The following is a 144179-nucleotide window of genomic DNA, read 5'->3' on the forward strand; positions in this document are numbered from 1 at the left end:
GACATCTCCTGGGCTCTGCTGGATCTCTTCTCAGAGGTACTTTCTCTGCACACACTTTGGGTTAGAGCTTCCTGCACCAGCTGAACCAGGAACCCCTCTACCATTTGCTTTCTGTCTTCTAAAATCTGTTGAAATCTCTTTTTCTGAAGTGACTTCTTCCATTCTTTTTTGTACAGGTTGGTCTATACTTTCGATACATTTGTTATAATTTGAGTAATTCTTAAGAAGAAAAATACATAAATGATTATATTCAAGCTGTTGACTTTAACTGACAGTCCGAGGGGGAATATCCATTCTCAAATATGAGCAATAGTGCATGTTGCATCCTTTCCCAACCAGCAGTGCCAGGCCCATATGTCCCTCGTTTATACACACCATTGTATAAGAAGCTCTTCTATACAGTAAGTCCCCTACATATGAACCTTCAAGTTGCGAACTTTCAAAGATGCAAACATGCCCCGTATGCCAGCTGTTGTACTGTACTACTGTACTTTTCAAGATACTATACTGCAAGATTAAAAATGTTTTATATTTTGTTTGTTTACTTTTTATGTATTATTTGTGAGAAAATTATTATAAAGCTATTACAGTACAGTACTATATAGCCGATTGTGTTAGTTGGGTACCTAGGCTAACTTTGTTGGACTTACGAACAAATTGGACTTACGAACGTGCTCTTGGAACAGAACCCGTTTGTATGTAGGAGATGAACTGTACACCATCACTCCTCTAGCTAGCTAGGTCCACTCTGACATCTTGGTGACATTCTGCTAACTCTTAAGCAGCTGTCCTGGGGAATATATTCACAGCTTAATTCTCTTATGACCTGATTGAAAATAACCAGACACCATATCCCCATTCAAATACCCTGGGAAAAATAATCTCCAAAATGCAACCAGTGAATTAGGTTCCTCCTTTTCTGCCACATAAGATGTGTCTCTTGCTATGCTTCACCTGTGCGTTTGTTCAGCACTTATCATTGAGCACCTGCTATGTGCCAGGCATATTGCTGGGTGTAGAGGACACTGCAGGGAACGTGAAGCTTATTGTGAAGGCTACACCACTCCAGCTACTGGCGATTTGAAATCCTTCCTCAATTGTAAGAATGCAATGGGGAGAGGACATCCAGGCACTGTGGACCTGATTTAACTTCCTTATCCCCAGGCTATGCAAGCTGGTGTGTGTGAGTGTGATGTGTGTGTATCTGTGTGTGTGTGATGTTTCTTCCTGGAGTGGGCAATGTGAGATATGCCTTTCCAAGGCTTGCTCTTCGTCTCCTTTTAATTCCTGTCCTTCATCATCTCTCCTCCATTAACCCCATCTATCTCTGGTGTCCCCTCCCTTTCTCCTAGTACCCACTACCCCTTCCCACAGAAATCATGACGTCTCTTCCCTTTTCAGCTCTCTCTGCTTCCCTCACTTTCCCAGCCTTCCGTGTTGGATGTCAATTATTTTTCTCTTCCTCCAAGTTACAGCTGTTCCACAGAGAATGGTGGGCTCCGTCTCTGTGTCCTCTGGATTCCCCAGGGGTGAGCCCTGGTCTCTGAGAACTGGAGAGATTGGAAGAAAAACTTGGTGAGAGATTGCCACCCTGGGTGGTGGCTGGGTTTCCCCTGGATTACCTAAAATTAAACATATCTCATCACCTCCAGGATTAATCTCTTTCAGAAGCCCCCTGTCCTGACCTAAATAACAAATACCATTTTCTTCCACTCTTCTTGACACTCCTCTTAGCAGAGTTAGCACCTGGACTAAATATGCTACTAGAGCAATTCACACCCACCTGGTCTCTGAGGTAATTTATCTTATTGGACAATAAGATAAATTGGACAGTAAAGAATGTCTTATCCAAATCATGTTTCCCTAAACTCTGAAGGCAGGAAGCACTCTCAGTTCAAACAGTCCCAGTGATATTATTTGAAATTTAACTCATTTGTGTAAGTTGTTAAACTTAGAGGATACTTTTGGGAACAGAGAATATTTCCAGCAAAAAAAAAAAAAACTTCTGGGAATAAAGAATTTTCCAGAAAAGATGTTTGGTTGTCTATTTACCTTTCTATAGTAATGGAGTAGACCATTAATTTTGTATTTTTGATGTTAAATTCTTTTTAAGGAAGGAGACAAGCCATCAAATAAGCCAATCGTTTCTTTGAGAAGCCTAGATGCTTTTAGCAAATTCATATAGCCAAAAGAATAATTCCAAACCAAAGTTAAGAGCCACGATTTGGTATGGAATTGAACTTTTCCCCAAACACCAAACAGACAAGTCATATGTGCTACATTTAGAGCTGACTAGTAGGCATAAACTGTTTGAATCCCAGATGATGTCGGAACTCATTTACTAGCTGGTCAGTGCTGATGCCAGCATCCTTAGGAGCTGTAATGAAAATCATTCCTGTTAAAAAGATGGGTAGGTGAGGGCAGAAGCAGTGTATGCAGGCGTTAGGAGAACAGGCTCTGGCTCCAGGCTGCTCACGTTGACATCCTGTTTCTGCCACTTACTAGCAGAATGACTATGCTCCCCGTGGCTTGGTCTCCCCATCTGTAAAATGAGGATAATAAAGTACTTGATCTCACATGGGTGTTCTGAGTTTTGTTTCACTTTTCTTATTTCAGCACACATTCATGTGATGCACTGTGCCAAATACTGTTCCAAGACCTTCAAGATGTTAATTTGTTTAGTTCTGATAACTCTATAAGCTATGTTCTATCACCTGCTTAACCACGGAGAGGTTGAATAACTTAATTGATTTAATACATAACCACATTTAAATTTTTTAAATTAAATCAAAATTTTAAATTGAAATATAGTTGATTTATTAGTTTCAGGTGTACAACACAGAGATTTGATATTTTTATAGGTTATACTCCATTTAAAGTTATTATAAAATATTGGCTATGTTCCTTGTGCTGTACATTATATCCTTGTATCTTATTTGTTTTATACTTAGTAGTTTGCACTTCTTAATCCCCTTCCCCTGTCTTGCCCCTCCGCCAACCTGTCCTCCCACTGGTAACCATTAGCTTGTTCTCTGTATCTGTGAGTCTGGTTCTGTTTTGTTATATTCATGCATTTATTTTGTTTTTTTAGAGTCACGTATAAATGAAAGTATACAGTATTTCCCTCTGTCTGACTTACTTCACCAAGCATAATACCCTCCATGTTGTTGCTAATGGCAAAATTTCATTCTTTTTTATAGCTGAGTAATATTCACACACACACCACGCACACACACACACGCACACACACACCCCCAACATCTTCTTTATCCATTCATCTGTTGATGGATACTTAGGTTGCTTCCATCATACCACATGCTTTAAACAGTGTCTGGTGGATAGTAAACACCCAGTCAATGCCAGCCATCATAGATAGGTTCCCTCCTATATATCCCTCTGTCATGGCAGGTCCTCTGCTGAGATTGTCTGTATCCCACAGACTAGGATGTGTAGCCCAGCACACAGCACAGTGCACAGCACAGAGGAGGTATTCAGTATTATGATTAAATGGTAACTATTTCCTTCTCCTTTAATGATCACTGAATCCTTTTCAAAACACAAGATAGTGATTTAAAAGAAAATGTGGACAATCAGTTGTACCCTGACCCTTGGTCCCATCATCCAGGCAACCCAGTTCCATCCCTACTCCTTTCAAGGACTGAAGTCAGGTGGCAGGATTCAATTTCCACGTGGACCAGAGGGATGTTCTGAAGCGTCCACTAGGGGGCGCGTTATCAACAGGCCAGAAAAGGCCAACAAGATGGTTGGACTAACAAGGAAAACAATGTATCTGAAAGGACTGAAACTAGATGGGAGAATTCCATTGGTCTCAACTTTTTTTTTGCCAGATGAACACAAGACTTTTCTTATTTCGCTTTTACACAAATCTCTAAATTTTGCCAAAGGGGAGAGGGATTTAAAACAGGGGTCAGGAAGTTGCCTTGCTGAGAGAGGTCCCAGCCTTGTGCTGCCCTAACACAGAGCACCGGGTTGCCAATGACTCTGTAGGCCCATCCAGACCTTGTGCTTCCGAAGGTGCCGGGCTCCAGATCCCAGAGAAAGTGGCTTCAGAGGGTGGAAGAGAAGAGAGGCCAAGTGTGGCCAGTCCAACCTGCTCTGGGAGTGAAGCCAGCAAACCTCACTGAGAATGAGAGGAGAGATGCTGTCCTTCTTGAGACTTTTTTGGGATCACTTAGACCTATTCTGATTTCTATATCTGCTATATGTCGAAGGCCCTTAATAAATAAGTACTAACTTTTTCCTTTCACAACAACTGTTCAAGTCTTGCTCTTCTTTGCCTTCTTCTAGCTCTATTTTTATCCTTCAGACAGCTTTTCCCAGCATTTCTTTCTTCATTTCTTAATGAGATTTAAAGAATCTTGGGAGGAGTAGAAAGTGAAAAGCACAGCTCTTCCTGAACTCCAGTAACCTTGCCTGAAGTTTGAATTGCCCTTAAGCCTTTAGTGCTAAAAACCTGTCTCTCCACTTTTGCATGGAAGAGTTCCCAAGGTGTGAGCCTGGGATCTCTGGAGCTCGGTCCTTGGAATTTCAACCTGTCTCCTCTCTCTCCCCATCTAGGTAGGAGCCAGCCTGAAGCTTGGCTGTAGCAGGGCCTCTGTGTAGTAAGATTTTGTTAATAATAAGCCTAGATAATTCCACCCTTCCCTAGAAGGCAGAAGGGGAACCTCTTTTCCTTTCTGATGGCTATTTGGGCATCTCAGGGTGGGAGGTTCTTAGGACCCCAATTCTCAGACGGGTTTGGGAGGGGCTCACAAATTCTTGGAATACCTCTGACTTCCCCTGCCTCATAGTTCATGTTCTATCTAGGTCCCTACTATGGATTCACACAAGAAAAACATTGAAGATGTCAGGAAGGAGGGAGGAAACCAGTGCGCATCTACAATATTCCATGCATTTTATACACATTACCTTATTTAATCCACCAGCAGTCTTTCTGGTAGTAATTACTATTCCCATTTTACAGATGAGGAAACTGAGGCACAGAGCCACTCAATAACTTGTGAAGGTCATAAAGGGAGTAAGTGGCAGGGGTTGGATTTGAACTCGGAGTCTCATTTTATTTTATTTAATTTATTTTTGGCTGTGCCACGTGTTTTGCGGGATCTTAGTTCCCTGACCAGGGATCGAACCCGCATCCTCCGTAGTGAAAGCCCAGAGTCCTAACCACTGGATCATCAGGGAATTCCCAGTCTCATTTTAAAGACCACCATTTTCTCACCAAACTTTAGCTTCCTTTCTTGAGGTTTTTGCCACTCCTCTCTAAGGAGTTAGGAAGGAGGAAGTGGTTTGGACTAGATTCCTGGAAAACAGTAGTCATCATATGATGAAGCAAGCAGTCTGGAAACCTGAGGGGGTGGGATTGAAGAGGCGGGTGATGGGGAGTCGTGATGGGCAAACCACTGGTGATAAAGACCAGATGTCAACACAGTCAAGGGAGGGGGCTGGAGGCTGGGGTGCTAGTTATTGGGAAAGAAGGATGGCTCAGCCAGACTGGCTGCTCCCCTGACCCTTTCTCCCGGGCATGATAGCAAAACTCACATTCACACATGACTTGCTCCTTCCCTTTCCAATAAAGACAGCGATCCATGAGGTCGTTTACTATTTCCTAAATTAATTCTATCACCACTATGGCCTAAATGGTGAGTGTATCTTCACTCACTCATCTCCAAAACCTTCCTGTGGTTTCTGAATACCTCCTTTTGCCCCACCAGGCACAGAGAGTGAGAGCGTGCTGACCTGGTTTGCGTCATTTGGAGACCATCTCTTAACTTTGACAAATTCAGTTTACCAAACTTCTGCCAATAGCCAATAAAGCACGTTAAGTCAGAGACTTTGGATGGAGCTGAGCTCCATTTCAGGTCCCACCACCTTCTCCTTGTGTAGCTGGGGACCATAATGGACTTCTTGGTACCCACCAGTGCCTCACCTGTTCAAATGGGATAAGAATTCCCCTTCACTGGTTGTAGGGAAGACTCACAGATGTGTAAACCCAGGTATCCATAAATGCTCAGCAGATGGTAGCTTTTGAGGCTGTTACAAAGCTGGGCCCTCTGTTGTGTGTTGGAGATACAAAACCAAACCCTGCCCTCAGGAGACTCACTGTCTCATGAAAGAGACAGGCCCACAGGCAAATTAATGAAATGGCAGAGTAAGGCCTGCTTCAGTGACACCTGGACAAGGTGAAGAGGTGTACTAAGGGGAAGAAAGAGCTCTACCTGGGTCAGGGTGGGGTGAGACTACCTCCTGGAGGTCATGCTCAAAGCCGTGGGTGGGGCTCCAACTCTGGTTAATCTGCGGCCACAGCTTGAATAGCCAAGATTTCATCAAGGGACACCAGCTAACCTGCTTCCTGGACTGCTTGCTCTTCAGCCTTGCTTTAAAAGCAAAAGGCATCTCTGTTAAAATCTCTTGGGAGATTTCATTTAATCTTATCCCTCTTGAGAGCCTTGGATCCTGAAATAGTCTGGCTCCAGGTACCCTAAGTTAATAGCCACACACATTTAAAAGCTGGTTAGATTTCAGAAAACTGGAGAGGGTGATGAAAAGAGAAATCAAGTACCTAGAGTGTGTATGTGGGAGATGAATTAACATTCAGATAGGAACTAAGGTTTTTGAGGGCCTGATATATGCCATGCATTGCCATGTATCAATAATTATTACCTCCTGTAATCCTCATAGCGATCCTGTGAAGGTTCTATTGTCCCTTATTTACAGACGAGAAAGCTAAGACTCAAGGTATTTAAGCCGTGTGAGCAGGGCTGCACAGTTAAGTGGTAGAGTCAGTATTAAAACTCAAATCTGTCTGATTCCAGAGCTCTCTCTACTGTCCCAGGCGATCTCCCAAACTATATTTACACAGCATCCTGCTTCCTTTTCCAATAAATGGCATTTATGAAGTTGTTTATGTCTTTCTAAATGAATGCTGTTGCCAACACAGCCAAAATGGTGTGTGTATCTTAAGCACAAACATGAGAGGTGCCCTTGAAAGCAAGAATCTTTCAACACATCTGTCCTAGGTTGATTGTACTAATGGCCCTGGTCATTGGCCTTCTTGTAGCTACAATTTTTGCAGTAGGACTTTGCAGCGACTCCCATGAAGAGGTAGAAGCTATTTCTCAGCCTTTAAATCTGGGCTGCTCTTGTGCCTTGCTTTGGCCAATAGTAAATGGTGTTAGGATAGAGTGCCAGTTCTGGACCTCAAGAAGTGTTATGGGCATTTGCTCTCACCTAGAACCCTGCCAGGCCTATACTAGGTGGTTGGGGGCATGTGAGGGACACATAGAAAGAGACTCCAGTGGTCCCAGCCATCCCCGACGAAGCCATGGTAGACCAGCCAGTTTCTAGTTGACCTGTTCATCAACCACAGCCACGTGCAGTCCAGTCATGAACTGAGCCCCGGTCAGATCACAGCTGAGCTCCGGTCAGATCCCAGAAGCACCCTGTCAATGGGTGGACTGGTGAGAAATAACCAATGTTTGTTATTTTAAGCTATTATGTTTTGGAGTGGTTTTAAATACATCAGTAGTTAACTGATATAACCAAAAAGTAATCTTCTTTTTAACTAGAGGTCAATGAAGCCGAGACATTTATTGTTTCCTTTATTAATCAGTACTCCAGTTTGGACTAATTGTTCCCTAGATATGCTGTACAGCTGTCATCTCAGGGTCTCCCCTTATTATCACTTTAGGAATTCCTTGTACTTTGCTTTCAAAATTTCACGTTTTCCCCTTTCTTGGTAACTCCCTTGTTTTGCTGGAGTACATCCTTCAGGAGTTGCCTGGGAATGGGTGAATAGGATTGGAGACAATGCATATCTGAAATGTCTTCACTCTACCTTTACAGTTAATTTGTGGTTTAGCTACATTAGAATTCTAGCTTGGAAATCTTTCTCTCAGAATTTTGAAGGCACTTTTGTCACTGTCCTCGCTCTTTCAATGTGGCTGTTCAGAAGTTTAATTCTATTCTGATCCTTGATCCTCTTTATGATGCAAACTTTCCTCCTCAGAAGCTTACAGGATAATCTCTTGGCCTTGACTGTAATGAATTTTTATGATGATGTGCCTTAGTGTGGGTCTTTTTTGTCCATTGTGCTAAGCATTCAGTCTTTTTAGTCTAAATATTCATGTCCTTCAATTCTGGGGAATTTTCTTGATGCATTTCTTGGATGATTTCTTCTTCTTCATGTTCTCTGTTTTCTCTTTTTGTAATTGCTATTATTTGTATGTTAGATTTCCTAGAATTTTCTCTACTTTTATCTTTTCTCCTCTGTTTCCATTGCTTTGTCTTTGCTCTGTTTTCTGGGATTTTTCTTCAACTTTATTTTGCAAAGTTTCTGCTGCATTTATTTTTTTAGTTTGTGCTTTCATGCTTAAATTTTAAAGAGCTTCTTTTTTTGGGTGTTCACTGAATGTTCCTTTTTACACTAGCATTGTGTTCTTCTTTCATAGATAGGTATTATCTCCTCTTCTCTTATTGGGATTATTAATGATATATTTTTAAGTTTTCTTCTCCATGAATTGTCTCTGCCCATCATGTGTAAGAGGGAGTCACAGAAAGCTAAGAACCCCATGTACCTGGTAGGGTTTGAGATCTTCACTGTAGATTGCTTTGCTGGGCTATTTCCTTGGGAAACTATCTTGTTAGTATCTTTCAGGTTTGCTCTGAAGTTTATCACATTCCCCAGAAAGACTGAGCTTTTGCTTGGAGCATATATGCTTGGCTGCCAGCATTCTGGGAGCCAAGATGGGGAAAAAATGTCTAGGGAGACTCAACATTCCTTACGTATGGTTTCTCTTTTTAGTATGATATTTTAATGTCAAATGTGTATGCTTTGTTGCCCCTCAGTCAGAGACTCTCTCATTTGTCCTCGTTAGAGAATCATCTTCCAGTCTTTTTCTGGGATTGGGAAAGAACCGTCATTTGGCTACTTAGAGTGGGAAAGAAGATCTGGGGTTCTGACTGCATCTTAAATAGATGCATTTAAACCCATTCCCCTAATTTGAGCCCTGCCTTCTCCACCACAGAAGACTTTGGGGGTTCTGCTACACAAATCTGGTTGCTTCTCAACTTTCCCCACTGCTGGCTTAGGGTTCAGCTTTTCCAAATTTGCTCAGTTATCAATGAACCGTCACTTTCCAGCTTCATATTTTTGTTGATATTGTCTCTTCCTCCACCCTCTTTCATCCCATTGGTTTATGCCTTTTTGCAATATTGCTTTATTGTCTTTTTAGAGGCTTGCATGAGGGAATGAAGGCAAGTATATTCTGTTTCCTTTCTTTAACTAGAAGGCCAGGGGTAGTTCTTGGCTTTTGAAGAACTAACACTTCACAGTGTCTCTTTTAATTTGAAACGTGTAGGCCATACACTTTCTCCAAAAGAAGAGTCTCAAGTGATAGAAATTCATGTAATTTTTCTTCTTAGAAAAAAATAAAATGAGTATGAAGCTTCAGCCACCTCATAAACCTTTAAGCCTTTCGTGTCTAAATTACCCAGACAACCAGATAATCACAGCTCTGCAAATCCACCCCTAACCTCCCACCCCTTTAAATCAGAGACTCCTGAGTCCATTTCCTTTACCCTTTTAATAGTAGCCTTTTAGTATGTTCCAATAAGTGCTTTCAACTGGGCAATATACATATCATGCTTTCCTCATCATTACTGGTCCATTAAAAATATATATAAAAATCAGAGGAAGGGTGTGCTGTGAAAAATCAAACAATGGTCATTGTACATGCATGAACAATGGGTTATTCTTGGGAAATTCAATACAAGGGATTTACAAAAGGCATACCTATGACACAAAGGTGAACATTATTCTTAAGTACATTTTCCTCTTCTGGAGAAGTCGGAGATTCCTTTCTCCTATTCCTCTGCAGTACCAGCATTGAATGAATGTAGGCTATGAACTTTATTCTAGGTGTCATGGTCTCAATGTAAAACTTTTGGGGAGGTTCTGCTAGAGAAATCTACTCTGTCAGGCTAGAATCTGCAAAATATGGATATGAAGTTTTCTTTTGCCTCATCTTATTTTTCACCCGGTGCTAATTTAAAGGAAGCCTTCAGGAGACACAAAAGATTTACAGTTCTAGGAAAAATTACACCTTAAGCCCTCAGGTTTGCAAAGCTCTCAGCTTCGCTCTCTTAAGCTTTGCAAAATAATGGAATGCTGGCCCTTTTCTTTTACAAACAAGGCTCAGTTTAATGACCTAGCCCAGGCCACCTGGCAAGTCACTGGTAGGAATGACGTGTAGTGAACTTGTGCTTCTGGAGTTATGCCCTTATTTCAAGTGGCATAGAATATATCCTATTCCATGAGCACAGGCAATATTGCAGGGGTATTGCATCCAAGGATGAATGCTTTAGACCTCCCCTTTTCCTATCTTAAGAACACAGGGGTACATCCACGTGAGAGATGACAACAATAATAAAAGGAAAGATCATATTTAATTCCAAAATTAAGTAGAAAACAATCTCCTATTTCAGCCTATTTGATGGGAATGTCAAGAAAGGGTGGAAAACCATCCCTAGCTGTGAGACTTCTATGACTATCCAGGACCCCAGAGAGGATCTGGGGGACAGGTAGAGCCTGGTATGGCCTGCCTGAACCTGACCCTGTTGTGATTTGTTGCATTTAGGTTAAAGAGCCTGCATGAGCCTGTTCGGGTCTGCATCAGACCCAGGACAGCTCTTGGAAAGCAGGGGTACTTGGACACTAGTGGCAGTAACAACAGCATGGCTTGGGTTCCATTTGCTTTTCATTCAACTTGAAAATAAAAAGAACACCGGACAGCTGAATATGGAGGCTGATTGAGGACGTCCACAAAAGAGAAAGGAAATTTTCAAAGACCACGATGCAGAGGGTGTTATGAGCGGGGTGAGGGGGTGGGTATGAGGGTGGGGAGGGGAGAGCAGAGGTTGAGAATGAGCAGAAGGCTGGCATCTCTCCTTTAAGTGTATCCTTCAGAATCAATTCTTGGTGTAAGCCCAGCCCTGATCTACGTGGGACCTTTTACTTCTCTTCCTTCTTTTTCATATTTGGGTGGAGAAACACTGCCAGTTAAGCATATCAATTTAGGAAACAGATTACTTTTTATGGGTCCCATTTTATAGGAACGCTTACTTTACAGATTCAATTTCTTCTATCACAAGTAGCCTTTGGAAGTTCCAGGACCAACGGAGCTTCCTCAATTTATAAATAAAGATCACAGAGGACTTGCCAAGCAAAGGATAAAGCCGTTATTCTCTTACTTGGCCATAAAGCTGCCCGTCTGGTGATAAGATTCCAATGGTGGGAAGCCCTGTAACCTTTTGAGGGATTCTCCAGGCACTTAACTTAACCCTGAGTAGCAACTGCATTGGCGACAGACTTGGCTTGGGAAAATATAAGCAAATAGAGCCATAAAAATCCTCCAACAGGATCTGCACTGTTCCCTACCCCCCTTTCCCAACCTGCGTCGATCAGTTGGGTACCGTCTAGGCTTGTTGATTTCCACTGGTTTCTCCTTTTATTGCAAAAGGTCAGAAGGCACTTCCATATTGTTTTTGGACATCACGAACAGGGTCAGCGTCTAGGACATGGGACATCACAAATGGTCGGTCATGCAAATTTGATGTGACTTTTTACAGCCTTTCAGGGGAGAGGCTAGGGAGCCGTTAATACATAAGAGCAGCTGAAGCTCCTCCTCTCACAATTCTGGTTCTAAGGCAGGACAGAATGCCTTCAGAGCCTCAGAAGTAAAACAATGCTACCTCCCTTGATCCTCTGTGAGATTTGGGTGAGTGAGCCTGACTGGGGGCTTAGCTCCGAGATGAAGAGCTGCAAGGAGGACCTTCTCATGTCTCCCTGATGAGCTGTCGGGACCCAGACTTTGCTGGTTAAGAAACTGAAGGATCACAGCACAAAGGGTTAAAGTGGAAGAAGTATAGATGTTTATTATGAATTAGCGTAAACCCTTTTATGCCTCTGACAAAGTAACAACAACAAAATAATCATTCTGATCAAAGGAGCTCCAGGGTTTCATATTTCAAAAACACAGATAAATAGCTTACCACAGATAAATAGCTTCACTGTATGGGTATTTTCCAGAAGCATCTGAAAATTTTCCAGGGGGTCTGTAGAAGGGGATGTGTGACTAGTGCATCCCCCTCCCCTACCCCACTGGAAAGAAATGTCCAGGGATTGGGCTGCTGGAAGGGCAATATGGACCCATTCAAATTTCCTCCCAGGGACCAATCCCTCTTAGCCCTGGGGGATGTCCTTAGCAGGTGGCTGTTCCCTGGTCGGTGGGGTGGAGGGAAGGCTGAAGACCAGGAAGATGGATGTGTGGCTTTTGCTAGAAGCCGTCCATAGCACACCCCAGGGGGGGTGAAAGGCTTCTAGATGGGAACTGGGACAGTCAAATTCTTGCCGATTATTAACTGGACCCTCATTTCAGAAAGCAATGCTGTTTTTATAAATTGGAACTGACTTTAAGAAACAAAACACACACAAAAAAAAACCCAAAAAGGAATAGAAAATTTTATGCTGAAAAAAGATCCCCAATGAAACAATCAGTAGCACATCGCATCTGTGAAGTGTCCCAGCTCCCTGTAAAGATTATGTCTCTGACAATGGTTTCTTTCCAAGGTCATGGAGTAGGTGTTACACCCCAATCTTCATGTCCACATTCTGCAGGTTTCGCCTCTCATCTGCGGTCATAAACTGGTCTGGGGTCTCTGTCGACTCCTTGTTCACCAAATGCACCATCTCCTGAGACTTGCTAGCTTCTCCGTTGAGTCCGCTGGGCTTTCTGTCCTCCATAGTGCCATTGCCATTGTTGATCACCAGCTTTTTCTTCTGCCCACACCTAATAATTTACAAAATCACGTGAGAAATGGGTGCAATGACCCAGTTATCATCGTCACTGTCACTGCCACCATCACTACAGTTGATGACAATCTGAGTATGTTTCATCCTACTGACTCTTAACAAGTGACACTTCTCAAAGTGAGGTCCTTGAACCAGCAGCAAAATTTAACAAATGTAAGTCTGTTAAAAATGCAAATTCTCAGCCCCACCCCAGACATACTGAATCAGAAAACTCGAGGAGAGGGGCCCAGGGTCTGTGGTTTAGCAAACCCTCAAGGGCTTTCTGATGTGCGCTTGAGTTCGACGATCAGTGGTCACAGCTCTGGGAAGCCAGTGCTATTATTATCCCGTTATCACAGCCAAAGAAATCTTGGGGCTCAGAAAATTCCATAACTTGCCCCAGGTTATTCAACAAATACTAAAAGAATTGGGATTCAAACACCGGTGTGTCTGACTCCCGAGTTCTAACTCTCCTTCCACCATACTAAAGAAGGGAAATGTTTGCCTCTTTTAAACTCCAGCCGTTTCTGCAGGCTCAGAGAAACCATCAACGGAACGACTGTAAGTCATTCTGATTTGCGTATTCAAGGAAGTCCCATTACTTCCTCTCCCGGTCCACACGTTGTGGGCCTTGTCAGGGTTATTACCGCAAGTACCGAGAAGAATGAGACAACTCTTTTCTAGAAGTATAAGGCCATATTGATTTTTCTCTTAACATTGGTTAACTGCCGTATAACCCTGGATATAGGAGGTTTAACTACCTCCTAGGCAAGTTGTTCACTATTACTTTAAGATTTCTCAGTAACATTACTTAAGATTCAAATGCAGAAGGTCTTCTATGGAAAGGCATGACCTTGGCCTTGTTGCTGGGTCAGAGCATTGCCTTATCATATACCCAGCCTGACGCAATGCTTCCTCTTTCCTGTAACATAATCACTGCCACACATCTAGAAGTCAGATGCTGCTTAAACAAAAGCAAAGGTGCAGACCCTCACAACTGCACATGGAGCGGGGATGGGGGGAAATGGGCTAGCATTTATTGGACACCTCCTGAATGCCAGGCACTTTGCATGTAATTCCATGTAATCCTTACAATAATCTCACAAAGCAGCTGTTATTCCCATCATACAGCAGTGGAAACTGAGGTTCAGGAAGGTTTAGAAACTAGCTTGAGGGATCGAGTCAATATTCAAATCTAGGCTTTTATGACCGAAAGCCTGGGCTCTGCCGCACTCAATTCAGGCTACTAACCATCTGGAGATTTGGCAACAGTATGAAGTCGGAATTGTTCACTTTGCCACTGGATACATGCAGTTGTACAGACAAAGCTTCTATTATTCATGATCATGGGGCATTCCCTCTGGGACTGCCAAGGCCATAAACTTTAATCCCTTGTTTGGGGAAGTTAGACATTACACATCCTGAATAGGAGGTTGATCCTGTCTCCTCTGGCATGACGCTTGATGAGGGCTCGGGGGAAGAAGGATGCTTGACTTGAGATGGTCTGTGGGGCTGGGCATATGGATGCAGTCCATATAGACAAGAGCAGGGGCTTGGAAGGCCTGGTTTGGGGACCTTAACGCTGTGTGACCTGGGGCAACTCACTTCACTTCTCTGAACCTCAGCTTTCTTATCTGTAACACCAGGCTGTTAAGAGTACCAGTGTCAAAGGATTGTGAAAATCCCTTGAAACAGAGGCTGGCACTGGATACATAAGTCTACCACTGTTTTATTTGTTGCTCTTCTGAACAACGTGGGGTGAGGAAACCGAGGCCTTGAATAAGCACTTAGAACAGTATCTAGAACACAGTAAATGTTCAAGAAGCACTTGTTGTAATTGTTAATGTAACCAGAGCCATATGAAATGTGTTTGGTTTGTTTCTTCCGGCTACCTCCACCCACCTTGTTATATTTACTCTGAAGATGATGGAAAAGGCCAAAGGTGGACGCTGCTTATGTCTTTTCAGATTGCCAGGGGGTATCTCATATGTTCTTTGTTTTTGATAGTTTTTTGTTTAAATTCAATTTTATTGAGTGTAGTTGATTTATACAATGTTGTGTTAATTTCTGCTGTACAGCAAAGTGATTCAGTTATACATACATATATACATATACATTCTTCTTCATGTTCTTGTCCATTGTGGTTTATCACAGGATATTAAATACAATTTCCTGTGCTATGGAGTAGGACCTTGTTGTTTATCCATTCCATATATAATAGTTTGCATCAGATGTTTTTTGGAGAAAAGGTGTCTTATTAAAGTAAATCCCGTTCACCTACCTAATGTGTACTTGAGAAGTTGGATGAAATATTGTGGGGAAGTGATTTATACTCATAAAAAATGTTTGTGCAAGGGGCTGAAGTGGGGAGTAATGTTATTACCCTAAACGAAGCTGATTTTGAAAGTGGGTAACATTCAACGTGCAGGGCTTAGGAATACTGGGCTTGGGTGTGGTCCTGACCCCATTTCCCTTTGGATTCATGGTCTCTGTTTTTTTGTCTGAGTTCTTTCAGGAGGGCAGGGTGATGCTCATAAATAACTCAGCCCAATATCTGGTGCTCCGGGCATTTCATAAGCACTTTTAAACAGCAAGTTCTAATTCTTTCATTCTTATTAGTTATAGGAATGTTAAAAGAAACATTAGAGCTGAGGGTACCTCAGAGGTGATCCAGCTAACCTCTTTTCTGAGTCCAAGAAGTCGAGCATATCACGCGAAGCTACCCCGCTAGGTATGGCCAGGAACTACACCGGATCTGCAACTTTATGACGTTATGTCTCTAAAGGTCAGAGATTTTTACTGAACTGCCTCTGGCCTGTATCTCCTTTCCCCTTCAATCTCAGGCATTAGCTGAGGATGCACTGACGACACGATGTAGAAGATGCCAGACCGATGCCTGGCCAGGAGCGGGTGGGGTTTAGAACCCGGGTAACATATATTTAGGGCATGGGGGAGTTTATCCTGAAAGACTTGGGTGGGTGAGGAGTAACTTAACAACTGACCTTCTGTCTCTTCTACCTGACAGTCCTTAAAGATATTTAGAGATTTATTTTGCATTGTGTTGGAGCTTTGCCATTCCATCAGTAGCCACCAGCCAGATGTGTCTATTTAAATTTAAGCTAATTCAAATGAAATAAAATTGAAAATTCACTTCTTAAGTCGAACTAGCCACATTATGAGGGCTCAGTAGCCACAAGTGATTAGTGGTTGTGTATTAGCACAAACGTGGAACACTTCTGTCATCACAGAAAGTTATACTGGACAGCTCTGCTGTAGAGGGCAGGAGACTGGGTGAGCAGAGATTACAGTGGGCTACACGGCTACAGCTTTATGATGGAACTCACGGATCACTTCCTCGTGGAAGCTCTTGTTTAACTCTCTCACCTCCGCTTCGGCAATTAATGCTTTTCCACTTTTATCTTTTAACTGTAATTAACATAACAGGGCCTGGCCCAGAGAATGTTCTCAATAAACATTAGCTGACTCAAATTCAACAGGCCAATGGTGTCACAAAAGCTCAAGATTCTTGCAGAGAAGGGATGGTACCCTTTTCGTTGTCATGTCTTCCTCTTCTCTGCAGTGTTGACTGTCGTAGCCACCCCTCAAAAGAGGTTTGCTGAATACATGAATGGCTGCTGTAGGCTTCTTATCTTCAACCAAACTTTCTTTGATGAAAATAGGATTCTGTATCCCTCTATAATGCAACGCGCAAAGCAGAAAGGCCTCCGCCTTTTAAGAGGATTAGAAATGGGCCGGCGGCTTTAGAAACGCACTGCACACTCAGGGGCCCGTGCAGCTGTTAACCACCCTTTAGCTACGTGGCAAATCTGTTTTTGGTTATCACATCAGGACATAGCAACTTACGGCGTCCAAGCAGCTACTTTCCCTGTGAGACACTTGCTGTGCCAGCTCCTGTGTGTCCCTGTTTGCCTGTTGCCAGGGTGACCACTGGTCTTGGCAGGAGGCGGAGGAAAGCAAGGGGGCCCGTTTTTGCTGCAGACATGATGAGAAGCGACACAGGAGCAACCAGCTACACTGCAGGGACTCCAGCTGCTCTGGGGACAACTGAGCTGCTTCTCCAAGTTCTCCCCCACGCTGCGAGCATCTGAGGCCAGCGTTTCTATGGTGACGTGCACAAAGCTTATGGACTGTATATGTGAGCAGAAGTGGTGCCTTCTAGGGCCTGGAACAAAAGGATTGATTTCTGACAATAGGAAATTCATATTTAATTGAGCAAAAGTCATCTAGGAGAAAACACAGAGGCCGAGGGAAAGCATAAAGACTCTTTGTAAGGGCTCCCTCAAATCGCATTATTTAAATTCAACTAAAAAAAAAAAAACTCTTTCCATTTAGTCATGGGCGACTTCTAGGAGGTCTTTCAGATTTATTTTCCTAGTTTTTGTTCCTTATACAATTGGCTATCATGACTAACTTTTTTTTATTATGCCCTCAAAGGTACAGAGAGCAACACAGCTATTCGACTTTAAAAGCACTTTCTTTAACTTGTACCAGTGTAAAACGACATTATTTGATTTCCTCCGATGAGTATGGGCTGTAACACGGCAATGAAATGAGCTGTTTCTTGCTTTCCAAAAGCCAACAAGAAAGATTCTAGAATTTTCTCCAGGTCTTTCCCCCAATGGAGGGGCATTTTCTGGCCTGTTAGATGATCTAGTGATACAATCAATGTGGTCCCACTTGGATGTAAGATTCTTTTGCCTTATAAGAAGGAACCTCAAGGCATGTTTACCAAAGGTTAAATGTTCCCCCGCATTTGCTTGGAGAAAAATCGTGGCTCTTCAGAACATGTTGAACAGGAAATTTAGAATTACACTCCCGGAATACCCCTGTGAAAGCTCATTTCCTCTGATGCTAGAATTACTGTTCTCCTTCGCTTCATTTTAGGTAGCGTTATTTCTATAGCCTGGTCACAGCTCCATCAGGTATATGCATTGTGGACGTTCCAAAACGATAGGCCTTGGTTGAGGTAGGAGAGAGGGGACGTTTGACAGTATGAAAATAGCCCACATGCCAGTTCTAGGGAGCTGTCGTTTTTCACACTTCCCTAAGGAAAGTTTTTTATTGTCTCATACACCTCAGTCTCAGGGAACTCTACCTAGGCCGTAACCTGAATCCTTTCAATGACAGCTTCCAGAAAGCAGAAAATACTGTCATTCCAAAAAAAAAAAAACCCAGCAAATAAAAACACAAACCCGATACCTGCTTTAGGTAAGGGTTCTAGAACTTTCTAGGGGCCTCAGACAGGCTAAAGGGCCAACCCCTGAAACTCTATATAGCGTTTTTGTGCACTATGCATTCACAATAAATATGTGTTTAATGAATCAATGAATGAGTGTATCTTTTATGTCTTCCTGGTGAGATATTGCACAACTTTCAGCACATCGAGTCTCCATGGGCTTAACCCCCCCAAAATTAAGAACCACAAAAAAGTCAACCACTATTTAAAAGCAGATGTCCAAATAATCCCAGTCTCCTTTCTCTAAGGAGTATGCCAGAGCAGAGCTTCTTAAACTGTACTGTCCACATGAATCCCTCAGGTCTTATCAAAACACAGACTCTGATACGGGAGGTCTGGGGTAGGGCATCTCATGCTGCCTTTCTAACAAGCTTCCAGGGCGCGGAGGCTGCTGGTTCCAGGGGCTACACTCTGAGTAGCAAGGACATATCACCTAAGGCTTTTCAGTTTTAGATTAAAGTATGGTCGACTTACAATATTCTATTAGTCCCAGGTATACAACCTACTAATTTGATATTTTTACAGATTGTACTCCATATAAGTTAATATAAAATATTGGCTATATTCCAAGTGTTGTACAATATATCCTTGTAGCTTATCTGTTTTATACTTAGTAGTTATACAGCCCAAGTTTAAATGATGCCCCTTTCAAAGTTGAAGGCCCTGAAGAGCATCCCCTTACCTTCTCCTACTGTTGACAGCGATGCAAACTGCAAGAATCAAAGCCAGGGCCAGGAGAGATGCCAAGATGATCAGCCATTCTGGTGGGAAGCAAAAGATATCCATGAACTTGGGAAATAAGCTTGTGAAAACAGAAATGCACTTTACAAATTGACCTGGTCCAAAAAAGAATTACAGTCAGCTCTATACATGGGTCCAAGCAAAGGTCCAGTCAACAGCCAGACAGTACTGGAAGAATTATTTTGCTGTAGGTCTTTGCCCAACAGGACTCTTGTTTTCATCCCTTATCATCAGTCAAGATTTCCAAGTCCCCCCAAGAAAAACACGTTTCCAAAAACGTGTAGAATGACCTGTGGAAACCTGTAGATGCCTTTGGTGCAATGTTATTAAATAAATTAAAGGAACATTCCTTTCCTATATGAGAGCAATCACCTTACATTTTATTAAGGAACAAAAATGGAGGCCACTAGAGGGTGGGAAAAAGGACATTCCTGTGTGTATAGGGCAGGGTTATTTGGCAAAACGTGTCAAAATCCTTCAAGATATACAGCCTTTGATCCATCATTAACACTTCTAGGAATATATAGGACCTCAGACTTAGCTATAAAGATTTTTGTTACTGTGCTATTTGTGATAGTAAAGTTGGAAACAACCTACTATCCAACAATTAGGGACTGGTTAAACGCATTAAGGTACATCCATTGTATTGTGTACTAAGATACAGGGGAAGAGTATTTAATGACATTGGAAAGCTGTAGCCAACCAGTTGGGAATGTAGTTTACTAAACAGTGTGTATAATTACATGTTTGTATAGAAATTAGATTGAAAAATAACAGAAAGGACATACATGAAAATGGTAACCACGGTATTTCTGGATGGTGAGGTAGATAATAAGGGATTTCTATTTTTACCCTTTTGTTTAGCTGTATTTTCAAAAATGTCTCCAAAAAGTAATGTATCACTTGTAAACCAATAAAATGTTATTTATATGTTTTAAAACCAAGCTTTAGTAGGATTAAAATATGACTTGACAATTTGCAAGTCAATTGCAAAGTGGGCCGTATATCCACGCAATGAACTAAAGCTTAAGGAACAAGAAAAATGGGAAGCCATTCACTGGCCATTCTTCTTTGGGAAGCTTGATTCTCCTCTGATTTCCTGCTCAGTACTGCCTCTGTCTGACCTCTCCCTGGTTAGGTGAGTTTGGGGAGGGAGGTAGAGTTAGGAGGTGGGGAGGCTGACAGGAAGTTACCATTTCTGTTCTTTTCCCAGGGTTCTAGCCCTGAGATGCTCCATATTCACTCTCACAAGAGCTGGGGAAAATCTTGCTGCCTGATTATAGCAAACTGCATCCCACCCCCCTCAGCCCACTCCCCCTCTCCACGTGCTCTGCTCAGATAAGCCGAGGTAAGGTGACGCGGCCCACACCATGTTCTTCCCTCTCCCCAAGGGAGGCTCAGTCTGGAGACCTCTGAAGGGCAGAGTTAAAAGAGTCATTTACAACCCTAGGAAAAACCTTCCTTTATTGTAATCCCCCTTTACAGATGCCCAGTTCTGAGCCCAAGTGGAATAAAGAATTTGCCTCAAATGCCTTAAATCCTGATGCTCAAGGGAGCCAAGTGGCCCAGCCTTCTCACTGCACATCCCACATTCTGAAACTTTCTTCCGTCTGGATCAGTAAAGATTGTCTCTCGAGAAAAAGTAGTTTTTCTTTTAGTTTTTATGCCAGAAGAATATTCTCAATCCTCCTAACATGACCCTTGTATCTCCCCATTGTCTGCAATGCAAGGGGAAATTTACATGCTTCACCCAAAACCCGGAAGTAAAGCGATAACTGGACTGGGATAGGAAAAGGATCAGGGGATGACAAGGAGCCCCTGGGGTGATCACTCATTTGGGAAGGAAGCTGTAGTAACTAACATGGCTCTTCTATGGGACAGACCAGGGACAGGTCTAAATATGAGCTCAATCAATCTATGGGACCGAGATAAAAAGGAATGTTCCATCCTTTCCCGCCGAGAGGCTGTGGTGCTCTCATTCACCCTTTAGCTTGAAATCAGCTTCAAGGTTAGACATGCAGGAGAATACGCTTTCTAGCTGGTCTCTGCTTCCTTTCTGGGACATTCAGAGAGACCCACTTTTAGCATTATTTTTCCTTCACAGCTCAAAACTCACCTGGAATTTGAGGTTTCCGCATGGGACCTGAGGTTGTGTTTGCCCCACGGTCCTGACTCCCACTTGAGTGCCCTAAAGAGAAAAACAACGTCTCTCAACCAAAGTTTGGCAGCATAACCACGAGTTCCTTGCAGAGTAGCACACAGGGCCAAGCTCTATGCTGCATCACTGTAAAGCTATTTATAGAGTCCAGCCACAGACATTTATAATGTGTTGCATGAAAAAACACCTCCCCAGAAAAACTCGGTTTGATTAAGGCTAAGGTTTGGAAATGTTAGTTTTCTGCAAGAGCATGAGAATTCTCAGCAGCAGTACTATGCAGTGTTTAAGAAGCTGTAAGCAGGACAGCCCTGGATTCAAGCCCTACTTCTGTCTCTTGCCAGCAGCATCTGCTGGGTCAAGTCATCCCTCTCTAGGTCTCAGTTTTCTCACTCATAAAATGGGGTAATAATAGAATCCACTTCATCATCATTTTACAGAGGTTTAAAGAAGTGCACAAGAATGGTAAGTGTGTGCAGTTACTGTAATAGGGAAGAACCTCTGTTTCTATTACAAGTCAATCACTAAAGGGATGCTACCTATAAGCTTAAATTATACATAATGGCCCATCTTTGGGAACCCTGCCTCCCAGGGAATGAGCATTATGGTAAAATATCTTTGTTTCACTCATAGGAAACATTCTGATCAGCCTGTGAATGACTGCAGGAAGGAAGAAATGAACACATCCCCTCCGGAGGCTGACCGGAAACCAGGAAAAGTTTGACTTTATTCCCTCCTCTTTTAGGATAAAAGAAGCCTGAATTCTAACGCAGGCAATGTCGTTCTCTGCGATACCAGTCCATCTTCTCGGTCTGCTGGCTTTCTGAATAAAGTCAGTATTCCTTGCCCCAACGCCTCATCTCTTGATTTACTGGCCTGTCATGCAGTGAGCAGTACGAGCTTGCACACAGTCACATTACAATTTTCTGTTTTTAACTTAGGACCTTGCTACCCTGGACCAGCAACCTCACGTGGGAGCTTGCTGGGAATACAGAGTCTTAGGCCTCATCCCTAACCTCAGAATCCTCATGGTAACAAGATCCCTAGGGGATTCAAATGCTCCAGGTAGTTGAAAACAAATCTAGAAACCACGTCCAATATCTTCAATAGATATAAATATAGGTATTAAAAAATAAGGATTTGGGGTGGGAGGGGCAATGGCCCCTTCTGTCTGTGAAAAATCACCCGAAGGAGTGTGCCTGTTCATGTATTCCTGAAGCATGTGTTGCTTAGAAGACAACATTTTCTACTGCTACAAAACCAAATAAGGAGACAAATAAAGGATCTCAAACTGGAAGGAACAGGAAGTATCACGAGATAAAGAATCCAAGTCAGAACGGGAGGTTCATCAAAATGATGGAGGAGGGGCTTCCCTGGTGGCGCAGTGGTTGAGAGTCCGCCTGCCAATGCAGGGGACACGGGTTCGAGCCCTGGTCTGGGAAGATCCCACATGCCGCGGAGCAACAGGGCCCGTCAGCCACAACTACTGAGCCTGCGCGTCTGGCGCCTGTGCTCCACAGCAAGAGAGGCCGCGATAGTGAGAGGCCTGCGCACCGCGATGAAGAGCGGCCCCCGCTTGCCGCAACTAGAGAAAGCCCTCGCACAGAAACGAAGACCCAACACAGCCAAAAATAAGTAAATAAACAAAATGATGGAAGAATTACGTTTTAAAAGAAACTTCTAAGACATCTTGTGAAGGACACTCACCCAAATGAAAGTTTTGGTTTGTGTGTGTGTGTGTGTGTGTGTGTGTGTGTGTGTGTGTGTGTGTTGTGCTTCCTCCACTGCTTCAAAGTGAAATGTGAAAAACTCCCACTAAAATCAACTTTTTCCCTACCCAATAGGACCCCACTGCAGAATCCTGAAGGCTTCCAAGAAAAAAACCAAGGAAGTCTGTTTGGCTAATCAATGAATGAAGATAGCCAGGCCTTAATGGTCTTTCCTCAGAGGGTCAAACTGCAGGCCGTGCAGAGGGGACTCTGCAATTTTGATGGCTGTGGTTATGTTGGGTAGAATGGCTCCTGTTTATGCAATGTGATGTTCTTGTTAAACTCAAAATGGAGCAAAACAAAGTCTACCAGACATCTGGCTGTCTCAGCAGGCCATTTTGACAGTGGCCTTTTACTTTACAAACCTCAGAAGGAGTCCAAGGGGCTTCCTCTAGCTGCCTCCCAGAGGCCTTGGTCATTATTGGTAGGTGTTTGCCTGTACAGGTCATGGGATACTGGCCATCTAAACTAGAGACCCTTGCCTTGAAAACCACCTAAGAGGTACAGCCACTCTCACTGGTCTTTCTCTGACTCATAGCAGCCTTTGGTATTTGAATGGGACGCCACTAATGGATCACAATCCCTATTTTGATTTTCAAAAAAGTGCTCCCAGCAAGGAAAGATCTGGGTGTGTGTACAACCAGATGAAACCTCCCGTTTGAACAATACACACCTGCACAGGAGGCAAACAAAAGAGACTGCTCCCGCCCACCTGATTCTCACTTCAAGCAAGAGCTGAAGAAGCTGGAGGAAGATGGACAAGACACAGCAGGCCGTCTCGCCTTGCGCCCTAGAGGCCCGCAAATCTAGCCCGGGTAGGGCTGGCTGGGGAAGTTCTGCAAAGAGGGATGCTTGACAATGCAGTTGGGAGGTGAGATCCAATCTAAGACATATGCACAGAGATCATTCAACTGGCTCTGACTGTGAGGAAAAAGTCTAAGACAGTGCTAATCAAACTTCAATATACATACAAACCACCTAGTGGGGGAGGGGTGGGGGAGGGGTGGGGGAGGCCTAGTTAAAATGCAGCTCTTGATTCAGTTGGTCTGGGATGACTGGGGAGTCTGCATCTCCTGCCAGCTCTTAGGTGATGTCCCTGCTGCCGGTCCAGGGACCACACTTGGAGCGGCTGGGGTCTCTTGATTTTAAAGAGCACTTCCTTTTAGTCAGAGATCCATGTATCATTTCCAAAACACTTTCAAATTCCTGATACCACACGCTCTTCACAAGAACTCTAGGAGGTAACGGAGGCCAGTGTTCTGATCTCCTTTTTACCAATAAATTGAAGCTAGGAAAGGCTAACTGCCCCACCCAAGGCCCCCAGAGAGCTTGGGACTTCTGTCTTTATTTTAGGAGCACTTCTACTAGGCCCTTACATCCCTGTGCTCTTACAGTATAGGTTATTACTGAAGCCACCATGTAAATCTCCATCTTCATATTTGCTGTAAGTGTGTGAATCTTCAAGCCTGGAAGTAACCCTACTCCCACTTGGGCATGAAGGGGAGGACGATAGTTCATATGGCTTACCTGGTTTGCATGGGGTCACCTGGACTGGTGACCGTCAGGGAGACCACAGTGAGACCGCACTGGCAGAACCTTTCAGTAGCCCCAGCATCAGTGGTCACAAGTCAACCTGCCTTATGGCCTACTTTTGCTGCCTGGAGTAATGTTTCTAGGGGTGTGATCATTACAGTAATTACGGCAGTAATGATGGTCATTACAGGGTACTCTCTCCAGATCCGGCTTCTAGAGGCAATATGAGACCTCTGGGCTTGAAACCTGGCTCCACCACTCAGCTCACTAGTCATGTTAACTCAGCCAGGTTGCTTAGCCTCTCTGAGCCTTAGTTTCCTCATCTGTAATATTGGGATAATAATAGTACTGACATAATTAAATGAGTTAATAATAGATGAAACATGAAATCACTGATATTTGACTGTTGACCTACAGAAATGGCAGTTTCATAGGGTCCAACCTAATACACGTAAAGTGTTTAGAACAACGCCACCAGCACACAGTAAATCCTCAATAAAGGCTAGCTATTATGCCATATTCGGGGAGAGGAGGTTATGCTAAATGTTTTACAAGGATACATCATTTAGTCTTTAAAAGAACGCCCTGTAACAATTATTATTATCCCAACTTTATTGGTTAGGAAATCGAGTCTCAGATCCTTTAAACAAGGTCTCTCGTTAGCATGTGGAGGAGCTGGAATCAAACCCAGGCCGTTCTTTCTCCAAAACCCATGTTCTTAATCACTCTGGTGTAATGCAATGTTAAACTGAGCGCCTGCCTGAATTCTTCCTGATCCTTTCAGATGGAAGAGTTTTCTTGAAAGCAGTAGTTCTCAAAGTGGAGTCCCTGTCCCAGCAGAATCAGCATCACCAGAGAACTTATTAGAAATACAAATGCTTGGGCTCCACCCCAGACCTACCGAATCAGAAACTTGAAGGATAAGGCCCAGCAATGTAGTTTCATAAGCCCTTCCCGTGACTGTGATGCATGCGGGGAACGTATGAGAACCGCTCTGCAGGAGACACTGACTCATACTTCATTAATAATCAGCAGGTTCAATGACAATAACAATAAATGACTAAAGCAGCTCAAACTCACCAGCTGATTCGGATCCATGAGTCGTATAGGACGTCCCGCTGGGGTCATGGGATGAGTCTTGGTCTCCTGTAAGGAGCAATAAAGGGAGGTTGAGTACTGTGTGCTCAGTTACACTGCCGTCTGCTTTTCCTCACGTGTGCATTTTCACACAGCCCATCCCAAAGTTTAGCCTTTTAAAGGTAGCCAAAAACAATGACACAGCAGCTTTGAATGGGTCCACGATATGAAATATTGTTCATTGCTTCATCTACTGATGAGTGGTCTAGAGATTTAATCAAAACTGTAAAAACTGGGACAGCACAGACCTGCAAGGATGACCATAGGAAGTGTGGCTTTAGTAAAAATCCCCAAACTGTAACATCTACCAAAAATATTATGAGGTCTTGGCAAGTGTGAGGTGCGGATCTGATACTGTGTCTTTGAAATAAGGACTATGTGCTTTGGATCATGACAGATGGGATCGCTGGGAAGGCGTGTACTCTGTGGCTTAGGGCATGAGACATTTAAAGAGATTTCTCTGAGGCAGGACATAGAAAAAGGTTTTGCTGTGCAGTAAAGGATCTTGGGGTTGAATCATGTAAGGATTCAAAGAGAAAAGTTAACTGTTTATTTAGAGAAAAAGTCTGAAAATAAGTGAAAAAGAAATGGGCAGATAACTGGCACGTGGCTAAGGTGTGCCCGGTTATTAGACTATGTTCCAAATAATATTTCCCAAAAATTAAACCTGTATTTTTAACACCAAGAGTTACTATAATCCCATCTTCTCAAACATCCATCACCCAAAGGCTTTAGATGAGGCAAGTTTATGAACTGCTAAAAGCTGGATCCACAGGTCAAATCTTGGGTTCAGCGTATGGCAACTCTCGATCTTCTCCCTCCTCCCCACACATTTCCCAAAACTCTAATGGAATCTTAAAGCAACACAACACAGGACAATAGTTCATAAAATGGCTATGGTCACCCATTATGAAAGGTTCTTATGAGGAATACACAGTAATCTGATCTTCACCATGTCCTTGTTTAGACAAGGCAGACACAGGTGACCTGTAATCGATTATGTAATTGTACGGGGGAGATAGACTGCTTTGTTCCTCGGCTGATGGTTAGAAAAACTGAAAACAGCGTTTGCTGAAATGCTGAACACCAATACCCCCAATACCACCACCACCATCACCATTATCACCACCGCCATCACCACCACCACAATTCCAGATGTTTTCATTTTTAACATCAAGCAAAAAGATGGAGAAAAAAAATGTATGGGAGGAAATGAGCCTTATCTGAGTGCTCTGGAAGAAAACAAAGGGTGATAGATCATTTAATCCACGGAGAACCGTGGAAAATCTGTCTATACCACCACAGAATGTAGAAGGAATCAGGGTATGTAAATATCAATTTTGTAGAAAGTATTTTATTTACTAACAAATAGACTATGTAATCCTTCAAGGCTACTGTAACTATTAAAATTGCCATTTAAAATTAAAATTCATTTGGGTGCATAAAGGGCTCTGTTTTGCCAAAAGAAACCAGGCAGTGCTCTAAGATTCATTTCTCCAGAAGAATACTGACACTGCTGCTAGGAATTTTTAATAACTGAGGGCAGACCTATGCTGAATAAAGAACCAACGGATGCAAGGGCTTTTGTCTTGCCAATACTGTCGAGGTTAGTATGTTTTTTTAATTTATTGTTTTGGCTGCATTGGGTCTTCATTGCTGTGCGTGGGCTTTCTCTAGTTGCTGCAAGTGGGGCTACTCTTCATTGCGGTACGCGGGCTTCTCGTTGTGGCTTCTCTTGCTACGGAGCACGGGCTCTACGCATGCAGACTTCAGTAGTTGTGGCTCACCAGCTCTAGCTCTAGCTCTAGAGCTCTAGAGCTAGAGCTCAGCTCTAGCTGAGCTCTAGAGTGCAGGCTCAGTAGTTGTGGCGCACGGGCTTGGTTGCTCTGTGGCATGTGGGATCTTCCTGGACCAGGGCTCAAACCCGTGTCCCCTGCATTGGCAGGCAGATTCTTAACCACTGCGCCACCAGGGAAGCCCGAGGTTAGTATTTTTTAAAACTGTTTTCCTTGAAGCCCTGGGATGGGCAGCCCAAGCATGTGGGCTCTAGGATAGAGGCCAAGCACGTGGCATTCTCATTCTGGGTTTTCTGTCCCATATCAAGTAACAGTATCACAGCTGTTATCTGTTTTACATGTTGGGTTCTCATAAGATTTATTCTTCTTTTCAGAGGGAGGTGGATGGGAAAAGACATAGGCTACTATATATATATACACACACATATGCTACCATATATATATATATATATATATATATATATATATGTTTAAAATCATGAATATCTAATATCCCTTAATGGTTGAACGGTAAGAACATTTGAACAGATGGCACCAGGAAGAGAGAGTTCAATTTTAGTTTCTTAGCCAGGGTGTTTTGCAGTTTCCTTTTCTTCAGTGTTAGTTTCTTAATGCAAACAGAGAAACAAAAGTGGAAGCAGGGAGGATTGCTAGTTCCATTCCATGTGTAACTTAACTGAATAAGTCATCTTCAGTCATCTCTTTGCCATCACAACAAGAGAAAGGGCGCCTAGTCATTAATAGTAGATTGAATCATATAGTTTTAAGTGTACAATATAGTTAGAAGAGGTTATCCATAAGCCCTTCACCAAAAGTAAAATTCACCAATCCATCACCAATAAAAGAGAATTTCAGAGCAAAGATATTAGTACATGGAAATTATTCACAAGTTGGGTAAAACCTTACTACATAGGCAGCATATATTAGTTGAATCAAATGAAATTGATACTTGACTACTTTTACTTACAAAAATATCCACTTCATATGGTTCAACCAAATATATCCCAAGATCAGGAAGAAGACAAAGAAAGAAATACTGCCATAACAACCAAGTCACAAAAAATAGATGGAAATTTCACAGGCAAATGAAAACATGACCTAAAATAAATCTATTGCACTAGAATGATGATCTGTGTGAAAGCCATTCCCATGTTACAAATCAGTCTAATCACAGCCTACACAGAAGACATTCCCTATAATATGAAAGGATGTGTTGTTTCTCCCTGTAGAGAAAGCAAACCAGATAACAAATGGCCCAATTACCTGATAAAGAAAGATCAACATTAGAAGTAGAATCTCCAACAATAGTAACTTCAGGGGACCCAGTCTTAGCAGGGGTCACTGGGATGAGGGTTCTGTATTCATTTGTGTCTGGAGAATAAGGAGTATAACCTTCCACTGAAGTAGTTGAGTCTTCAGGAAGATTTTCACCTCTTCTGCCACCTGTGCCATCATTCCTATCTGTGTGGAGGTGGAATCAATGGTAAACCCACATTTGTAAGACCACCACCAATTGTGTGCTTGTCTTCTGAATGTGAGATTGCTGCAAAAGCTTCCCACTTGTTATTTGTGAACATGGAGCAAAAGACAGTGTGGTTTGTTACACTATTGAACAGGATCAATATTTTGCAATCAGTACCGCCTGGACATCATTCAACGGAAGAGATTTTGGTGATCCTAATATCTAGAAGAGACATTTGTTACATCATCTACCTGGCTTATTAAAATAAGGTTTATGCCGCTAGAACTGTTACCTTGAAGTCAACTCAGGTACTAGATAATCTTGAGCTCTTACTCAATTGGACCCACCTTTGATGAAGTGGAAGAAATAAGCTAGTGAGCTGACAGGTAAAATTATGCTCCCTGCGATTGGAAGAGCAAATGCAAAGTTTCAAAGACGTTGAGGCTTTGATTATTCTTTCCTTTGCCAGAGGGCACTGCTTCTTGGTCACCAGCGCCATGGATTTATGGTCCAGAGGATAAATGGCAAAATAATATTATTAATGCAAGGAAAATAGAGAGTGATATAATTCAGATCTTTCCACCAAATCATACATAAGTGATCTGTTATTTTTAAACAAAGCCACTAACTCTGGAGTTTAAGAAACCCAAACTTTAAGATTAAAAACATATAGTTTGCATTTAATATACAATGGCTTCTAAGAGATCTACAGAGCAGAAAGCTCCGAGAACCATCGCCAGCCACAGCTTCTGACCAGGGGCAAGAGCACAACAGCCAACTGAGGCACCTCCACCAAAGACACTGCAAAAGCACCCATAGTTCATTGACTTGTTTGTCAATGGCCGAAGCCACCTGGGCTTTCCAGTCCTTACTGCTAGATGTTGGAGTAGCAGTCACGGGATGGTCTTTGTCTTCTTCCAAGCCTCCACGCGATGTAGAGAAGCTCTGAGTAGCACTCTGCTCTGTTTCAATGAGGGATGAATCCAGTATTAATTTGTAGTCATGAAACAAACCCTCTGTTATCTGCTGACAGGGAGGATCTAATAACAGTGGAGTCAGATGGATAGATGCATAGGGATACCAAGGTCTGTGCACACCATTCTCCTGTGATTGATAGAAACGCGCAACAGAATTCTGCTTTGCCCCTGGTTGCCTTTGTTTTTCAGTACAATAAACAAGGTAAAATGCCAAGGTGAAATCTGGGCTAAAACTTTGCCCACCCTGGATCATCCTGGCCCAATTATGGCATTGCTTCCTGTCACTCAGGAAAATCAGAGAACACAGAGACAAAGAAAAAGGAATGTTTGAATCCCGGTGTTCCTATCAACCACTAAGAGCACCTTAGCTGTGTGTCAAGAAGTGTGACTATAGGGAAAATAAACACGATCATAACAGGCAGTATATATGTAACCACAAAAGAGGAAGAAGTTCATCTAGAATAACTTGCTCAGGTAACTCAGATCAAATTTATACAAGGAAACACTTAAGTCTCTTCTAAAGAACATTAAATTAAGTTACCATTGTACTCACTTATTAGGTTTTTGATCTCATCTGTGGATGAGAATTCTCATCACTGCACTGAAATGCCAGGAAACGCTTGTCTGGGCAAACACAGGGTCCTCACTGATATATATCCATTTCAGGTTGAACCATTGCCCATATCTGAAATGGCTTTCATTGTTTTGAGTTAATTTCTTTTGTGTTCTTCTAAGAAAGGGACTGACCTCTGAGTTACAGGTGCAAGCACTCCATAAAGCACACCACTAAGCCATGTCCACCACCAAGTAAATATTACTACCAGGAGAGAGACAGTCACCAAATCGCAAACCCAACATCAGAACAGAAGTCAACAGGGACATAAAGTAGGAATATGAGACCCTCCATTGTCAAGGAGCATTTTAAGGCTTATCTGCATCTCCTTTGACACTTAACACTGGGTTATTTACATTCTTGACAATTAACACGTCCTTGCTGATTTTTCCCTTTGCCTAAAAGGGCTCACACGAAAAGACTCTGCCCATTATGTGTAGCAAACAGTGAAATGAGGCCCTTTTCATTCTGGATGTCTTTCATATTCAGTCATGAAATTATGAATGACTTTATGGTGATCTCTAGGATAGCCCTGTATCTGTAGTGGACATTAAGGCTACTAGAAGTTTAGCATTGTTTCTACCAGATGTTTAGCGATAGGAAGAGATATAGCAACTGTTCCTCTTTTATTCCCGGGCCCTGCAACCCATGTCAATTGTCAACAACGTATTTGCTCCTCCTCTGTGGGCTGATGTGATTTCCCTACTCTCTGTGATTATCTGGCCCCAAAACATGTTTTTACAACCATTGAAAAAAGGCTACCCCTCTTCTGCCTTGATTGAAAGATGGGAATCTAAAGGAGCTGGTCAGTTAAAGCATAGAGACACCACAGTCCTAGCTGTGGTCTTAAATTTCACTGACATAACTACTCAGAAAAGGAAAATCAAGCGGAATGGAGTCTCACCTCCTTTTCCTTATGTTTCAACATAAAGTCATTGAATCTGGAAAGCACCACAGATGAAGGTATAATCAGATTTAAAGAACCACCAAGAAAATATAGAAAATGAAGACAGCTTTTATGTTCTGAGCTGAGCTGAGCCACGCAGCACTGAATGTGCTGCCCCATCACCAAGCCCTGAATGTGCTGTCCCATCACCAATCCCAAGCCCTGCGTCGGGGCCGAGGAGAGCAAGAGCTGAAGCAGGAATACAGACCAATAGAGACCGAGTGTCATTATCCTTACGAGTTGTCACTGAAAGAGGTCCTGTCCTGTCCAATTCTTCCACCAAACCTGTGTTTGGATCTGCAGAAGGCTGAAGCGTCGTACTATGGCTGGTGTCCACATCTGAAGGAATTAAATCAGCGTTATTGCTTGATTTCCTAACTACTATCTGAGGGTTGTTTATGGTCTAGAGACAAATTATTCTTATATTCAAACCTGTATAAGAGGAAAGAAAGCACATACTGGTTCATGTCTCCAGAATTGAAATGGATCATCATCTCTCCAAAAGAGCATCCCAAGAAGTAACTGGTTTTCATTTAAAGGCTGAGTTGTATGAAAGCTACAACTTTTGTTCTTTTTTTTGCTGAATCTGGAAGAATGCTAAATGAGCATATGATGGGTCTCCCAAGCCTTGCAGACAGATGGAAATATAACCCACGTGTGACTTGTCCCATTCTACACAAGTGGTCTGACACATGGAGAAAAGACAAAGTGCACTGGTTCAGGCACCATTTTGTCATATCCCCTTGACGTGGCACAAAAGCTTTCGTTACAGCCCTTTCCCTCATTTGCTCCTCTTCCGCTTCACAAAGTGAACGTACAACTAAAACATAAAATCATCATCCCGTACTATCTAGTTGGCGGCTACAGGAACATTTTAGGGCAAGGAATAAGAAGCAATGGATGTCAGTGAATCAGTCTTCCTATAAACGCAAGTAGGAAATGTCTTTGGAATGTAACATGTACAATGTTGAGTGGTACAGAAATTTCGCTGAAATATTTATAGAAGCTGTTTCTAATAACTATCACAAATCGATTTTGCTGAAATAAGTCCTGAGTGAAATAGAGGTCACACAAACCATAAACACCATCACTATTGCTGGCTCTTGGATTCAAAGACCACCCACACTGCTGCCTCTGGGGAGATTTAATGTGCTCCAGATGACTCCGGAGGGAAACAGTGCAATATTAGGCACCCACGTCTACACTGCAGCCTTTACATATAAAAAGAAAAGAGTATCAAGATCTTTGTAGGACAAAACGTGTCTGACTCTATTATTTAATAATAATAATAGTAGTAGTAGTAGTAATAGTAATAGTAATTATTCAAAAAAGAGGAAAGGCTAACTAATCCAAATCAAAACCCCAAATGGATATTCTCCCAGAAGTCCCGCCTGTTGATGGTCTCTAGACACTCTTGTTCATCTTTCCTTTAAGAGGTATCACACCATTCCATGGTTGAAGCCAACTGTAACATTCTTAACATCATCAGTTTGACGGAAACTCATTCTGTTCATCAGTATGGAGACTTAATATTGATTCTGAAGCTCTGTTACTGGCTTGGTTTTCCACAATGGTTATCATCAGAGCCTCTAGCCACCATGTGCATAAAATGTGTAACGGGCCTGCAAGTGGTACTTCAGCCACACAACATAATGGCCCCAACCTCACCATTCACACTCATCTTCCTTTGTGACATACGGATCCTTTCACTCTGCCAAATTCATTCCTTGGCTTTCCTTCCTTTAAGCCTGTCCTTACATGTGTTTCCTTCCTAGAAAAACTTTCTCCACCTCCCTTTCTCTGACTAACCAGGGTTTTTTCCATTTTGCAAAAACCAGATCCAATCTACATTTCTCGGATGTTCTCCAAGGGGTCCTCTGAATTTACTTTATGTTTATTGCTAGCAATATTCATTCGACATCATTACTTATTGTATCGTACTGTTAGATCTATTTTGAAGCTAACTGTTTTCTTTTCCTGGCTAACTTTTAAGTTCCTTAAGAGCATGGACCATGAATTAAGTGTACATTGTTTGTCTCCATAAAGCATTGCACATAAAGTATTAATACAATTCTATTAGCAGATATTTAAGACGATTGTACTTTAAGGGATATATGATCACCAATATTTGGGTACAACACAGTTAGGGTGTTCTGGAGAAATGAAACCATAGAAACTGTTGGATTGATTTTGGAGATAACTTTGTTTAACTCAATACCAAGAGACATTATCATTGCATTCTGAGAACTCATTTCAGTAGTTTTGTGTCACATATACCCTTGGGAGTTTGGACCCAAATAATATATTTAATGCTATGACTGAAAATTCATATCCCCATATTGGTTCTTTTGGTTGATCTCCCTTTTTGGAATGTTACATTTCTGTGATCAAGACAGCTTGTTAAATTAAAAATAAATAAATAAAACTTGCATAATTCTATTCATGGATATAGTAAGGATTCTTCCCAAAGATAAAACATGGATTCTTCCACTTCATAAACACTGAGAAAAGTGGGACACCACCTGCTACCAATTCTTTCAGATTCTCTCAGGAACGTTGTCATCTGGTTCTGATAAAGGAAAAATCCCTTTTAAATATAAAAATTTGTTAAATAAAATAACAATCTTCCATTCTTGTGTAACTCCAGCTAGTATTTTCTTACTCTCTCTTGTTTAATTCTGTTTTTGAATTGCTTATAGGTAAATAAGAATGCTAATTAAGAAAACAAGGATTCCATCTTGTGTAAAAGTTGTCCATTCATTAAATTCATGAACATTTACTGATGGACAAGAGTGGTCTAAATCCTAAGTCACTGGGTATAGTATTTATTTCTAAGTGTGCAAGAGTAATTAATACCATTTTCTGAGCCTTTTAGTTACTTGTTTGGAATGAGTACTCATCAGTTTTTGATCTCTAAGATTTCTCTACCAAAGACAAGTTTTATCTTTGGGTCTATAATGGAGACAGTCACTGAATCCATCACTTCATTCTTTTTAAAACCCTGCACTTAGAAGTAAATGGAAGAGAAATCTTGAAACTACTCCTCTTCAGAGGAAATGACTTCCACTCCCATCATCTTAGGACTAATCCTTCTTTAACCTTCCCGCCAAATTCTCCACTCTCACCTAGGACTTCAGATTCAGATGCATGTGCATATCACTCTTACCAAGAAAACTAATTTTTGAAGAAACTTAAAGTTCCTTAGGAAAGCAGACTGGTCTAAAGCCAAGGGCATATTTCTAGGAAAAGAGCCATTTGAGGGCTTTCAAAAACATAATATATAAAAAAGCTCAGAGATTATTACCCATCCTTCTTTCTGTTTGATGACCTCGTCCCATTGGATGTGAGACTGGGTCGAAGAAATAAGTCCAGGAACGGTCCTCTTGGCTCTGCACTGTCACTCTTTGATTTTGATGGCTGTCACGGGCTGAGGCTGCTGTGACAATGCAGTTCAAGCAATTGTCAAAGTGTTAGTTGACATTTGGCCAGGGATACACTGATTTTTTAAAGACTTTATTTTCTATACAAGACAATGAAACCGTCTTCCAGATATAGAGGGCCAGGAAGTTGCAGAATGTTTTAGCAGGTATAGGTTCATTCATGCTCATTTTTCCTAGCAATCAGCATGTGAACTAGAGGTCACAAAAGCATTAACGACTTCTCCAGTGGGTAGATGAGAAGTTATAGACATCAAGTGAAGATGGAGGAGAAATAGTTCTTTACCCACACCATGTTGCCACCATCCCCTAAGGGAGGAAGTGTAGAAGTCCAAACACATGATGTCATTCCTAGACCACCACGTCCCGGTGAAATGCACATCAGGCCAGTAGTGATTTAGAGAAGGAATCAGGTAACAGCTTCCCTTGAGATAAACATGAAAGTAAATGCCATTCATCTCAAAAGCATGAGTGGAATCTATTAGAAGCATCACCTTCTAACAATGAGATTTATGGCACAGTGGCATATAAGAATGCAGCATGTGCTTTGGCTTCACTCTGAGCCACTGAAGACGTATAGGTAGAAAAGATGACAATAGTAGACCCTTAGCAACAAACTACACCACATATCCAGTCACTGAATCCACTGCTCTGCCAGCTATGCATTCAGAAGCTGCCACACACCAGAAGAACATCATGCATTACATTCTATATTGCAAATAAAAACACAGGGATATTTCTCACTGATATTAAGTAATGATATGGAATTCACATTGTTTTGCAAGAATGCATCTTGCATGCATTTCAATATTTCTGTCACACAGACAAAAGAATCATGCACAGGAGCTGGTAGAGCCAAGTTATCTGGCATCACTTAGAAATGTTGACAAGATTGGGTCTAATCTCCCCAGTCCCACAATTCAAATATAGAGAAGAGGTGTTTTTTATAAATCTAAGAAGAAAACATTGTACATTCAAGGAGAAATCTCCAAACAAACATGACAAAGGGCCAAATGACACCAGACAGGTGTTTTTCTCAAAATGTCTGGCTCCATTTCTTTGACTACTGAGGTTCTGACCAAAAGCTTTCTAACAAGCCCAGGATTTCACAGAACTGTGTTGTAAAGCTTGGACCCATATCATAGAGCAAATTCCTTTACAAAAGCAAAGGGAGTATTTTATAAGATCGGAGTCCCTGCATCCTCTTACTAGGGGATGCCCAAAATTAGATCTGAAAGTGACGTACGTAAGGGCATATTCTCTGTGTCTCCTTATGTGCCTGTATCCATTTCTGTTCTGGTGATTTGTTGCATGCACTTAAGGGTTGGCTCTGTGTTGACTGAATGGTAAGTGATTAAGGAACTGTAACACCTTGTGACATTTCCTTCAAACTCTTCTTGTTCACTGTCTTCAACGCCCAGTACTTAACCCCAGAGGAAGTTTTCACCCAAGTCTGCCTGTGAAACCATCCATTACCAGTTGTCCCTGCTGTTGAATGAGAGTCTTCTTTTGGCATTTGGGGATATTCCCCAGGCCATCCATTCTCAAACCACTGCTCTTTCTGGGTAGCTGTTTCTTCCGTTGTACTAGTAGGGGGTGTCCGGGCTGTGAGAAGAATGTCAATTGTGAGCTGTTATTGTTCAATTAATTTCCTTACCAACACATATCTTTCTACCTTAAGAGCATATACATGTGGGAGAGAAGGTAGAAAAGGAAAGCAGGAAGGAGAGACACCACTGATACTCTTGAAAGGGATATTAGAAATCAAATGACCCGATACTTTAGCTTTTCAGATGGGAAAACTGGGGCTCAAAGAAGCTTTGATTTGCTCAAAATCATATAGCCAGGTTGGTACAAAGTTAGGACCAGACCACGGTCTATGAATTCCAGTATTATTCTTATTTTACTAGAGTCTATGGCCTCATACGTCTTGTCTGAGAGAAATGTTCGTTGAAAAAACTTAACCTGTCTTCAGTGATTTTGGAGGGAGGAGTATATTATAACAGTCCATGACAAGACCAGCCTAGTAGGAAGCCTTCTCAAAAGGTGGTCACATGACTCATAATTGCACACACTGGAAATACACCAGAAGTGCATGTGCCCAGCATGAAAGATGCTGGGAATGATTGAGATGCTACCCCACTGACATGTTACAAAGTTATGTCTATGGAGCATCTAAAATTGCCAAAATGACTTTTTAAGAAAATTAATTCAGTGGAGAAAAACTTTTCTAGCCAGTGTTTGGCATTATATAAATAGCAGGAGTGTGTGACAGGCTTAAAATTTCAAACGTTCAGTGTTGTAACTGTCCAGTTTTAAAAAGGGCATAATGAATGAAATGAAATTGTAATGGGGTGCCTTTGGTAAAAATCAGAAAGCCACTGACATTTTCATCTGTAGCGACTAATACTAAAGTTTTAGTTCATCAAGTAAATGAGAGTGTTATAACACTGTATATCAACTATACCTCAATTAAAAAAAGAAATAAAAATGAGAGTGTATAAACTTGCCAAGCTGAAGTATATTTTGCAACTTGTAAAACTGGTTTATTTCATTATTTTAGAAATTAATATGCATGATTTGATAATTGCGAAGACATTTAAAAAATAAAACTTACTGTCCTTGTTTCACCCTTGCATTGGCCAAATCATCCCTGGGGTTAACTGGTTATCCAGGGGGAGGGAAAAAAACCCCAAAATCTTAAGTTTTACCTCCCCCTGACTAAATCACTACCTCCTGACAAATAATAAAGTTAGAGAAAACACTGGGTGTAATTACAAAAAAAGAAAAATTAACCCAAAACACAGACTGCATACTTAAAGTTTAAAAAAAAGGAAAAAAAATGTGCACACACACACACACACTATTCTATACTACTTCTACCTCTCTCTTTATAAAACACAATGATCCTTTAAATATCCAGTAACCCCTTGTTGTCTTCAATATATGGGTTAGCAGAGTAATGGATTTCCATTGCAAATGACTCTCTTCTGGAAGTTGTAAATGTTCTTTTGATAATGCCCAGAATCACTTATGTTTTGCAAGTCCTGATAAAAGAATTGCTGCAGCAGTGCTGCTTTCCCTCTGTTAGGTTCTATTATGTCCTGTTTTGCAACTACCCTCCAGTAATCATGGCCCTCCCCCCCACCTTTTGACAATAGGATCATTAATTCCAAGCCTCTTAGTTTTCCACTTTTTAAGTACTAACCGTCTTAAATAATTTCTAAAATACACTGCTAGGACCCAAAGGGACTGGTACAGAATCCCATTCTGAAGAGACTTCTGTTTCTTATGTCCTTCCTCTATCAGAAGACTCTTTTGTTAACTCAGCCTATAATCCACATGCGTATATCGAATCTGTTGGGGTCAATAATGAGACATAGGCCTGATGGGTGTATTCAGTACAATGTCCAGGAGGTAGTAACCTATTCAGTCCTAGCTGATGTCTGAAACTTTTCTTTTGTTGTCTGAAGACCTCCTCAAACCATGGATTCCCAAACTTCTTTGGCTTCTAAGTGATTGTTTCTTACATTTTTGCTTTAGGAGTATTCAAGGCTATGAGAATCATGGTTGAACCATAATTTCTAAAATGCTACAAGCTGTTATCCTAAATTAAAGCTTCTTTTATTCCAAACATCATAGGCATCTCTCTGAGAGAGAGATAAAAAAAGAAGAGTATACACTTCTTACTTCCTTTTTTGTCCTATCCTCATAGGCCAGTAGTGAGACCTGAAATTGTTTTAGGAAACCTGAGATGTTTGCACATAAGTAAAAATAACAGCGTCAAAGCCTTCCCCAAGTTACCCTGGGCTTAAAAACAAAAAAAAGAACAGTCAAGGAATTCATATATAGACCATCTGAGCGATTGACTTTCTTCCAAAGAGTACAAGGGATGCCTTTCTACAATGCAGCAAGGAACAGAATGTGAAAAAGAAACTGAATTCATCAAAGATGTTTATAGAAAACAAGAATTCCAAAGCTCCTTGCACTTGTCATGCTTTCTTTCCAGATCCCACTACTAAGCATCAAAAGAACACACTCTTCTTCATACATTTCCATAAAAACACACAAATTACCCAAATGGAACCTGTGGGAAACTTTAACACAAAAACTGTATGTCAGATATTTTTAAACATTTTAACTTTTTAAACATTTTGGCCTTTTGGGCCACCTGACAAGTTAGTATTTTATTCCAATTTCTAAGAAACTGTGTGCAGATCTGGCAGCTTTTCATGCTCTGGGGATAAAAGAAATTACTGCGTGGAAATAGAAGATGTAGCCAATGTCTGCAAAAAAGTCTTCCCCATTCTCTGGAGTGACTTCACTAACTCAACTAAACCAGAACTGATGACTGCCATCCTTCTTACTTGTGCTTATAGGATGCTGGGTCTCCTCTTCATCATGATATCCATGGTGACTGAGAGAAGAGTGTGTTTCCTGGGTCCATTTTTCTCCATAAGCACTGGTGCTACTTCTGTCCACATCTGTCGTGATGATGGTTATATACACTGTGACTTTTTATCAACCAACTTTCGATTGTTATGTTTTTTCATTAAAGTACATGCCATCTAATGGTCGATGCCTAAATAGTACCTCTGAGTATCTCCTCTTAATACTTTTGAGTGAAATCACTAATATCTCCCAAGAGAAAACCAACGGGCATGGAAATTTCTTAATGACTACCTGTTATTGTACTACAACCACTTTATCAAGAGCAGCACCACAAACCATTTTAATGTATTCATTTTTATTTATTTATTTATTTTTTTGCGGTACGTGGGCCTCTCACTGTTGTGACCTCTCCCGTTGCGGAGCACAGGCTCCGGACGCGCAGGCTCAGCGGCCATGGCTCACGGGCCCAGCCGCTCCGCAGCACATGGGATCTTCCCGGACCGGGGCACGAACCCGTGTCCCCTGCATCGGCAGGCGGACTCTCAACCACTGTGCCACCGGGGAAGCCCCGTATTCATTTTTATAATGAAGCAACATAAAATGTCTTGTGCCCAGATGATATAATTGACAGATGACTCCTAAGCTGAACTGAGTATCCTCACGAAAGTTCACTAAGAATCTGTGATGAGATATTAACTGGATTTCCCACTGTGTCCCGATGATTGACCTCTGCAGCATCAAAGACTTTGAGGGAAAAAAAGTCTTTAATTAAGAACGTGTAACCCATTACCAGTCATCCTTGTGGTTGTCTGAAGTGATACTTCTGGATTCGAATGGCCTGGGCTCGGTTGCGTCCAATCCTGGTTCTGTTGTGGGTGGTTAAAAACCCGTGGTGTGGTTGAAACTGTGATAATGATGATTGAAGTAATTAGGAGAATGTTATTTCTTGAGCCTTCACCACTTGTTCTGCATATGTCTCCCTTCTTTAGTCTATAGAGTAAGTCATCTATACCAGGCTGTATAGATGGTTGAGTGGAAATGAAGGGAAAGCAGACAGTGCCTTCAGCTTGCTTCAGCCATACTGTTAAGCATCTCAGTGTCCTTTGCATTCTGTCAGAGAACACGTAGGGGTCAGAACATGAGATCTTCTGGAGAAAGCAGCCAAAGAAGTTGCAGCAGGAGGAAGAACAGCTTTGAAAACACCAGCCCTACACCAAGGAGAACCAAAGACGTCAGCGCTTTGCCTGTCCATGCGGTCTATAAGGACCCTCTGCAATGGAAAGCCCAAGGAATCTGTAACACTGCCAATTGTGCTACATGTAGAGCCTCAGGCTGAAGAGTAGATACCTGAAAAGTTATACCATGATGACCAGTTTACATTATGAGTAGTTTTGGTGGGGAAGGAAACACCCTGCGCAGCCAGAGCTTTCCTACAGTTGATTCTAACAAAGAATATCTACCTAGAACAGCCATGTGATTTAGCTGTACATTGCTGAATATTTATATTTATCAAACTCCTATGGTATTCTCATCAAACACAAAGCATTTCATGAGCAAGCCATTCATAGCCAATGAAAGAAAACCAAGACGCACACATTCAGTAGAAAACACCATAGGTAACCAACCACCATCACAGCAGCTCCCCAAAGATAAAAAGGGGCATACATCCACCAGTGCCCTGATACTGTCACCCAAAATGATAGGGCTGGAAGAGGAGATGCACCTGACAGAAGAACCAGGACGAAATCAGAATCAATGTCTTTTCTGAAAGGTTATTTGCAAATACATCCTAATTCTTTCAAACTTTATTTTGATACCCAAATAATACAAAACTCTTTTCAGAACTATAATACTATCAGCTCTATTTCACAAGTTAATAAAATCAAGTTTAGAATCATTAACTACATTCTCAGTAAGCATGAAAAACTGGCAGTTATCATACCCCTGGAGAAGAGAGAGGGCATCATGCTGAATTACGTGCACAGGTGCCAAGAAGAAAAGTGAGCTGAAGTCGGAAAATATGCCACAGAGATGAAATAATATCAAGGGAAGTTTTCCCCTGGAGCTTGATGATACGATTTATTTTCAGGTTGATCTGTTTGGCTTGCCACTCAAGAGGGTTTAGTTTCTCAAGTGTCAAGACCACATCTTTCCTGATGCCCGACTTAGAAGATGTGGCCACATCCTGAACCCAGCAGACAGTATAATAGTAAAGCTCCAGTGTCTTGGGGTATTTGGTTTTCTTTTTGAAGTAACTAAAGAGAGTTTCTTTGTTAGGTCTCTAAGCTCTGCAGGGGTGTCCAACTAAGGAATACACTACTTGAAAGCTTAGATATAAAGCATATAGTTCATCTCGAGTATTTGTTGTATCGATGTCATATACTCAGACGCCTCTGGCCTAAGCTATGCTTTTGGACCCCTCCCTCCTGGGGTGCTGTCCTTTTGGGGATGAAACCCTCAGGTTCCAATTGGATGGACAGGACTTCTGTGACCTGAGAGAGCTCATGTAGCACCTCAAAGGCACATCTTCTCTAAAAAAAAAAGGCAGAGCTGTGATAGAGTCAGGTTCAGGATCTCATCTCAGTGCAGCAATATCTCAGATCATGACAGGTATGTATAGGAAACTCAGTCGTTTGGCAGAATATTAGACCAACCTTTGAATTTTTTTAAAGGACCTTTCAGCTCAATTTCCATCTCTGTTCTCAAAAAGTTTTATAATTGTCACGAATTTGGATACTATCATGCAATGGTTTCACTATTTGTTTTTAATAATTGGCACTGTTTTGTTACATAGCTCAGCTTTAACACATAAATAAACAAAACAGGAAGTACCTGAGGCATTAGAAATTTTATAAAAGATATTTTTTCCATTTCTCCTCCAAATATATTTTGGCTTCCATTAAAAAAAATCAGTTTTTTCCTTCATAATCTCATCAAGGTATAATTAACCTGTGATCATAGGCTTATGCTCAATTTTCATATTAACTACTTCCTAAGATCGATACTCTTGGGCATCACTCAGATTAATCGATAAGCCTGGCATAGATGGTTCTACAGGAATTGATTATTCTTACTGGTGCTGGAGATAAAATCTTCATCATCATCAATGTCTGATCCAGAATAACTGGGGTGTCTGTCACTTTCATCTTCATTTTCTTCAGTTGCCTCCCAGCCTGCTGAGATGATATTTGAATCCGTACCTGTTGTGGTGACTTGCATTAGTGGCTGAGCTGGATGCCAAGCAACCCATTTGACAAAGGAAGAAAATCAGGCACAGAATGTATAAAAGGATTCCCAAGATCATAAGAAGAAAGTGAGAGATTGGACTTCTATACCCCAAATTCTTATATTCTGGTCTCTGAAGCTAATGTATAGATCTAAAAACAGCTGGCTGTGATCCTTACAACTGAACACTCTTTTTAAGGAAGTTAAAAGAATAAATATGGACATAACCCTACCAAACAAGTAAAAGAAAAAACAGGCCAATAAACACAGCCCCATGCTTTCAGATGCATTTATTATTAGCTTATTAACCATATGCCATGAAAGCTAGGGTGTCAAGAATAGAACGAAAAGGTTTCACACGTGCCTATTTGTTTTATCAAGCCACCTTCAGTAAAACCTTGGAATCTAAACACGTCAGTCATTTCTAAAAATCCCTTAGTTGTATTCACTATTTGCTATTCACCCAGCTATGAGGTTTGATCTTCTCTAGCATTCGATTACTGTAGCTCTGAATGCAAATGAAAGCTATACTGCAGTTCCCATCAATACTTTAGCATGTAGCCAAAAAAAAAAAAAAACCAAACAAAATTAGTCAATTAACAGAGAAATTTTGCAGGGCATTTATTAGTCAACCAAAAGGGTTGACTAGAATGGACTGTAGCCAATATTTGGGAAAATTCTCACTTTTCCCCTTTTGGATGCAATCCTAGGAAAGGAGATGGAAAGCTTCCACCTCTTCGCAGTGGTTACTGTAGATGTCTATTTACTAGAAAGGGGTTTCCTATATTTTGAATGAGATTCATGCTATCTTTCAGAATGACCATTGATCTTTGCATCCTATGAGTATCTATCCCAAAAACAGTTCCACTGATGGAGATTTTTGTGAGCTCTCCCTATGCTATTTTATTTTCTCATGAAAAGTCAAGAACTTTTTTATCACTTCAGTCATTTTAGAACATCTTTCAGAGTCAAAGTTCTGTTCTGTCATTGAGAAAGACCTAGCCCCCTTCTCCAGCTCCCATATTAGCCTCCTCCTGGGCTACATTAATTCTATAGAATAGAAAGAAGAAATTTGCTTATTAGTACTAAGAAGTCAAACATATAGATCTCAGGGTCATGAAAAACATTTGTGAAACGAGCATGAACTTTAGACTTTGACAGTATCCCCGAGGTTAATGAAAATTACTGAAGACTGCCAAGAAAACATAAGAAATGAGATAATAATAACTCGTTACCAGCCATTACTGTTGTGGTGTGAAGATGAATCTTGGATGCTGATGGCTGAAACCACCAAGAAAACCAATCCTGGGCTCCTTGCCTCTTGGTTGCTGTTTGGGAAGTTGTACCACTAGTGCTCATCACAGCTGTTGTAACCATAATTGAATTGATTGTTGAAAGGTTAATTATCAGTGCCTAAGAAATAGCATTGTATGTGCTTTCATTCTTTCACCACTCAAGAGTCATCTATACATGATACAGATGGCGGAAAGAAAGGGAAAAAGCACAGAAGTTCCATTTCTTTCCAAGGCCCAAACCAGGGTTCAAAGAATGTCAGAGATGGAAGGATCTTAAACAGCATCTGGTTCATGCTCCTCAACTTGAAGATGAAAAAGCTGTGCTGGACAGACCTTGACTTGTCTGAAGTTAGGATGATTAAACAAGAGAGAAGTCTTGAGGAGAGCATGAGAGCTGTCTTTGAATTTTGAAAGGCGATAACATAAACAAGGGATTAAAGTTTTGTTTGTGTTTCTAAAAGGTCAAACTAGGACCTGTGGTGAGAATTTCAGGGAGATCAATATTCTTCCAGATGTTAGATTAAAAAAGGTAATAATCTGAACTCTCCCACAATGACAGTATTATACAGAAAGTATTATAACCCCCACCATCAGAAAGAGCACTTAGCAGGAAAATTGTGTCAAAGATTAAACGATTGGAAATGTTGATGGAACGAGACTGTTTAAGATCCTCTCCACATCTGAGAGTCTTTGATGCTAAAGGATGATGAGTCCTCGCGCATCATCTTCTACACATTCTATCTTGGTCAACCAATATCATCCTGCAAGAATTTAGGGTATGACACTTCTGCCAGCAGTCCCACACACATAGCCCCAGCAACCCCTGATACATGCAAGAAGGACACATGAGGTGAAAGCCCGAAAGAGATGCCATTCCACTTTAGTTGGCATCCAAATTCCCTAGCAGCCTTGCCCATGGTCGCTTTTATATCAACACTAGATTTTGCAAAGCAGAACAGAACATTTTGAGACCCAGTTTTTGAAAATAGGATAATCAATCAGGAAAGACAAACGAAGATGAAGTGACCCAATGATCTCACTAACTAGACCAGAAGCAAGAGTCTTGACTTGAAAACTTCCAAAGACTGCCATTTCTGCAACCAGGATGTGCATCAGAAGAACAGTAGAGAATAGTAGACAAAAAACTGAAAAAAGTTCAAGCAGAGAGGCTGAAACCATCATTAAATCGCCAAGTACAAAAGTAAAGTGAATTAGATTTCTTTTTTCCAGTTATCAAGAAAGCCCAGAAGTGTCACAAGATGAAGTACTGACAAGACCTTTTCCTTCACAGCGTTTGTACTATGAAGATGAACATTGTCAACATTTTAAAAATACCATTGTTTAAATTCTGCAGTCAGTCTCTCTCTCTCTCTCTCTCTCTCTCTCTCTCCCTCTCTCTCTCTCTCTCTCTCTCTCTCTCTCTCTCTCTCCAGCATTATCTTAATCAGTATGATATGCAATCATAACATAACATCAGTACTATTTTCCTCACAGGAGTATTTGTGAAAATAAAAAATACAGTTTATTCAATGTATTATAAGCTAAGCAAATGTAAAGGACCATTTTTATAACTCTTTTCCTGCATAAAAAATGCTTAATTATTTTGAAATATGGCCATATCCTCCATCAACGAAAGTTAGTAAGTGAAGGTATGCTTATAATATCCCATTGTTATAGACTTTGAATCTTTTTTCCGCAAAAGCTCTCAAACTCTCAAAAACACTTTATAGTGATGTAGAATTAACAGTCATACATCCAGGGAGCTTTTTAGAGGCCTAGATTTTGATATAAAGCAACAGGTCACTTCCCACACTTTATAGTTGAGGTATCAGATGTCCAAACAATTGCTCAGGGCCTATACTTTCCATCTGTAAATCAGTATTTTCCTCTATTATTATTACTGGCTGTGATAATTAGATCAGTGGAAAGTAGGAGTATGCATTTTCTAATAGACTTCTTTCAAGAGGACATGTTCTGAATTAAGCTCTTAATTGAAGCTCTGAAGGAAAAATAATTCTGATTCTACGTGCATGTTGCCAAAGGAAAACAAGTAGGACATTGGGCAGAATCCAGTCATGTCCCCAGATCTGTGGGCCTCTCTGTTAAATGAAATGGTACCAAGATCCTGTTCTAAGGATGGTGACAGAACATCAGTAGGAAACTTCAGCATGATAATGGTGTTCCTTCCGTTAACATTGAAAGGCTTGGCATTTAGGACAACAGATAAGCAAAAGACGTAACAGTTGACCTGCCATTGCTGTTGTTGTCTGGTCCTGAGTCTTAGGCTGTGAATTACCAAATGGGGGCCATATCCAATTATTTTGCTCCTGAGCTGCTGCATTCCCACACACATAGCCCCAGCAACCCCTGATACGTGGAAGAAGGCTGTTTGAGGGCACCGTTGAAGTAACTGGATCGATTATGAAAATATCATTTTGTGAGGTCTTTCTAGAAAACCTTTACTCTCAGTCCTGTCTATATAAAATGTATGCATATACTATAGAGTGAAGATTAGAGAAGAGTGAGGCCTGATTTTATCTTTCCAGTCTCCTAAAGTCTCTTAGAATCTTAGGACAACATCAGAAATGCAAATTCTGTATGGATAACCACAGAGTGCTACCCATTCTTCAAACGGAGACCCCTGAATACAGGCTCAGAACAAACCCAAGTAGCAACTGAATAACCCGTGATGGAAAAGAGATTTTATAGCTACCTGATTGGGTGACCCAGCCATGAACTGGATCATTCATTTATTTTCGGAATATCTTTAGAGGTGTTTGCTTGTATCTTTTGGATCTGTCTATCATTTTACCCAGGAAGCTTGTGATGACAACTGGCATTTCAAAGTTCCACCCACACTCATTAATCTCAAGTCAAGCATTATACTTGAGCAGGAACTTTGCAAAGGGTGTGTATTCAAAGTGTTGAAATCAGATAAAGCTTTGTCAAGTATCCATCTAACACTTCCTGTCACTTTTAATTCTAATTCAGAATGTGTTTCCAGAAAAGAAACACAACTGCCCAAGTTAGAGAAATTCTGGACTCTATGCAAATTAGAGAAAGGATAATCGGTGCTATTTTGCAATTTGAAATCTCCCACTTGACTCTCAAGCTAGACTTGAGTCGAGAATGTTTCCCTGTAGACGAAGAATGGCAAAGATCATCAGGATAAACATCTAAACCAGGTGAGATTTTTAAAAACCATTTTGAGTCATATGCGCCCTTGAAAATCTGATATAAGTTATTGCTTCTCTCCTCGAAAAACAGATCCTACACATACGTATTCTCAAAGTTTTGCATATTTTTGGTGGCTCTTAAATAGCTTCTGGCCTATCATTGAACCTACTGGATGTCCATGAACTCCAGGTTAAAAGCTTTGACTCTATACACACCCAATGTCAACTACCTACACAACATGCTCTATGCTACAAAGGACACATTTGCACAGAATAGACTAGAGAGATTGGAACCAATTTCACCACTGATGCCCCCAGATAAACCTGGGCATCCCCTTGGAAAATCTGCAAATTTTCCACTTTCCACCACTTTCTTACCTCAGTAACTTTATTAAAGATGCAGAACTCTGGACACCCTCACCCTATAGTACATCAGATAGAGACCAACAGGAAGCAAACATACAAAAGCAAGACAGAAATAGGCATTATTTCTGTCTTCCTAAAAAGAGGTGTATGCGATTTGGGGAAAATGAAAAAAGCTACTGCCAAGACAGCAGAGTTTTCAATTTTCCCCACCCAAGCAGATCATGCCAGACCAAAAAATAATAATAATGATAAAAATTTTAAATATATATATTTATATATATATACACACACACATATATATTTTTCTTTTACACCCAGAAGACAAGGAACTAGAGAGTTCCAAGGCAGGAGTCTGCTTCCTGAATTAGTTTAAGTTTTTGGATTCCAAAGAATTCCTGATCACCAATAGAAAAAAGGCTTATGACATGCCTCCAGGAAAGCACTTCCAAAAAACAACATTTATAATAGAAAGGCTGCTGGAAGTCAAAACCTACCCAGATGGTCGTTCTCACTGGCTCTCCCTATTGCCACCCACTAAGGACCCTCAAGGATGGAATCAGCCACACAAGCCAAAGATACTCTTCTCTGTGCTCAGCCAGCCCTCCTCTTGACTTCTGCCCTCCTGTACGCATTAGAGGGGATTTGCAATCACTCCCTCCTGGTAAGTCCCAACTCTGAGTCCAACACTCATGAGGTTTTGGGATTCTCCTCACTGGGCTTAGAAACTATGGTCTATTCATGAACGAGCGCTAACTTGTTTGAGTACACCATACGCTATGTTCAAGTTTCTACCTGATTCTTTTCTTTGACACCTTTCTTCCCATGAGCTGATTTATTTGGCGCTGCCGTAATGGGTTCTATAGCACTTCCATGACTCTCAGGTTGGCTCTGGACTCACTCTGCTGGGCATACAAGTCTCTCTCTTCCTAAACTACTGAAACGTAACTAAGTGCTCTGGAAAGAGGAAAACACAATTCTTTTCTCAACCCAAATCCTGAACTATTTGTATTTAAGTAAACATACTTTTAACTAAATCATTTCCTTGATTTCTGAACAGTATATAGGCTCCATGAAGGTAGGTCCAACTCTGAGTCCCTAGTAACTAGAGCAATGTCTTGCACAGAGAAGACCTCAAATACCAGTTGAATGAATGACTAGGTTACTAATCCTTACTTCTCCTCAATATTACTTTCTAATGGTGTTTACCAATAGGTCCCAGGCATTAGAATAGCTGGGTATGTAGTAGGTCTTCAAAATATGTTTGCTGACTAAGGCAGGAGAGGCGCGGTCCTTTAAAAGATGTGCTATGAATGTTTATAAAATGTCCTCATTGCATTTTTTAAAGGACATGTGAAATACTATTTCTCTATAGGCTGTCAAGCAGCTTGAATGTTAATTTCATCTGGTTCCCACAAGATATCTTTTGTCACTATTTTCTTCTTTGGTGGGAAATGGTACTTTAGGATAGACCCGATCTGCTTCCTGCTGAGACCACTAGTTGTTGCGTTTGCCAACATCTGACAAAATTGCATGTCCTGATGATAAACCCCTTCAATGTGGCTACTTTATGAAGGCAGGGAACTCAAGACGCAGCAAGTAACTAGCAGCCCACCTGCCTGGTCTGCAGAAACTTCTCTCAAGAAGGGTTGTCCATGGAATTACAGACAATACAGTGACATAATCTTTGGAGAGCTAATAATCTGGAAAATCATGGGAAGTTTGAAAATATGTGCTTTTTGAAATGTTTCAAAGAATCTGAGGAGAATGATCACAACTCAACCCTATTTGTATCACCCTTCTCAGCCAGATGCTAACAGAAATTTAAGACACTGTTGAGAAAGTAACCTTACATTAAAACCTAAGTGTCCATCGACAGATGAATGGATAAAGAAGATGTGGCACCTATATACAATGGAATATTAGCCAGCCATAAAAAGAAACGAAATTGAGTTAGTTGTAGAGAGGTGGATGGACCTAGAGACTGTCATACAGAGTGAAGTAAGTCAGAAAGAGAAAAACAAATACCGTATGCTAACACATATATATGGAATCTAAAAAAAAAAAAAAAAAAGGTTCTGAAGAACCTAGGGGCAGGACAGGAATAAAGACGCAGACGTAGAGAATGGACTTGAGGACACGGGGAGGGGGAAGGGTAAGCTGAGACGAAGTGAGAGAGTGGCATGGACATATATACACTACCAAACGTAAAATAGATAGCTAGTGGGAAGCAGCCGCATAGCACAGGGAGATCGGCTTGGTGCTTTGTGACCACCTAGAGGGGTGGGATAGGGAGGGTGGGAGGGAGACGCAAGAGGGAAGAGATATGGGAACATATGTATATGTATAGCTGATTGACTTTGTTATAAAGCAGAAACTAACACACCATTGTGAAGCAATTATACTCCAATAAAGATGTTAAAAAAAAAAAAAATCCTAGTGCTCTGGTGATTTCCCTGGCTTCTGGGTGATGAGGAATAGAAAAGGGCCCTGTCTGGAGCATTTGCAAACCAGTAAATTTCTGCCACACTCTTTGAAGACCCGAGTTCCACCCCTCAAGAGCCGTAGCCAGGAAAAGAGAAAATCCACACCATAGTAGGAAAGCTGCTGCAGAAGCAGATGCCCTATTTGAGCGTGAATAATCCTCCACAGAAGGAACGCAGCCCATCTGGAAACCTGTTTTAAAACAAACCATAGGGGAAAAGCAAAGAAGGAAGCAGAGAAGGAGACAAGGGGAAAATATAAACACCTCCCAATGAAAGTGAAGCCCCGGGACCAAAAACCCAAAGAAATCTAATGCAGTGTTTACATATTTGCACTCCAGCTGTCCCAAAGTAATGACACCCACATAACCAAGCAAGAATTAAGAACCTTCCCCTACCAGCTGGGATAGCAAACTTTTAAGCAGATTACTTTGATCAGATAACTCCTTCAGGTATGCTTCCTTAGACCAAACACAAAGGAATTGCTTAGCAAATCATGGGTGGTGAATATGACTAATTATTACTCAATTAATGATATGAATATAAATCAGGTTAAAACCTAAAAATATAAAATTAAACTGAGAAAAGTAGCAGATGAAATGGCATGCATATGCTATGATCACAACTTTATGAAAACAACCTTATCCACAGATGGATAAGAACAAGAAGGAAACATGCAAACATGAAAATAGCTTCTGCATCAGGCTTGAACTGTCACCATATCTCTGGGACAAGAGAACAAGGGAAGTTCTTCTGAAAAACCTCCAATATGGTACTTCTTGTAGATGAAAAAAAAAAAGGTAGGCAGTAGCAGTCAATGCATACGGTGCACTGACGACCACAGCAGCCCGCCTCCCCAGGTGATGTCACCACCTTCTAGAGACGGAGGCAATCAACAGGTGAGCGGGGATCGCTCAGGAAGAGCAGAGACGTTTTCTGCAAACGAATCGCTATTGGAAAGCACAGTGATTCATTCTCCTTACTGGTAGCTGGGGTAGTCTCTGGGTTGCTGGGGACCCAGGGACTATCTTGGTCCGGGGTCGGGTACACGGTTGGAAGATGGGTGTGGAAGATGTTGTAGCCCCCTGAAGTGCTTCTCTCACTGGAGGATCCACTGCTCATGTCCTCCTCGGGAGTGGTGCTGGGGTTGATGTCATCGGGGTTAGTTCTGTATTCCCCTTTCTTGGTGTACCGGGTGCCGTCACGGTTAACAATAGCTGGGAGACAGAGAAGGCACTTTCAGAGCTGGACAGCTGACGTTTTCCGACTGCAGGAAAACTGTGGCTTATCTTAGAAGACTTCAAAGCTATTTTTCTTTTTTATGAAGCAAACCAACACCTAACTACCTCTCTAGTTGGGGGGATAGAGTGACCGATGCACTAAGAAAGTGAACTCTCCCTGCCCACCCACACACCCTGGAAATGCGGTGGGGGAAAAAGGGTGTGTTTGGGAGTCCCCAGGTTTGAATCCCAGCTTCGTGTGGCTTTAGACAAGGTAGGTAACCCTCTGAGCTTCAGTTTCATCATTTGTAAAATAGGGATGATACTACCTTCTGCTATGAGCACTATATGATATGTTGTATGGAAAGTGCTTAGCGTAGTATTCAAGACAGAGTTGGTGCTCAATAAGTGATAATTCTCCTGCCTGGTCCCTACCCTCCCTTCTCAAGTGCATGTGATATTTGTTGCTATTAACTCCACCAATTTCGAGAAAGGATTTGAAATAGGAGACAAAGAAGTGATAGGTCTCAGCAGGGAATATACAAGCATAACTCATTTATTTGTGCTTCACTTTATAGCTTCACAGATACTGTGTTTTACACCTTGAAGGCTTGTGGAAACTCTGCGTTGTTAGATAATGGTTAGCATTTTTTAGCAATAAAATATTTTTAATTAAGGCACGTTTTTTAAAAACATAATGCTATTACACACTTGGACTACAGTATAGTATAAATGTAATTTCTCTATGTGCTGGGAAACCAAAACAATTTATTGCAATATTCACTTTATTGCGGTGGTCTGAAACCTAACCCTCAATACCTCTGAGGTATGCCTATAAATTTAAAAATCCACAAAGAATTAAATTTTCTTTCTAAGCGGCAAATGTTGTCAGTTTAAATGAACTTCCAGTCCTGGCTAAGAAATCAGCATGCTTAAATATTGACAGAGCCTCTGCCATCTTCTGTGAAATTCAACCTAAAATGAAGAAGCACAGATGTGTACAAAGGTCAAAGTCTTTGGTTTAAACAAGCAGATGACTAGAATGACAGGAGGAGAAAAAGCAAGGAGGACTTCTTTCATCGTTCTCCTCTAAATGTGTTTGTTGCCTTCAAGCATGGGTCACTCACTTCACAAGTGTGCATTTAGCGGAAATGATTTTCTGCTGTATGGCATTGGTAGGACTAATGAGTCTGTCTGTCTGCCTATCTAGATTGCCCAAGTAGAACTATTAATAAAACATAAATTTGAAAACATTCCAAAGTCTCAATCACCCTAATTATCTCTGCAGATAAAGCTCTGACAAGAAAATATGACTAAACTTGAACAGGTCTAGACTTTGAGAGAGATCTGTGGGGACCAAGGAAATGGGGCATTTATTGAGCATCTACTATGGGTCAGGCGTGCATCAGACACATTATCTTTCTTAATTTTCATGACAAATTTCATATGTTGTTTCATTACTCGGATGAGAAAACTGAGGCTCAGCTCACCCGGGTGGTAAAGAACTAGGATTTCAAACCAGGCCTGATGTAGACAGCACACCTCACAGTGCAGGCCTCCCCTTCCTTTTCCAAGGTATAGCCCAGGGGCAATCTCTTTCCTAACTGTGGGGGGCTGGAACCGTGTGGTCCAGGACAATTCTGGTCCCTCTGCCACCATCATCACTGTCCCCATGCACACGGAGGGGTCTGGCTCTTAGGAGGCAGAAATCCAGCCTCCTCGTCACTGTGATACTTCTCAAAAAATGAGGCTCAGAGTCGATCAGGTCAAGGTTAACAGGTTGACCTATTTGAAAGTTCTGGCTGAAATATTCTGTTTTCCACAGTGCCAGCTGCCTACTTCTGAGGATAATCAAGATGGTTTTAGGTCGACATGTTGTAAATCACGCTGAAACGCTTATCAGGAAGTTTGTATCCTTTATTATCATGTTTCAATACTCCAGTTAAATCAAACAGAAAATTTGGGGGGCCAGAATGTCCCTACCCCTGACCCTTATCAATCCCTGTCTCTGAGAAAGAGAACATAGCTCAGACTCAGAGCCTTCAGCAGCTGGAATTTAAGAACATCATTTAATTTTTCTTACATTTATTTTTAAGGTTACGTTTTATGTATAACCAGAGATGTTGGCTTTCCATTTGCAGTTTTTTTTTAATGTATTTTAAGTAGAAAAGAATGGGTCAATTAAATGAAAAATATCAAGTAAAAGATAGTTCTGTGTCCACAGAGATGCCAAAAAAATGTGAAAGTAGTTTTCAGATGACTGATGTTTGAGGAACAATGTATTGGGGTAAACCAGAGAGCAGTTTTAAGTCATCGAAGGAAAAGGGGAAGGGATGGTAAATCACAGCCACTGTCCCTAACCTTAGGGAAATAAGTGCTATTTTATAAAACATAGAAAATGGACCTCATCCTTTCTCCAAGAATAGGAAAACTCAATCAAGGTTAAAAGAGATACGTACTTATGGTAATTGGTCCTTCAAAGGTATTGGGCAGGTCTGTGACTGATGTGCAGTCTTCTTCAGGTGGAGCTATGAAGTAGAAAAGAAAAAAAAAGGCATAAGAACTTGAAAAAAATAGGAGCCTAACTGATGTTCATTTCTACTAGTTAGGATGGTATTTTATTATAACTTATCCCAAATCATTCTCTTCTTCTGAAACTTAAGTTTCCTAGGAACTTCTCTGACCTTGGTGACGAATTTCCCACTTTTATTTTGCTGCACACATTTTTGGAAGCTTACTTGTTCCCCTCCCCATGCCAACAAATTCATTCATTAACAAATGTATATGTTCTATTTCAAGCACTGTGGAAAGCTGGGGATACAACAGTAATACGATAGACATGGTTCTTCTCTAATGAGGTATACATTAGAAGTTATTTTTAATTTATTATTATAAAATTAATATGGGAATAACTGTAAAACTGTTAAAATAAAGAAATGTATGAACTATAATGAGGAAATCACGTGTAAGCCCAATAATTTACAGAAATGATGGAAAAACACAGCCGACAAATGCAATCAAATGCCTGTCAACATGAACAGCATGAGAATCTGAAGATTAAAATAATCAACAAAGAATTTACTTAGTAGAAATATTTTTTAAAAAAACTAATCTTTCATCTTTTAATTAATGTATAAATTAATTTATTTAACAAATCTCCTAAGTGCCTACCGTATACAGACTGCTTCTCCCCATATAGTTTCTGAGGTTGTCCGCCTTGGGTCCGGGTGCCCAGAGTATTTCCTGAGGCTTCTGTTTTGGCTTATCTCATCACAGGCGCCTCTGACTTCTTTTTCTTTTGTCCTCCATTTATCTTCTACTTCCCCCCCCCCTTCTTCAGGGATAAAATTTCTGACTGTACGTTGGGCCTGCCTGATCACCCACAAATGTTACAAGAGCAGCCCTTTGAGAAGCACGTCTAAAGCTCTCTGAAAGCAGACCCTGAAAGTTCCCCCCTGCCTGCCATCCCATGAGTCCTAAAGGAAGCCTGTAGAATGCTTTAACCAGTGGTTCCATTCCTGCCCAAATGCTCTATTCCATAACTGGACCTTGTGTTGAGCTCTAAAAACTCAGAGAGTTTTAAACTGGCTTTGCTGTTATAGGAAGATTGGATTCATTTGTGTATTACAGCTTTTATACTCTGTGTGTGTGTGTGTATGTGTTTGTGTATATGTATGTGTGTGTGCGTGCTTTAATGTAAAATGGAAACTTATTTGTTAGGTTGGTTTTTTCCAGAGTTGCTTCTTGGCAAAGAGGAAAGAACAAAGAGATGGATGGATGGATGGGTGGATGGATGGATGCATGGATGGATGGGTGGATGGGTGGGTGGATGGATGGATAAATGGGTAGATGGATGGATGGTTGGATGGGTAGATGGATGGATGGATGGATAGATGGATGGATGGTTGGGTGGGTGGATGGATGGGTGGGTGGGTGTATGCATGGATGGAAGGATGGGTGGGTGGGTGGGTGGGTGGATGGATGGATGGATGGATGGATGGATGGATGGATGGGTGGGTGGATGGATGGATGGATGGATGGATGGATGGATGGATGGATGGGTGGGTGGATGGAAAGATGGATGGATGGATGGATGGATGGATGGATAGGTGGGTGGATGGATGGATGCATGCATGCATAGATGGATGGATGGACAAATGGTTGGATGGATGGATGGATGGATGGATGGATGAGTGGATGGGTAGGTGGATGGATGGATAAATGGATGGATGGATAGAGGGAGGAAGACTGCTATCACAAGGAAGTCTGTTATCACAAGTATTTTAAGTGTCCTGCCATAAATTGCTGGGTACCCATGACACTGGACAAAAACACAAGTCAAATGAAACAGGGTTTGATTGCTTCCCAGTTTCTAGGAGCATCTTTTCCCACAGATAAAGGGGATGCCCTTTACCTGCCTATTCTTTGGCCTCATAGTGAAACTAACTGGCAGCTTTATATATTCAACTGCAGAAGAGCAGGTCTTAGAAACAGCTGTTCTTGCAAGCATTGATCAAAAGATTTCTCTGAAGAGAGACTCTTCAAAGAGAAAGTCACCTCCTTGGTAAGGCCATTCCTCATCATCCAATCTAAACCAGCCTCTCACCACTCTCCCACATCCATCACCATTGCATATTTGTTCTCATTTCTTCTTCAGGTTTACTGCTAGCTAAAATTATCTTATTCACTTTACTTGATGGCTGTTCATGTCACATCTCACATCCCCTACCCTCTGCCACCCACTCACCTCCACAGAAATATGGAAACTCCACAAGATGAGGAGTAACTTCATCTTTCTTGGCTAGAACAATTTATTTGTGATGGGGACAGAGAAGCACTCAAATATTTGTTGAATGAATGAAAAAAAAAACACACCAATATAATTTCCCAACAGTCCATTCTTCCAGTAAACATACCTAAGATATTAATCCCCAAAATGGTCTGCAAATACAAACAGGTCAAGAAACATCCAGATGAACCCTGAATGACAATGCCATAAGAAATGATTAAAGGAAGTTTCAGATCTATCAGTTCTTTTACTCATTTTAAGCATTTACTCAACACATATGACAGATCCCATTATAAACGAGGAGAAAAAAGATAAACATTTCTGTGTCTGCTTTTGAGGAATTCACAGGTCATGGGAGACAATAATAATACTTCTTTAGATTTTTATAGTTTTCAAAAAATTTTCCCAATGATTCCCTCACTTGAAATTCAGGGCAAATAGCCAACCTGGGAGATCTTGCAGAATATCTACACAATCTGTGCTGGGGACACCACCAGAAACTGTCCTGACCTATGAGATGTTTCTGATATTATTATATTGCTCAAACCCAGAAACAGGCCTTGGATTATGGCTTCTTAGTGGCAGGGATGGAATAACCTCTCCCAATTTCAAACACAATTGCAGGTAACAGTAGTACACTGGGGATTTCCAGGAGTAAAGTTGTAACAGAATGAAGCATGATGTCAAAAACACTAAGACAGTTTTGCAAATGGTGAGAGCATTGGTTCGAATGGAGTCCCTTCATGCTCCAATTCACCCTAACTTTTATAAAGAACATCAGGTCTGGCAAACATACTAAGATGGATGCTGACCCAAATGTGCAGTTAATACATTCACGCTCCCATGTCAGATACAGGGCGTCATTGGACAGCCTTTCACTGTGTTTAATGAGCATCGCACTGCTGGGAGAATCAAGCCTGGTGAGGTTTCCCTGAACCAAAGGATTTGTTAGAAAGACTCTTGAGATGAGCTTCCTGATAGGCTGCATCTCAGAAACCTTGCGCCCACCACACCAAAATGGCCAAGAGAAATGTTAATTATTCAGTCTAGCCAATCACTCAGTGACATAGAAAGACAGCTTCCTCAATGCCCAATACATACTTGTTGAATAAATGAGTGAATGAATAAACAGATGAATGCAGAATCTTCCCCTAAATTCCTCCTTCAAAAGAGAGCGAGGTATTTTACTGAATGCAAACTTCAAAAATGAACTAATTCAGGTCAGTTCTCTGTGTTAACACAGAAGTCATCAACTTGTGCTGGGGCTGACCCCTGAGAAAAGAGGCAATAAAAAGCAGGAAGCCTTATCTTCATTTGTAAACCATAGGCTGTGTTTTACAAAAACACTGCTGAAATTGTAAGCTTATAGAAAGTATCTGCTAAGATGGAGCTGGCTTTGGTCCCTGTAGCCAATTTGTGTCGGGATCATATCACCAGGTCCTGACCACTTGCTTGTAGGTCTCAAGCTAAGATGGATTCAAAGATCTTTCCAATGGGATCGTTGGCACAGAGCACAAGGTTATCAAGATCTGTCTCTCACTCAACACTCCCATCACTCAACTCTAAACCAAGACATTTAGAATGTATTTATCCTTAGATAAACATTCTTCCCCAGCTCCTTTATTTTTCATCTCATGAATTCAACAAGATTAAATCCCAAGACAAGAAATATGCCCTCTGGTTCCTTCTAACTCCACTCTGCCCAACACACTACTGAATGCATGTCGTTGATCAATAAATACTTTTTTAAAAACATATAGAAAATTGATAAAAGTGCTCTAACCATATTGAGTAAATTTAGATATGAGAAAAGGAAAACCATCGCTTTGAACTTTACTACTTTGCTACAGCTGCTTTGCCACGCACTACCCCCCCAGGACATCTCAAGCTTTTTAACAGAACTAACCTCCCCAAAGAAGAGGAAAGTTCATCAGTACCGTTCACTCCCTTCTTTGAAGATGGGCCCAACCCTATGGGCAAAAAGGACAGGGAGAAAAGTCTCAGTAGTAACTGGCCTAGACAGCTTCAACTCCAGGCGATAAAACAGTGGGAGCTTCTCCCTTTTTGAATGAAGGTTCTTTCCAGCAAGGGACACCAACTTGTAAAACAGGCGAGACAATGTGCATACACTACAACATAATTTATTGCATACATTCACCCGAAAAGATTCAGTGGGAGAAGCAACAGGCAGTGCCTCTCCAGAGGCTGGAGAGTATGCAGCCTTGAATTTGCCCTTTCCACGTGACCAACCCCTTCACCTAAAGCACGAAGCCTTCCCAAAGCCTTCCTCCGACCTCTGACCTCTAAGCTAACCTAGTTAGAACACGTGTGGCTCTGTGTCTCTTTCCTACTGAAGTGCATGTGGTTCTTTCCTACTGAATTGCATGTGGTTTTTCTCATCATGTTATTAGAATAGACTTTCTGGTATAGGTATGGGGACTGGATAGCGACCACGTATTGTTTAGCCTCAGTTGGACTCTCCTCCTTGGGTCAAACTCCATTTGTGTTCTTTGCTTATATTACAGGGAAGAGTAAACACTCTGTAGTTTTCCTCGTTTTAAGTGCCCCTCCATCGGTTCAGTGACCTGTATAAATTTGACATAATTTACTGGCCTCATGCACTCCATTTCAACTAACCAGCCCTGATATTTTCTCTTTCTCCTAAGTGCTAGAATTCCCTTCTGAATTCCCACTCTCATCCCTGCTGCTCACACAACAGTGGATGGGTGGGGAAGCCAAAAGCTACTGATGTAACCTCACACTTTCTCTGATGCCCTATTTAAGCTTAAAAATCCATGTAGACTTTATATTCTACTACATATTACACATATGTAATATCTGTGTTTGATTTATAAAAACAATGTCTTAAGTCATCATGTAATAATATCTGTCTCATATAGGGAATATCTTAAGTCATCTTCCAGCTAATTTAACATCCCCTTCCTACCTTTAAGGAAACTGACATGTCAACAAGATGTACCACATTTGCCTTGTGACTCCGTCTTCCCCTTCACACACTCTTAAACCTTCAGGGGGGAACAGAAGGCCCCGTTTGAAGTAAGACATTTGATGGTTGGCATTCAAAAATTTGACATTGCTGGGTTTGACTCTCTTCAAAAGACCCTGAAGACCCATGGTGCACAGAATTTCAAGATGTTGCTAGGGCCTGAATTAGACTTGTAAGCACGAGTCTCCAGGCTGGTGGTTGGAAGCAAGTCCCTTACACAGGGAGGGGGGCCTGGCCAGCAGCCCAGCACGCATATCCTAACTTGGCTTTCTTATTCTCTAGCTGTTGGGTTTTCAGTTGTTGGGTAAGGACTCAAGAAGGTCAAAGCCCTACCATATATCCTCCCAGCCTTCTCTCCGGCCCCAACATGTAACAAACACCTCCAAGCGAAGCCATTTGGCTTATGCCCCAATGCTACCATTAGATTCGATTCATGTCACTCCCTTATTCAAAACCCTGCCATAACTTCCCATCACGCTGAGAATAAAGTCCAAACTCTCTACCATAGCTTACAAAGCCCTATGCGACCTGGCACCTGCCTACCTCTCTGACTTCATTCCCTGGCTTTCTCCCCTCTGATCACCGGGTTTTATCCACCATGGCCTCCCTGCTACTCTCAGCACAGGCCATGATGCTCCCACAGGCCTGGCTTTGCACTGCTATCCACGGTGCCATGGCTTCCCTCCCTCGCTTCGCTCAGGGCTCTCCCTATCCCCAGCTCCTCAGAGGCACTTTCCCTGACTATCTTCTCAGGAAAACAAAGCATCCCCAGCACTCTGTAGCCCGTTGCTCTGCTTTCTTTTTTGTAACGCTTGTTACGCTCTGACTTTACGTAAGTTATTTAATATGTATTTGTTCACTGTTGGCCTTTCCAACTTAGTAGGTAAGCACCCTGGAAACAGGAATCCTTCTTCTCCTGGAGAGATACTCAGTGAACATCTGTTATGTGAATGGAGGCTACACGAATCCCCACTTAAACCAAGATTGTCAGCCATGTTGCTGAAGGCTGGCAGGCCAGAAGCAACCCAGAACACAAAGCCAATCCACTTGGAACCAACCTGAAGCATTGAAGCAATACGTGTCATACTGGGAGGTATTGGATGTGAGGATGTACACTCCCGTGTTGTTTGCAGCACAGATGGAATTGGGGTGGATCCGGGGGATCACCACGTGCCCATCTATGAACCCGTACCTGCAAAAGAAAAACCAGAGGTCATCCACCCGCAAGGCTATAAGCGGGGATTTCATAATATCCCATCGAAGGACATTTCATGCAGTGCAATACATCCTTCAGTTCACCCCAGGGATGCTACAAGGTTTCGACAACTGAGTTATGGGAAAGCCAAAAATAACAGCAGAGGGACAGTGAAAGGGACCAGCAAGGCTGATGAAGACAAAGTGATTTTTTTGGAGCTCTATAAAAAGTGTTTGAAAAAAATCGATTCATGAAAGAAAAAAAAATTAGTTTCAAATAAAATCTATGGTCAGCAGTCAGGCCAGTTTGAACAAGCAGAGGGACGCCCAAGTCACAGAATGACCCCTTGACGATGTGAGACCCACTCTGGCCCGCCATTACCTTCCTGTTTGCCAGAAAATACAGAAAACGACTGCCTCGCATCAGACAGAACGAGATGGCTCTTCGTTTCAGTCCACGAATGGCAAACCTGCCTTATTTCCCAACCCCTCCTCTTCTTTCCTGGCCTCACCTTTTCCTGTGATTCCCTCACGCCAGACCTCATAGTTCTAAACACAAAGCCTTGTTTATATGCCATATACAATGCATCTTGTCCCATGAGCATCTCAGGCATAATTCCATTGCCAGTGGAAGTAAGTCGACCGTCATTAAAATGGGAGTCAGAGTAATTAAGTAGATAGCAATGCCTCATTAGCTCAGGAATTTTCCAGAAGCAGCAGAGAAGTGCTTAAGCCCCTTTGCCCCACCATGGTGTTTCTGGGAGCGGTTTGGAGCCGGAGGCTCTTTCAGATACAACATACAGCACCCAGCCTCTTCGATCAGCATCGTGGTGGCTGAATACTTACCGCACGATTTCTCTCCAATATAAAATGCCTCCGAAAATGAGATGTGGGCTGAGAAAATACCATTTACAAGGGAAGAGGCAGAGGCAAGGGAAGAGCAGAGAGGGAGAAGCTAAAGCCAACAGGTTTTTGAAAATGCAGTGCTGGCTAAAAGGCACAGCCCAAATCCTTTTAATCTTTCCTGCCAGGGGTGACAGTACATACTGCATCACCCTGCAAGACCTATGGGAATGGTTGTGAGTCTGAAATTTCTAAGCACATCGAACTCATTATGTCTAAGTTGCAAAAGCTGACATGACTAATTCCTCATCTGAATGGCCAGACTGGTTTCTCCAAAGACTCCTGAGCTTGGTGCGGGGAGCGGCCGCAATTAAATGTTAGTAAGTTTCCATGTATCTGAGAATTGCTACTAATCAGGGTGGGGCAGACAGAAGAGAGGAGATGCTAAGGTTCTTCCATCACCCGTGAGACTCTCGCATCTGTCCTGTGGCAGGTATCTGATTCATAGCTACCTGAGTGAAATTATGGAAATAAGTTTTGCAACACTTAAAACCAGCCATGGGTAGAATGATAGCTGTCTTTGGCACAGTTTTTCTTCGTTTTTTTAAAATAATAACACTCCTTGGTGAGCCTCCTGCCCACCCCATTCCCATCACATTCTGCTAGCCTGTATCACACCGACATTCTAGAATTTAACTTATTCCTGAGTTTTTATCACATCGTGTCGGCCGCTGGTTTTATGTGTCATCCTGTCTATAAGTTGGAGATACTAAAATTTATATATGTGTATACTTCATGAGTAGGTTGGTGTTCCCAGGGAGGAAAGAAATACTCAGCAACTCCATCCATGCACCAGACTTTCATCTCCCTTTTGCTCTCAGTCCTTAGGGAGGGCGGGGTCATTCAATCTTGCCCTGGCCTCGGAAGCTGGTCTGGTATCCGAACTCCTCCCCATGAAAGTGATGCGGCCCAGGGTGGGCTGCAACTAAGTCTCAGTTGCTTCCTCTGCAAAGTGGGGTCATATAACCGACCCCTGGTGCAGTCTGAGGATTAAGGGAGGGATATGGGCTGGGGTCACCCGGCATCTAAGGGCTGGGCAGGTGGGCTGGGGTCACCCAGCATCTAAGGGCTGGATGATTGGCCAGTGGGTACAGTAAGAACTTCCCCTGTTCTCAACATATGGGAACTTTTCTGTATTTAGCAAGTTGGCCTTGTCTGCATTTCACAATCAAAATTCAGCTTACTAAATCCACTTTCTTAGGCCACTGACCTAGTCAGGGCCATAGTTAAACAATTAGCCTTAGGAATAGAATAAGTGGACCTGCTAATTAGCTTTCCTTCATTGCAGCCTACAGCTCAGGTTCAGAAGTTACCAGAGCTATCTGCTCCTTTTATATTCTCCCAAGACCCTGCTCTGAACACACACAGATGCCTGCACACATCTGCTCTTTGTTTTAGAGCAGTGCTGCTCATTAGAACTTTCTGCAAAACAGAAATGTTCTATAATCTACGTTGCCCGATAAAGTAGCCACTAGTCATTTGTGGCTAATCGAGCACTTGAAACGTAGCTAGTGCCAATGAAGAGCTGAAGTTTTGACTTTATTTAATTTTAATTAAGTGTAAATAGCCATCTGTGGCTGGTGGCTACCATATTAGTGCACTTGTGAAGATGTGCTTTTTCCTCAACAGCAGAAGTATCTCAGTTCCCACCCATACTATGGGTGCCTTACTCTGTAACCAAGGACAGGGGATAGATGTATTTAACTTACATTTAATGGTTTCCATAAGGAGTTCTGCAGCTTGACTTTTTAAAAAGCAGCCTGTGTTTGCGTGTTGAAGAGAAAAGGGAACCACGTTACCTAACGCTATCACATTGCAAAAGTGCAGAGGGGTAGCTGTAGGCTGGGGTGGAAACTTCAGAGAGCAGTTGTCCAGATTCCCCAGAGCTCTTCTAAAGAAAACAAACCAAACCGAAACACTTCACCACGGTGGTCACCACTGCTTGCTCTTAATGTGCACCACCTTCCACAAGCACATGAGAAATTCAGAAAAATAAGGGCCATGCTTGCTGTGAATATCCTGGAGCAGATATCCTGGGCCTGAGGACAGCTCCCTGAGCACTGTGATGTCTGGTAGGAGGCCTCTCTTGGTCCCTCTCATCGCTTTCCCATCACTTGTAATGATACATCTCAATAATTTTCATGCCCTTTTCTCTCAAATCAGAGCAACAGAGAAGAGAAACAAATCAAAAGAGAGAGAGTTGTTTGAAAAACCTGCTTTAGCCAAGTCTGCAGGGTGAAGACCCCACCAGGCACAAATTTATTTCAAGCACTGTTATTTGGTTCCCTTTCTATTGTGGTTCTGACAAGGACATTGCACGCTTCTTCAAAGCCTGGAGAGCATGTTGTGGAAGCACCTCAGGCAAGTGGCTTCCAACACATGACCCTTAAGGGCCTCCTCTAGGCAACCCCTCCCTCTGTGATTCACAAACGTGTCTTCAGCCGGCCCTCAATTTCAGCTGGTCATACTGGTTCCAGATGGACTTGGCCAGATTAATGGGTGGTGCCAACTCTTCAGGCAAGCAGCCATTCAGCTGTCACGGAGGAGCCTTCCTGGGCCTAAGCCCCACCCCCTGCACCCAGGCAGCCTACTTTCCCGCAGCAGGTGGGGGCTGGTCCCTTACCTGCAGGTCTCAAACCCTGCGAGCAGGGCTGCCTCCATCTGGGCCATGGTGGGCAGCGTACAATTGAAGGCCTTGCAGAGGTCAGCAGCCTCAGTCTTCGAGATGCTGTAGCGACCATTCTTCTCCACGTGGAATACACCTTTGTATCGGCAGGTTATATTTAGATCTATGGGATGAAAAGAAAAGGTTAGATTCTTCTGCATCAATAATTTGGAAAGGATAAGAAGTCTGTTTTAGAGCAGCCTCATTAAAAAGACAAATAATCTTCCCTACTGGCCAGAGCCTTCAACATTCACTGTAGCGTTTCAAAGCATCACTACTTCACTCTCAAATCTGAGATAAGAGGCAGAGAGTAGCATCACTTTTACATTCTCTCCGCCGACTGCTCTACAACAAAGTTTTTACAAAGCATGTGATTTATTTCTGATTAGGAAAGTAGCACAAACTTGGGGAAAACTTACAAAATTCAGGGAAGTAATGAAGGAAAAGCAAGTCCACCTCTAAGAAAACTACTGCAAACATTTTAAACATTTTGCTATATCTTGTTTCAGTTTGTTTTCTGAATGTGTGTGTTATGTATATACTTGCGTAGTTTAAATGGTACTAAATATACAATTTTAGGTGTAGGAATCTCTTTTTCCACTTAATGAGTATTTTTCCACAATCACGTGGTACGGCTCCCCAGCTGATAACCTCCAGTGACTTCTAGTCACACCCAGAATAAATTTCCTTATCATGGCTGATAAGACCCACATGACCTGGCTCCTAACCTTTAAGTAGCTCACTCTGTTCCAGGCACAAAGCTTTCCTTCAGTTCCTTTGGACATTCTGAGCCCTTTCCCACCTTAAACATTTAGGTCTGACTTTACCATTTCTTTTTTTTTTTTAAGATTTTGCAAAAACTATATTGATAGGGTATATGTGTGGAAGTCAGTTCTAAGGGGGAGTTAGAACAAGATGGGATAGATGGGATACAAAACAATACTGGACCTAACTTGCTGACATGAGTGCATTTTACATGTTTAGGTTTTTTAAAATTTTTTATACAATTTTTAAAGGTTACACTCCATTCAGTTATTACAAAATATTGGCTATATTCCCTGTGTTGCACAATACATCCCTGTAGCTTATCTTACGCCAAGTGGTTTGTACCTCTTACTCCCCTACCTCTATATTGTCCCCCGGCCCCTCCCAACTGTTAACCGCTAGTTTGTTCTCTACATCTGTGAGTCTGCTTTTCTGTTATATTCACTAGTTTGTTTTATCTTTTAGGTTCCACATATAAGTGATAGCATACAGTATTTGTCTTTCTCTGACTTATTTCACTTAGCATAATGTCCTCTAAGTCCATCCATGTTGCTGCAAATGGCAAAATTTAGTCCTTTTTTACGGCTGAGTAGTATTCCATTGTATATATATAGACCACATCTTTCTATCCATTCCTCTGTTGATGGCCATTTCTGTCTAGAATGTACTGTCCCCTGATCATCCCATTTTGTTTTTCAACTTGAAATCACCTCAACTTAGGGTCCTTCCCTGAACATTCTTATCCAACCCTCAGCGTCTCCCTCAACTTACTATGCTTTTGTGTCTTCACAGCAACTTGTCTATTTATTTGTGCATTTGGTTTTTTCTGTCTGCCCTTTCTTTTGATGGAAACTCCAAGAAAGCAAAGGCCTTTTGCCTGTTTACAGCTGTTTCTCTAACACTCACATCAGTGGCTGACAGAGAGCAGATGCCCCATAAATATTTGTTGAATAAATGAACAACTCCTTGGAATTTCTTCAAAATCACACTTTGAACATATTGCCAGATAGATCCAAGACCTGTTCTTTACTTGCAAGAGTTAATGCGTACAAAATGAAACCTAACTGCTACCAACCAGTTTAAAAATGATTTAGTCCTAGGACTTCTGTGAGTTTGCAGACATGAATCTGAAATCTCAATAAGGAGCTGAAAAAAAAAAATCACCTGGTGTTCCCTGATCCTCTGTAACAATCTCAAAAGACTTCAAAGCCCTTAACTGAAAACTCAATATTCTTCTGCATGATGCCCAGTTTGCACCTGAGTAAACGCCAACACAGAAAGGTTCTGTCCTTGAAGCTGTCCTGCTGAAGCAGAGCACTTCCTTGAGCCTCAAAGACAGTCAGACATTGACTCTGCCAATGCCAGACACCACTCTGTCAGTCCCAATTCAGACAGAATTGGCTTTAACTCAGAATCTCTCTCTCACGTGGGTGGGTCCACAGGTCATCAGGAAGATTCTGCTTACTTATCAATGAGAAAACTGGGGCTCAGAAAAGTGAGCTGCCCAAGGAAGTGAGAATTGCCGTCCAGAGCCTGTAGTTGCCTTCCTGAACCCCAGTTGCTTTGTTTTACATTTCTGAGCTGATAGCCAGGGCGGAGAAGCCTGCAACCGCAGCGTCCCTGGTTACCCAGCAACTTTGGGGTTCCGTGTGGCATCACCTTTCAAAGACCCTGAGAGGTGACTTGTATGTATGTATGTATTATTTATAGGTGAAGAAAGTGAAGCTCAGAAAAATGAAATGACTTTGCAAAGTCACCCAGCCATTAAGTGGCAGAGCTGGAATTCCATCTCAGGTCTGTTAACGCCAAAACCCACGCTCCAATCCACTTTGCTATGTGCCCAAGAATCCTTTCATATCATTAGAGCAAGTTTTCACTCTGGAGGGAAGAGATACACCTAAACAACTGTTACATAATGACAAAGATAGGGTCAGTGTTAATGGGATTGTACAGCCAACAAGTGCTTTCTCCTCTCTGAGCAGGAAGCAGCTTCCAATCACCAGAAAACAGAGTCTGATGAATGCAGATCGAGATGATAAGAAAACTGTTAAACTTCTCTACAACCTTTCTCAACTCTGAAAATAGTAAAAGAAGACATAAGAAATAGAGCTTTTGCAAAGACATAAGCCAATATCAAGTGATTCTCTTTTCTTTGTATCATTAGCATGGAGGTGCTTTTAAAAAACATTAGAACTAGGTGAAGTGGAGAAAACATGTTTTGGGGAGACTAATTCCTTTTTGGAGTGGTGTCCTCTGGAAGCCACTCACACAATACTTGGCTGGTGAGGCCAGGGGAGCACAGAGGGGGGAATGTACAGGGCCCTTTTGAAACGCTGTTTGTTTTTACTGACATTTTCAGCTTTGGCCTCGGTCGGCCAATCTCTGCCAAAGGAGACTGTCACGCTGGGTGACCGTCCTTCCGGGGGTCCTCCGTGTGTAGCTTACAAAAGAGCAGCAAAGCCTCCCAATCAGTTTCCTGGAGGTGAGGGAGACAGAGGACACTTCAGCAGATGCCAGGAGAGGCAGACCGCCCATCAGCGTGCGGCCAGGTGGTTGCTGTCACTTCTAGGTTAAAAATAAAGTCTGAGGCATGGATGGTGGTTTGGAGCTGAATGACAGTTTCTGTCTTATTAAAATAAATCAGAGTTTGCCACCTGGCACACAGAATATGCAAATGCGAAAGGAACCGATTCACACTGAGACGTTTGAATAAAATCCCTTGAGTTCCACGGGCGGCAGCCAACATCACTTGATAGATGATACACACAGGAATGTGTAAGTGTGTTTCTAGGTGTGCGTGTGAGTAGTGACTGTGTGATGTGTGTGCTTGAGGTCAGCCAAGACAGGAAGGGCCAGATAAAATCAAGCTTCAGCCTTCCTAGAAATGCGAGGCTTACCCAGCGTGTGTAGTAGGTGTCAGAAAAGGGCTGCTGAATGAATGAGGAAATTCTATGCAATGTGAGAAGTCCACGGCTTACATTTATCTTAATCTCACACATAGAAAAGGTCCAACTCCTAATCTTGATGGCATTCAGCCATCTGGGAATTCCGAAGACGGTGCCAAAACCTTCACTTCAGGTCAACAGTATTCACAGTTCCTCCCCTCTGGGTCCCTCGTGTCTTAAAAAGGACCAAGCCTTCAGGGCTGTGTATCCGTTAAGCCCTGATAATTAATGAAGACTTTCCAACAGGCTTTCTTAACACTTATGCAAACAGAAATTATTACCCCAAAGGGTATTGATGATACTAACAGCAATAATAGTAGCTAACACATATTGTGCACTCTTCTAAGCATTTGACAAGTATTAACTCATTTTATCCGTAAAACAACCCTATGAAGTAGGTAATATTATTATCCCCACCTTTCCCAATACAGAAACTGAGGCACAGAGAGGGGAAGAAACATGCCCAGGTTCACAGAGCTCGTAATGATGGAGCCAGGATTCAAACCCAGCCAGTCTGGGCACCGAGAGTCCACAGGCTTAACCACCAGGGCACACTATACTCCTCACCCCGATTTACATAACTTGTTTTGCTCTCTCAACCTCCCCCGTGTATAGCTGAGAATATCCCCAAGGTTCAAGTAAGGTTAAGGTAAGGCCGAGGCGTGAGTAGCCACGGACCACAGACCACTGGACAGGCACGCGTGTCCATGGCAATGGCACTGGCCACACTGCAAATCCCTGCAGAGAGGCTGGACTCCAGAGATATCTGTGCATCTCTCGTGAGAAACGGAGATCCCTGTGATGCGGGAGCTGCCGTGACTCAAGGGCCTAATATTAAATGGCCGATTGCATCTCTCAAACAAGCCCGTCCAACTGGACGTGAATCAAGAATGTTTTCCGTTAAGCCCTCTGGTCTCCAGTAAATCTCCTGTATCATGTAATAAAGGAAAGATTCCAAGTTCCTCCCTCCAAGAGACCCAATGGGCAACATTAACGTTTGGAGGCCACTTTCAGATTCAGGGTGGAGCCTTTCTGGAGGGTGTTCGTTATGATGGGGTTGCCAGGAGGACAGAGGGGTCATCGGCCCGGCACCCAAGGATCTCATTGCCCACGTGGGAAGAGGTCGATCAATAACCCGTCAGGAAGACCACAAAAAAGGAGCTCTGCAAGAGAACTGTTTAACCAGCTCTCTGGCACCGACTCACGTGAAGGCTGGTAGTTCAACTTGGAAGAGATCCACCCCAAACTGGGTTCAAATCCTGACACTGCCACTCACTCCAGGTTACACAGCTAGTTAGTTTCTTACCCTCTCTGACACTCAGCCTTCTCCTTGATGGGATGACAGTAACATCAGGGTTTGTGGGGCTGTGAAATGAGACAAGATATGTCAAACACTTGATACAGTGTTTGGCACTTAATCAGAGCCGATGAGTATTGCATACTTATTAGGTGGCCGATCTACTTCAGCTAAATTAATTCTCACAAAGGTGCTATGGAGTGGGCACTATTGCCAAACCCACTTTAGAGACAAGGAAACTGAGGCACAAAGAGGTTAAACAGTGTATCTAAAGTCACCCAAGTGGGAGAGGCAGGGTTCTAACATCTGCGCTATGCTGCCAATTATGTGGGGTTCCGGGTAAATTCATTCTTATTTGGATAAACCAAACTGACCTATAACACCATTAATTTTACCTGTATTTTTCACTAAGCCTCACATCAAGGAAAACAGATCTTTCTAGTAAAATCGCCCTGGGCCTGAGACAAATAGCTTCTTGGTTTGCTCCAGTCACTTCGAGAGTGATAGAAAAGCACGGTGTCTGCTGAGAGTACAGCACTGTGTAATCTTTACCCAACTCACCATTATGTGCACGTGTCCAAATTTTCCTAAGAGGTGAGTGAGGGTGGGGATATTACACAGCCGACTAGCCATGGAGCTGAGTGACAAGACGTGTTCAACCCGGAATCCACAAGTTGGTCTTCAAGGGTCTATAAACCTGGGAAATTATACTCAAGACTGTGTGTGTACGTATATACGTGTCCACATGCTTGTGTGCACGTGTGTGTGTTTGGCTAGAGACAGCATCCCTCAGTTTCCATTAGCTCCTCAAAGATGTCTGTGACAGAAACAGGTAAAGAATTACAAGAAATGATTATCTTTAAGGTCTCTTCAGTAATTAGAAATTCCAGGATTCTGGAATTTTGGAACTTCCTTGTGGGCTTCGTGACAGCAGGGACTGCATCTCTCCTTCAGCATGTGTCCCCAGGACCCTGTGCAGCACCACACAGAGTAGGCACATGTGGGACAAATGAATGAATGAATGAATGAATATTCTCCCCCACACACAGGACAAGCAGACGTGTAGGATGCAAACAGAACACGCCTCGGGTCCACTCCCCACGTCACGTCTAAAAGAATCACCAGCTGGGCCTGGTTGAGAATTCCCTAGCAGACACTTCAAATGTTTAAATGTTTTTAATCCGAAGCACTTGCTTCTGAGAACCTCTGCTGTTTTCCCTGAAAGCAAATGTTTCAGAGACCAACTTTCAGCTTGGCAACTGGCGTTGTCTGCCTGGACTTTGCGCTGTCATCTCAGAGACGAGCACAGCCTTTTCACATCGTGTCATAGGGCCCCTTCTGAGGCCGGATCTCCTGAGACAGGAATGACAGACACAGTGCGTCCCATGTGAAGACCACAGGAGATGATCTACCATCACGCTGTGCCCAGAGACTCTCAATTCTCTGAACCAGACTTCTCCAGACGGTCCAAAATGAATTACTCTATTTTCCAACAGGCACCGCCTAGATGTGCCTGGCTCCTTTTGTCATCTCCTCAGGAAGGATGAGGCAGAATTAGATTTTTTTCTGATTTGGTCCCAGAGTAGCTATGTGTCTGGGAAAGTTGGTTTTCTTGAAGATGGGAATAAGGCCAGTTCCTGAGACCCAAGGACTTGTGCAACTCCCACGGCCATGAGAACAACTGCAGACATTCACCTAGCGCCTCATCAGGCCCATAGGAGGTTTCCAACATTTTACACCTAAAAATTCATTTAATTCTCACAACAGTGGTATGTGGTAGGCACTTCCGTTATCCCCATCTGATGCAGGAGGTAACTGATTCTTTGAGAAGACATGAATGACCTGAGCTAGGGGCTTGCGGACCTGGCTGCAGGCTGGGCAGTCCAGCTGGTCGTGCTGCAGTGTTAAGTGGCACCCCGTGGGTGGGACAGATGCTAAACTACAGGAAACCCTCTTCTCCACGTGGTTTCTAAAGTGCAGAGAGGTGAGCATTAAAAGAGAACTCTGCAGAGAGGAATCTGAGCTTATTCAATATTATTAAATATTAATAAGCTCAAATATTATTTTAAGATCACAGGTCTCTTGATTCTGGACCAAAGGCTTAACAGGGCAGGGCCCTTTGCTCAAGAGCTTGGGAAAACTTAGATGGGAAAACCTGCCCTAGTGGAACTGCCACCCTCTCCCCAAGGCAAAGATTCCGAGGTCTCTGTGTTCGCTGGCTTTCCCCCAACAGAGGTCTGGCTTCCTCTCTCTCATTCTACCTATGCTCTTCCCGAGATCCCCCTGGGGATCAGAGACCCCCCAACCCCAGCTTCAGCCTCAGGCCTCTTCTGTCCTTTACAGCTTGAGGGCTCTGGCCAAGGCCAGGCAGAACAGAATGAAGACAGGTTGGCCCAGGGCTGGGATGCCAGACCACAGGCTGTCCTTGTGACATTTTGAGATGTCTGTTGCCCAGCCCCCAAACCTCAACAGACCAGGCCCTTCTAGCTGGAGCATGGCACTCCAGGCTCACTGCATCCGACTCCGTCGAGCCCCCGGAGTCAGTCACATGCAAGCCTCCTGGGCGGAGGTGGCCAAAAGCACCAGCGAGCTCTCCACATTTTTCATCTTTCTAGTGTTTATCATGAAGCAGCCGGGATTCACTTTCTGTCCTCTGATTTGCTGAGCTCATGTCTGAAAAAGATTATGCCACATCACGAATCTAACCGAAATGATCCTCGTCAGAACTAGGGAGACATAGATAAGGCCAATTGTTCTTTAAAGCATTATTGCTAATTGGATCATCTGCGTTTAAAGCGAGGAGGAACAATGGCCAGCCAGCATCAAAAATTCTCTTGAGACGCAAGAGAAAACAAAAATCCACAATGACTGAGCGTGGTCCCCCAGCCAGCTGTGAGAAAAGCAGGACCTCTGGGGTCCATAACTGCTAGTTTTCTGACTACTGGACTGCTTTTATAAGAGGCCTGAGCAAGCCGTTCCAATAAAGCCACAGTCCACTGTCTTAATGGGACATGAAGAAGCCATTCTCTTCTTCATTGTGATTGTTTGATGTCTTCAAAGCCCAGAAGTTTCCATCTGGGAGTCTTCCTAGCTATTATAGCCCCTGCTGCCACCCAGGCCTGCCAGTTCAGAAGGCTGGCAGCCTTCCTGCCGCCCCACATCTCTCGCCCCCATCCCCTGATGCCCATGTGATGAGCGCCTGGTGAAAGGGTCTATTGTTCAGCATCCCATTCTGAACGAGGCCAAAATCACACTCAGTGGCCGAATCGCCTTTGGCTGCCTCGGGCCATAAATCTTGAAGGACTCAGTCTCTCCCCGAATTGCCCTGGAGGCGGGTGAGGGTTTAATGAGCAGAGAAAATAGTCATACACCATCATACCGAGAGAATTTCCTCCAGAATGTGTCCTGGGTTGTTTTCAACTGAGCGATTCATCCCTTGGCACTTAGAAGGGAAATGCACCCCAACTTCTTGGTGCTGGCTATATCCCCTGACCTCTCAGCCTTTGTGTCCAAGGAGCCTGTCATGGCAGCCAACAAGGGCCCATCACATCCACTCTGTCAGAGAAGAGTCCAAGGGTTCTCTCAGCCACTACACTGGCCCTTCAGTCTAGGCCTCCAAAGAACCAATCCAACGAAGCTCTTGGATTGTTTGTACAGAGTCTGAAGAAAGACCCCCACCCCTGCCTCCTGGTGGAGTAATGGGAACTGGGGGAGGGGAGAGGGTGGGAAGGTCTGGTTAGGCCCCCATTCCCGATCCTGGATCCAACAGTCTTTCTGGCAAAGGAAAGTGTGTCCCAGAACTGTTACCTCAGTACCCAACTCTGTGAGGCCATTGGTCTTTGGTGAGCGAGTCTCCGGGAAGACAGCTGAGGGAGAGAAACCACAGTGTGTGCCCCTGCGTGTTGCCATGGCGACCGGGAAATGTTTGGCTTTGGGCCTGAGACCTTGTTTTCTTCTTTTTTGGACCATATCTGTTTAGCAGACTGGCTAGCACAAACCCAGGATGTGGTAAATGAAATGAAAAAGCATCTCAGGGGCCCACATGGGGTTTTTCCTGTTGCAAGTAGAAAAAAAAGAGGTCCTACTTTTTGTTTCATAGTTAGATTTTTTTGGGGGGGAGCTAATTACAGTTATAACACCTAGCTCAGGTACAGCTTTGGCTCAGGTCTGTAGCTGGATCTGTGACGAACTGGCTGATTTTAATCTGAGGGAAGGATGTCATGAGAGCTGAGGTGGGCTGACACTGTTATTCACAAGTAATAGCTGCATCTCGCGGTGGTTAGTGAGCCACTGACACGCTGATGAGCCATGGGCCCCCACCTGGGAGAAGGACAAACAGTTCTAGCCTGACTCCTGTTCATTATATGCTGTGTGATGTTGAATAAGTCACTCTAGATCTCTGGTTCACACCTAGCCTTCCTAACTCCCAGGATGAAGCAGGAAGTTAGGAAATGCTTGAAGCTAGTGGGATAAAGCGGGGAGGAGTTATATGCACACCTGGGACAGTATGAACATCTCAGAAAGCTTCCCAAAAATCTAGTATTCTCCAACCCCAGCAGAACAGGTGGATCAAAGTACAAGTGTCAGTCATGGTGCCATGGGGGAACTTTCCATCTCCAATTATGAAGCATTTCCACATCCAAAAGCAGCCCCATGAGGCCCATCAGGTAGGTACTATGGCCCCATTTTACAGATGAAGAAACAAAGGAGCAAGAGATTCAGAGACTCCAAAGTCTTACAGAGTTTGAATAAAACCCAGACCTCAACTCAGATTTTCAAGGTCTTCTGAGTTTCCCCATTACCCGTGGTGCTGCCCTTTCCATCTTGGGTGTCAGCAAGCAAAGGGGAAAAGTGACAGCACTCAGACAGAAGAGAGTGGTTTTCATACTTTTCTTCCCCTCCCCCTCCCAGTGATGTCTTAGGCAGAACCACAATATTTAGGATAGGGGAAAGCAGAGCTGCTCCCGTGGGAGCAGGAGTGAGGGTGGAGACCCCAGAGCCTCGATCCTCCAGCTGCTCATTCTTGCCCAGCCTCCACCCCACCCCACCAACGGTCCTGACACCCTCCACAATGCTTTAGGAGGCTGCGTGGAACACTCTGGAAACCACCGCAGTAGGGGCCAATCATAACAATGATAACCACCCCTTGGCAAGGCTTGCGATGTGCCAGGGGCTTCAAAGCATCCTAAGATGTTTAGTTGCCCCATGTGACAGCTGTGGAAGCAGAGGGTCAGAGCGCTAAGTACTTAGCAGCTCAAAGGCTGCAGCCCAAATGAAATGCACTGTATAAAAATGCTTCACAAGTGATACAGGCTTAGCATGTTTTTTTTTTTCCTGTCAGTCTCAAGAATAAAAATACCTTGCAATGTAAAGTTCCCCTTAAAGGTTGTCCCTGGCTCACCCTGTGGAGAGGAGATAGCAAAGTCTGCTTTTCCAATCCTAACCTACAGGGATGGGGGCTGGAGAGCAATGGACTCGAGAGGATTTATAGATCCAGAAACTGAGGTGAGGCTGTTGTCCTTCAAGGTAGAGCCATCCAGATGGAGGGGAACAAAAGGCCACCACCAACTCCCACAGAGTCCGGCATCACCACACAGTCCAGGGTATCCCCAGCTCAGATTTGATTTTCTCTTCCCTATCTCTTTTAGCATCCTTTCAAGTGATGAAGACAAGATTCTGGAATTTATGGAGCTGCTATCGTGTCAGACATTAGTCTAGGTGTGGTAACAGGTGTCGTACCGCGCGATCTCCAGAGCAGCTTTGAGAGGTCAAATCATCAATCCCATTTTGCAGATGAAACAAGTGAGGTCCAGATCACAACTGACTCAACATTTGCTGTGAAAGTGGCAGGGCCATGAGTCAAACGCTGGGATGATATCTGTCGTCTGACGTGAGTTAGCCCAGATATTTACCAAAGCCACCCCCCTCTGCTTGGGGCACACAGATTCTCACACTGGAGGCTAGAAATGAAAGGACCCTGTGGGGTGTGGTTGGGACAGGTCCTACTGCTGAGCCTCTGGCTGGGCTCCCCAGAAATATTACCATAGATGGAGTACCTACTCCACACTGATTATCTCATTTAATCCCCACAATAAATGTATGAGATAAGGACTATTATTGACATCAGACCTTATTACAGATAAGAAAACTACAGTTTAGAGAGGTTAAGAAACTTGGTCTTTTCCTATTCATTTATTTATATAATTAAATGTAAGTTGCCTTTATAAGTTATTTTAACTATGTCATAAATATGTAATTGTTGGCATTTTACTTGTTTTCCTTATTTCTGAATTTTAGTACTTGGAATAAAGACCCTTATTATAATGTCAAAAAAAAAAAAGAAAGGAACTTGTCCAAGTCTGCACCGTTAGGGGGTCAGGCAGCCTGGCCCCTCTCTCTTAAATGCCACACGAATGCCTCTCTCATCACTTAATTTCAGGAGATCCCAGGTGAATTGCAGGATAATGCCTCTTGCCAGATAGTTTGAGCATCTACCGGCTTTGTATTTGCTAGTGTCATGCCAATAGAGTTGGTGGACGGTGACTGCTGTCTCCTCCAATGGGGTAACTAACAGACCCAAGGAGATGGGGACATTTTCATAGAGAAGTGAGTCCTGCACTGGGACTTAACAGCCCTGTGCCCTAGGCAGGGGTGACTGTCTCAGGATCACAGTGAGAGGAAAAGGTTGAGGAATGGCTTGGATTTCCGCCTGGCTTCGATAGTAACTCGCTACCTCTTCTCTTTCCGTGACAGATGGTACCTAGTTCAGACACCCCTTAGATTGATGGTTTTTATCCTCTTTCCCCCATGGTACCACTTCAAATTCACAGGAGGGACCATGTCAGTCACACTCCGATGGGCACCAGGTACCTTGCCATCCCTAGTGGCTTCTTTCCCTGTCACTCAAAAAATCTTACCCAAATGCAAATGAGTGAGCATGCAAAGTCTTCTAGGAATAGCCATGAGTTTGCTGCAGTTTATAAGAGAAGAAAGTCATTCATAAGCCTTGGCACCTGGTTGTCAGTAGCCCTGTACTTACAATTTACCTACTACCAATCCTGACCTTCACGTGGATTGAGATAGAACAAGAACCATGCCTTTAGGTCACCCCTTTCCTCTTCAAATGCATCAGCAGTGAAGTGATGTAGCTGCAAAAGCATTTGTTTACAACAACAAGTATCATAAGTGACCAAGGAGAGTTCTAGATTTTCACTGATTCCGAATTAGGAGGGCTCAGAAATCATCAGGTCGTATTTTAATGACTCAATCGCTCTCTTTTCTCATAGACACTCTCTCTCTCTCTCTCTCTCTCTCTCTCTCTCTCTCTCTCTCTCTCTCTCTCTCTCTCTCTCTCTCCCCCCATCAGATGCTAAAGTGAAGAGGGGTGTGAGTGCTCATGTGAGTAACAGGCCCCTTCCCAGTCCCTTATTTATTCTCCAGATGCTTTTAAGAGTAATACAAATGTTTCAAAGCAGAAACCCTATCGAGGGAGAGGCTGGATTGAGGGGATAGTTTTTAAAAATCTGGGCCAAAAGATTTCCAGGATCAGTACCGTTCCAATTGCCCTGTGAGCTAAGAGCTTGTAATTCACACCTCTTCCTGAGCTTTCAATCTCTGAAATCTCATCTGTAACCACAGATGCCAGTTGCAAACGCCAGGCTCCAGAGAACACGTTTCTGACAAGCTTTTTTAAATCTGACTCAAGCCACAGGGTTTGGACCAAAACCTTTACCATTTCATGTGTAGCCGGAGCGGGCCAAGCATAACTTCTTGCTTTTAAGGAACACAGCTCACGCAAAAAGCCAGGAGGCTTGGAATGGAGGAAGCTACAAATGATCCTCCTGTGAAGTTGTCAAAGAAAATAAGATCTTGATCTTCCTTCAACTAAACAGCCATCGAACATGGCAAGAGACCACACCCGGGTGAAGGCCTAAGCTGCTTTCAGCCCGGACACTCGAGAGGCATCCTGGAAGCAGCAGGATAGGCACAACAGGGCAGGGCCTCCTCCTATGAAATCCGTGCCTCCCAAATTGGTCTTCTTAGGGCGTGGCGCAAGGCATCCGTTCAAAGCACCCTCTAGAAGATGTGAGTGTTACGTACCAGATATGAACCTGGGTGCTGAGGGGACATACGAGGTCCCTGCCCTGAAAGAGCTTATGCTCTAGTGTGGGGAAACAGACGATATACAGGGAAACGATTAGCATATAAATAAGGCAATTTCGGGAGCGATAGCGCTACACAAAAATAAAAGGGGAACAGGCTGCCTTTTCGGGCAGTCTGTGTGGTCTGAGGCACACTCTTCTATGAACTTATGGGCATATTTTCCCTACTTATTATGGAGCTCTTGGTGAGATCAGATACATGGCGAAAGGAAATACCCCCCCCCCCACACACACACACAGAGATTAAATCAGATTTGGAATTCATTGCCTTCCAGGGTCCATAACGAGATGTCCTGAGCATGTGGACTTAGTAGGGTAAACAAGGCAGACTTGGAAGGCAAAGGTATGGCAACCGAACGACCCGGCTTTGTGGATAAGAGTTCCATTTGAGTCATAAGCTGGGTACAGAGTTGATGGAAGATGGCTCCATCTGCCCCTTCTGGGTCTTGGCCTGAACTTCAAGGAGGCAAATCCAACAGCGTGACAGAGCAGCCCGTCAGGGTGCAACTGTGATGTGTCCACTCACCAGCCCTCTGAAGGCTTACAAGGATCTCCTGGCATCTTCAGCCTCCCTTAGTTTATAGTTACTAAGGTGACAGAGCAATTACCCCTATGCTATTGTAAGATGACACAGCGGCCAAGGTCATAGTCTTTCATATCAGAAAGACTTGGGTCCAAGCCCCAGCTTGGGCTCCTGTGGAATGTTGGGCACACCATGTTTTCTTAACCTTTCAGCCTCATTAGTAAAGTGAAGGCAATACCTGCGTCATGGGGTGCTTTTAAGGTGTCAGTGGGAAAATGCACCTGAAACACGTAGCAAAGTACCTGACGCTTAGCAAAGTGGCTGGGACTTGATCGATAGTAGGCAATCATCTCAAAGATTAAGTGGATGTAAGGCTACTTAATCATAAAGGGCCTCCCACTCTGACAATTCTTGATTAACTGGTCAGCCATTCATTGTATCACTGGTAGTAGCCACTCAAGACCTCCAGTTAGCAGCCAGAAGCCTAATTGTACGATACATGAGCTCCTACTCTATATAATACATATGCTAGATAGATAGATAGATAGGTAGATAGATGATAGATAGGTAGGTAGATAGGAAGGAAGGAAGGAAGAAAGAAAAAAAGAAAGAGAGGAAGGAAGAAGGAAAGAGATAGATGAATGGGTGGATGGATAGACAGATGGGTAGACAGACAGACACTATCTATAAAACATTATTCTAGGAAGAAGTATGCCTCAAGTGATACTAACCCACATAATCAAAATGGGTTCCACTGGGATTATGCCTTGTTCATCCTTATATCCACGATGTCTGATACACAGTATGGTGCCCAATAGATGTCTCTTTAGTTTTGTGGGAAACGCATTAGAGTCCAGTGACCTGGGATCTAGAGTTGGACTTCTTACTGAGAAGCTGTCAGTACTTATCAGTACGGCTTCAGTTTCTTTATCAGAGCAGGAAGAAGTTGGCTTTGGTGGTGTCTAGGTCCCTGGCCAACCTAACGCTCTGCCTCTGGAAGTCTATGTTTCCTTTAAACGTGTTCTCTAAACACTCCAGGAACCCGAGTGGCTCCCTCCTGCCTGCGGGGTTGTGGCACATCCCTCTGGAATCAAGGCAGTGGTGGTGTGATGGGTGCGTCACGCAGGCTGGAGTGGCCAGCAAAAAGAAACAATAGACAAGAGTGTTACCAGCATCCTTCTCTCCAATTACAACAGCTAAATGCCTTCCAGCACACAGAGACTACAACCTGCCCCATCCAAGCTGGAGGGAGAGAATGGTTTCAATTAAGGGAAGCATAGCAGGATGGCTGATCTCCTTAGAGAGACTACTCCTAAATTACCACCAACAGCCCCAGCGCTCCCTGCAGTGAGTTTCAGCAACACGGGCCAATGCAAACCATTCTTTAGTTGTGAGACAATCCTCAAGTGAGGTGCTTCTCGGCAGCTCCCCCCTGCACAACTGGAAGTGGAGACGCCCACCCCCAACTGGCTCCCTGATCGTTGGTGGTCTCGGAGGTCCCATTGCCAATGGGAAGAGCAAAGAGGGAAGTTCCCTTCACCTGTTTTCCCGAAGATAACTCTCGGTTGTACTAAATTGTTTCAAGGTCCTTCATTGTCAAGGAGCCAGAAGAATCCAGATTCTCAGGAAAAGGAGATGCCTGGAATTTTCAAGGCCTCCAGTTCTGGAGATGGAAGGACAGGATGGGTCCCATAAAGCTGAATGGGACGCTGGTGTGATGCGGGAGGGAGAGGATTGAAGTCCAGCCCCACCACGTGAGAGCGGAGGCTTCTTGGACAAGTTACTTCATCTATACGAGCCTCAGTTTCTCAGTCTGTAAAATGACTCTAAGGCAATTCAGTCATTTATTTATTCAGTGGCTACTTGATATCTGCTGCGTACCGCCAAGAGAGGTTTATGGGAGTTGAATAATAAACTCAAGGGAAACACCAGCGTTGCATTTGGTTCATAATAGTTGCTTAATTTTCCTTCTCCCGCAGGAAGATAAAACCCTGGACGACGAGTCACAGCTCTCCCAGATACCAGGGGGACCCCTCGGTTCTAATTTATAATGTATTTACACCACGAACAATCATCTGTGTTTCGATCATCTTCTGTTTCAGCCCAAACAACAGTCTGCAACCACACTCCTATGAAATTAAAAGCAAAATGAGAACCTGACACGAAGGCAAACACTCCTATTAAAAGGTGCAAAAGTTTTAGCCACTTCTGAGGTGTGGCTGGGAGAGGCCAGATGTTCCTTTCTTTAGAGCTGAAAAGAACTGAGCAGTTAGAGACAATTCAAGGTATTTTGGGAGATAAGAGGATTGAACACCCCAATGATTGATGGGTGGGCACTTCATGTACTCAAAAGCTAGTCCTCTCCGCACCTCCACAACCAGGAAATTCTAAGCCCGGGCTTCTGGGGAGCAAGTGGGCTTTGGGAAACTTCAAAATTTCCAGAATGAGAAGAAAGCTACTGCATTAACTTGCCCCTAAGGGTCTTTCTATACTCTGAGACCAGGGAACAGTACTGTAAAGAAATACTTCTACCCAAGAGGGAGGAAAATACCATTTCCTCCTCCAGCCTCACTGCCGACTGCCAGCACCGAGGGCAGGAAGAGGCAGATCCTGCTGGGACAAGCAGCCCAGGAGACTGCCTGTCATCGTGCAAGTAAAGACAGGACCCGGAGCGTGTTTCCCCACTCGCTTCCACCAGCTTCTGCAATAGCCAAGCTTCCCGGAACATCCTACGCCGCCTTATCTGCCTGGCAACAGTTGTGCCAGTAAGCACGGGGGTGCCAAGCTTCGGTGTGCCCTCCCCCCAAATTAAATGAGACCTTATTGGCTAATGTTTTGCCCAGAAATGGAATGGAAATCTTCCAAAGGCAGCTGGAAGCATGTCTCAAGTGCAGCGGGAACAGAGTTTGAGCTGAATGGGGAAGGGAGAGGTCCCAGGTCTGATACTTACAGTGATCTCAATGATTACCGAGGATGCTTTTTGCTCCCTGTCAGTCATTCCGCACACGATCACAGTTGGTCCTGACACAACCCTGCACGTAGGTATTATTACTCCATTTTAAAGATGAGGAAATTGAGGCTCAGGGTGTTAAGTCAATTGCTTAAGGACACAGAACTGATGAGGGACAGGACTCGAACCCAGGTTTAACTCCAGGACCCAGACTGCTTGCTGAGAGCCGGAGATACCAGCCTTCGATCCCCCTCGTGCATCCCTGACCCCTGTACTTAGCCCAGAGGCTAAACTATGTAGGATGATGAGTAAACACTCTCTAATCCAGCCTTTAGAGGAAGGTAGAAAACCTGACTTTGACAGACACTGTTCCCTGGTGGCCTATTTCTAAATGTCTTCCAGGGGGTCTGGGAAGCTCATTTGGAGAAGAAACTTGAATGCGTCTTCCAAAGGTTTTAACAATGCAAACAATGCAGAATACAGAAGTAGCTGCTGACTTCAGCCTTCCAAACAATACAGAGAACAGGAAGCTCAAAGGGATAATAGGGCACCTTTCCTCTACCCTGAGAAACAGTTCTGAAGGAAGGCTGGAGATTACCTGATGATACTTATTTGAAAGGAAAGAGAGCTGCCCCAAACATGTTCCAGAAGCGAGCCACAGGGAGCCCCTCCCTCTGCCCCCAGGAAGAAGAGTCTAGAATATCCAGGGCTTGCCTTCCCAAACCTTGCCCCATCTCTTCCAGCCCTCAGCAGAACATGTTTCCTCCTTGTCTTTCACATCCATGAAACATTGCACATATTCAGCCTCTGTTTGGTACCTTTGCAGGAAACCATGGAAGAGACTGTCTCTTAGGTGACGCCAGCCAAGGAAGAGGAATGGAAATTGGGGTGGTGCATGGCCATAAAGGGAGGAGAAAAGATGTGGTCTGCTTGCTGACCCTCATTTGCTTTTTAAGCACCTGCCTCTTTTTCCAATAGACAGATATAGATAGATAGATAGATAGATAGATAGATAGATAGATAGATGACAGATAGATAGATAGATGAAAGATACATGGATACATACACCTATAAAGTTGTTTTTTTTAATTGAATTTGGACATCACGGCCTGAATCCACCATGGTAAGCCACGATCCCACAAATCCAACCAAACATTCAAGTGGACACCGGCCTTCAGGAAAGAGAAGACCAATCCCAAGTTTATTCATTCAACAAGGTTTCATTCAGTGCCCCCATGGGCACTGTGCTAGGCACTGGGACCAAGGCATTGAAAAAGGTCAGCAAGGTCACTGTGCCAAAGGAGATTATGGTCCAGAGGAGAAGACAGACACTCAACAAGTCAACAACACAGCACAGTAAACGTTGTAACAGAAGTGCAAGGTGCTGAGCACTTAGTCTAAAGGGAAGCCTTTCCTCCCCAAGGCCTTTGCTGGACCCAAGAGATGCCTCAGAGAACTGAGAACTGAAGGATGGACTGGGAACTAGCAGACGAGGCTCAGCGGGCCTCACAGTCAGGAAATTCACCCTCAAAATAAAGCATAAATCATTTCAGTTTGATAGAATCCATTTCCTCAAGCTCTTTCATCATTAGATTTTGAGAAGGAGAGGCCCCCTTCCCATGTAAGAAAAAATCACATTCTTGAGGTCCACATTAAACATCCCCTGGCTTTCTCGTCCCTGGATTCAGTCTTTATAAATCCTTTAATGATATTTAAGTGATAAAAAGGAATGGAAAAAAAAATTTAAATCCTGAGTTTCCCTCGGTGCTGTTAGATTCATGAGCTAACTGCACATGGACGCAGGGCACTGGCCCAGAAAACCCACCTGTCCACCTTTGGGCTTATTAAATGTTGAGATGTTGGGCCCTTGAACTCTGGATTCAAAGAAACTATTAGGAAAGAGTTTTCCTGCTTATGAAAGAGCAATTATTAATATAAAATTCAATAGTCAATTCTAGACTCCCTGAAAGCAAGTCAGATCCATTGGGAGCCAACATAGTGTGGTGGCGTGGACATCAACTCTGTGGGTGGACAGCTAGGGTTCAAATCCTGAATCTGTACTAATTAGCTCTATGACCCTGGGAAAGTCATTAAACTTCCCTCCTCTACAGGAGTGTAATAATGCTAGCCACGAAGTTAATATGAGGGCTGGATTAGATAATGGAGCTGAAAACACTTCACACACATTAAAACACTCCAGGAGTGTAGTTTTTGAAAAGGGAAGCAGGCTCTCTCCTTTGGGGGTCATCAACTCATAATTTACAGGAAGAGATGCTCTTCCAAGGTCACAGTAATTCTTTTTAAATGGATCACTACAGACTAGTGGTCCTCAGGCATAATGTAGCTCCAGCAGTGCCGAGATGGGTCGCAATAATGAGTTCCTAATAATAAAGTGCTCAAGTGTGCAAAGATGGACTGTTTCTTATAAATTATAACAGATTTAAGGTTATTCCCTGATATTCTTTTTTTGGAGAGAGAAAAGGATAAAGTTATAGCTATTGTGACCGAGTATAAACCCAGATCATCTAAGCCTCAAACTGCAGTGTGTCCCCCATGTGAACTTCGTCTGTGAGGCATGTCTTCTTAGGATAAGGTTGAGGGTGTGGCTTAGAAACACAAGAACTTAGCTTTGCCTTTTTTCTTTTGCCTACATAGAATCTCAAACCACAACTCTACCAGTCGCATAGACTCCCTTTAGGGCCTTACTCATTATAACAGACATCGTTACCAATGCAATAAAATTCTTCTAATTGCAACCCGATTTTGTTCCAAATCTCAAACTTGTGCTTCAGGGGAGGCGAGGCCCCAACTCCTAGCTCAATTGGGTAGATCATGACTGGTCTAAGTCCAAGCACTGCGGTCAGAGTTCTCCTTGCCAGCGATTGGTTCCGTGTGGGCATTCCAGGCAATGGGACCCCATTCTTCCAAAGGGAAGTCAATTAAGAACTTCTAGAAAAGCCATTCCTCCATTTCTCTAGAAGAGATGTTTATGAATAAGCATCCTTCTGGTGCTGGATAATGATTTTGTTTTTCCATTGGATGCCTGGAACTGTAGGAGTCAATTTGGGACCATGAAGGGGGCTAAACTAAAGAAAGACACTGTGAGGGGCAGAGTGGGAAGCTGGAAGAAAACCGGGTCTTTGATAACAACATTGAGCTTCTGGAATCATCCTACTTCCATACTTCTTGTTATGGGAGATAATGTTTTTGAGGGTTGATTATTCTCTACTTACAGAGATACCCAGCTGACATGAACTGATGTGGGTATACCAAGAAATATGTGACAGATAACAATTACATGGGGGGCTACACATCATGGTTTGATGCATAGATGGGGTGTGGCTTATGTTCAATCATGATAGCTCTAACTCCACCCTTATCTCTCCAACCCAAGAAAGCACATCTGAATAAAAGGGAAAGGACGTTATCATCATCACTGGTTGGGGTGGGGGGGATAAACTTGAACCTGTTCTTGTTTATAAGACACAGTTGTTTATAACTGACCACTTGGATTGCCGGTGCCTATATTCTACCAATTGATAAATAAGTGATGTTTTGTGTTTTTGTTTTTGTTTTTTTCTCACCACATCTATCTCACTCTCCTGATAGAGTCCACTCTGGTCACCTCCAAGTAGTTAGCCACCAACAAAGGAAATAAAAGAGTGAGGCCCCTGTAGTCAGATGGTTGGACATCTGAATCCCAGGGCTCTTGCCTGATCCTCCTGCCTGGACCCAGGAGATGCACCTGTATGGCTGCTGGAAGTCATCCTATAAACCCCCCACTTCCTACACATCAACAGACCCTGAGCCCGAGCTCTAGCCACCAAAGTGCTTAAAACAAGACCAAGAAACTTCCAATAAAATGGGCCAATAAATTTGACCCTAAACCGAGGCTTAACGCTCAAGATTCCTAAGTAAATTATGAATATTTCTCCCATGGAAAAATGACACTTTTGGTTTCCCAGAGTTTGGGTTCCTTTTCTCCCCCAACATGTGCTTCTAAAAGCTTGAGTCAGCTTGGAGCTTCCCATGGTTCTCTTCCCACCACTGTCTTTTGCAGGGCAGGTAGGATAAACTGGCTGCTTTCAGAATCTTGAGGAATAAAACTTGCTTTTCTGGCTCTCTTACTCAGATGACCTACGTGAGAGGCAGCTAGACTAGGAGCTGCCTTGGCTAGAGCTGCTATGAGGAGCTTTGACCCCACCCACCAAACTGTCCCCCGGTTCTGAGAGCTGGTGGGGTTGAGAAGTCCAACAGGTAGGCCTCCCAAGGAACCGTGGGGATCCTGGAAACATAGTCACTGCTATCCACTGAGAAGTCTTGAGAAGTCTTCCCTGATGCTCTAGATCAGCTGAGGACTCCCTGTTACCAGCTCTCACGAGCTCCGGCTTCTCCTTCCTAGCTCTGATCACAAGTATAATTAAATAAGGGCATAATTAGTTGTTTACTGTGTCTTCCCAGATAGCTGGTAAGTTCCATCAGAGCAGACGCTGTGCCTCTCATTTAAAGTTGTATCCCCAGCCCCTGGCAGAGTGCCTGGCACATACTGCTATTCCATAAATATGTGTTAAGTGAACACATGGATCATTTGGAAACCAATGATTGATCACAGAGGCTGGGCAAGAGCAATGCCAGGTTATGCAGGGCCTTCTGGTTTCCAAAGGCTCATTGAGTCAAAAAGGATCAAAACGAACACCAAATATGGATGTACAAGATACTACACAGGAAACCGGATCCAGGTACAATGAAGACCCCAGCAGAGTGTAAACACCTACACTGTTTCCCATTGGGTCCCCAAAACCCAGGACCATTGTATCTTCCTCTCTGTCACTCCAAGTCTTCTTGCCCTGGTCAGCCACTGTCCTCCTGTTTAGTGCCCTTTCCTCTATCATCTGAAAGTATGAAATGGAAAGAGTACTGGATTGAGGTTCAGAAACCAGAGTTTTGACTCGAACTGGTTGTATGACCTTGGGCAAGTCACGTGCAGTCTTTGAGACATCCTTCCCTTGTTTGTCCAATAAAACTAGCGGGCTATACAATTTCTAGCACTTTCTCCCAACCTGACATGCCATCATCATGGGCTTTGTGTCACCAGCTCATGAAAACTTCTCACTTAGGGCCCTTTCTCCCTTTCTCCTTTTTTTCCCTCTTTGGATCCATACTTCGACCCAGCTCAGTCTTGCACCTAAGCCCTAGCAAAGCATCTGAAAGCCCTCCTGCCCCTGCCTCCAGCACTCTTATTGAGTTACCCCAGTAAGGGGATTGTGACTCAACTTGGCAGGGTACCCCAGTCCCCTGCAGGCTGGCTGCCTCCGCCTGTCTCTGGAAACGGCAGGACCAAGAACCTGAGCACATCGCAGGGCCCCCTAGATAAGCACTGCCCAGGAGGGGATGGCAGCTCGCAGGAGGTGGGTGTGCATTCTGAAGAATACAGTTTCAAGGACTGGGGTCAACTAGCAACAGGAGACAGAGATAAAGGTGAAAGTGACTTCAGGTAATAATAGAACCTTGTAGTTCTACATCACGTGCTTCTGCCTACCAGTACAAAACACTTTCACACCAGCAGGCAAAGGTGGAGAGGTCTAGGGGAAGCAGACAGATGATTATCCCTGGGTGGGTCCCACACCGTATTGAAGCATTAGACAGATAAAGCCAGTAGCCCAAGGTCACACAATTAGGCTTTGACACAGTGGGAATTAGAGCAGAGTGTCCTAATCTCACCCAGGGGCTCTTTCTAGTAGACTCCTGATGGAGCCTTTTGTGTATACCTTGGTTCTACCTTATCTTACCTGCCCAGGTAGTGAGCTTGCTTCTTCCCTTGGGGATGAACAGGGGGAAACTCGAGCAGCCCAGAGTGGGTTGACCAGCCTGAGTTTAGAATCCAGCCTTCTTGACTTGGATTCTACCAGCAGGACCCAGGAAGGCCAGCCTGTGGAATGCTGCTACTGTTTGCATTTGGGAAGCACAGAAGAGCCCCAGTGGCAGCTGAGAATGCAGAGGCTCCAGGGCTGATAAAAGTTGTAATTAACGTGCATATACGATCTTTTCATCTTCAAAGGCTTTAACTCATATGAGCTAGTTATGCCACCTATCACCCCCATGGCTGAGGAATCATTTTTGTCGTCTCAGTTTGCAGATGGAGAAGCTGATGCGTGAAGGAGCTCTTTGCCAGGAAGTCTGGCCCTGATTCAAAGACAGGAAATTCCTTGCTCCCAGCATCTTGGGGTAATGGTAAAACAGAGTGTGAATTAATCATAAGAGAAGGCTCAAGGGACCAAACTCCTCTGGGTGAGAGACTGCATTTATACTGTTCTGGAAGGAGGTGGAGTTTATGGTATGGCTAGCTGACTAGATTCAACTCCCAGAGTTACACACAACTATCATAAATGTAGACTAGAAAAGCCTACTGCTCTACTGTGGGGATGTCCATGTGATACAAGGGGATCAAATCCTCCATATTGTGCCCATGGCAGACATCACTAATGGATCACAGCACTCTCTGTGGCTGAGCCAAGGTTTGGCTTCTTAGCACAGCCCCGCAGGCAGCCTCTAGCAATCAATGGAAAATGGTACGGGAGCTGAAATCTGTTTGTTATTGCTGCCCTGCCATACAGTCTGTTTGGGATTCTCTTAAATTGCCAAAAGTTGCCAAAGTTTTATCTCAACCAGTGTTGGAGCTGGCCTTTTTCCTGAACTCTGTCTAGCACAGTCTAAAGAGGGTATCATGAGAACTTCTAAGTCTCTGGGGCAGCATAACTGGATCTCATAGATGTTGCCACTGTTACATGATCACCTGGAATCTGTCCAACCTCATCCCTCACTGCTCTTCAACATGGCATCTCTTATTCAGGTAGATGGAGTCCCCTCCTGACCCCGATCAAGCCGTACTTATTTCTCTGACTTTAAACTTTCAGCTGATCCTTTACACTTCTCTGGGTTGCTCTCTTCTCTCTGTCCATCTTCTTTCCCACGCTCAGTTCATCCTCAAACTTTACTCCTTCCATGAAGCCATCCTATACAACTGCCGCTCAGAGAGGTCTGCTTTCTTGTATAATCAATTACTTCACTTGTTTACTTTTTCTTTCACCAAACGGTAAACTCTCTGAGGACAGAAACTAGATCTTCTACATCCCTCACTTCTTTCCACAAAGGATTCTTTCCAATCACATGATAGTTTTTAGTGCATTGATTGGTGAGTGTATCCCCATTTTACAACTGGGGAAACAGAGGCAACCAATAAAGGAAGAACCTTGCCCGCAGTCATCCTGTGACTAAGACAGAGAAATGTTGAGCCTCTGCTGGCCACATGTGGTTCTCACTTCTCCTAGAATGCAGTGTCTGGGGGACTGGCTGGAGATACAGATGACTGAATGGTACCCAGTAATCACTGAGGGTATTGCCTACTACAGGAGAACTAAACCCAGTCTGGTGTTATATTTCAACTTCTGGTTAGTGGATTCCAGATGGATATGGGCATACCCAGGATGGACCGTGATCTCACAAGGATTTTCAGTGACTGATAGAAGGTCAGACCCCAACAGGGCATTTAGTCTCAGACCCACCACTCTGACAAACTCCTAAGTAACACAGTCTTTATAACTTCCTTTTTCTTTTCTTTCTTTTCTTTTTTTTCCCCGCTGAGCAGGAAGAGTTCCTCTGGTCTCATGAAAAAGAAAGAAATATCTTAGTAGGAGTCTGGAAGTTTCTCTGTAGAAGAAGCAACTCACCATCTCAAAGGTCTGCCTTGCCCTGTGCCTTGGCATCTAGATGTTTGTTTGCCTTTTTTTTTTTTTTTCAGATTCCCATGGCTGTCCTAGTTACTTTCCCTAGGATACTAGAGCTTGCCCTCTAAGCACTGCTTTGGCTGAATATTAGGGTTCATTTTGCACCAACATGTTGCAGGGTTCCCTTGAGGGAAGCTGAGAAATCCAATGTGTTCATGGAGCTTTGAGAGTGAAGGACACAGTCTTTTCTCTTCTTCAGGGGTTTACTGCTCTGACCTCTCGAAGCAATGTTTTGTCAAAGAATATTGCATCCAGATCCTGTGGCTAATCCCAGGGCTAACTTCCTGCAGTTTTAGCTGTGTGACTGACGCCTGTTGCTAACTTCTCTGGCTTAAACTTCATCTGCTCACCCGCAGGTGGTCGGGAGGATTCGGGGGAGTCCTCTGAGCAAAGCACCTTGGCCTAGGAGTCCTTCTTGCCCATTGGAGTTTAGAGTGTAACTGGGTCCGTATGCTTGTTGTTTCTGGTGTGGATTAATAATTCACTTCTGACATTTAATACAAACCAGGCATCGCTTTTGTGTGCTGGGGGCACTGCGGGGGACTGCATTATAGTTGTGTTATTCTTTCCATTAAGTCTTATGAGGCTTAGGTGTTTGTGGGCCCACAGAACGGTGGGTTTATAGAACACCAGGCCTGGAAAGGACTGCACAGATCAACTAGAATCCTGCTGTCTCATCTCACACATGGAAAACTGGAGGCAAATAGGAAGCACAATGATTGGTTTGGCATCACATAGTGAATCAGTAACAGAGAGGAACTACAATGTCATAGCCATTTCTATTCTTGAGGCACCTTCGGTGTACTAGACACTTAGCTCTAAACACTACGAGCTAAACATTGTTATAGACACTTAATGTGTGCAGTGCTGGAGCTCACGCTGCTCTTCAGGGGCGGGGAGAATCAACCTGTTTTACAGCCCTTCTTCCTTCCACATGGCCCTCCTCCAAAGCCAACCTCCTAACTCCCATACCACCATACGAAATAGCTGGTTTGGTATGGAAGGTCTTTCAACCATTGAAAGAAAGAACTCCTCCCATTTTTCCCTTTTAACTTAGTGACGGAAAAGCCAAATGCTTTTCTCTGAGTGTTCTTGAGAACATGATTTTGAAGCTTGGGGTTCTTTCTACATGAGGCCGGATTTGGAGGGCAGTGCTGGGGCTGAGAGGCGGACAGACTTCTAAGAAATCAAGATCCCTCGGGCTTCCCTGGTGGCGCAGTGGTTGAGAGTCCGCCTGCTGATGCAGGGAACATGGGTTCGTGCCCCGGTCCAGGAAGATCCCACATGCCGCGGAGCGGCTGGGCCCGTGAGCCATGGCCGCTGAGCCTGTGTGTCCGGAGCCTGTGCTCCGCAACGGGAGAGGCCACAACAGTGAGAGGCCCGCGTACCGCAAAAAAAAAAAAAAAAAATCAAGATCCCTGGTTTACTGGACAAAACCCAGTGAGCTCTAAACTTCCTCTGCCTTGCCTGACATGTCAAACTCGAAGAAGGATACACTCAAATTAGAGAGCATGCAGAGAAAAGTGATTTCAAGGAGATGTGAGTACATGAGCCACTAGGAAAAAAATAATAAAAAGATTTCTATAGATCAGAAAGATAAAAAAGGATGAAAAAAAATTAGCCAGAACCTATAAAAAAATCACAGAAGGGAAATGATAAAGATGGCTTTGCTAGCCAAATCTAGAAATTTCACTCATTCAGTCAGCCATCCAATATGTATTGAACGTCTACTATAATTGAGGAACTGACAGCTGGGGACCACATCAATACAAAATTGTACATAAATGTACATAATGCATAAGCTTTCCCCTAAGAAGCTTCTAGGGTCACCTGTGAAAGAGAATAGCGCGTCATAATACAGCTCAGAGGCATCCCCTGAACTTCTTTTTAGATGGAAATATGCTTGTGGGGCTTTTATGAATTATCAGGGAGAAACAGTTAGTAGACAACAGGAGAAGGTAAAAGTCACTTTGGGAAGTCTAGAGGGATGTACCTGACCTCTAAGGTTGACCTTGGGAAGATAACTAGTGCCATCACAGAGGATCCACTGCAAAGACGAACTTCTGGGCAGGAGATTTCTACAGCAGTATTACTTTTCTCTCCAAACTCTGATTTGCGTCTATGTGACCAACACCCTGGTGGGTACCTGAACCCTTGTCCACCCCTTGCAGGGAAGTGTGGCCCTGAAACTCACTGGTGGCTGCGGGGCTGACTCAGTGACGTTAACTGGTCTCCTTCAGACTGTAAGATGGTACTCGGCTCTGCTGGAATCTGCTTCGTGGACTGGACACATTCAACAATGGCAATATTTGTGACTGGTGTATAGTATTTACGCCATTTAATACTTTTGGAGCCAGGGGCCTGGGCAGAAATGACCTTCTAGGTCAGAGGCAGGAGACCAGGTCTGAGCAGCATGGAGTTGTTAATTTCTCCCTAGCATCTCAATTTCCATAATGGTGAACACTTGTGAAGAGGTCTTACCATCCTCACTCTAATATCTTGGTGGGTTCTCTTTGAGAGAGGATGTAGAAAAAGATGCTGCCTAGATCCACTACTGGTATGTGGTTTCTTCTGGAAGGCACTACAGACCCGCTCAAGTGCAAAAAGATGTGCTGAAATTGGAACAGATGGGGATCTGTGATGAGTTTCTGCCCCCAGGCCAAAGGCGCAGGTCCCTTCCTGCAGACTGAGTCAGACATTTCCAGGGGGCTTTGCCTCCTTCCTTCCGGGATGGATTGTTTCTCAGACAGGGCACCCAGAGGCAACGCTACCCACCCTGCGCCCCCCCCGCCCCGCAAAGGTCACCTGCTGGGCCAAACAGAAGCCAGACCGCTGGTTTGCACTGGAGCTGGGAAGAAGGGTGGCAGCACACTTCTAGCTTTTGCTCGATTCCTGGTGTCCACGGTGAGCATAGACTGATTCCTGACAGCCTTCGCTCTCAGAGGACCCCTTTCTGTCACCAGTTCTAGCTGGTAGAGAGAAGGTCCTGGCATCACGGACCCGTGAGCTGAGGGCAAACATTTTTGCTGCTGTTTGATTGGCTCCTTTCCCAACTTTATCCTGTCATGAGCCAAAGTCCTAGATGATGGAGCAACACATCAGCAACCTCATCGTCCATCAGGTGACAAGTACCGAAGTGATCATGAACAAACAACTCAATTCACCATCCCTTTGAATCCGAGCCTCTCCCCAACTCCCCCCGCCTCCACCCCATATAGAAGAAAACAGAACTTGTATCCAGGAATTGGAATGAATGAGCTGCTCAGAGCATGAATGCGAAGACATTTCCATTACTTCTTTCTCCTTCATGTTTGCAATTCCAGCCCCCTCCTCTGACATCACGTGTATAAAGGGAGAGCAAAACCAGCTCTGTGGACATTAAGATCCTGCCCACCTCGGATTCCTAAACGGGATTTATGAAGACAACCAGCGTACTAGCAGGTATCATCGTTCGGGTTTCTGGGGCACCCTGACAGCTTGATATACGAAGGGAGGCACAGCAATGCAGTGACCAAGAACATGAACCCCAGCTAGACAACCTGGGTTTGAATCATAGCTCCATCGCTTACCAGCTCTGTGGCCTTGAGCAAGTTACTTAAATTCTCTATGCCTCACTTTTCTCATTGGTACAAGAGGGATAATAATAACACTTCTTCCTAAGGTTAGTGCATGGATTAAACAAGTTAGTATAGAGGAAAATTTAGGATGGTGTCGGCATGTGGTCAGTACTCTGTGTTTGCTATTATTATTAGTAGTGGTGACGGTATCTCAAATACATACAACTAGCTGCAAAGAAACAACCACAAAAGGCACAAGAGCTCTAACTCTCCAGAAAGGTCGAGGGTTAGGAAGATGAACTTTCAGGCACAGCTCAAGGAGACTCGCCATGACACCAGAGCAAAGGCTCAAAATGACTGGTCTACGCGAATTCTCTCTTTCCCTGGAGTTTTGCAATTAATGTTTACTCTCAAAAGCTGAAGACTCGAGAAAGATTTTTCAGGCCTGAGTTTTGCAAATCACCTCCTTGGTGACTCAGCCCTTCCCTACCCACCTGGGGCCTGTCTGTGTACACTTGTTCTTAGGAGGGACACTGGCCTCAGGACACACCCAGGCAGGTGGTGCACCCCAAACTCAGGGAGATCTGGCTTCGTCAGGTTCTGTGCCCCCATGACACCCAGCCCCTCGTCCTGTCTTTGACTCCCTGCCCCTACGTTTCACAGGGTGGATGACCCATGGGAAGGCAGGACCTGCCCTGGTTGTGGGCGACTTCCCACGTGGCAAGCTCCGTGGAAAGGAGGCACGGTTTGCCTCCGCAGCAGATGTCAGCCTTCCCGGGAGACCTGTAGCTGCTGCAGGAGACCCACACAGAAGGCAAGGACCTCTGGGAAGTACTTCTGCTGCTCTCCCAGCTGCCACCACCTTTCAGAAGCAGGTGTGGCGTTGGACGGGAGGGGGTGGGCCTCTCACGCAAAGAGTCCAACGTCAGAGCAGCATCTCCAAAATAATTAGAGCTCCAAGTGGGCCATTGCACGGGAGTGTTTTATTTCGAGGCTTCAATTTGGGGATTGGTGTCATCATCCTGCCTGGCTCTCACTCTCTTCTTGGCCCAAGAAGTGAGTCACCCAGTCCTTAGACGGACGTCCCCAGACACAGCAAGCAGCCACCAAAGCCACAAACAGACGGGCGATCTCCCTCCTTGGGCAGACCAAACACGAGCCCTGCGGTGGGCAGCTGGCCGGCCAAACGCCCGTCTCAGCCCTGTCCTGGAGAAGGCGGCCATCACCACTGCTGTCATATACAGACAAATGCATCTGTATCTTAGGTAGACCGTCAGGCATGCTTTCATATATAGCGTGGATGTAGTAATGTCTATATTCTAGACATTCATTTCAGTTCAACAGTTACTGGTAACAATTACGGGCCAGTACTGGGATCCGGGACCACAGAAATGAATGTGGTTCGATCCCTGATGTCAGGCGGTCCGCACAGCACTGCAGAAGAGATATAAGAGAAGATCTGTCTGGTTTGGGGTTTTCCTCCAATGAGAAGCATGAAAGTCATTAGTGCCCATTGGCCCCAAATACGCTTATTTATCTTGATTTGCCTGTGCAGCTTTTAGGCTAATTAACTGGGGACCTATGGGAACCAGATACCTCCTTGTCAGAGGTGAAGTTGGCCACCATCCAGTGACACCAGGGATTCTCAACCGGGCGGCGACTTTAACCAACCCCCCCCATTTGGCCATGTCTGGAGGCAATATTGGTTGTCACACGGGGTTGGTGAGGGGGAGGTTTGCACTACCAGAATCTAGTGTGTGGAAGCACAGAGATGCACAGTCAGCCGTTATCCAGGAAACCCTACACTAGACCATGAACTACTCAGGAGTGAGGAGTGTGTCCTTCTGACCATGAGCTCTCAGGACCTATCCGCTGGGTGCACCAAATAGGCAGTGAGTGCGTGAGCGTTCGTTGGATATATTGTCCAGTTAATGAACTTACTCGAGAGGAGGTAAATTAATAGCAGGGTAACAGAAATATACACACCCCTATCTCACTCCCTCTTCTTCAGATATTCAAATCCTCTCTTGTCCACACTGCCCCCACCCATCACTGATTCCCCAGCCCTCCCAGCTGTGCTTCAACTTGGCAAGGCTGTTGGCTTTACAACCTAAGATGGCCAGGCTGTCACCTGATGGCGCTGTCTTACATGTGTAGAACCATAAGGTTCTTGGATAGAAGCCCCACATCTCACACACTGAATGCCCCTGTAGTACCCCACACAGCATGGGACCCACAGAGGACACATTATAACTGCTTAAGGATTGACCAGCAATACCCACATTATGTGTAGACACAGGTGTTCAGATGCATATATACCTACGGGCACACCACACCTAGCAAGCAAAAACCCTATATGTAGCTTTTCTTGGTACTTCACATATTGGGGTGATCAAAAAATGGAGAGCAGAGGAATACAGATGTTCCTCTCCAAAAGTACACATTTTCTGAACCAAATATCAATTTAATCGGACGCTAGACTGATTCACGAGTTGTATAAATGTGATTTTCATTTATGCAAAAATCCATGCAAGTTTCTGACTTCTAATCACACAAAGCCATGTACTTATTTGTAGAAAAATATATAACTATTTAGTCAAAATGTACACTAGGTTTCAATTGGTAGAGTATTTGCATATTTGAAACGCTGACGCTCCTGGAAAATCTGGGGTGCCCAACAGCTGCGTCCATGCCAAGCCAGACTCCGCAGCCACAACCTTCCCAAACCCTTGCTGGCCAGCTTTGGGGGAGGGCCCTTTTGAAGAAAAATATCAGCTTGCTAAGGGAGTGAGAAGTGGGGTTCCAATTTAAGGTCGGAGGCACCAGCCTCCCCTGGTGATTCTAAAGAACACTTGTGTGCTTCCCATGCAAGAGGGGACACAAAGGAACTTGAGTCAGCTGCTGGCTGTGCAAACCCCCAGAATTTCTCTCCGAGGCAGAAGAGATCCCCTTTGAGAACTGCACTTTGTGTGGTGGCATGTGCCGCCTGCTTCAGTTCATTCTTTCACAAGACCCACTTCCCTTTCAGGCTCTGGGTAGAGTCAGCTAAAAAGGAGGTGCAGGGGAAACACAATGGCAGCCGGTATCTCAGCCCCCATCCCAGCCAGGATGGATGGCTAGGGAGGCCGGCTTCGCTCCCACCACCTCCTCTCCATCAGGGAACCCCCGCCTGGAACCGTCTGACACCCAAGGCCAAACTGAAATCTCACTTGAGTGACCACGTTTCACCTAGAGCCCCACAATGACTTTCCATTCAAGACCCCTGAGTTTTCTAGAGAACCGTGTCAGCCCATGACCGGGGTCCTCAAGACTCCCCCTCACTGGGCACGTATGACCTGCTAAATGCTGAGGGTTTCCATTGAGCACGGGATGAGGGGGCTTCCTGGGTCATTGTACCCAGAATGCTTGCGGGGTCAGGGCCTCTGCAGGGCCCCTTTCTTAATTTCCAGGCAAAAGGCCTTGCCCTGACTTGTCTCTTAGACAAGGAACAGCCTCTCCCTTTTTTCCAAGCCTGCAAGTGAGAGCATGCCTAGAAGGGCAGCTGGACTCTGATAAGGGAATTGAATTATTTTAGAAACAAATAACTAGGTTGGCATCTCTTGACAGCTGTGGCCAGGGTTGGGGAGAGACAGGGCAGAGCAGGGCAGCTAAGAGTCCTCGGCCTGCCAGTGGGAGAGGAAAGCCACTCATACCAGGCTTCATATTCACTGGCCTCACACAATTTCCAAAGTCCTCCAGAGGCAAGGTAATGTCAAAGGAACACAGGCATGGGAGCCTACCATGGGGGATGTTAGAAAACTCCATCCCTCACTAGCTGTGTGTCCTTGAGGAAGTCACGTCAACTCCCTGAGCCTCAGTTTCTTTATCTAGAAAATGGAATGAAGAGAGCGCTAAATGTACATAGAGCTGTCATGAGGCTTATATAGGATAACCTATTCAAAGCCCCTGGCTGAATGCCTAGCCCAGAGTCAGTGCTCAGTAAATGGTATTTCCTGGGGACTTAGGACCCTACTTCACAGAGGAGCAGAGCATCAGGCTTTTAAAGCTGGGGTGCTCCTAACTGGGAGGGATCCAGCAACACTCCAGGAGACCCCAGACAGTATAGAGACTCTTCCCCAAGCAGCAACTTTGCCTGATTATAAGAAATATATCATTATTCTTATATTAAACTGGGTATATTGTGGAGGAAAATGCAAAATTGTAATGAGTATTTAAGACAGTATTTCAGGCATGAAACAAATGTTGCTACCGCAGTAGACCACACTCTCCCCACCCCCTGCAGGGATAGAGGTGGAGCTGTTACAGTCCTTGAGGATCAAGGTGTTTCAGAGACCTGAGGTTTGGAAAGCATCCTGCACTAACACTTGGCCTGAGAGAGGGGAAATCACCTCTCTCTCCCTTTTGGGATCTGTTTTCTCCTTGGAAAAAAGAAAGGGTTTTTCTAAATGATCTTTGGAGTCACCATCTCTGGGTCGACGACAGTGAGTCAGAAAATATTTCTTGAATGAATGGAAGGAGATCTGTCATGAACTAAGAATTTCACGCTGCCAAGCATCCTTTCCTGCGTGGGGCAATTTGGAAAAAGAATGGAAACTTTGCCTACTGGTTGCTAGCCTCAAACACACCTACTTAGCACTGTGCCTTTGCAGGAAGTAAGATGTCCGTTGTGTTTTGGGGGCACAACTGAATTCATTGATGCTAACTGACCTCAGCAGCGCTGGAGGTTTGTTTCCTTTCTTCTTCACCTGGGAAAACACAGCCAAAGCTCTAACTCCCAGGAAGAGGGGTCTTTAATGCTCAGAGGGATCAGAAGGGTGCCGGCCACCCACAAGCCCCAGAGGTCTCAGATGCACCCCTCTTTCTAAACACCAGGGGCACAATTCCCTAGCAGCGACCTCTCACCCACAGAGAAAAGGAGGCGGAGCGGTATGGAGGGCTCATCGCACTGCCCTCTACCCAGTCCTTCCTCTCTCTTCCTGCCCAGCCCGAGCCCGCTGTTAGGTCACATCTCCTTTCCAAGTCTCAGTTCCTTCCAAACGGCTTTACAAGCACACGAAAGCCCGGGTCCAGGCAGTTACGGCTACTGGCACTTTTCTGTGCTTCCTCCAAGTGACGCTGCCCAAAGGGACCACGGAAACACAGGGCGGGAATGAGCCCAGTGGTCTCGGGGAGAACTTCAAGGGTCAGGACAGTGTCAAATATTGGGGGATGGGGCCCTTTAGAAGAATCAGGGCTAAGGATGGAAGGAGTGGGGAGTCAGGATCCTCAGAATCAAAGCAGAAGATGTCACGGGAAGTAACATACAAATAAACTTCCCTAGAGGCCATGGAGACGCCAGCATGGTCTATCTTCCCTGAGGCCAAGCTCACGGCTCTCCCTGAAATCTCTCCCGCTTCTCTGCCTTTAAAGGACTCCTCGGAGCTCCAGTTCCCTTTGGAAGCCTCCTCTAAGGCCTCTGGTCCACCACGACCCGACCCTTCCTTCCAAAACTCCTTTCCGAGTTTGTCCATGCCATACATACAGCCTGCTGGATTCTGACTAAGCAACAGGCTAAGGGGCCTGGTTCACACGAGCACCAATCCTCTTGGCTGTGTGAACACCAGCAAGTCGCTTAACCTCTCTGAGCTTCAGTTTGTTTCCCTCCTATAAAACAGGACTAACAACACAACACGTCTCACTGGGCCCTTGTGAGGGTAAAGTGAGAGAACGCATGTAAAGGAATTAGCACAGTGCCTGGCGCAGCCTAATTGTACAATAAATGGCGGCTACTGCTGCCATTCCTCTTACTGCTAATTATTATTATTAATTATTACTTTTTCTGTTTCAGGAATCTAAATCCTAGATCCCCACTTATCTTCAGTCTAAAGCACCCAGGTAGGACTGTGTCTTTTACTTTCTTGGTACCCCCAGAGCCGGGCTTAATAAATACTTGTTGAATGGAATTACCCATAGGTTGAGCTGTCTTAATGACCCAGCTGGTACTTCTTAAAAGAAAAGTTAATTTTGCCGGTGATAAGCAAATCAGCCATGTGATTATCTGTAGATATATAGACAAAGGAATGCTTGGAGTTCAGCCTCACCAGAACCTCTCACACACAGCCACTCCATCCACAGCCACCGAAAGGCACAGACCCTGCTGGGATGGGATATTGGCAGCCCGACTCCAGGATCCCTGATGCCCCCCCTGGAGCCCAGGGGGCCCCTCCTGCTCTGAGGCTGACAGGCGGAATATAGGAGTCACATTACTGTCTGGATTTCCCCTAACTCACTGGCAGAAGCAGGAGGCTGCAAGGATGGAGCAGCTGGCCCAGTCATTGCCTCTCCTACTCACACTCCTTGCCCCAGGCTGGCACCTCGTGGTGACCCAGAACCTCGCCACAGAGCTAGTTCAAGTTCCCACAAGCATTAAGATCGTTAGTGACCGGAGCCAACTGTAAGAGCTTTGGAACCCAGGCGCAGTGGGGGAGCCGCAGGAAGCCAGGACCCCTTTCTGGAAAGCTCACTGCCACCAGCTCTCACGCATGGCAACTGTGCCCACCTCTACGGTCACCTCGCTAACAGCCCTGTCCCTGCCCCAGCCCCTCCTCTGCCCCGGTCCCTGTCCCTGCCCTGCCCAGTTCTTCGCTGCCCGGCCACTGCCCAGCCAGGCTTCAGGCGCCCTTGGACACAGGAGCCTGTTAGTCCACACACGGGCTGCGCGCACCCAGGAATACAGTTACTTTCTGCCCTGTGCTCCTCCGGCTGCAAAGACCTCACCCACGACTGCGCGCCGGCAGCCTGCCCAGCAAACTTTTCTTCGCTCTTTCTCTTTTCCTTTCAACAAAACGGTGCTTCCCACCGACAGGCTCTCCAAGAGCTTAGCGCAAATCCTCGCCCCGCTCTCCACCAAATCCCAGCCGCTAGCCGCCCATTTGACTCCGGCCCCCCAGGGCCAACTCAGCCCGCGCGGCTGCCGGCTGGGTCCCGGCCACTCGGGCCACTCCCTCCCGCCGCCCCCGCGGGCACTCACCGATCTGCGCCAAACTCAGCTGCACGAGGCAGAGTCCCCAAGCTGCGCGCCACCAGAACGTGTCCATGGCGTCGGAACGGCCGAGAAAGCAAGCGAGTGGGGCCGGAGGGGCCGGGCGCTGGGCGGGGGGCAGCGGAGCACGGGGCGAGCAGGGCGCCCGAACCTGTCGGAGGCTGGGGTCCGGCTGGCAATGAGGGCGCCTCGGAAGTTGGGTGCAGTTTTTATTCGAGGGCTGAGAGAGTGACCTAAGAGGGAGGGAGCGAGGAAGGACACACCCAAGCGAGGGGGCTGTGACTAAGCAGCCGGCAGAAGTTTAAAGACATACCAGCTCTCCTTGGCGCTGCTCCCTCCGCCCCCGCCCCGTTCTCCTCGGAGCCGGTAAAGCGGAGGGGTGCCTGGGCGGGCGCCCGGAGGGCCGCGGTGTCCCCGTGCACCCGGGGCGCACCGGCTTTCCTCTCCCGGCGTCTGGGAGCGCAGCCTCTGGACGCAGGAGGGAATGACTGAGTCCTAAAACCTCGCGCCGTTGGGTTCAGCCTCTGGCCTCTCCTCGCCGCTAGGTTTCTCTTTGACTCTGGCTGGGGAACTCTTCTTTCTGGGTTCCACAGGCAGCTGGATATTCTGGGAGAGGAGCTGGGACAGTGGGAGAGTGGTTTTTCCCCGCCCTTGGTGGGGAGCTTGCGATTCTTCCCGGGGGAGAGAGGAAGAGCTCATTCTTCTTCCCTTGAAAGAGAAGGAAGTCCACATACCTCAGGCGAATTTTTGATTCTTATCAGGTCTGCTTGGAGAAAGTTAATGATAGCCAGCCATGGGGCTGGTATTTGGCTCCACTGACCTATGTGTCATCTTCCAGTCCCAGGCTGGCATCTGGATCCATCCACCCATTTTTCCACCCTCTCACGCACACCCTCATTCATCCACCCAAACATCCTTCCATCCACGCATTCGTCTGTCTGCCCGTCTTACCTTACATCCCTCCAGGGCTCACACATCAATCCGTCCTCCTGTCCATCCAGTATGCACTCACATCCATCCAGCCTCTTGTCCATCCATTTATCCAACCACACATCCTTTCATCTGTCCATCCATCCAACCACATATTCTTCCAACGCCCCTCCCATACAACTTCTCATCCATCTTTCTTAAGCTTTTCACATCTCTTTGTAAATCCACATCCATCTATACACTATTCTCTTCTCCATCCATCCACCTACATATCTGTTCATACATGTATTCATCCATCATTCAACCATCTATCATCCACATATCCTTTCATCATTTTATCTGTCCCTTCTTTCTTGCTTCCATGTATACTCCTATCTATGCAAACGTTAATCCACTTTTCCCCTGTCTATCCTACTTGGCAAATCTCAAAAAAGGGAGGAGATTGTCATATTCTTCAGCAGAGGCATTTTGAGTTTGAAAAACAATACTTTGCATCATAATTTCATATCTATCTATAACATTGTGGTTTAATATTTGAAAAGCAAAAACGGTATTTATTGTTAATGTGGACGGCTGAAACTAAATCTGAATGGAATTCTTGCCTGGTGAGACACACAGAAGATGATAATGGTTACCAGTAACTGTGACAAGACCCTGAAGGAGCCTTGCCAGGATTTCCAAGGGAAAGTAATCCCCTTTTGACTTTGGAGAGCAGTTGGAACATTTGATCAGATGAAAAGGTTGAAGGGGGACAGCAAGGCATGAGGCTGGCGGGGGGGGAAGAAGGGCCCAGTTTGTAAATTACACTAGGAAGTCTGATCCTTAAGAAATAGGGAGCCAATGTAAGTTTATTATTGTTGTTGTTGTACTCAAATACACCTAACATAAAATTTAACATTTTAGCCATTAGGTAGCATTTCATACAGTCACAAAATTGTGCAGCCATCGCCATTGTTTTAGTTCGAGCTGCTGTAACAAAATACTACATACGGGGTGGCTCACACCACAGGAATTTATTTCTCACAGTTCTGGAGGCTGGGAAGTCCAAGATCAGGGTGCCAATATGGTCTGGTTCTGGTGAGAACACTCTTCTGGTTTGCAGATAGTCATCTTCTCTGTCTTCTCCTCTCCTCACAAGAGGGAGAGAGGGGGATGGAGGGAGAGAGAGAGAGAGAGAGAGAGAGAGAGAGAGAGAGAGAGAGAGAGAGAGAAGGACAAGCTCTCTTGTGTGTCTCTTCTTATAAAGGCACTAATCCCATTCATGAGAGCTCCATTCACATGACCTAATTACCTCTCAAAGGCCCCACCTCCTAATACCCTCACACTGGGGGTTAAGATTTCAACATAGGAACTTGCAGGGGAGACAAACATTTAGCCAATAACAAACACTATCTAGTTCAGTGTAAGTTTTTGAGTTGGGGAGAGGCTGCTTGACTATAGGCTACTCTTCTTGCATTTTCAGGGACAGTGTTGGAGGCTAAAACATCACTGGACCCACTACTCCCCAAATGCTCAGTGGCTGGCATCCCACGACTCTCTCATGGGGTGGCCTGTGTGAAACAAAGCCAACGCCTCTGAGCCCCAGCTGACCACCAGGCACGTTGATAATGATACCACCAGCAGCAGAGTTGACCCTGCTGCTCTCTGTGATGAAGAGGACGCTTTCCTGCAGCAACTGGGGGCACACTGGCTTCCAAGCAGATCCTCAGGCTCTAACCACCAAGAAACAAGCCCTAGTGGGTTCCATGGAAAGAACACTGGACAAGGAATGGCCTTGGCCATCTCATGTCACTTCCAGGGCTTTCAGCTTTCTTTTTTTGGAGGAGGGGGGAAAATGTGGGATGGGTATTTATATTCACTAGAAATACTAGAAACAATGTTTGTCTTTCTGTTTCATGGAACTAGGTGGTTCTTTGGAGACCCTTCAGAAACACAGAGGTCAAAGCAAAGGCTTAGGCATGGGTTGTTCCTCCCCCATCCCAGCCACAGAAGTCCCACTCGCATCAATGTTATACACTAGACTACTGTGTGAGATTTCATTTTGACAAAGGATTTTCCTTCAATCAAAAGTTGTGTATAAAAACCACTAGACTAGGTCATCTTGAACCCTGGTCCTTTCTGCACTTGTGCAGTAAACATTCAGCAAACGAAGAGACGGGTGTGAAAGTGTTTTGCAAACTGTAGAGGGGCATGCAAATTCTCAGTATTGTAATTAGGATTCTTCTCCCAGGGGAAATCTTTTGCCTGCCTTCTTCCCGATAGTTTAGTGAGGGACAGAGATTGTTTGCCCCCATGCCACAAATGACTCATTTCAAACTGACCTGGTGACTTACTGAGTCAGTGTCAGCCTTTGGGAATTCCTGGATCACCTCTCAGAGCTAACCCCCATCTCCTTTCCACTCCAGACGCCCCTCTCCCACTCTGCCCACACCATTGGTCTCAAGATCATCCTTATTATTGTTATTTTATAGTTTCATAGTATTCCACTATACGGATAATACCATCCTTCAGTTACTTCCCTTTGGACATTTAGAATGCAATTACAAACAATGTCGCAATGAACAATCTAAAAAAAAAGACTTTCCCGTGCTCTTCTCTGAGCCTCTATAAAGGTTAGATCCTCAAAATCACTGATTTTAGATGCTCGATATCTATTGCAACAGATACTTTTTTAAGCCTGACTATGAGATGTGGGAAAGTGAAAAAGAGAGCTTGAATTGATCTGGGTTGACATGAGATTACACTGTCTGGGAAGAATCCAGGACTCAATCAGCAGCCTTGGATGAGGAAGCCCCAGTCTGAACCTTGACTCTCCCGCTTAGCAGCCCGTGACTTTACTCAGGTCACTTAACCTCTGGGAGTTTGGGTTATCCCATCCACAGAATGAGATTAATAAGAACGTTCTCACAGTCTGTTATGAGTAGTAAGTGAAAGCCGGCATCGAGACTCTTTACTGGGGTCTCTGACTCATGGTGGGAGACCATGACCCACTAGCCTCTAAGCTACCTAAGGACAGGGCCATGTCTGCCTTGGGCCCTAGTATATCCTCAGTTCTGGGTGCCTGGCAATGCCCCATCTCTAGTGTTTGCACTGCTCTCAGTAAATAAACACGACATAAGTGCATGAATGACTGTTATTCTTTTTCCTCCCAACACACTTTATAGGGTGACTTTGGGAATCACAGGAGCGAATAGGTAGAAGCATTTAGACATCTTAACACCTTCGAGACAAACGCAAGCAGCAGTGTCATAACTGGGGGACCACTTTCAGAAGATCCAGGGGAGCCGGAGCATGGTTCCTGCTGGCAGACTAGACTTTGTTTATTTTTCCTCCTAAAATATTGGGATCTGCTGTCTTCTGACTAGTAATAAATCTTGTTCTTCTTGAGCAAAGAAAAGTCGGATCTAAATCAATGTCAGCAGGCGTGTGTGGAGCAAAGCTGGGAGATGGGAGACCAAATCATGGGATCTGAGGATTATAAACACAGCAGCTCACCGGGCTCTTTTAAAGGGATAACATCCAATTCTTCTCTCCCAGAGAAGGAGCAAGCTGGCAAAGTAAAGCAAAAGTGCCATTCCGTTCATGTTTCTCCCAAAAATAAGTCCATTCTTAGGTCACCCTCACAGTGTGGATTCCACACATGCACGTGAGCAGTGCTGAAAAAGCTCTCGTGAAATAATTATTAGTGAAGTCCAAGTAAACGGGTCATTTGGGAAGCAATCTTCACGATAAATAAATGACGTTGCATGACTAATTGGTCCCGAGTTAACCAAGTGTGACTACCAAGCTGAGCCTTTAGGATTACTAAGGCTTTCAAAGTAAGGCAACTGAAGTAGTTGGTGCATTCTGGAAATGCCAAAGGGACAGGGTACCTCTGGAGTCTAGGTATGTCCATGTCAGTTGCCAAAGGGGCTTTACACAGACCTTTGGAAGTTAAAATGGTGTGCCTTTAGGACCAAATCCCACAACTGGAGAGTAACTAATTTAAAAATGTGAATTTTTGAAGTTGAGATTTGAATTAATGGTGTGTGACCGTATGTAGTAACCTAATTAGGAGGAAGACAAGTGAGAGTGTATCATTTGCACAATTATTTAAAAGAAATTTAATTGTATTTCTTTTAAGCACATGTAGTAACTAAAATTCTTATTTATTCATCTTCTCTCCACGTCATACAAATTGTTGGTTAAGCACCTCTTGGAAGTCTTTAAGGGATCTGCGTTAATGAACACTGAAGTATGATTTGTGTTGGTCATATCCATGATCGATATATAATGGTGGCTGATATCCTTGGGGTTGTCTGAAAATTGTTTGCCTCTTCATCAATTCACTATGTGACTATTAGATGCTGAGCAAAATTTAAATATTCTTGATTCTATCATAAGTAATCATCACCACCATCACCACCATTGTCACTACCAACCCCACCACCATCACTTCACCACCACCACCACCATTGTCACCACCACCACCACCACCACCATTATCACTACAATCACCACCATCACTTCACCACCACCACCACCATTATTACTACCATCACCACCATCACCACCACCACCACCACCACCATCATTATTACTATCATCACCATCACCACCACCACCACCACCACCATTATTACTACCATCACCACCATCACTTCACCACCACCACCACCATTATTATTACCATCACCACCATCACCACCACCATCATTGTTACTATCATCACCATCACCACCACCACCACCACCACCACCATTATTACTACCATCACCACCATCACTTCACCACCACCACCACCACCATTATTACTACCATCACACCATCACTTCACCACCACCACCACCATCATTATTACTACCATCACCATCACCATCACCACCACCACCACCACCATTATTACTACCATCACCAGCATCACTTCACCACCACCACCACCATCATTATTACTACCATCACCACCACCACCACCACCACCATCACCACCACCCCCCCAACCCCATTATCATAGACACTGCAGCTAACCACCAGTGCTTAGTACACGCCAAACCTAATGCCATTTAATTGTCACCACAACCTTATGAAAAGTTCATTCCTATTTTACAGATAAGGAAACCGAGGCTCAGGAATGTCAGATGACTCGTCCAAGGTCGCATCTTCATTTTACTTAAAGGAAATCTTTCTTTCTTGCCATTAAGAGATACAGAGATAGAAAATTTTGATCCCGTTCTGATCTTGATCTAACAAAAATACTAAGTCATTTGAGTCTTAATTAATTAGTTTTCACTCGATTTTATCTCAGTCAGTTTCTTTTGAGAAGGAAGATCTCCTTCAGAAGCTTTTGTTAGACCTGTGGAGGTAGAGAAGAGGTACCTAAGGTAAAAGGTGGAGAGTGTTTATTCTCATAGCTCACTGAAAAATTAGTCTCTTAGAATGAGGCAACTTTTTTGTTTTTAATTATATTGAAGTACAGTTGATTTACAATGTTGTGTTAATTACTCCTGTACAGCAAAGTGACTCGGTTATTCATATACATATATTCTTTTTCATATTCTTTCCATTATGGTTTATCCCAGGATATTGAATATAGCTCCCTGAGCTATACAGTAGGACCTCATTGCTTAAGAATGAGTCAACTTTAAAACTCAGGTCTTGATTACTTACTAGAAAATTCTAGATTTGCATAGGACTATGCCTTCATTCCTTAGAATATCATTGTGAGATAGCTGTATGTCCTTCCTAGAAATAAACACCATTCTCTATTTACAGCACCTGAAGGTTTATTCAGTGACCATAGTCCACACAAGCCACTTTTTGGTTTGCTGGCCCAACTCACAAGCTATAATTCTTTCTGTCAATATTGCATCTAGATCCTCACAGGTTCCCATGGCAGCCATAATTTTACTATGTGATCCCTACCTCCCATGCCCATGACTGACTGGACCAGGTGCCAGACACCTGATGCAAGTTGGGCCAATCAGTGTCTTTCTTCTAGAAACTTGGGATTGGAGTATGGCTGAACCTGTAAAACACATAGTTGGAAGCTGTGGGGTAGCCATGTACCTCCATGTGGATGAAGAAACAAAAGAAAGAAGAATAAGGCAAAAGCTGAGAGAAAGGCAGAAAAACTTCAGTTCTGACACTTTCGGTTCCTCGTTCTAGTTCATTCTTGACGCCTGACTGTGTTCTTGTGCATGACTTGTGTGATGCACCCTGATGTCCTTTCATAAACCCCCTTTCTTCTGCTTGTGTTAGCTTTAGCTGGTTTCTGTTGCAACCAAAAAACTTGAATATGGGAGGGCATGTGTCTGTTTTACAAAAGAGTAAACAGGGGCTTAAATGGCTGGGATGTGCCTCCTACTGGGTCTTCAATTCAGGACTTATGACTCTAAATCTCAGGGTTTCTGATTCTAAGTTCCATGCTCTTTTCACTACCTGGCCTCACCTACAACCCCTCCGCTCATCATCCAACTGTCCCGAGAGAAAACAATTATTTCTTCTCACTGTTATAGACACTAGACATCTCTGATGATTTGCCTACAGTTGCATGGCAATCCAACTGAGTGGCAGGTCTTCTGAGTCCTGTCTTCCCAGGCCTTTTCCAAAAAGCCCCTTTCTGCCTGAACATGCCTCACAGTCTATTTCAAAGGCAAACCTTTCAGCTGGCAAATGGTAACAGCTGCCTGTCTTCAAAACACCCAAAGGGTAAAACTTCTGAGCTCCAATACACAGGCTCGAGGCTCCAGCCCAGTCTGGATGGGGCTTAGCGTCAGTTCCTACAGAAAAGGGAACAGGTACTGTGCATGGATGTGAGGCCAGGCCCAAACCCATTTTAGGGCTGGATGCTGCTTCTCCACCACAGTAGACTGCTGTTTTGGAAGGCTTTGTGTGTGTGTGAGAAAGATACTTGAACTGAACTTCACTGGGAGAGGATGTGGTGAGAGAGGGGGGGGAGAAGAGAGAAAAGAGGAGACATCTTGAGTGAGTGTATGTGAGGTGGAAGGAAAAAAGGCACAGATATGAATCTACTATGATACAAAGGGAAATAAAAGCCTTCTAACACCAATCAATCAGAAATTTAAGGGTACCGTACTGGAGACATTACATGGACTCAGCACAGAGGAAAAGCCCCAAATGAGCCGGACCTGCTCTCTCTCCTCAAAAAGATTATGCCCTATATTGGGGTTGGCAGGTTAGTTGCCTTTATTATTTCCAGAAATATTTAGTAAGCACCTCCATGGACCAGGAACCACTCAGTAATGGGAATGCAACAGCGAAAAAAGACAGACTAGTGTTTTCTTATCATTGAGGAGGTGAGTCGAGGATGCAGGGTAAGTTCAATGAGGTGAACAGGAAGGTCTGCCTGAAGAGATGACATCTGAGCCAAACATGCAAAAATATGAGAGAAAATCTTTCAGAAAAAAGTGGGCACAGCACGTGTAAAGGTTTGAGATGAGAATATTCTCGGTGTGTTTGAGGAACAGAAAGGCCAATGTGGCTGGAGTGGAGTGAGTGAGAAATAAGTGGTGAGGAAATGAGATTGTAAAGGAGGGTAAGGTCTAGCTCTTGTGTGACCTGGCAGGCTATGGTAGGAAATTTGGATTTTATGCTGATTGCAGTAGGATGATTTTGGTACGTTTTCCTTCATTTTCCAGCTTTAATTAACCAGTAGTGATGGCTTAGGTCACTGTGATGAGAAAGATTCTGAGGTCTTACCGATCAATGGGTAAGGGTTCAGTGATGGTAGTATTTATCACATCTCCAGGATGGGGCAATGGTTATGCTAATGATCAATATTTGCCATCTCTCATGAGGATGGAATATTAAGTTTATTAGGACAGTCTGGGTTACACTGCAGTAACAGCATCACCAAAATGTCAATGGCTTAAATTTTTAAGAAACTTCTCACAAAGTTAGTACAAAACATAATTTTGAAATCCTTGAACTAGAGTAAGCAAGGTTGTCTAGACAACCTACAGACTGGGAGAAAATATTTGCAAATGATGTGATTGACAAAGGGTTAATTTCCAAAATACACAAACAGCTCATACAACTCAATAACAAAACAAAACAAAACAAAAAACCTAATCCAAAAATGGGCAAAAGACCTAAATAGATATTTCTCCAAAGAAGACATACAGATGGCCAAGAGGCACATGGAAAGATGCTCGACATGGCTAATTATTAGAGAAATGCAAATCAAAACTACAATGAGATATCACCTCATGCCAGTCAGAATGGCCATCATTAAAAAGTCTACAAATGACCAGTTCTGGAGAGGGTGTGGAGAAAGGGGAACCTTCCTACACTGTTGGTGAGAATGTAAATTGGTCCAGCCACTATGGAGAACAGTATGGAGGTTCCTTAAAAAGTAAAAATAGAGGTGCCGTGTGATCCAGCAATCCCATCCTGGGCGTATATCCGGAGAAAACCATAATTCAAACAGGTACATGCACGCCAATGTTCATAGCAGTACTATTTGCAATAGCCAAAATATGGAAGCATCCTAAATGTCCATCAACAGATGAACGGATAAAGAAGATGTGGCACATGTATACAATGGAATACTACTCAGCCATAAGAAAGAATGAAATAATGCCATCTGCAGCAACATGAATGGACCTAGTGATTATCATACTAAGTGAAGTAAGTTAGAAAGGGAAACACAAACACCATATGATATGACTTATATGTGGAATCTAAAATGTGACACAAATGAACTTGTTTACAAAACAGAAAGAGACTCACAGACATAGAAGACAAATTTATGGTTACCAAAGGAGAAAGGGGGTGAGGGAGGGGTAAATTAAGAGTTTGGGATTAGCAGATACAAACTACTATATATAAAATAGGTAAACAACTAGGTCCTATTGTATAGCACAGGGAACTATATTCAATACCCTGTAATAAACCATAATGGAAAAGAATATGAAAAAGAATCTATATATGTATAACTGAATTACTTTGCTGTACACCAGAAACTAACATAACATTGTAAATCAACTATACTTCAATAAAAAAAGAAATAGAGTGTGCAAATATTAATATTGACCAAATAAATAAGGTCTTATTTTCAACACATTGTTACAAATCCCAATAGAGTACAGTCTCTCTCTTTGTATATCTTTGTATTGAAAGAGGGCTGGAAGCATATGGGGTGAGATTATTGGTGATTTTTTTCCGAACAAGGCAATGAAGATTTAATGGAATTTTTATGCACAAAAGGAAGGTGGAAATCTTTAAAAAAAACTTTTAATTATAGAAAATTTCAATCATAAATATAAATAAACAGATAGTGAGAAAAGTATAATGAATTCCCATGTACACATCACCCAGCGTCAACAATTATCAAGTCATGGTCTATTCTATCTGTCTGCACCTCCTACTTCCTTCCTCAGCACTGGATTATCTTGAAACAAATCCCAGACATCATGGCTTTTTAATCTGTAAATATTTCAGAGTGTGTCTCTAAAAGATAAAAGCTCTTTAAAATAACATAACCACAATATTATTATTACATTATGGGTGATTTAAAATTGTCTCGACTAGACGTTTGTATGCACATTATAAATATATATATATATATAACTTTTGAATCATAAAACGATCATATTTTAAAAACATATTAAGATGCAGTAAGCATAACTGGTGTCTTCAGGTGTGTGCACAAAAGATGCACACACACATGCTGAGTGGCTTCCCCTCATCTCTAGGGAAACGCCCTGGTCTCGAGGGCAGTCTCTACCACACGCTGGTTGGAGCTGTTCTGCCTGCAGTAGAACTGGAAGGGAAATCCTGCCCATCTTCATCCCAGTCTGTGAGAAACGGGGCTGAGGGTGATCTGGTCCGATCTTACAAGTGCTGTAAGTGGTCCGGACAGGCGGTCTCTGGAAAGGGATGCGCAGGAGGCTGTCAAACCTGAGAAGCAGGAGGCAGGACCACCAGGTGACATCCTGAGAGAAGGTCCAGTCAGCCTCTCTTCCGCCAGCCAGCTGATGCCCCAGCATCTGTCATCTAAACTTGTAAAGCCTTATCAGTCACTCTTGTTGCTGGGTCAATGAATTGGGAAGATCATTCTTCCCCAGCAAGTTTGGCTCAGGTGGATGTGGACGAGGAAAATTCTCAGGAAAAACCAGAGGGAAAACCCAGAAAGAGGCTGTACCTAAGACCTCGTTGGCTTTTGTTCCAATTGTACCAAATCTGGCTTCTCAGTAGCAACCACTGCCCCTTTCCCAGGCCAGATGGGGCCATGCCAGTGATAGTTGGCACTGGCAAGACATGGCTTGCCCTTATTCAAGAGTGGAAAACTTTCTTTATTCCGGCCTAGTCTTGTGGAGGAGGGGAACCCCCAGAACAGGGGGTCATGTATCTCCACCGACAAATCAACCAACAGTGGCATATGCATTGCCTCATCTCATGGAGAAATTGCCCCATGTCCCATGACCGGAGCTTGCTCCCCTCTACGTTGTACTCATGGTGCCCCTGTGCTAGGCAGAGGTGGGTGACGTCTGCGGATGCACAGGAATGATGGGCATTCTATCGATTTCTCAGATACGTCTCATCTTTCTCACTCCCCCCTCTTTCTATCTTCTTTTAACTTCTGTTTTCCCCCTGACTTGTCTCCCTTTCACTTTCCCCCTTTCCTCCTCACATCCTCATTGTTCATCATCTCCCCAGTTTCCCTTCATTCCTACCTCTAGGCTGGCTTCCCCTCCCACCAACCACATTTATGCCTTTTCTTGAAACTTCAGTCTCGCTCCCACCACCTTGGTCTGCCCATCTGCCACCTTGTCAGCCGGGTTTTGTCCCTTTCTCTTTCCCCACCCACAGAGTGTTGGCCCCTGGCGGCCTCGTTTAGGTCTTTCATGTGTTTCCGTTCTCATTCACACGCAATCTGGAAACTAACCTTCAGAGCAGAGGATGGCTCTAGGGCACAGCCTGTTTTACGCTTCTCTCTTCCCTCGGGAAGCCAGGACAGGCTTCTCTGGTCCTTTGCTGGGGAGAAAGACAGAATGACCGGAAGTTAGCTCATGGGATAAACACGGAGGGCACAGAATATACTATACAGTCCCCATCTCCACGGGGAGAGAGATGGAAGACAAAGTCCAAGTTTTGTTTAGAGCAGTCACTGGGAGAAGGGTGACTTCCGTGCTGTAGGAATGGCTATTGCCACTTAGTGATAGAGAACCTGAGGATCAGGGAGGTTAAGTGTGGCCTGCCCATAGTCACACAGCAGTGGAGCCACTGACGGAACCTTGTCTGATGCCAAAGCCCTTGTTCTTTCTACTGCAATGAGGGCCTCTGTGGACTGAGGAAACTGGGTTACTGGCCTGCCTTTTCCTGTCTTAACCATTCGAGAAAGTCACTTACCACCCAGCACCTCAGCATTTGTTTCTCTCTTTCCTGCCCTTTACTCATTTGCGTCTCATTTCCTCTAGAAAAGTTTATGGTCTTCACCTTCTCTCCCATGCCTTTCTCCACCCACGACTCAGTGATGTCACCAGTACTTTGGGCAGTCTGCAAAACCTCCCTGCTACATGGAGTTTCAGAATTCTAGCTGATTGGAGTCAGAATCAAAGTTTCCCTTCCCTGTGGGATGCTTATAGAAACCTGTGCTCAGGATTTCAGCGTCTGCCTCAAGTTAAAAGGACACCTAGGATCAGGCTAATACATGCAAGTTGGATGGAGCTCAGAAGTATCAAGCTCTCCCCAACATTCCCAGGGACGCTTCCCCCGCCAACAAACTAGCTGATGGCACAAGCATGTAGTTCTGCCTACAGCGCTCCATTCAGATCTGTTCTGCTTTTATTGACAAGGTAGTGCCTCTGCAACCCTGAAAATAATTTTGGTAAAAAGAAAAAAAGATTCTAAATCCCAATCTTTTTGTTATTAAAAGTTATTTTTGATATTTCTTTTTAGTTTTTGTTTGTTTGTTTTTGCAGTACGCGGGCCTCTCACTGTTGTGGCCTCTCCTGTTGCAGAGCACAGACTCCGGACGCGCAGGCTCAGCGGCCATGGCTCACGGGCCCAGCCGCTCCGCGGCATGTGGGATCTTCCCAGACCGGGGCACGAACCCGTGTCCCCTGCATCAGCAGGCGGACTCCCAAACACTGCGCCACCAGGGAAGCCTCCTTTTAGTTTTTGATCACACGTGCTCAGACTTTCTTTTTCCTACACTGTTTGCCATCACGGTGTACACACCATTTTCTCTTCTTCTTTGTTCCTTTAGCACTGAATTCTCTAGTGCTCATTTTTCAATGAGAGTTCCAGAATTACTCTTTTAAAATTATATCTAGCATTCCATTGATTGGATGTAGCATAATTTATTAAACTATTTCCTTGCTGATGTCCATGTAAGTTGCTTTGTCTGGTCACAATTATATCAAACATTCTAATGGAAATTCTTATACATGCTGTTTTTTGCTTCCATCAAATTTTTCCTCAGAAAATTTATCAGGAATGGGAATTGGTACTTGCTAGCTGTGTGATCTTGGACAAACTACTTCATCTCTCTAAGCCCCAATTTCCTCAAATGTAAAACAAAGCTAACATAATGCTTAATCCATAGGGCTGTGGTGAGGACTGAATAAAATAATGGAATAAAATAAAATAACATACATTCCATATATCTTAGCTGGTACTAGCACTACTGCTGCCGTAACTGCTGCTACTACTAACACTATTTTTTCTGTACCTTTAGACTCAGCTGACTCAACATCATGTGGTTGAAACCCAGAATATTTTCTTAGAGAAAAACACAGCCTGGTTTGCAATCATCCAACAGGTCAAATTATTTTAGAACTTCTTATTTCATACACACCTCTCAGCACTGCCACCTGTTCCTTACACACATCTCCTGTCTGTCCTGAGTCTGAGACTTTAGTCAAATCTCTGTCCTTACTTGATTTTTTTCTTAACATCTTTATTGGAGTATAATTGCTTTACAATGGTGTGTTAGTTTCTGCTGTATAACAAAGTGAATCAGCTATACATATACATATATCCCCATATCCCCTCCCTCTTGCGTCTCCCTCCCACCCTCCCTATCCCACCCCTCTAGGTGGTCACAAAGCACCAAGCTGATCTCCCTGTGCTATGCGGCTGCTTCCCACTAGCTATCTATTTTACATTTGGTAGTGTATATATGTCCATGTCACTCTCTCACTTCGTCCCAGCTTACCCTTCCCACTCCCTGTGTCCTCAAGTCCATTCTCTATGTCTGTGTCTTTATTCCTGTCCTGCCCCTAGGTTCTTCATAACCATTTTTTTTGTTAGATTCCATATATATGTGTTAGCATATGGTATTTGTTTTTCTCTTTCTGACTTACTTCACTCTGTATGGCAGTCTCTAGGTCCATCCACCTCACTACAAATAACTCAGTTTCGTTTATTTTTAGGGCCAAGTAATATCACATAGTATATATGTGCCACATCTTCTTTAACCATTCATCTGTCGATGGACACTTAGGTTGCTTCCATGTCTTGGCTATTGTAAATAGTGCTGCATTGAACATTGTGGTACATGACTCTTTTTGAATTACGGTCTTCTCAGGGTATATGCCCAGTAGTGGGATTGCTGGGTCGTATGGTAGTTCTATTTTTAGTCTTTTAAGGAACCTCCATACTGTTCTCCACAGTGGCTGTATCAATTTACATTCCCACCAAAGTGCAACAGGGTTCCCTTTTCTCCACACCCTCGCCATCCTTTATTGTTTGTAGGCTCTTTAAAGACCTTTGTGAGACCTTGGCCCTCTTAACTTTGGAAAACATACTCCAGATCACAACAGGCATATTAAAACATTCCTGTCCCTCCATATCCTGCAGGAAATATAACATAGGAGCAGTAGACTAGTAGATGTAATGTGAGGTTTTGTATTAAATGAAATACTTAACAATTTTGATTTTGTGGTTTGGGTTAAGATTTAGGGGTCTAATGAATAATGTCTTTCATATTCCTTCCTGAGTTCAGAACTAAAGAAGAAATATATTCAGGAGACAGATAGATGGAGATCAAGATAGCAGCTTTATTACTAGGAAAAGCTGAAGAAAAGAATCTGTTTTAAATATGTGGTCAGAGAGAGCTTTCTAACACTGCCCTCTGAAGCGAACTTGCAGCATACCCTCCAAAAACCTTCAGGTTTCCTCCACTTGCCACAGAGTGGATGGAAGCCCAGAACGGTCCCTCGCTGCAGGGTCTGAAAGAGGGGAAGAGGGAGGGGCTGAGTGGAGAATGTTTGGTTTTTCTCCAAACTCACTGGCCAGAAAAGACGGGGTACAGGATGATCAGAGAGGCCAGGAGTATTTTTAGCTGAAATTCCTCCACATGAAAATATTGAGCCATTTGCAGCAACATGGATGGACCTAGAGATTATCACAGTAAGAGAAGTAAGTCCGACAGAGAAAGACAAGTATCATATGATATCACTTATATGTAGAATCTACAAAAAAGCGATACAAAGGAACTTATTTACAAAACAGAAATAGACTCACAGACATAGAAAACAAACTTATGGTTACCAAAGGGGAAGCAGGGGGAGGGATAAGTTAGGAATTTGGGATTAACAGATACAAACTATGACACATAAAACAGACAAACAACAAGGACCTACTGTATAGCACAGGGAACTATTTTCAATATTTTGTAATAGCTTATAATGGAAAAGAATGTGAAAAAGGACATATATGTGTGTGTGTATATATATATATATATATATATGAATCACTTTGTTGTACACCTGAAACATTGTAAATCAACTACACTTCAATTAAAAAAAAAAAAGAAAGAAACTATTGGGCCAGGGAATGACAGGTTTCTTTCTGGACCCAGTATTTGTGTCTCATTATGTCCAGCTGACCTGTTGGACATAATGAGAACAGGTTCCATCTCACCATTTGCACCTTGTGCTGTATGTCTCACATACAACCTGTGGTTATGACCACATGGTTAGACCCACTCTCTCCTGCCTTCTCCCCTGACCTTCCCCTTAGCCCCTGGCCTAGTGTGGGCGCCCCTGACATGGGGATGCAGCTCTGACATTCATGGATCTTGATTCATGTTTCACTTTGCTTTCCTGTCGATGTGTAATTCTGTCCACCATAGAATAAGATTAGGTCAGAAGCAAAAACAACAAACAAACAAAAACAAAAAACAGAAAACCAAAAAGAAACAAATAAGCAAAACAAAACAATCCCAGTTGAAACTGGCCCAATTTACATTTGGGAAGCTTATTATTTCGCATTACAACAAGGGAAAATGCTAATGTGGTATTAACAATGACTCAGTGATATAGAAACAAGTTTCCTTCTGCTCTGTCATCCCAGAATTCAGGCTTCATCCTAAAATTGGTCCCACCTGTGTTCCTAAGATCGATGCTGAAATTCCAGGCATCCCGTCCAGGAACCACCACATCGAGAAAAAGAGAAGAGACCAAGCTGTCCCTGCTTTACTATTTTAGATGAGAAATCTTTCCTAAAATCCCCCTCACACTGTATTGGCCACTGTGAAACCAATCTCTAAGCAAGAGGCTAGAACCACCATTACTGTTTTAGACCTACTCATGGAGTTATGACCGGATAAGGTGGATACCCCAACAAAATCGGGCTCTGACAAAAGGAAAAGGAGAGAACAGATGTTGGGTAGGCGGCCAGACATGTGTGTTGTGCATCACTAGACATTTGTTTCAGTGGTTATGATTTTAAAGAGCTAGTTTCCTTCTATTTCTCTGTTCTCATCTCTGAACCTCAATTTCCTCATCTGTCCTCTGCACCTTGCAAGGCTGCTGTGATGATCAAGTGAGATATCGTGTAAACTACAAAGTGCTGTGTAAACCTTGCTTCTGATGAGCGTGGTGATCATGAATGTGAGCTTTTCCACCACCACTGAGATGCAACTCATCGCAGACTTGAGCAGTTGTTTGCCAAGTTGGGGTAGTCCTTATAAGACTGAGAAGTGGAAACATCTCACCGTTGGGAAGAAAGTTCCTCTTTGACCTCCAAATAGAATGAAAAAATGGAAATAAAAAGCTAAAGCAGATTAAACAACAAACACATGAAAAGATGCTCCATGTCACTAACCACTAGGGAAATGCAAATCAAAATCACAGTGAGATGTCACCTTAAACCCACTAGGATGGCTACTACAACAAGTGCTGGCAAGGATGTGGGGACTTTGCAACCCTCACACACTGTTGGTGGGAAGGTAAAATGATGCAGCCACGATGGAAAACAGTATGGTGATTCCTCAAAAAACTCAAAATAGAATTACCATATGACCTAGCCATTCCACTCCTGGTTGTATAAGTAAAAGACTTGAAAGCAAGATCTTGAAGAAATATTTGCATACCCATATTCATAGCAGCACCATTCACAATAGCTAAAAGGTGGAAGCAACGCAAGTGTCCGATGGATGAATGGATAAGCAAAATGTGGTAGATGCATACAATGAAACATTTTTCCACCTTAAAAAGAAGGGAAGCTGTCACGTGCTGTGACGTGAATGAACTCTGAAACCATTAAGCTGAGTGAAATAAGCCAATCATGGAAAGACAAATACTGTATGCTTCCACTTACGTGAGGCACCTAGAGTCGTCAAACTCATAGAGGTAGAAAGTAGAATGGCGGTTGCCGGGGGGGAGAGGGGAAGGGGGAATGGGCACTTGTTGTTTAGTGGGTAAAGAGTTTAAGTTTGGCAAGATGGAAAAGTCCTGGAGATTGGCTATATAACAATGCAAAGACACTTAATGCCATTGAGCTGTCCATTTATAAAGGGTTAAGATGATAAAATTCATGTTATGCGTTTTTTACCACAGTAAAAGTTTTTCAAAATTAAAGTTTCAGAATATGCAGTGCTGGATAGTACAGAATGAAATAGGCACTCACCCCCAACCCATAAAGAGTTGATGGGACTTCAAATGGGCTTAGTTTTTGTGGATGGTGGTTTGGTAACATCTGTCAAAATGAAAGGCAGAAGAGGGAGGAGGTCTATGGGACCTAAAAGAAGGGCCATTATATAATAGGCCCAAGTGGGACTCCAAGAACAGGAGTAGAGTCAGTGTCCAGAGACCGCCCAGCCTCTGCCCAGCACATGCCGTTTGCAGCCAACATTAGGAAACTGAGCTAACCATCCCTTCTCAGTTGGGTGACCCATTCTACTGCAAAGGCCTCTACTTGCTATCCTTCTCCTGGTCATCAGGTAAAGGTTTTTTTAACCTGTCCTTTGCTGATCATCTGGATAGAACTGTCAGCTACCTATGCCCCAAGATTTTGCTAAACCCTGTCTTTATAACCCGTATCAGGCAGGGTTCACTAACCAACAAACAATCCCAACACTTTAGTGGCTTCACACAATAGGACTTTACTTTGTTCTTATACGAGGTTCAATGCAGATGTTCTTGGTGGGGCAGCATTCCCGGGCAGTTCTCCTTCAAACAGTGACTCAGATGTCCAGGTTTCTTGCCTCTGGTGGCTTGGCCATGCCTTAAAGCCCTCACAGAGTCTTCCACTTGGGCCTCTGCATTCAGCCAGACAGCAGAAGCTGCAGGGGTCATTTTAGGGGCCAGGCTTGAAAGTGGCAAACATCATTGCCGCCCGTATTCTCTTGCCAAGAGGCAGGCGGTCCGGAGCCAGGGGAACTCCAGAAGCAGTTTGACCAGGGCTCCATGCTGTTTCTCTGTTCTTCTCTTGGTTCTCCTCTGCTCTGTGTTGACACTGCCCTCTTCATGGCTGTTCTCATGGCTACAAGATGGCTGCCAGCTGCATCCAGGGAACAGGTTGTTCACATTGAAGGGGAGCGAGGAAAAAGAAGTTTCTCTCTCCCAGAAGCCCTGAGCAAATCTCTCCTCACATCTCACTGATGTGAAGTGGCTTAGGGCCGCCCAATCCTGAACCAATCAATGACGGGTGAACTACTATGAAGGGTATAAAGTAATTGCATAATCTACATGCCAGGTAGAGAGTCAACAATAGTGACTCCTGGCAGGTTTGGGCCAGCCTGTGGAAAATACTGAATCTCAACCTCAGGAATCTGTATATAAAGTAAAAGACATGGGGAACCATTGATTGTTCTTCCAGCAGGGGAGCAGATAGAACTAAGTTCAGGGCATAATTATCTGCATGTGTAGATCGGAAATAATCAAGCAGAGGGGAGTGGATGTGGAAGGGCCACGTGCCGGCTGCCACCATGTCTTCTTCTCCCCGCATCAATAATGGCTCCCAGAAGAAAAGCTGCATTCACATCAGGTAGACATGACTGACGAGGTATGAAGCCAGTGGGAATGGAAAGGAGATCTTTGATGGAAGAAACAATCTGGAAAGAATTGACAAGATGACAGTAGACGGGGAAAGAAAACTTTTCAGTGATTCTGAAGTTGTCAATTTGGACGATTTTAATGTGTAGTGCCATGGATAGAAATACGGTCATCTAGGAGAATCAGTGAGGGGATTTTGAATCTGTAAATCAGATGGATGACTAATAATAATGCTAAAAATAAAATGATGCTAGTAATAAAGTAAAAATAATTAATAATAAAAATTAGCATATATTGAGCAGTTGATATGTGTCAGTATTTCCTAAGGTACTTACTTAGTATTTGCTAAGATGCCTCCTGTTGCTCTGATACATACATATGCTTTCATTTACTCCTTACAACAATCCTATTATCACCCCCATTTCGTAGAGGAAGAAACTGAGGAATATAGTGGCAAAAGTACACAATTCAAGGTCATATAACTGGTACGTGGAGAAGGTAGGATCAAGCCCCGGCTATCTGACTCAGGACCCTATTCTTTCAGTCATTATAACAATAGCTAATATTTATTAAGCACATACTATATGACAGTACTCTACATATAGTCTCTTTAATGCTTACGAGTCAACCTATAAAATCGGTTTCATAGATGAGGAAGCTGAGGTACAGAAAGGGTAAAAGACTTGCCCAGAGCAACCCAGCTAGTAAGTGGCAGAGGTGGGGTTCAAACTGCAGTAGGCATAGCCCTAAAACACATGTTCTTTCCACGATGCGATGAAAAAGACAAATACATCCTAGGACTGCAGGATCTCATCAATCTCATCAATCTCATCAATGATGATTTAAACTTCTAGGTTGGGGACCAAGCCTCACATATCTGGGGTACACCCTTGGTGAGTACAGGACCTGGCACATAGATGTCCAGAACCAATAGAATCGTGAAGTCTCTGGAAATCTCTGCCTACAAAGAAAAAGCTGAAACTACGGTGGAAGGATTCTGACCAATGGAGGCATGAAATTCAAGGAGGCGGAAGAGCAGGGTCAGACAGTCCTGAGTCCAACTGCATTTGCTGGAGAGGCTTGGGCAAATTGCTTAACCTCTGAGCTTCCATGTCATCACCTGTGAAATGGGGATAATAATAGCGGCACCTCACTCTGGGGAGCAATCTAACGACGACTACCCATTATAAGAGGAAGCAAGTGAACATTTGGCTCCTAGCCCTAGCAAACGCTCATTATATGGTAGCAATGTTGCTATGATTGTTGTCATTGTTATTATTTCTACAAGGGAATGTGCCAGGGAAACGGTCCATGCCTCCGGGAGAAGGATTCTGCAGCTTATATTTTATAATGTTCCTGCCCCTTTGAAGCCTCCACACAGCAGTTGCCTTGGCCTCCAAAGTTTCGCGGCAGGATCTCTTCAAACCCAAATGACAAAAGCCAGCTGCTGCTCCAGGAGCAAAGGAGGGAGGGAAGGGGGGAGGGCAGTGGTAGGAAAAGGGAGGTGGAGACGGCCTGCCCACCCAAGGCGTCTTCCCTAGGTCCTTCCCGGATCCCACTAGCTCTGCAGTGTGACCCCAGCACTGGCTGGCACTGGCTTCCTGCCGGGTCACGTGGCTTGTATTTCAAGATGTAACTGGCAGCTGCTGGCCGCTGGTTCTGGCTACTAATACCATGACCAAGAAGTGGTGGAGCTGTGAGGTCAGCACTGGCACCGGGGCAGCTGCCGTCTCCCTGTCCACATGGGTGGGGAGTGAGCCGATCGGGAGGACCCAGCCCTGGGAACTGTAGCAGAGGGCACTGACTACCCAGAGGGGCTTTCAGATCTTCCAGACGGAGACCCCCAGCTCGGCTCGCCTAGACCCAGACTCTGGCTTACTCACCAGGAAGAAGCAACTCCCCCTCAGCAGCATCACTCCCGGAGTCTTCTGGAATCCTATGAGTTTCCAGCTGCTTAGTCATAACACTTTAGAGCTGGCAGAGCCCTTAAACCAGCCATCCCGTTTCATAGGCAAAGAAACTGAGACCCAGGGGGGTGAAGTGACTCGTCTAAGATGGCCCATGAGTCAGGGCAGGGCTGGGCACGAACACTTGCTGCAAACAGCCAGCCTGGGGCTTTTCCATTACTCAAAACTACAGGGCCTGCCCCAGCACACTTAGCTCAAAAGGGCCGGATCCTGGGATCCAGTTGGGACCTGTGACCCAAACCAAGTGCTGAACACCTTTTAAAGACGGCTTAGAGAAAACAAATAGTGAGGAAACATGTTGGCAAAGAAAAATGTGTTCTGACAGAGATACGTGCTCACCCCTACTGTGTGAAATGAAGAAGAATCGGATTCCCCAGGCGCAGTTCATCCTACGTTCTCATTTGAATAAGGAGCACGTTGTGCACACGCATGTGGACACAGAAAAAAGACTGGAAGGAAAAGTAAACCAGACTTACTTCCGGAAGGCAGCGTTACGGATGGTTTTCATGTCTCTTGTCATCCATATTTTCTAACTTTTCTACTTTGGGGGTGTTTACTTCTGTAACAACAATATTAAAAGGATACAAAATGAATAGACAAGTGCCCGGGTCCCCGGTCACCCACGCTCAGTCAGGCTTGGCTTGTGGAAGATTCCAGAAGAGGCTGCACCCATTGCACAAGGAGGGGGCGTTTTCCTTTCTGGTGAAGCCTAAGCCAGCTCGGGCCTGAGGGCAGTAGTCACGGCGCGGCTTTGCTGCAGTCTGGGGCAGCAGCTCCGGCTTAGGGCCCCCCCGGGTCCCCCGTACGCACAAGGGAGGGAGGACCAGACAGCAGACCCCAGCCTCACAGCTGGCCCTGCAGAGCACGTGCCCACGGCCCGACGTGTGGAGAATGGGCAAGAGCCAGAAAAAGGCCAGGTGGCCCTCTGGGAGCTCTCCAGTCTCAGCCACGCCGTCTGGGAAAGCTCACGGCCTAGTGCTGTCTTTCAAACACGTATATCTCACTGACATTTTTTTGCCACTTGCCTGCTACGGTGCCAATGTCCTCGAGACTAAGCCACCTTTCTGGGTTAGCCCGTGAGAGCTGCCTGCCAGCTAGACCTCCCAACCTCCTTCTCAAGGAGTACAGCCCAGGGAATGGTGGGTCTTGTCCCCAGGGCCACAGAGCTCAGGGACAGTTTTGTTTAGACAGAACACTGCCCCTATGCCACATACCATCAGGACTACAGTGCCTGCCCAGTGCCCTGGCTGGGGCCCCCTGCTTCTTAGACATTAGCTAATTTATGCTTCCCCAAAGGGCCCAAATACCACAGGAAATGCCATCATACATCGAAGGGGCACCTCCATGAGGACAGCTTCTCTTGTCCCATAAAGGGTGGGTCTTACCACATCTTCACATGGTAGTGACAAATGCAGAGGAAGCCCAAACAATCAAGTCTGAGAGCACCATGGCTCTGCTCTCCTCTAGCCCATCTCCTGGGCGGGTTACCAAACATCCCAGGAGAAGTTGGAAGATCAAGTTACAGAGATTGGATCTTCATTCTGCCACCAACTGGCTTTGTGACCTGGGGAAAGTCACTTCACCTCTCTGAGCCTCACTTTTCCTCACCTATAAAACAGAATAATGATAACAGTTGATGCTTACATTACCCCTTGACGCATGCCAGATGATGCTGCATGATGCCACATGTCACATCGGTCACTTATTTAGTCCTGACAGTTCTATGAGTAGGTACTATCATCACCCCATTTATGGGCAAAGAGAGCTGAGGCAGTGGGAGGGCAGGTGAGCTGCCCAGGTTCTGTAGCCGGTCAGAAGTGGGATTCAGGCAGTCTGTGTACCAGTTAAACAGGCGCATCACTTGAGTGCCTCAATAGCTACTGCGAGCCCTCAGGCTTTATAGCCAACCTGGGAGATTCAACTGAGATAGGGAATCTGAATGCTTTTCATGACAAGTTCTAAAATGACATGAACTCTTTTTATCTTGCAAGAACAGAAAGGGATAAGGTTTCCAAATCTCTCGCCAGTGGTGGCATTTCAGAGACTGTGGCAACACCTGAACGGAAGGAGACATTCGTGGGTAACAGCGAGCCCTGCCTGGGTGGTTCTATTTCCTAGCTCTGCCAGGAGAAAGCAACCAGCTCTGCTCCCAAAGCCAGAGTGCTGTGTTATTGAGAGCTGTTCCCAGCTCACCCTTGACTGATAAACAGGAGTCACCTTTCTCCTCGGGTGACGGGGACGCTCCGGCACCTTTCCCGCCCTGATGTGGGTCTCCACGCAGCCACTTCTCCCTGCCCCATCTTGTGGAGGAAGGGCCCCAGCTCCTCAGCCATGAGTGCTGTGTCCCAGGCTGCCGAGGATGCACCTGTTCTGCAGAGGTCTCCCCAGCTTCGCCCGCAGCCGGCCCTCAGCCCTCCCTTCTGCCTCTCACTCCCACATCGGCACAGGGATGAGTGGCAAGGGCTGGGAAGGCTGTGTCTTGTCTTTTAGTCAAATTAATACACATGAGGACTCTTGCTTGGCTGGGAGGGTGGGGAGCTGGCACTAAAGGTGCAGCACATGTGGTAAAGGGTTAACAGCCTGAGCTCCACAGTTGAAATTCCTCCACCACTTCCTGGCTGTGGGACCTTGAGTAAGTTACTTAACCTCTCTGTGCCTGTTTTCTAATGAGCAAAATGGAGGTTGTTGTAAGGATTCAGGGACCTGCAAAGAGCCTGTGATCATGCCTGGCATATACTAAGTGCTCAACAAACACGCACTATGATTATTTCTTTCCCTCTCTGCAACTGCTTCAGCTTAAGGTACCTCAAGAAGGTGACAGAAGCTTTTCCCACATGCTTTCGTAATATCCTGCACCATAATGCATCCTTGATTCATCCGGTATGTGTTGAGGGCCTACTAAGTGCCAGGCACTGTTTAGATCTAGAGAATGCAAGGATCTAACACTCAGGGGGAGGGAGGGAGAAGACATATACACAGATAGTACACTGCAGCGGGGGTCGATGCTTTGAGACCCGTGGGCCCTGGGGAGGGAATCCTCCAACACTGGTGAGCCTGTGACGGTGGAGGGGGCAGGGGGCAGGGAAGACCTGCCAAAGGAGATAAACTTGAACTGAATCCTGAGTCATGCATAGGCCTCGCAGGAGCTGGGAGAGCATTGCAGACTGTGGGAACGGTGATGAGAGGGACAGCTCCGTGCATCCCGTCCACACAGCTGTCTTCGTGAGCCTCCGTGGAGACCCAGCTTGGTGCCTGAGCTTAGGGCCCAGGCATGGTCCATGGGGAAGTGTGAAAGTTCCTCTTAGCAACTAACATCGAGACCGTGGCTGCCAGGACTGGACAGGGTTGGGGAGACAGCCAGAGCCACGGCTGGGAGGGAAGGGAGAGAAAGTGAGAGTGCTGGGGGAAGGCCAGGGCCGTTCCATCCCAAGGCTGGCTCAGAGCGGCTCCGCCCTGAAGCCTGCTCACAGCCAAGGAGACTCCACAGGAACTGAGAGCAAGAAGGGACTGAAGAGAATAAGACCAACGTTCCCAGGTCTTCTGCGAAGGGAAAAGAACCAGCGGTGTTTGACTGGGAAAAGAGGGGGAACTTGTCCAGGGAGGCGCCATCCTAGCAGGCCAAGGATGGGAGCACCTTCCCGAAGCTTATGACCACAAGGAAAGCCGCCACCGTCTCCCCTGCAGGAACTGGAGGGGACCAGCGCAGTGGGGACCGATCAGCAATGCTGGCAGATACCATGGCTGACGGCTCCGATGCCTGCGGCCCCCAGCTCGTCCGTCCTCCTTCTCCAATCCTCCTGCTTACCTGAGCCAGGCTTTCAGCTCAGCCCTGCTGCACGTGGGCAGCTCATAGGCATCCACACCAGGGCGGGAGCTGGCTCTGGACAGGAGAGAAGCGCAAGCCCAGCATCTTGGTCCAGTGTTTGCCCCTAATCTGCAGTGTGGCCCTTGGCAAGTCTCCACCCTCTCTGGCCTTCTGTTTCCTTATCCTTATAATGAGACCACATACTTGCTTTCCCTTCAAGTTTGCTGGGAGGAATTAATATAATGTGTAAAAACAGTGAAATGCTTAAAGTGGGAATGGTTGTGTTTTTGACGTCTTCACTGAATGCGGAGCCTCGGGAAAGGGGAATCTGTCTGGTTCCCTGTTGCATCCAACATGGAGCCCACCCAGCCTGCTTGCAGGTGGGTCTGCCCGAAATGGGGGGAATCGGGGGAAGTGATTTCAGGCTTCAGCAGGTCCCCGTACCTGCTCCTGCCTTGTGATCACCCGCAGCTGCTAGAGCAGTGAGAGCTGCAAAAACAAAAGCAAAACCCATGGAGGCTACAACACAGTGGCCAGGAATACAGCGCTTGCTTCCTCTACATAACCTGGCCCCTGGGACAAGTGGTTGGAATCGCCTTCCCTGTAGCCACTTTGCCTTCTTCCTGATGAACGCAAGTCCACTTCAGCCTGACTTGGCGAAGTTTTGAGGCAAAAGCTACATTTCTCACCACCCTTGCATCTAGCGTAGCCATGGGACACAGCTGTGGCCAAAAAGATAAGAAGGTGCTGGATTGAGACTCTGGAAAACCTCCAACAGATTCATCTGGCATTTTGCCATCTGATCTTCCTCTTCTTACTACCTGGAATGCAGAATTGCGCCTAGAACTCTAAAAGCCATTTTGCAGCCATGAGGACACAACCCATATGCCAAGAATGACTGAGCAAAGGCTCTGATGGCATCTTTGAGCTGCCATATAAGCCTGGACTGCCTGCTTCTGGAAATATAAACTTCTTAGTTGTTAAAGCCACTGTTCTTTCCCCCTCCCTGGGGAGAGGTCAAGGTGAGGGGATGGAGTCTGCTATTTGCAGACCAATACATCCTTTCCTCCAAAGACTAGGTCAGTGCCACCTTGGACATCCTCTAAGACTCCACGAAGGTCTTATCATACTGCACTATAAGAGCCAGTTGCTCATATACCATCCCTACCAGACGCAGGCTCAGGGAAAGCAGGGTGCACATTCTGTGTTGATCACTGGTGCATCCCCAGGGCACGACAGTTTCTGGCAAACATTAGCTTCTCTCTATACTTTTCTTGAATCAATGAAGGAAGGAACACTTTAGATTGTAATTCCAGGAGATGTAGCTAACTTGCATTAGAGCTGGGAACCGTCATTTCTGGCCAGTTTTGAAACCTCTGTTGACGCATCTTTGAAAAAGTCAGTTTTAGAATGGTTTGCCTAAAATACCTAAAGCTTTGTAAATAACTCTGCCAGCCTCCCATAGAACCACTGCCTTTTCCTAACCACCCACAGCCCATCATGGCTGCCCTCAACTTGCCACTACATGACCCAGAAGGCAACTCACGCAAACCCTCCGGCAGATTCTGATGCCAAGTTATTATCATAGCTGAGAAACGGCACATCCCACGATACATGGAGAGCTTGACTGAATAAACATAAATGTGTATAGGGAAACATTCACAGACATAGTTGTCAGATTGTCGTCCTATCCAAATATCTCAGTTATTTTTAGACTTGTAAAACTACTTTCTTCAAGACATCTGGAAGGTTCTAACAGTCTCCTCCTCCTCTTTCCTTTATTGTGACTTTATCCTCAAAACCTGCTGTTTTCACTGTGTCCTCAAAATATTCACACTTTTTCCGTATTCAAGTTATCCAACTTGGAGATCCAACTATATAACTTCTTCTTTTTTTGTTTTTTAATATTTATTTATTTATTTGGTTGCACCAGGTCTTAGTTGCAGCAGGTGGGCTCCTTAGTTGCGGCTCTAGGGCTCCTTAGTTGTGGCTTGTCAGCTCCTTACTTTCAGGCTCCTTAGTTGTGGCATGAAAACTCTTAGTTGCGGTATGCATGTGGGATCTAGTTCTGTGACCAGGGATCAAACCCTGGTCCCTTGCATTGGGAGCATAGAGTCTTAATCACTGTGCCACCAGGGAAGTCCCTATATAACTTCTTTATTTGCCTTCTTTTGGAAAAGCATGGGAAGTCCATATATAACTGATGGGAATGCAGAGTTCATGTGTTTCCTACAAACTTGCAGTTCATTTGTTCAAGATGTTTGATGACAGTCCCTTGAGGAAAATCACAGATGATGCAGCAGGGCTGCCTGCTAAAGCTCTCTCAGGTTCTTCTTTCTGGGTTCACACCCTCCCATGAAGTTTGGTGAGGGCCATACATCCTGAGGTCCTTCCTCTCCTTCCTTATCCACCTGCTGAATGGGGAGGACTCCAAGGACTTAGAGGAGGATGGAGCCACAAGATGGAAGGAGCTTGGGTCTCTGGAGCAGCTGCATGAAGCAGAGAGTTGCAGATCTTGCACTAGGCTGTTGCAGGAGTAAAAGAAATAAATGTTATGGTACCAACGCTTTGGAAGTGTATCTGTTACAGCAACTAGCATTATTTCAGATTACTCCTTACTTATCTATAGCCTGTTTTAGTATCTTTATTCTAAAATGCTGTCCCACTTTGCTTTGTATTAGAGCTCCATGACTATACTGAATGTGAGCCTTTAGATCATTGGTCCCCAACCTTGGCAGCTCAACAGAAGTAACTGAGGAGCTTCTGAAATGTCCCAGTGCTTAGGCCTTACCCCCAGAGGTTGTGATTCAATTGGTCAGTGGTGGGACCCAGCCTTTGCTATTTTGAAAGAGCATCCCAGGTGATACTAAGGGCAGACAGAATTAAGAGCCATTGTTCTAGAGCAAGTGTTCTCAAAATTGAGTGTGCACCAGAACACGTGAGAGACTTGTTCAAATACATATTTCTGGGCCCCACGCCCAGAGTTTCTGATTCAGTAGGGTCTGGGGTACAGCCTGGGAATTTTCATTTGTAATACATTCCCAAATGAAGCTGATACTGCTGGTTCAGGGACCACACTCTGAGAACCACTGGTCCAGACTTTTAAATCCCCCTTAATAACAACAGCAATCACTGGTGTCATCCCTAGAAAACACTAGCCACTCAACAACTGAGTATATAATTGAGTTGAAATGAAGGCACATAGGCCTTTATACTTGATGACTCTTACTTCGTTTTTCAATAGATTCAGATTGAGTTTGCTTAGTTGTGCAATCCAACCAAGACACTCTGTAGGAACAGGAAGAGGGGAGAATGTTTGGGTGAGGAAGAATTTAATACTTGGGTTTGAGCTGGCATGTGGAAGCAAATATTTATTTAGTATCATGTATGGTCATGGCACTATGTTGACCTCTCCCTATTTTATCCTTTAGTGAAGGGAGATTTCCAAAAGAGAGAGGGACTTCCAGCCATCTGTGACTGAGTAGTAAAGCTCAGTGAGATGGAGGCAGGAGGGTCTCGGTAGGAGGAATGACCTAAAATAATAAACACACACACACACACACACACACACACACACACACACGCATATACACACACACATTGGATTTATAGGGAAAGTGGGAGAATTGGATATGATATCTCAAAGAGGCACAAAATAAATGATGGAATGAAGTAAGGAAGTCTGAGGACCCAACCATTATCATCTTTGTGAGTCCTTTAACACTTGAAGTTCTTTTTTCTCCCAAAAAGGAGGACACACTCCCAATCAGTGTGTGCTCTAAATAGAGCACCGTTCATAGCCTACAGTCTTCTTTCATACAGGCAGACCTCACTAATGCATAATTTTGTACTTGTGATATATATACACACACATACATATACATGTACACATTATACATACAGACACATATGATATAAATGATCACCCGGCAGACAGCAAAGCTGTTTAAATTTAGTGGACCAGACAACTTTGCACTTAGAATTTCTAACACTGTTTATTTTACTCATTAATTCTACTACAAATTCCAATAATTATTTTTATAAAATACTATGTATCTATAAAAGGCTATTAATGAAACCCTCCTTCATATTTGAAGATACTTATTTACAAAATACAGAAATGGATTCTGGCTATTAAAGCAAAAAAAGGGAGGGAAGAGGGAGAATTTAATAAAAGGTATTGATTAGCTCAAAAAACTGCAAGGGCCAATGAACTAGGATTAGAACGTACGCATCCATGGACAACATCACAAATCGAAAAACTGCAAGGGGCAATGAACCAAGGTTAGAACCTACACATCCATGGACAACATCTGAAATCAAAAAGCTGCAAGGGACAATGAACCACGATTAGAATCTACACAGCTTTGGACAACATCCAAAATCATGCCCAGACTGGTCACAACCAGACACCTCTACTGCCAATGTTCGGCACCACTTGTGCTGCTTCTACCTCCAATTCTGAGCATGGAACGTTGCTGCTCTCATTGAAACACTGCTGCTTTGAGGAAACAGATGAAGCTGCTCCTGCTGCCACCATCTTTGCTACAAGAATTCCTGCCTCTTTGCCTCACTAGTTCTCTCTCTGGTGGATGCCCCGTATGGGTGTGTCTGACTGGTGGAGGCTGAGTCACATGCAAATTTCCTTGTTGCAGAGGAGTCTGGGAAGTAGTCTCTCCCTTCTACTAAGAGTCATAAGGTGGGAAATTCTCCATACATAGCAAAGAGGTTTATATCCTGGGCAGTCACACAGAATGATAGAAGTCAATGTTGCTAGTTTCAGGGAATTAAACATTATATGATTTTCATTTCCTTAAAAAAAAAACTTCTGTTCCTGAGATATTTCAAAGTCATACAGAAAAAAATTTTAATAATAAATTTGCATGCTACCTCTAAAAGAAAGCATGTGTAAATACTAACAAACAGATCCAACAACACATGAAAAGGATCATAAAACATGATCAAGTGGGGTTTATCCCAGGAATGCAAGGATTCTTCAATATATGCAAATCAACCAATGTGATAAAACATATTAACAAATTGAAGGATAAAAACCATATAATCATCTCAATAGATGCAGAGAAAGCTTTTGACAAAATTCAACACCCATTTATGATAAAAACCCTCCAGAAAGTGGCAAAAAGTAAACTTTCCTCAACATAATAAAGGCCATATATGACAGACCCACAGCCAACATCGTTCCCAATGGTAAAAAACTGAAACCATTTCCTCTAAGATCAGGAACAAGACAAGGTTGTCCACTCTCACCACTATTATTCAACATAGTTTTGGAAGTTTTAGCCACAGCAATCAGAGAAGAAAAAGAAATAAGAGGAATCCAAACTGGAAAAGAAGAAATAAAGCCTGTCACTGTTTGCAGATGACATGATACTATACATAGAGAATGCTAAAGATGCTACCAGAAAACTACTAGAGCTAATCAATGAATTTGGTAAAGTAGCAGGATACAAAATTAATGCACAGAAATCTCTTGCATTCCTATACAGTAATGATGAAAAATCTGAAAGAGAAATTAAGAAAAGACTCCCATTTACCATTGCAACAAAAAGAATAAAATACCTAGGAATAAACCTATCTAAGGAGACAAAAAGCCTGTATGCAGAAAACTAGAAGACAATGATGAGAGAAATTAAAAATGATACAAACATGGAGAGATATACCATGTTCTCAGATTGGAAGAATCAACATTTGAAAATGACTATACTACCCAAAGCAATCTGCAGATTCAGTGCAATCCCTATCAAACTACCACTGGCATTTTTCACAGAACTAGAACAAAATATTTCACGATTTGTATGGAAACACAAAAGACCTCAAATAGCCAAAGAAATCTTGAGAAAGAAAAACGGAGCTGGAGGAATCAGGCTCCCTGACTTCAGACTATACTACAAAGCTACAGTAATCAAGACAGTATGGTACTGGCACAAAAACAGAAATACAGATCAATGGAACAGGATAGAAAGCCCAGAGATAAACCCACGCACATATGGTCACCTTATTTTTGATAAAGGAGGCAAGAATATACAATGGAGAAAAGAGCCTCTTCAATACATGGTGTTGGGAAAACTGGACAGCTACATGTAAAAGAATGAAATTAGAACACTCCCTAACACCATACACAAAAATAAACTCAAAATGGATTAAAGGCCTAAATATAAGGCCAGATACTATAAAACTCTTAGAGGAAAACATAGGCAGACACTCTATGACATAAATCACAGCAAGATCCTTTTTGACCCATCTCCTAGAGAAATGGAAATAAAAATAAACAAATGGGATCTAATGAAACTTAAAAGCTTTTGTACAGCAAAGGAAAACATAAACAAGACAAAAAGACAACCTTCAGAATGGGAGAAAATATTTGCAAATGAAGCAACTGACAAAGAATTAATCTCCAAAATGTACAAGCATCTCATGCAGCTCAATATCAAAAAAACAAACAACCCAATCCAAAAATGGGCAGAAGACCTAAATAGACATTTCTCCAAAGATATACAGATTGCCAACAAACACATGGAAGGATGCTCAACATCACTAATCATTAGAGAAATGCAAATAAAAACTACAATAAGGTATCACCTCACACCAGTCAGAATGGCCATCATCAAAAAATCTACAAACGATAAATGCTGGAGAGGGTGTGGAGAAAAGGGAACCCTATTGCACTGTTGGTGGGAATGTAAATTGATACAGCCACTATGGGGAACAGTACGGAGGTTCCTTAAAAAACTACAAATAGAACTACCATATGACTCAGCAATCCCACTACTGGGCATATACCCTGAGAAAACCATAATTCAAAAAGAGTCATGTACCACAATGTTCATTGCAGCTTTATTTACAATAGCCAGGACATGGAAGCAACCTAAGTATCCATCCACAGATGAATAGATAAAGAAGATGTGGCACATATATCAGTGGAATATTACTCATCCATAAAAAGAAATGAAATTGAGTTATTTGTAGTGAGGTGGATGGACCTAGAGTCTGTCATACAGAGTGAAGTAAGTCAGAAAGAGAAAAACAAATACTGCATGCTAACACATGAATATGGAATCTAAAAAAAAAATTGTTTTGAAAAACCTGGGAGCAGGACAGGAATAAAGACACAGATGTAGAGAATGGACTTGAGGATATGGAGAGGGGGAAGGGTAAGATGTGATGAAGTGAGAGAGTGGCATGGACATATATACACTACCAAATGTAAAATAGATAGCTAGTGGGAAGCAGCCACATAACACAGGGAGATCAGCTCCGTGCTTTGTGACCACCTAGAAAGGTGGGATAGGGAGGATGGAAGGAAGGAGACACGGCGATATATGTATATGTATAGCTGATTCAATTTGTTATAAAGCAGAAACTAACACACCATTGTAAAGCAATTATACTCCAATAAAAATTAAAGAAAATAAAAGAAATCATGTGTTTCCTTGGCATGAAAAGTGCTTTCTCAAAGTCTCTGGATCTTGAGGAGCCAGAAAGTTGATTCTGTGGCTCTGAACATTTCAATAAGGAGCAGATATGTGCATGGTGGGTGGCTGTAGAAATACTAGGCCTTGTTTAGTCTAGCTGTCTGGATTTTAGCTCATTTTATGTTCACTTCTGGAGACTCACTCATTCTATCTGTTAGAATTTTGGCACAAAACAGATGGCCACTCCAAAGGATGATTGGAGAGGGTTCAAGGAGGGGTTATTTACCAAAGCATAATGCTCATGAGTAGAAACAAACAAGGGATGATGAAGCACCCTAGGGCTAGTAAGGGCAGAAGCTGTTGTGATGATGGGTCTGAAGGGGCAAAGGGTCCTGTAGCCATGAGAGAGTGAGAAGACACTGTGACATACTCCATCATAGACCCTCAGTCCACCTGACTTTAGCACAACATGGTGGACAGTTCCATGCATTTTGCCCACATCAAAGTCCCACATCAAGGGCAAAGAACTGAAAATAGAGATACCATATGATACAGCAATCACACTCCTGTGCATATATCTGGAGAAAACCATAATTGGAAAAGATACATGCACCCCAAAGTTCACTGTAACACTGTTCACAATAGTCAGGACATGGAAGCACCTTAAATGTCCATCAACAGAGGAATGGATAAAGAAGATGTGGTACATATATACAAATGGACTATTAGTCATAAAAAAAAAAAGAGAGAGAGATTGGTTCAAGATGGCAGAGTAGAAGGACATGTGCTCATTCCCTCTTGCAAGAGCACCGGAATCACAACTAACTGCTGAACAATCATTGACAGGAAGACACTGGAACTCACCAAAAAAGATATCCCACATCCAAAGACAAAGGAGAAGCTGCAATGAGATGGTAGGAGAGACACAATCACAATAAAATCAAATCCCATAACCACTGGGTGGGTGACTAACAAAATGGAGAACTATTATACCACAGAAGTCCACCCACTGGAGTGAAGGTTCTGAGCCCCACATCAGGCTTCCCAACCTGGGGGTCCGGCAATGGGAGGAGGAATTCCCAGACAATCAGACTTCAAAGCCTAGCTGGATTTGATTGCAGGACTTTGACAGGACTGGGGGAAACAGAGACTCCACTCTTGGAGGTCACACACAAAGTAATGTGCACATAAGGACCCAGGGGGAAGGAGCAGTGACCCGATAGGAGACTGAACCAGACCTACCTGGTAGTGTTGGTGGGTATCTGGCAGAGGCAGGGGGTGGTTCTGTTTCACCACGGGGACAAGGATGCTGGCAGCAGAAGTTCTGGGAAGTACTCCTTGGCATGAGCCCTCCCGGAGTCTGATATTAGCCCCAACAAAGAGCCTGTAGCCTCCAGTGCTAGGTCACCTCAGGCCAAAAAACCAACAAGGAGGGAACTCAACCCCACCCATCAGCAGACAAGTGGATTAAAGTTTTACTGAGCTCTACCCACCAGAGCAACACCCAGCTCTACACACCACCAGTCCCTCCCATCAGGAAGCTTGCACAAGCCTCTTAGATACCCTCATCCACCAGAAGGCAGACAGCAGAAGTAATAAGAACTACAATCCTGCAGCCTGTGGAGCAAAATTCACATTCACAGAAAGACAAACAAAATGAAAACACAGAGGACTATGTACCAGATGAAGAAACAAGATAAAACCCCAGAAAAACAACTAAATGAAGTGGACAAAGGCAAGCTTCCAGAGAAAGAATTCAGAATAATGATAGTAAAGATGATCCAGGACCTCAGAAAAAGAATGGAGGCAAAGATCAAGAAGTTGCAAGAGGGCTTCCCTGGTGGCGCAGTGGTTGAGAGTCCGCCTGCTGATGCAGGGGACACAGGTTCATGCCCCGGTCTGGGAGGATCCCACATGCAGTGGAGTGGCTGGGCCTGTGAGCCATGGCCACTGAGCCTGCACGTCCGGAGCCTGTGCTCCACAACGGGAGAGGCCACAACAGTGAGAGGCCTGCGTACCGCAAAAAAAAAAAAAAAAAAAGAAGATGCAAGAAATGTTTAACAAAGACTTAGAAGAGTTAACGAAAAAACACATAGAAGAATTAAGGAACAAACAGAGATGAACAATAAAATATCTGAAATGAAAAATACACTAGAAGGAATCAATAGCAGTATAACTGTGGCAGAAGAACAGATAAGTGACCTTGAAGACAGAATGGTGGAGTTAACTGCCACGGAACAGAATAAAGAAAAAAGAATGAAAAGAATTGAAGACAGTGTGAGACCCTCTGAGACAACATTAAATACACCAACATTTGCATTATAGGGGTCTCAGAATAAGAAGAGAGAGAGGAAGGACCCGAAAAAATATTTGAAGAGATTATTGTCGAAAAATTCCCTAACATGAGAAAGGAAATATCCATCCAGGTCCAGGAAATGCAGAGTCCCAGGGAGGATAAACCCAAGGAGAAACACACCGAGACACATAGTAATCAAATTGACAAAAATCAAAGACAAAGAAAAATTATTAAAAGCAACAAGGGGGAGGGAGACGCAAGAGGGAAGAGATATGGGAACATATGTATATGTATAACTGATTCACTTTGTTATAAAGCAGAAACTAACACACCATTGTAAAGTAATTATACCCCAATAAAGATGTTAAAAAAAAAAAAAGCAACAAGGGAAAAATGACAAATAACATACAAGGGGACTCCCATAAGGTTAACAGCTGATTTCTCAGCAGAAACTCTACAAGCCAGAAGGGAGTGACACAATATAGTTAAAGTGATGAAAGGGAAGAACGTACAATGAAGATTACTTCACCCAGCAAGGATCACATTCAGATTCAATGGAGAAATCAAAAGCTTTACAGACAAACAAAAGCTAAGAGAATTCAGCACCACCAAACCAGCTCTACAACAAATGCTAAAGGAACTTCTCTAAGTGGGAAAGGCAACAGAAGAAAAGGACCTACAAAAACAAACCCAAAACAATTAAGAAAATGGTAATAGGAACATACATATCGATAATTATCTTAAATGTGAATGGATTAAATGCTCCAACAAAAAGACACAGGCTCACTGAATGGATACAAAAACAAGACCTATATATATGCTGTCATATATATATATATATATATATATATATATATATATATATATATATATATATATGCTGAGACCCACTTCAGACCTAGGGACACATACACACTGAAAGTAAGGGGATAGAAAAAGATATTCCATGCAAATGCAATGGAAAAATGCAAAAAAGATATTCTATGAAAATGTAAATCAAAAGAAAGCTGGAGTAGCAATTCTCATGTCAAATAAAATAGACTTTAAAATAAAGAATGTTACAAGAGACAAGGAAGGACACTACATAATGATCAAGGGATCAATCCAAGCAGAAGATATACAATTATAAATATATATACACCCAATACAGGAGCACCTCAATACATAAGGCAAATGCCAACAGCTATAAAAGAGGAAATTGATAGTAACACAATAATAGTGGGGGACTTTAACACCTCACTTACACCAATGGATAGATCATCCAGACAGAATATTAGTAGGGAAACACAAGCTTTAAATGACACAATAGACCAGATCGATTTAATTGACATTCCATCTGAAAACAGATTACACTTTCTTCTCAAGTGCACACTGAACATTCTCCAGGATAGATTACATCTTGGGTCACAAATCAAGCTTTGGTAGATTTAAGAAACTTGAAATCATATCAAGCATCTTTTCTGACAACAACGTTATGAGATTAGAAATAAATTATAGGGAAAAAACACAAACACATAGAGGCTAAACAATACGTTACTAAATACCAAGAGATCACTGAAGAAATCAAAGAGGAGATCAAACAATACCTAGAGAAAAATGACAATGAAAACACAACGATCCAAAACCTATGGGATGCAGCAAAAGCAGTTCTAAGAGGGAATTTTATAGCAATACAATCCTACCCCAAGAAACAAGAAAAATCTCAAATAAACAATCTAAACTTACACCTAAAGGAACTGGAGAAAGAAGAACAAACAAAACCCGAAATTTTAGAAGGAAATAAATCATAAAGATCAGAGCAGAAATAAATGAAATAGCAACAAAGAAAACAATAACAATGATCAAGAAAACTAAAAGCTGGTTCTTTGAGAAGATAAATAAAATGGTAAACCTTTAGCCACACTTATCAAGAAAAAGAGGGAGAAGACTCAAATCAATAAAATTAGAAATGAAAAAGGAGAAGTTACAATGGGCACCACAGAAATACAAAGCATCATAAGAGACTATTACAAGCAACTCTATGCCAATAAAATGGACAACGTGGAAGAAATGGACAAATTCTTAGAAAGACTGAACCGGGAAGAAATAGAAAATATGAACAGACCAATCACAAGCAATGAAATTGAAACTGTGATTAAAAATCTTCCAACAAACAGAAGTCCAGGACCAGATGGCTTCACAGATGAATTCTATCAAACATTTAGAGAAGAGCTAACACCCATCCTTCTCAAACTCTTCCAAAACATTGCAGAGGAAGGAACACTCCCAAACTCATTCTATGATGCCAACATCACCCTGATACCAAACCAGACAAAGATACTACAAAAAAAGGAAATTATAGATCAATATCACTGATGAATATAGATGCAAAAATCCTCAACAAAATACTAGGAAACAGAATGCAACAACACATTAAAAGGATCATACACCATGATCAAGTGGGATTTATCTCAGGGATGCAAGCATTCTTCAATATATGCAAATCAATCAATGTGATAAACCATATTAATAAATTGAAGAATAAAAACCATATGATCATCTCCTTACATGCAGAAAAACATTTTGACAAAATTCAACACCCATTTATGATAAAAAAAAAAAAACTCTCCAGAAAGTGGACATAGAGGAAAACTACCTCAACATAATAAAGGCCATATATGAAAAACCCACAGCAAACATCATTCTCAATGGTGAGAAACTGAAAGCATTTCCTCTAAGATCAGAAACAAGACAAGGATGTCCACTCTTGCCACAATTATTCAACATAGTTTTGGAAGTCCTAGCCACAGCAATCAGAGAAGAAAAAGAAATAAAACGAATACAAACTGGAAAAGAGGAAGTAAAACTGTCACTATTTGCAGATAACATGATACTATATATAGACAATCCTCAAGATGTCACCAGGAAACTACTAGCGCTAATCAATGAATTTGGTAAAGTTGCATGATACAAAGTTAATGCACAGAAATCTCTTGCATTCCTATACACTTACAACGAAAGATCAGAAAACAAAATTAAGGAAACAAACCCATTCACCAGTGCAACAAAAAACCTAGGAATAAACCTGCCTAAGAAGGTAAAAGACATGTACTCAGAAAATTATAGGATGGTGATGAAAGAAATCAAAGATGACACAAACAGATGGAGAGATATACCATGTTCTTGGATTGGAAGAATGAATATTGTGAAAATGACTATACTACACAAAGCAATCTACAGATTCAATGCAATCCCTATCAAATTACCAATGGCATTTTTTTAGAGAAGTACGACAAAGAATCTTAAAATTTGTATGGAAACACAAAAGACCCCTAACAGCCAAAGCAATCTTGAGGGGCAAAAAGGGAGCTGGAGGAATCAGACTCCTTGACTTCAGACTATACTACAAAGCTACAGTAATCAAGACAATATGGTACTGGCACAAAAACAGAAATATAAATCAATGGAACAGGATAGAAAGCCCAGAGATAAACCCATGCGCCTATGGTCAACTAATCTATGACAAAGGAGGCAAGGATATACAATGGAGAAAAGACAGCCTCTTCAATAAGTGGTACTGGGAAAACTGGACAGCTGTATGTAAAAGAATGAAATTAGGGCTTCCCTGGTGGCGCAGTGGTTGAGAGTCCGCCTGCCGATACAGGGGACACGGGTTCATGCCCCGGTCTGGGAAGATCCCACATACTGTGGAGCGGCTGGGCCCGTGAGCCATGGCTGCTGAGCCTGCGCGTCCGGAGCCTGTGCTCCGCAGCGGGAGAGGCCACAACAGTGAGAGGTCCACGTACCGCAAAAAAAAAAAAAAAAAAAAAAAAAAAAGAATGAAATTAGAATACTCCCTATACACAAAAATAAACTCAAAATGGATTAAAGACCTAATGTAAGACTGGACACTATAAAACTCTTAGAGGAAAACATAGGAAGAACACTCTTTGATGTAAATCACAGCAAGATCATTTTGACCCACCTCCTAGAGTAATGGAAATAAAAACAAAAATAAACAAATGGGACGTAATGAAACTTAAAAGCTTTTGCACAGCAAAGGAAACTATAAACAAGATGAAAAGACAACCCTCAGAATGGGAGAAAATATTTGCAAAAAAATCAATGGACAAAGGATTAATCTCCAAATACATAAACAGCTCATGAAGCTCAATATTAAAAAAACAAACAACCCAATCCAAGAATGGGAAGAAGACCTAAATAGACATTTTTCCAAAGAAGACATACAAATGGCCAAGAAGCACATGAAAAGCTGCTCAACATCACTAATTATTAGAGAAATGCAAATCAAAACTATAATGAGGTATCACCTCACACCAGTTAGAATGGGCATCATCAGAAAATCTACAAACAACAAATGCTGGAGAGGGTGTGGAGAAAAGGGAACCCTCTTGCACTGCTGGTGGGAATGTAAATTGATACAGCCACTATGGAGAACAGTATGGAGGTTCCTCAAAAAACTAAAAATAGAATTACCATAGACCCAGCAATCCCACTACTGGGCATATACCCAGGGAAAATCATAATTCAAAAAGACACATGCACCCCAGTGTTTATTGCAGCACTATTTACAGTAGTCAGGTCATGGAAGCAACCTAAATGCCCATTGACAGACAAATGGATAAAGAAGATGTGGTACCTATATACAATGGAATATTACTCAGCCATAAAAAGGAATGGACTGGGGTCATTTGTAGAGACGTGGATGGACCTAGAGACTGTCATACAGAGTGAAGTAAGTCAGACAGAGAAAGAGAGACTGTTTAAGAAATGCCTCTGCTTTGCTGCTTGGGGCTTTCTCCAAGGCTGCCGAAGGCCACTTAGCCAACATAGGTACAACACAGACAGTCATGGAGTTGGTATTTGCAGGAGCAATTTCAATCAATAGTGACTAGGAGTCAATGGATAAATGGCCAAACATCTCAGTCTCCATGGAAATCCTTCTGGGACACAGGCTAACAGTTCCTCAGGGAATCCCCAAAGTGACTGAGCCCCAGTTGCCAAGGGCAGTAACCAGATTATTAATAAACACTCTATTGTTCCTTCTGCCTCCTGAGATCAATTCCCAAGTAAAGTTCCAACACTCAAGTTCTCTTCTCAGGTGCTGCTTTCAAGAGCACTCAAAATTAAACACAGAAAACCAATCTTTGCCAGAGAAGCAGAGTCACTGCCAATCTGAGAACTGACCTGGCAGGAACTGGAGGAATAAATAACCCTACCTATCTCCTTCAACCCTGTGATGTCCTGCCAGGGCATCTCGGAAGCCAGAGGCAAGAAAAGCCAGTGATAAGGTCTCTAGAAGTCAGTCTCACAGGGAACAGAGAGGGAAAGATGAAGAAGGGCAGAGTGGATTGGGACAGGAAAATAGAAACTATTCACTTCAGCCCACCCCTTCTGTCTCTCAGCAGTTTCCAAGTCCTTCAAATATTGCATCATTTCAGGGTGATGAATTCCTTCACACTGTTGCCTGAAATCTAAAACGTTAGTCACCACCAGAGCTATTCTGATAAGGTAGTGAGGAAAACAGAGGCAAAGGAAAAATTAACATCCTTCCTGCCCCCATTCTGTATCAGCACCCCACTTTTCCCTTAGAAATAATAGTGACTCTTCTCTGTTGGTTCATGTATACGAGGCACCCCTAATGATCAGCAGGAGGTTCGGCTTATAATTTATTAGAACCAAGGCTGTGGTCTCTGGGGAAAGCATTCTACATTTGGGCCCCAGGACCTCCAAACACATTAAACTCAAGGACACAGGGAAGGGAGGAAAAAATTTTCTAAGTAGGTTATTTCTTGTAATAGTGAGAGGGGATACTTCTACCTCCATCCCTGGTTTTCCAGACCTGTGAATTCTCTGGTGGGAGAGGTGGTACCACATGTTAGCTGTTAGTCATTTTTACAGACTGTAGGACAGCACCCTAGCCTACAGGACGATAAACGAGGCTTCAGCAGGCTGTCTTACTGGTATTTGCAGTGTAATAGGAAGCCTCTAAAATGGTTCCCAAAGATCACTGCTTCTAGGTACTCATATCCTTGTGTATTCCCCTCCCCTTGAACGTGAGCTGGACCTCGTCACTTGTTTCCAATGAATAGAATATAGCAAAAGTGATGGGATGTCACGTCTAAGATTAGATTGCAAAGACTCTGGCCTCTGTCTTGCTGATTTTCTCTTGCTCTCTGTTTGTTTGCCCTGATGGAATCCAGCTGCTAAGCTGTAAGCTGCTCTTTGAGGACGTCCACATGGCAAGAAACTGATATCTCCAGCCAATAGACAGCCAGGATCTGAAGCCTGCCAACAGCTGTGTGTGTGAGTGAGTGATTCCTCCCCTACTCAAGGCTTGAGAAGACCACATCCCTGGCCCATATCTTGCTAGAAGCTTTGTGAGCAACCCTAAGTCAGAGGTACCCAGCTAAACCATGCCTATATTCGTGACCCATCAAGAAACTGGGAGATAACGTTTGTTGTTTTAAAATGTGAAGTTTTGGGGTAATTTGCAGTAGATGGCTAATATATCCAGTCAGCTCCTTCTGGATGAGGGGTATATGGAAACAGCAATGAATTCTGTAGTCACGAGCCCTATGCTATACTTTTGTTGTTCTTAAAAAATGAGTTCCCTGTTTGGAGCCAATATTGTGTGGAACACCATGGTAATAGATAAAGCTCTTTATACATCCCTAAACAATAGAGCTGGCAAAAGCATTGTGGGTAAGGAAAGCAAATTCTATAAATGAAATGGGTATCTCTTCCCACTAGGACAAAACCTTGCCTTCTCCATAATAAACGGGGTCCAATGTAATTATTCCGCTACCAGGTGGCTGTCGGTTCCTTGGGTAATGGTGCCACATTAGAGGCTTATATCGGCTTCCTTTTCGACAGAATGGACTTGGCAGTGGTGACAGCTTGAGCAGCCTTTGTAAGGGGACCTGTGTGTTGTTGGACCCACGTATGGTACCCACCCCTGCTGCCATGACCACTTTGCATATGGAGGGAGCACAGGGTCATCTGGAAAAAGGACTGACATCCCTCAGACAGATCATCTTGTCCATTTGATTGTTTGGAACCTCGTCTGCAGTTAATGCCCTTGGTGAGTATATTCACAGGACATGTAGATGTCTTTACACTTTGTACCCACTCCTAGCGATCCATCTACATCCATCTCCCCAGACCTCCTTGTCGCCAGTCTTCTAATCCTGCAAGAGTCAAAGTCCTTGCACTGCCAAAAGTTCTACCCACTCAGAGGATTTTCCATCACCACTATCTTTTAGGGCCACCCCTGAGTAGGTCCGTAAGTAGTGGCATCCACTTCTTGTTGGTGCCAGGATACTGTGTAGATCCAGCCATACACCTAGTCTAGTCTTTTCTTCTTCAACTAGCCATGAGAAACTTCCAGGGAGCCATAGGTATGGCTGTAAGGAGAAAGTGTAAGTGCTATGGGGGTCTGAGCCGCTTGCTTAGACAAGGCACTGTGCCTTCCAGACCACAGAGGCTTGCTGATTTTCTATCTGCATTCTCAGTTGCATATTCAAAACTTTTAATTTCTTCTTTTCTCTGTGAATACCCTTTAGGGTCTCCAGAGGTAGCCAGCCAGCACCACAATCTGAATAATCACCATTGTCGTCACAGTGACTAAGAAGCACAGCCACTGATCTCAAAACATAATACCCTCCGTGCGCATTGTTGCTGCAATACAGCAAGAGGAAATAGAGCTAACTCCATCTGGGCTTCCGTTATTTATTGCCTCTGTGTCAGGCACTGTGCTAAGAAAGAATGAAACCACTCATATCACGACAGATGAGTCCTTGGACTTGGATGCCACTTACATTCTAGTGGGGGGAGAAAAACAAAAAGCAAGGAAGCAGATTGATTCGTCAACTCAGATATTGATAGGTGCTGCGGATAAAGGAGGCTATGGGAAAAGCAGGGCTTGGCAAACTCTTCCTGAAGACGGTAAATAGCTTCAGCCTTATGGACCATATGGTCTCTGTTGCTGCTCCACAGACATAGTCCTCAACTCTGCTGGTGTAACACGAAGGCAGCCATAGGCAACATGTGAATAAATAGGTGTGGACAGATTTGACCCTTGGACCAGAATTTGCCAAGCCCTGGGAAAGGGCAAGCTTGGCCGGGGGTAGGGGAGTGTGTTAAACAAGGGTGGAAAGAGTATGAGGTGATGTCACCAAAATAGGATGCCACTGGGTCTGGAGTTTTTCTAATTATGACAGAAAGCCACTGGAGGGTTTTGAACAGAGCGATAAGCAGAGAGACCTGTTCTTGTCAGAGAGAGGAAAGAAACTAGCAATCCCTTATTTACAGAGCACCTGGCCACTGCTTGGTTCGTAGAGGTAGCTAATACCTTCCTGGGTATTGGTCGCTAAGGCTTGTGCCTCCAAAGGGTCACCAAATCCTAGAATAGAAGGGACTATAGAAACAAGGTAGCATGTCTCTCGTGTTTTACAGATAAGTGTATTGGAACCCAGAGAGGTTAGATGCTTTACCCAAGATCACTCAGCAAATCGGCTGCAGAGCTGGTACTAGAACCCAGAGGAGCAAGAAGCTTGGCCTGATACCAAAGCAGTCATGGTGGGAAGGGCAGCATGATTCTGGATCCTGTATGGTGATGTCACTTGGCCATATCGGCACGTCCAGCACCACAGGGACTCAATGTGAGAGTTCCTGGGAGAGACGAGTTACGAGAAAAACCTGAGCAGAAAAGATTTCCAGGTGCAAAGGGACCAAGTGGTGGCCTTGAGTGCACAGAGGAAGTTTGGGCGTGACCCTTCTCGCCATGGCTGTTGACTGAAGAATCACGGACATGGGACTCCCCTGGAAGAGGCCAGAGGCGGACAGAATGACAATGGCAGGCACCAAGCGCAAACGACAAGGGCTTCTTTCTGAGAGCATCTGATAGAACCCCAAGAAAGCTCAGAAACACTCAAGTGCCACTTTGAGAAAAGTTGAAGTGTGTGACAGCAATTGAGACCAGTGAAACGCGCTTTACTGCTGTCAGCGGCAACCCATTTTTGTCACCCAGTCTAGTGTGCTCCCAGGGAACACAAGTCACATTCCAGAGTCACGTGAGAAGATGAGGACACCTATCCCAGTCCATTCAGCAAATACACGAGCACCACCTTAAATGTCTATCTACTACCTCCAACAGGTTGCTTTTTCTTGGAGCTGGTACACCTACTATCAATGACCCCAGATCCGTGCCAAAGGCAAGCTTTGGCAACCTAGCACACAGGTCTGGGCAGGATGGCGAGAGATGGACGGTCACCCCTTTCGTGTGGAATACAGCATGGCTGGGCAGCAGGAGGGCTGAGCTCAGGATCTTGAGGTCAGATCTCACGAGACAGGGCTCCTGCCGAGCAGGGAAGCGGGTCTTACCAGGTCAAGACAAGGCAGCCTTCCTGTCCTTCCTGGCCTAGGGCTTCAGTCCCGCCTCTTGCACAGCAAAGCTACTTTTCTATTTTTAGGGGAAAAAACTGCTATGAAATGTACTTTCCAACTTTAGGGCTCTTTCCTGGGCTCTATTTCTAGTGACCAACTGGGAAAATACCTCTCATTCTGCATGTACATATTTGAAATCTGGCCAGTGGTTTCAGAGTCCACTCCCTGGAGAGGGTTTGCACAGTGAATCAGTTCCAAACAATGACAGGCCTTTGTCTTTAGGAGAATGTCGGCCTGCATTTTGCAGAGAAGATGTGAACCTCCACGGCACCAACCCTGCTACCTTCAGCCACAGGGAGATTTGAATCATGTTTTATTTCAAAGATTCATGGATGGCCTTGGGGCTTCCTGCTGATGAAGATGATGAGAGGTCGGGAAGTATAAGTAAGAAAAGTCAAGGTTCTAAGAAAAAGAGGCACAGTCCTTTCATGGCTTTCTCCCAGTGGGTTCCATTTCCAATAGGAATTATGGACCAGGATAGCAGGGGCTTGCTGTTGTACTGTAAACAAAATTGGACATGAGATGGGCTGAGTGGGCCTGTTCACCTTCACCAGATAGGAGCCAAGGCTCCATGGGAAAGGTTGGAAGGAAACCAACATCAACTGAAACGTTAGCTGATCTTCACAGTGGGACTGGTAACCAACGCAGTGAAAGGAGGTCAGCTCCATTGGTCCAATATGACAGTGATGTAGCCAGCATTATTCAAATGTCTCGAACATGCTTCTGCTCCTAGGAGATAGGAACTGCGCTCTCTTTCTGGCAATGATGACTCTTTTTTTTTTTTTTTTTTTTTGCAGTACGCGGGCCTCTCACTGTTGTGGCCTCTCCCGTTGCGGAGCACAGGCTCTGGACGCGCAGGCTCAGCGGCCATGGCTCACGGGGCCCAGCCGCTCGGCAGCATGTGGGATCTTCCCAGACCGGGGCACGAACCCCTGTCCCCTGCATCGGCAGGCGGACTCTCAACCACTGCACCACCAGGGAAGCCCCAGTGATGACTCTTTAACCCTGGGTACACTTGATGAGGCTGGGGAATGCCTTTGGAGGGTCTAAGGCCTGGCTTTTTAGGCTGGAGCCCCTGTGCCCCTGAGACCATACACAAACTGTGACAGGTACACAAAGCTTAGGAAAACAGAGTGTATGTTTCTGGAACGTTCATTTCACTTGCTGATTGGTGGTTAAAACATAATGTTATAGGTGTATAGTATAGACAGCGTATAGGTGAGGTCTCTTATGACCACTTAGTGTGTTCTGAAAGCCTTTTCTCTGTTGGGAAAACATCCCACATGGTGGGTCCTGCCGGAACTGGCTCTTCTATCTTCTCTTTTAGCTGAACTATGGGCTGTGTCTTAGGCCAGGCCGTACAGACATTCACGTAAGACCTCAATCTGGCAGAAAGCCACTGAGGATGGGGCCTTGAGGAATCCAAGTTTTGGCAGCATCATGGCAGAAGCAGCGATTTCCATAGGCAGCAGTGGCGGTGCCTCAGTTTCCAGTCCCCAGTGGGCTCAGTGTGCACAGCTCTGTCTGGCAGCTGTGGTGTTTGTGTTCAAGGCCAACCCCACTGGGGATTCACGGGGGCAGCCCCTGAGGGGTGGTTTGGGCATGTTTCCTGTACAGGGAGGGCTCGACTCTCTGGTTCCCCTACAAAATCTACAGTTGCTCTTCAA

General features: G+C 43.8%; 1 protein-coding gene across 14 annotated transcripts; it reads right to left on the reverse strand.

The window, feature by feature from the left end:
* Nucleotides 1-11926: 11926 nt before the first annotated feature.
* On the reverse strand, nucleotides 11927-98624 carry CD44 (CD44 molecule (Indian blood group)). 14 transcript variants are annotated; one of them, XM_060159406.1, is made up of 18 exons: nucleotides 98396-98623; nucleotides 63362-63527; nucleotides 59700-59833; nucleotides 53305-53373; nucleotides 50609-50842; nucleotides 43544-43672; nucleotides 42158-42313; nucleotides 39874-39987; nucleotides 39059-39175; nucleotides 36168-36296; nucleotides 34559-34687; nucleotides 31492-31593; nucleotides 29591-29680; nucleotides 28520-28717; nucleotides 25404-25469; nucleotides 20983-21054; nucleotides 18808-18886; nucleotides 11927-12866 (listed from the first exon to the last, which is right to left on the reverse strand). In XM_060159406.1, the coding sequence occupies exons 1-18, from the start codon at nucleotides 98460-98462 to the stop codon at nucleotides 12662-12664; spliced, it is 2256 nt and encodes a 751-aa protein (XP_060015389.1). In that variant the 5' UTR covers nucleotides 98463-98623; the 3' UTR covers nucleotides 11927-12661. The 14 variants fall into 14 exon arrangements, with proteins under 14 accessions (XP_060015389.1, XP_060015388.1, XP_060015390.1 ...); XM_060159405.1 differs by having other exon boundaries at nucleotides 34559-34690; nucleotides 98396-98622; XM_060159407.1 differs by having other exon boundaries at nucleotides 34559-34690; nucleotides 42158-42283; nucleotides 98396-98621.
* Between the last annotated feature and the right edge of the window lie 45555 nt (nucleotides 98625-144179).

The sequence above is a fragment of the Lagenorhynchus albirostris genome, chromosome 9, assembly GCF_949774975.1.
Source record: "Lagenorhynchus albirostris chromosome 9, mLagAlb1.1, whole genome shotgun sequence".
Lineage (NCBI taxonomy): Eukaryota > Metazoa > Chordata > Mammalia > Artiodactyla > Delphinidae > Lagenorhynchus > Lagenorhynchus albirostris.

Bases quoted from the DNA above. Each gene is read 5' to 3' on its own strand.
- CD44 (XM_060159405.1), bottom strand. From the start codon at position 98,462: ATGGACACGTTCTGGTGGCGCGCAGCTTGGGGACTCTGCCTCGTGCAG. The intron at 63,528-98,395 runs GTGAGTGCCCGC...TTCATCCCATAG, and splicing joins GCTGAGTTTGGCGCAGATCG to ATCTAAATATAACCTGCCGA. The intron at 42,314-43,543 runs GTAACGAGTTAT...CTTGGCATCCAG, and splicing joins CACCACAACAGTAATGGCTG to CTCAGCCACTAATGCAAGTC.